This window comes from Mobula birostris, chromosome 4 (genome assembly GCF_030028105.1).
Source record: "Mobula birostris isolate sMobBir1 chromosome 4, sMobBir1.hap1, whole genome shotgun sequence".
In the NCBI taxonomy this organism is placed as follows: Eukaryota; Metazoa; Chordata; class Chondrichthyes; order Myliobatiformes; family Myliobatidae; genus Mobula; species Mobula birostris.
The window spans coordinates 42,242,901-42,387,079 of NC_092373.1; the positions used below are offsets into that span (position 1 = coordinate 42,242,901).

At 43.1% G+C, this 144,179-nt stretch overlaps 1 protein-coding gene across 1 annotated transcript; it reads right to left on the bottom strand.

Moving 5' to 3' along the window:
• Positions 1 to 39,015: 39,015 nt before the first annotated feature.
• chrd (chordin) lies at positions 39,016 to 77,904 on the bottom strand. The gene is made up of 23 exons (XM_072254541.1): positions 77,766 to 77,904; positions 77,346 to 77,449; positions 75,788 to 75,914; positions 75,527 to 75,676; positions 74,802 to 74,916; positions 66,000 to 66,096; positions 65,766 to 65,907; positions 64,985 to 65,125; positions 64,591 to 64,673; positions 63,660 to 63,807; positions 60,364 to 60,470; positions 58,791 to 58,907; positions 58,531 to 58,687; positions 56,514 to 56,755; positions 55,210 to 55,323; positions 49,302 to 49,508; positions 49,094 to 49,187; positions 48,802 to 48,852; positions 45,804 to 45,907; positions 43,679 to 43,781; positions 43,190 to 43,344; positions 41,663 to 41,756; positions 39,016 to 39,330 (listed from the first exon to the last, which is right to left on the bottom strand). Exons 1-23 carry the CDS (start codon positions 77,902 to 77,904, stop codon positions 39,248 to 39,250), a joined length of 2,874 nt encoding a protein of 957 aa, XP_072110642.1. The 3' UTR covers positions 39,016 to 39,247.
• Positions 77,905 to 144,179: the final 66,275 nt, after the last annotated feature.

A 144,179-nucleotide genomic window follows, 5' to 3' on the forward strand; every position in this document is an offset into this window, starting at 1 on the left:
TTAATCATGCATCCACCTAATCAATTATCGTTAGATAGTGAAAGAGCAGAGTAAATTCTGAGTGCTGCCTGCTGGGAATCAACGCAATAATTGGGCATCATAACCCGCATCCAAATTTACCATCAATGTGTTCAGCAGTGTTTCATATTCTCATTCTGGAACAAAATATCTAAATTGATCCAGAATAACTTGTGGTATATTAAAGTGCTTCACTCCTTCTATTCTGTCCCTTTGTTTGCCTATGAATGCCTACAAGAAATTGAATCTCAAGGTGGTGTATGGAGTCATAGGATAATAACAGCATAGAAACAAGTCATTCAGCTCGTCCAGTCTATGCTGAACTAGTACTCTGCCTAGTCCCTAGAGCTGTACCTGGAACTACCCCTCCCATGCATGTATTTATCCAAATTTCTTGTAAATGTTGATATCCACCATTTCCCATGGTAACTCGTTCTACACTCTCACCACTCTCTGAGTGAAGAACTTCCCTCTCAGATTCCCCTTAAGCACTTCACCTTTCACCGTTAACCCCTGGTCTCTGGTTCTAGTCTCACGTAACCTCAGTGGAAAATGTCTGCTTGCACTTACCCTATCTATACCCCACATAATTTTATATGCTTCTATCGAATTTCCCTCCATTCTCGTAAGTTCCAGGAAATAAAGTCCTAACCTATTCAACTGTTCCCCATAGCTGAGGTCCTAACAATATCCTTGTACATTTTCTCTACACTCTTTCAATCTTATTGATATCCTTCCTACAGGTGGGTGACTAGAAATGCACACAATACTCCTCACCAACATCTCACATAACTTTGACATAACATCCCAACTCCTGTACACAGTACTTTGATTTACGAAGGGAAATGTGCCAAAAGATCTCTTTACTGCCCTATCTACCTGTGATGCCACTTTCAAGGAGTTATGGATCTTTACTTTCAGATCCCTCTGTCCTACTGCACTTTGCAGTGCCCTATTGCTCACCGTGGTTTGTCCTCCCAAAGTGCAATACTTCACACTTGTCTTCATGAAACTCTATCTGCCATTTTTCATCCTGTTTTTCTACCTGGTCCAGATCCTGCTGCAAGCTTTGATAGCCTTCCTTACTGTCCAATACACCCCCATCCTGGTGTAATCTGCAAGATTTGCTGATCCAATTTGCCACATTATCATGCAGAACATTGATGTGGATGACAAACAACAGATCCAGCATTGATCCCTGCACCACACCCCTCGTCACAGCCCTTCAGTCAGAGAGGCAACTATCTACCACCTCTTGTTTCTCCAGCAATGTCAATATCTAATCCAATACACTACCTCATCTTGAATGACGAGCAACTGAATCTTCTCGACCAACCACCTATGTGGGACCTTGTCAAAGACCTTGGTAAGGTCCATGTAAACAACACCCACTCCCTTCCCTTCATTAAGTTTCCCAGTAATTTCCTCGAAAAACTCTGTAAGGTTGGTTAGACATGACCTATCATGCACAAAGCTACTTTGAATATCCCTAATCAGTCCATGTCTAACCAAATACTTATTTATCTGGTCCCATAGAATACCTTCCAATAATTTACCCACTACTGATGTCAGGCTTACCAGCCTATAATTTTCTGTCTTATTCTTAGGGCCTTTCTCAAACAATGGAACAACATTAGCTGTTCTCCAGTGGTCTGGTAACTCATCTATGGCTAAGGATGTTTTAAATATCTCCCGCAATTTCTGCACTGGCTTCCCACCAGTCCAAGGGAACATCTTGTCAGGCCCTGGGGATTTATCCACCCTAGTTTGCCTCAAGACAGCAAACAACTCCTCGTCTGTAATTTGTATATAGTCCTTGACCTCACTATTGTTTTGCCTTAGTTCTATAGACTCTGTGTCTATGTGTCCCCTGAGTAAATACAGATGAAAAAAATACATTTATGATCTGTGTTTCTTTTCTTTCAGCTCCATAAACTGATCTTCAAGAGGACAAATTTTATACCTTGCTATTCTTAAAGATAATGTATATGGTGATATATACATACTTTGATAATAAATTTACTTTGAACTTTGAACATTGAAGCTGGATGAATAGGAAAATGAGAACAAATTCTTTATTCCCTTATGACTGAGATGCATTTGATATCAAAACAACAACTCCATAGAGCATGACGAATTACCCATTTCATATTTCTGGCCAGCATGCATAGTTTGTGTTTTGCCTTCACTTTAGGCAAAGTCAGGGCACTGCTAAATTTTTCTTACCAGTTAGATAGGCTTGTTAGCTACCCCTGATGATTGATGCCTTACTAGGGGCAGCCTGTATAGACTGTATCTTCACCTTCCTGCTTCCTTGCAACCTTGAAAATCTGTTCGTGGTGGTAACCAACCACCGTCACTAATGTTACCTTGACTTACCACCGTTATGGGGCCCTTCATTTCAAAGCCTCCATTCTCCCTGGGTTCCTGTGAATACATGCATTGTAATAGCTCTTCTTTTTCATGCCCTCTATTGTTTCACCTCTATCTGTTCCTGCAAATCTTTGTAAAAAGTTACAATTACAACAGGCAATCAGTTGAGTTATTTTTGACTCCATTATTAAAGAGAGAAAGAACCTCAAAAGCAACAAGAACAAATGAAAATGCAGCTTGAAAACAGGAAATATAAAAATAAAGCTTCTCATTTTTTTGTGAGTTATCTGGCCGGCCTTGCTCACTCTCCATCCGTGCCTGGGTTGAGTGTCGAGCTAACAATGCGACCTCGTAAAAAAAACCTGGAGAGGGACGGGCTCCACCAGGTTTCAGATGCCCAAGACACGCCGTACGATGAGCAGAAAGCTTGTCATGACAGCGCCCTGACGACTCCACCAGGAGTTAAGGGTGTACACACACACACACACACACACACACACACACACAGTTCAGGAACCTGGTGGTTGTAGAGTAATAACTACTCCTGAACTCACTGGTGTGGGACCTAAAGTTTCTGAACCTCCTGCCCAACAGTAGTAACAAGAAGAGGGCATGCCTGGATGGTGGGGTTCTTTGATGATGGATGCTGCTTTCTTATAGCAGTGTTCCATATAAATGTGGAGAGGGCTTTGCCTGTAATGTACAGGGCTGTATCCACCACCTTCTGCAGTCTTCTCCATTCCTGGACATTGGTATTTCCATAACAGGCTGTTTTGCAACAAGTTAGGACACTCTCCCTTATGCATCTGTAGAATTTTGTCAAACTTGTGACATGCTGAATTCTACACAAACTTCTAAGAAACTAGAGATGTTGTGCTAGTCCCAGGACAGATCCCCTGATATGTTAATACCAAAGAATTTAAAGCTACTGACCCTCTCCATCTCCATTCCCCTTACGATGATAGGCTTATGGACCTCCAGCTTCCTCCTCCTGTAGTTGATTCAGCTCTTTAGTTTTGCTGATGTTGAATGAAAGGTTGTTGTGGTATGATTCAACCAGGTTTTCATCTCCCTGCTATATGCTAATTCTCTGCCACCTTTAATTTGATTTGAAGGACTCTTCATCTGGGAAATGCCTTCTTATTACTACCATCAGCGACGAGATGGAGGAGCCTGAAGACTGTCACTCAACATTTCAGGAACAGCTTTGTTCTCTCCACTTTCAGATTTTTGAACCATCCATGAAAACTACCTTGCCTGCCTCCTTCGCACTTGTTTTGTGCCTTGCACTGAACTGCTGCCAAGCACAGGGCAAGATTTCCACACTGTAGATCTTCACTCTGGCCTACAGTGCAGGGATTGCACTGATGAGATTTTTTTCTGTGCAAATTTCATCAGTGCAGAAATGCTGCCACAAAACAAACTTCAGGATGTATGCCAATGGTACTAAACCTCATTCCGATTCGAATTCATAGCTGCTAACGTTCCTGATAAGGTTTCATCAAATATTTTAAAAGCCCATCAGCAACCTCTAGTGTTAACAAGCTGTACTGAGCTTTTAATTATTGCCTGCAATTTCTCAAGAGTTTCTACGGAAAATCTTTAGAATTGTGTACCTATGGTCAAAGCCTCCTGCTCTCCCACTACATCCAGAGGCCCAGGTTATTTGCGATCTGGCATAATTTGGTAATACTGAGGCAACTGAGAGAGTTCCATTTGCCCCAAAACAACCCAAGACAGAAAGACAGATGAACAGCTTACTCCTTAATATACACTAGTACTTTTTCTCCCCCATGGTCTCCTCTGTTTTCACTAACTCAGGCATGTCTCTTTGGGCACCAGATGTTTTCCATGTCCTCACACATAGATGAAGCTTGATCGCTCATGCTGGCAGGGTGCTCGTCCAGTGTGCAGCAGTGGCTCGGTAGGTAGCTATGTGAGAAGGCTCTCATATCATTGTCACACCACAAGGACTTGAGCAGAAAGCTCGAGGCTGGCAGTCCATTCAATCACGGCTGCACTATTGGAGGGGCCATATTTCAGTAAAGATAGAAAATCAAGGCCCTCTTTTCTCTCACAATTCACTAAAAATCTCTTGGCACCAGCGTGAAATAAAGGCTAAGAGTTAGCCCAGCTGTGCTGGTCAACATTTCTCCTTCAGTCACATGCAGTCCAACCGGCTAAACACACTTGCCCCGTGGTTCTCTGTGAGCCAGGGTGTGGCTGCCACTACATCCTAAGGCCCAGGTCTCAGCACTGCTGTTAGGGCTTGTTTCATTGTCGTAAGATGTCCCTGAAAATCAAATGAAATTACTTAAAAAGCAACATATAAAACATAAAATACAACCACTTAACTATAAGTATTAACATGCAGTGAAATAAAGAAAACCGAACAAATAAAAGCAAGCTGCGCTCTTTTAATGAAGGATCATCAAGGCCCATGAGGCCCATACAAATGAATGGGAATCATCAGGTGTAACTGACCTAAACCCGAGGAGCCTGGTGTAGTCAACCCCTTCCTTTTAAAAATACTGATCTTTCCTGTGTTACGTACCCCGTAACTGGGTTGCCAAACCAGCAGAAATGGATCACTCAGTTGGAGTCTGGATTACTAGAACTAAGAAAGTTTTATTAAAGAAACAAGCAACACAGTACTCTAATCAAAAGGATAATAAATGCAACAGTTCAGCAATGATAAACACACATGTACACAGAATTAAGATGCAAACAACAGGAATTCTGCAGATGCTGGAAATTCAAGCAACACACATCAAAGTTGCTGGTGAACGCAGCAGGCCAGGCAGCATCTGTAGGAAGAGATGCAGTCGACGTTTCAGGCCGAGACCCTGCGTCAGGACTAATTGAAGGAAGAGTGAGTAAGAGATTTGAAAGTGGGAGGGGGAGGGGGAGATCCAAAATGATAGGAGAAGACAGGAGGGGGAGGGATAGAGCCAAGAGCTGGACAGGTGATAGGCAAAAGGGGATATGAGAGGATCATGGGACAGGAGGTCCGGGAAGAAAGACAAGGGGGGGGGGACCCAGAGGATGGGCAAGAGGTATATTCAGAGGGACAGAGGGAGAAAAAGGAGAGTGAGAGAAAGAATGTATGCATAAAAATGAGTAACAGATGGGATACGAGGGGGAGGTGGGGCCTTAGCGGAAGTTAGAGAAGTCGATGTTCATGCCATCAGGTTGGAGGCTACCCAGATGGAATATAAGGTGTTGTTCCTCCAACCTGAGTGTGGCTTCATCTTTACAGTAGAGGAGGCCGTGGATAGACATGTCAGAATGGGAATGGGATATGGAATTAAAATGTGTGGCCACTGGGAGATCCTGCTTTCTCTGGCGGACAGAGCGTAGATGTTCAGCAAAGCGGTCTCCTAGTCTGCGTCAGGTCTCGCCAATATATAAAAGGCCACATCGGGAGCACCGGACGCAGTATATCACCCCAGTCGACTCACAGGTGAAGTGTCGCCTCACCTGGAAGGACTGTTTGGGGCCCTGAATGGTGGTAAGGGAGGAAGTGTAAGGGCATGTGTAGCACTTGTTCCGCTTACATGGATAAGTGCCAGGAGGGAGATCAGTGGGGAGGGATGGGGGGGACGAATGGACAAGGCAGTTGTGTAGGGAGCGATCCCTGCGGAATGCAGGGGGGGGGAGGGAAAGATGTGCTTAGTGGTGGGATCCCGTTGGAGGTGGCTTTAATTAAGAATTAAGATAACAGGATCAATCAAGCTCTATCGTTGTCTAGGGGTAAATGACCAGTTTCAAAGTGACGCAAAGTTCAGTTCAATTTAGTTCAGTTCAGTTCGCAGACAGTGGGAGGAAGGAGAGAGAGAGCAAAACGAATGAATATTCAAACGGCTTCCACACACAGAACTTCGCAGTCAGCTTTCGTGCGAGCCCTTTGTGATGTCATCTGAGGTCACCGACCGTGACCCCTCCATTTCCAGATACGATCGTTTCTCTACGGTGAACCCGGCACCCAGGCAAGGGTGGACACACACCAGGTTCCCGCCGATCGTGCCTTTCCACCCTGTGCGTCTATAGCTTGTCCCGCGACCAGACCTCCAAAACTTCCCACCGACTTGTGAGAGACGCACCGCTTCCAGGGTCTCGTTACCTCGGGGTCTCGTGTGTGTCGCCTTAGCGAACCTGCCCCTTTTTATCTCCCTGCTGGGGTATCGCCTGTCCATCACTTCAAACAGTTCAGGGTTCAAAGGGGGAGCCGATCTTGACAGCTCTCCTTCCGTTACTCTCTCCCGTCCCTTCATTAACATCTCCAAATGCTGCTCCATTGTTTTCCTTATCTCTCTCTCTCCCCTGAAGACAGGTGGCAGACCAACTGCTGATCCCACTGGTGCCAGCACAGGACAGCTAACATCTTAATTTATGTGTATTCTCGTCACACTTCCCTCCTTTAAAGGATTTTTACCGGGGTAAAAATTACAAACATGAATACATTATTTGATACACACAAATACACATTTTTATCAGCTATTTGGCTAATACAGCGAATTTGAAGTTGTCAACACCTGACAGACAGTCAGCCATCACATTTTCTGTTCCTTTTATATGTGTTATTAATAATTCCTTAGACCAGGCTCCAACTTGGCAAACTTCATAGTGGCCAAAAACACTGATGAATTGCGATCAATGTAACCTCTCATTGGATTTCGTCCCGGACCACAATAGCAAGGGTCGTCCCATTCCGACTTAGTTTTCTCTCGCAAGGGCTTAGTAGGAGGGGGAGGGGTAGTAACCGCAGAGTTTTTGCAAAACTTCCTACAGTACCCCACCATCTCCAAGAGCCTTCTGAGGGCCTTCTTGTCTGTCGGGTTTGGGATGTCACAGATAGCCTGCACTTTAGCTTGCATCGCTGCCAGCTGCCCCTGTGTCACCACAATTCCCAGGTAAGTGACCTCCGTGTGGCCGAACTAATTTTTTCCAAGGTTCACTATCAAGCTGGCTTCAGACAGCCGTATTACATCGCCAATACGCACCTCTGTGTTCGTCAGCTCTTTAGTCACTGAATTACTCATTCTATAGGGTGGTGCCCGCTAGGCTGGCCTAGTACAACAAACACCACCCAACATCCCAGTTCTTTGCATCGCCTCGGGACAATCAAACACACGTGTGCGAGTCATTTAATTACTTCTCCTAAAGAGTCGCTTTGTTCGGGGATTAAGGGAGAGACCTTATCAGCAGCGCTGGCCAAAACAATAGCCTTCTCCCATCTGGTCGATACCATACTCATCTTTTCAAAATGGTTTTTTTTCTTATCAGGGGGACCCTAGCTTCATTGATTTCCGCGCTAACACCGACTAGGTTTGTTAGCATATCAAAAGCCTGTGACCGTCTCAGTTCGCGTCGGCCATAATCAATAACATCCTTCCTCCGGTGCGGCCGGTAAACCTCTTTCATGATTCCACCAACTGTTTCCTCCAGCACCGCAAAATGTCCACCCGGGGTACCTTGTGGGCCAGGTTAAAAATCTCATCCCCATAACTCTTTTGCACCACCCCCCATTCCTCATCTGCGGGTACGGTACTTGGTTTCCCTTTCTTCCTTAGCACTTCCTCCTCCACACAATAGCCTACTGGTTCCCTTGTTAATTCTGTGTCAGAGAGAGCTGTCTCCGCCAAAACCATCAGCCCCTCGTCTCGCTCCTGCGCCTGCACAAATTCTTTCCTGGCTAATGCTAAGTCTGTCTCAGCTCCCTCATTACCTCTTGTTTCACTACACTCCTTCTTTTCATTTTCTACCCCCTTCTCGTACAAGGCTGGCAGAAACATCTCAGCTAAATTTACTACCGCAGTCCCGTGATGAACCTGTGAGTCCATGGGCGGGGCCTCAATGCTGGCAGGCTGACCTGTCAATCTCACGGCTGGGAACACGATTCCCCTGGCAAGGTCATTACCGAGCAAGACTTCCACGCCTTTCATCGGTAACTCGGACCTCACCCCGATCGTGACTAGTCCAGAGACCAGGTTGCTTTGTAAGTGTATCTGGTGTAAAGGGACAGCCTCTGTCCCTTCCCCAATACCTTTGACCTTGACCTCCCCAGTCTGGGTCTCTGAGCTAAACTCTAATACTCTCTTCAGTATCAGTGACTGACACGCTCCCGTGTCTCTCCAGATCCGCACTGGAACTGGTTTTAACCCCTCCTTCACTGACACCAATCCAGCCGAGATAAACCTCTCGTGCCCTTCCTGAACTTTGGCAGACCTTTCCTCTCCTAGCGGTTCGTTTACCAGCTCGATACAGCCAGTCGAAATCGCCGTTTTTCCTTTTCCCGTCTCCTTCTTTGGGGCAAAGCACCTGGACGCAAAGTGTCCGACTTTCCTGCAATTATAACAGACGACCCCAGGAGACTTCCTACCAGACTGCTCCCGGTCTACCTTATCCTTCTCACTAGTCCCCGGCTTACTTTCTGACTTTTCTGGCGGACTCTCCCCGCCGTCCTGACTACCCTTCTGGTAGCCTTTACTCGGGGCAAACTTCATTTTATGCGTCAACGCATACTCATCCGCTAACTTAGCAGTTGCGGCTAACGTGGCTGCCTCTTTCTCATCTGGGTAGGGTCTCATACCCTCAGGGACACAACCTTTAAACTGCTCAATCAGGGTCAGCTGTAGCAGTCTGTCATAATCCCCCTCTACCCCCTTCGAGGCGCACCAACGCTCACAATATGTCTGCATCTCACGGGCAAACTCTAAATAAGTGCGGTCCCACTGCTTCCTCGCATTCCGGAACCTCTGCCGGTATGCCTCCGGGACCAACTCATAAATCCTGAGGGCCTCCTTCACCACCTCATACCTCTGGGCATCTTCCGCGGACAAAGCTGAGTAAGCTTGTTGGGCTTTCCCTTTCAGTACACTCTGAAGCAAAACAGCCCACTTATCCTTCGGCCAGTCCTGACTTGTAGCAACTTTTTCAAAATGGAGAAAGTACCGATCCACGTCGGTATCGTCAAATGGGGAAATCAGCCTAACCTCCTGGGTCGCCCGGGACCCTCCACCTTGGTTCGGCATAGACCCTGCTCTGCCCTTATCTTTAACTTCTCCAGCTCGAATTCCCTTTCCCTCTGTTTCTCCTCTCGCTCAACTGTCTCTCTCTCCTGCCTTTCTAACTCTCTCTCCTGCCTTCCTAACTGTTTCTCTTTCTCTTGCCTTTCTAACTCTCTCTCCTTCTCTTCTTGCTCCAACTGTCTGTCCCTCTCTTTCTCTTCTCGCTCCAACTGCCGTACCCGGAACTCGTGCTCGAGTTTCAGTTTTTCAAGCTGCACCTGTACCGCGTCTCCAGCAGGTTTTTCAATAGACACCACCTCCAGCTCCCCTTGGGGAAACACACCTTTAGATACATAGTGCTCTATGATAGCTCTGTGTATCTCCTCTCTCCTCATTGTCGACTTCCCCTTAGCAAGATTCAACCGTTTGGCCACAGCTACCAATTCCGTTTTCCTGGCATCCTCTAATGTCTCCAAGGTCGGCGCCTTTATAAATTCCTCAGCCTCCATTTCTGCTGTTTGTCTTTTCTTTCTTTCGGGAATTTTGACCCAATCGATTTACTCCGTTCCAAATTTAGCGTTCAAAATCGCGGACGAGAGCCCCACTTATGTTACGTACCCCGTAACTGGGTTGTCAAACCAGCAGAAATGGATCACTCAGTTGGAGTCTGGATTACTAGAACTAAGAAAGTTTTATTAAAGAAACAAGCAACGCAGTACTCTAATCAAAAGGATATTAAATGCAACAGTTCAGCAATGATAAACACACATGTACACAGAATTAAGATAACAGGATCAATCAAGCTCTATCGTTGTCTAGGGGTAAATGACCAGTTTCAAAGTGACGCAAAGTTCAGTTCAATTTAGTTCAGTTCAGTTCGCCGACAGTGGGGGGGAAGGAGAGAGAGAGCAAAACGAATGAATATTCAAACGGCTTCCACACACAGACCTTCGCAGTCAGCTTTCGTGCGAGCCCTTTGTGATGTCATCTGAGGTCACCGACCGTGACCCCTCCATTTCCAGATACGATCGTTTCTCTGCGGTGAACCCGGCACCCAGGCAAGGGTGGACACACACCAGGTTCCCGCCGATCGTGCCTTTCCACCCTGTGCGTCTATAGCTTGTCCCGCGACCAGACCTCCAAAACTTCCCACCGACTTGTGAGAGACGCACCGCTTCCAGGGTCTCGTTACCTCGGGGTCTCGTGTGTGTCGCCTTAGCGAACTTGTCCCTTTTTATCCCCCTGCTGGGGTATCGCCTGTCCACCACTTCAAACAGTTCAGGGTTCAAAGGGGGAGCCGATCTTGACAGCTCTCCTTCCGTTAAACTCTCCCGTCCCTTCATTAACATCTCCAAATGCTGCTTCATTGTTTTCCTTATCTCTCTCTCTCCTGAAGACAGGTGGCAGACCAACTGCTGATCCCACTGGTGCCAGCACAGGACAGCTAACATCTTAATTTATGTGTATTCTCGTCACACCTGGAGTCAATGGTTAGTCCAGAAACAGTCACAATACGCTGGAGGAACTCAGCAGGTCGGGCAGCATCCATGGAAACGATCGGTCGACGTTTCGGGCCGGAACCCTTCGTCAGGACTGTAGAGGGAAGGGGCAGAGGCCCTATAAAGAAGGTGGGGGGAGGGTGGGAAGGAGAAGGCTGGTAGGTTCCAGGTGAAAAGCCAGTAAGGGGAAAGATAAAGGGGTGTGGGAGGGGAAGCAGGGAGGTGATGGGCAGGAAAGGTGAAGAAAGAATAGGGGAAAACACAATGGGTAGTAGAAGGAGGCGGAACCAAGAGGGAGGTGATAGGCAGCTGGGGGAGGGGGCAAAGTGACATAAGGGAGGGGGAGGGAATTACCGGAAGTTGGAGAATTCTATGTTCCTACCAAGGGGCTGGAGACTACCTAGATGGTATATGAGGTGTTGCGACTCCAACCTGAGTTTAGCCTCATCATGGCAGTAGAGGAGGCCATGTATGGACATATCTGAATGGGATTGGGAAGCAGAGTTGAAGTGGGTGGCTACTGGGAGATCCTGTCTGTAGTCCAGAAACAGAATGGGAGTCAGGCCTGCTGACGTCTGATTACAGTGCACGCTGTACTTCTGCACAGCAGCGTGCCCATGATGAAATCTAAAACACATGACACATGCACTGCAGCTTGCCGCAGTTCTCCTTACCAGCTGGTCTTCGCCACTATTGAACTCAATATTAGTAAACCTGATGACCTGATCGTTATCACCATGTTGTTTGTGCGAGTTTGATATGTGCAAATATCCAGCCAAGCTTGTTACATTACAAATGAGAAGACACTTCAACTCCAAATCATTGGCTTTGAAGCCGTTTGGAAGCTCAGTAAGAGATGTGAAAGATGCTGGTAAGAGAGCACCAGATTTCTTGCTGTTTGAATGTTTTCTAGCCAGAAGTGCAGTGCACAGAAAGAAATAGAAAAAAAGAGGAATAGAAATTACAGAAGCCTTTCATATCATCACTGACCCACCTCAAGTTTTACTTTCACATCAGCGCCTCTCTTTTCCTTTCTAGTACCATAACTTCTCTCATTTAATCTCTCCTGCTTTCCCACAGTAAGGACCTTCCTGTTGTTCTACCTTCTTCCCTGTTCATCACCGTCTTTGTTGTTGCTCTTCAAACTGTGACAGTTTTCCATTTTGGTCAAGATTACTTCTTCCTCTATTGCTTCCTCTGAAGCTGCCACCTGACTTGTTAAATGTTTCAAGCCTTTTGTTGGTTTTATGTTATTAACTACCTTTTTAACTATGTCCAGAGTGCATTTACTTTTAAGGCTGTCATAATGCTACATTTATTAATTCTTCCAGGTAATGACAATGATTCCTTGTCTCCCACTGCTTCTTATTAAATTATAGAGTTACACAGCACAATGGAGGTAATTTATTTAATCATAACTATGCCAAAACTTTGAAAGAGCTACTAAATTAATTGTATTTCCCTTGATATTTTTTCCTAAAGCCCTCCAATATTTTCAGCTTGAAGTATTTATTCATTTTCTTTTAGTAAATTGAACATGCTTCCACCAGCCTTTCAACTAGAACCTTTCAAAATTAATTTATAAAAATGTTATCTTCGGTTCATCTCAGATTCCTCTAAATCCTTTGGTTACTAGCTCTGAAGTTTCTGCAAATCATTTTCACTTCAAATAATGTTACTTCCCATCTACATTTTAACTGTTCCATTAGAATTCCCCTTATACTTGCTGTAAGATGCACAACACCAACATCTCCAATGTCTCCATAGTTTGCGTATTCAAAAAGATGCAGTAATAAGACCAAACACTGTACAAAAAATGACAAAACTTCTTGTCGGCATTTGATAAAGTTCCCCATGCAAGGCTCATTCAGAAAGTAAGGAGGCATGGGATCCAAGGAGACCTTGCTTAATGGATCCAGAATTGGCCTGCCAACAGAAGGCAAAGGGTGATTGTAGATAGCTTGTATTCTGCATGGAGATTGGTGATCAATCGTGTTCTGCAGGGATCTGTTCTGGGACCCCTTCTCTCTGTGATTTTTATAAATGACCCGGATGAGGAAGTAGAAGAATGGGTTAGTAAGTTTGCTGATGATGCCAAGGTTGGGGGAGTTGTGGAAAGCCTGGAGGGTTGTCAGAGGTTACAGAGGGACATCAGTAGGATGCAGAACTGGGCTGAGAAGTGGCAAGTGCAGTTCAACCCAGATAAGTGTGAAGTGGTTCATTTGGATAGGCCAAAGTTGAACACAGAATATAATATAAATGGTAAGACTGTTTGCAGTGTGGAAGATCAGTGAGATCTTGGGATCTGTTGCCCATAGAACACTCAAAGCTGCTGCACAGGTTGACAGTGTTGTCAAGAAGGCATATGGTGTGATGGCCTTCATCAACCGTGGGACTGAGTTACAGAGCGGTGAGGTAATGTTACAGCTGTATAAGATATTAATTAGACCCCACTTGGAGTACTGTGTTCAGTTCTGGTCACCTCACTACAGGAAGGATGTGGATACTATAGAGAGAGTGAAGAGGAGATTTACAAGGATGTTGCCTGGATTGGAGAGCATGTTTTATGAGAATAGGTTGAGTGAACTTGGCTTTTTTTCCTTGCAGCGATGGAGGATGAGAGGTGACCTGATAGAGCTGTATAAGATGATGAGGGGTATTGATCGTGTGGATAGCCAGAGGCTTTTTCCCAGGGCTGAAATGACTAACATGAGGGGGCATGGTTTTAAGGTACTTGGAAGAAGGTACAGAGGGGTAAGTTTTTCACACAGAGAGTGGTGAGTGCGTGGAATGGGCTGCCGGTGATGGTGGTGGAGGCGGATACAATAGGGTCTTTTAAGATACTATTAGATAGATATATAGAGCTTAGAAAAATACAGGTCTATGCAGAAGGGAAATTCTGGGCAGTCTTTAGAGTAGGTTACATGGTTGGCACACCATTGTGGGCTGAAGGGCCTGTAATGTGCTGTAGATTTTTATCCTTGGACTACTGAGGTGCTACTGCGAGGGCTACTGAGGTGACTTTAAACTAGAATGGTTGGGGAGTGGGAATCAAATTAAAGAGACTAGGAGAGAGGAGGTTTGTTCACAACAGAGGGATGGGAACAAGTGCAGAGAGATAGAGGGGTGTAAAATGAGGGTAGAAGCAAAAAGTAGTAAGGTGAAAAGTAAAAGTGGCAGGCCGGCAAATCCAGGGCAAAAATCAAATAGGGCCACTTTTCAGCATAATTGTATAAGGGCTAAGAGTGTTTTAAAAGCGAGCCTGAAGGCTTTGTGTGTCAATGCAAGGAGCACTCGTAACAAGGTGGATGAATTAAAAGTGCAGATTGTTATTAATGAGTATGATATAGTTGGGATCACAGAGACATGGCTCCAGGGTGACCAAGGATGGGAGCTCAACATTCAGGGATATTCAATATTCAGGAGGGATAGACAGGAAAGAAAAGGAGGTGGGGTGGTGTTGCTGGTTAGAGAAGAGATTAACGCAATAGAAAGGAAGGACATTAGCCGGGAGGATGTGGAATCGATATGAGTAGAGCTACATAACACTAAGGGGCAGAAAACACTGGTGGGAGTTGGGTACAGGCCACCTAACGGTAGTAGTGAAGTTGGGGATGGTATTAAACAGGAAATTAGAAATGTGTGCAATAAAGGAACAGCAGTTATAATGGGTGACTTCAATCTACATATAGATTGGGTGAACCAAATTGGTAAGGGTGCTGAGGAAGAGGATTTCTTGGAATGTATGCGGGATGGTTTTTTGAACCAACATGTCGAGGAACCAACTAGAGAGCAGGCTAATCTAGACTGGGTATTGAGCAATGAGGAAGGGTTAATTAGCAATCTTGTCATGAGAGGCCCCTTGGGTAAGAGTGACCATAATATGGTGGAATTCTTCATTAAGATGGAGAGTGACATAGTTAATTCAGAAACAAAGGTTCTGAACTTAAAGAAGGGTAACTTTGAAGGTATGAGACATGAATTAGCTAAGATAGACTGGCAAATGACACTTAAAGGGTTGACGGTGGATATGCAATGGCAAGCATTTAAAGATTGCATGGATGAACTACAACAATTGTTCATCCCAGTTTGGCAAAAGAATAAATCAAGGAAGGTAGTGCACCTGTGGCTGACAAGGGAAATTAAGGATAGTATCAATTCCAAAGAAGAAGCATACAAATTAGCCAGAAAAAGTGGCTCACCTGAGGACCGGGAGAAAGTCAGAGTCCAGCAGAGGAGGACAAAAGGCTTAATTAGGAAAGGGAAAAAAGATTATGAGAGAAAACTGGCAGGGAACATAAAAACTGACTGTAAAAGCTTTTATAGATATGTGAAAAGTAAAAGATTGGTTAAGACAAATGTAGGTCCCCTACAACAGAAACAGGTGAATTGATTATGGGGAGCAAGGACATGGCAGACCAGTTGAATAACTACTTTGGTTCTGTCTTCACTAAGGAGGACATAAATAATCTTCCGGAAGGCGGCGGAGTGGGACTAAATAGGAGAATGGAGCAGCTCGTGATAAAATGGTGGAGCAGACTCGATGGGCTGAATGGCCTACTTCTGCTCCTTTGTCTTATGGTCTTATGGTCTAAATAGTAGGGGACAGAGGGTCCAGTGAGATGGAGGAACTGAGGGAAATACATGTTAGTAGGGAAGTGGTGTTAGGTAAATTGAAGGGATTAAAGACAGATAAATCCCCAGGGCCAGATGGTCTGCATCCCAGAGTACTTAAGGAAGTAGCCCAAGAAATAGTGGATGCATTAGTGATAATTTTTCAAAACTCTTTAGTTTCTGGACTAGTTCCTGAGGATTGGAGGGTGGCTAACGTAACCCTGCTTTTTAAAAAAGGAGGGAGAGAAAACCGGGGAATTATAGACTGGTTAGCCTAACATCGGTGGTGGGGAAATTGCTAGAGTCAGTTATCAAAGATGTGATAACAGCACATTTGGAAAGCCGTGAAATCATCGGACAAAGTCAGCATGGATTTATGAAAGGAAAATCATGTCTGATGAATCTCATAGAATTTTTTGAGGATGTGACTAGTAGAGTGGATAGGGGAGAACCAGTGGATGTGGTATATTTGGATTTTCAAAAGGCTTTTGACAAGGTCCCACACAGGAGATTAGTGTGCAAACTTAAAGCACACGGTATTGGGGGTAAGATATTGACGTGGATAGAGAATTGGTTGGCAGACAGAAAGCAAAGAGTGGGAATAAACAGGACCTTTTCAGAATGGCAGGCAGTGACTAGTGGAGTACCGCAAGGCTCAGTGCTGGGACCCCAGTTGTTTACAATATATATTAATGACTTGGATGAGGGAATTAAATGCAGCATCTCCAAGTTTGCGGATGACACGAAGCTGGGCAGCAGTGTTAGCTGTGAGGAGGATGCTAAGAGGACGCAGGGTGACTTGCATAGGTTAGATGAGTGGGCAAATTCATGGCAGATGCAATTTAACATGGATAAATGTGAGGTTATCCACTTTGGTGGCAAAAACAGGAAAACAGATTATTATCTGAACGGTGGCCGATTAGGAAAAGGGGAGATGCAACTAGACCTGGGTGTCATTATACACCAGTCATTGAAAGTGGGCATGCAGGTACAGCAGGCAGTGAAAAAGGCGAATGGTATGCTGGCATTCGTAGCAAGAGGATTCGAGTACAGGAACAGGGAGGTACTACTGCAATTGTACAAGGCCTTGGTGAGACCACACCTGGAGTATTGTGTGCAGTTTTGGTCCCCTAATCTGAAGAAAGACATCCTTGCCATAGAAGGAGTACAAAGAAGGTTCACCAGATTGATTCCTGGGATGGCAGGACTTTCATATGATGAAAGACTGGATCAACTGTGCTTATACTCGTTGGAATTTAGAAGATTGAGGGGGGATCTTATTGAAACATATAAAATCCTAAAGGGATTGGACAGGCTAGATGCAGGAAGATTGTTCCTGATGTTGGCGAAGTCCAGAATGAGGGGTCACAGTTTGAGGATAAAGGGGAAGACTTTTAGGACCGAGATTAGGAAAAACTTCTTCACACAGAGAGTGGTAAATCTGTGGAATTCTCTGCCACAGGAAACAGTTGAGACCAGTTCATTGGCTATATTTAAGAGGGAGTTAGATATGGCCCTTGTGGCTAAAGGGATCAGGGGGTATGGAGGGAAGGCTGGTACAGGGTTCTGAGTTGGATGATCAGCCATGATCATACTGAATGGCGGTGCAGGCTCGAAGGGCCAAATGGCCTACTCCTGCACCTATTTTCTATGTTTCTATGTTACTCTAGTGATATTTCTCTGGGCTCTCCAAAGCCTTTAGCATACTTCCAAAGTATGGTGCATGCCATTGCACAGAGTACTCTAATGATCACTGAAAGATCTGCAAACCTTTTTGGATTTTATTCTCCAAACCTTTGTTTGTTGAACCAAATATCATTCTTACTTAGCCTTGCTTTTTCAAATTACAGTCTCTCCTTTGGTCCTGAATCTCCCTTCAGAATTAGTGGTGTACACTTCCCCCTTTATTCTTCATACTAAAATGAATCACTTCATATTTCCTAGTGTTAACTTTCATCTATAATGTATGTGGTTCATCCTATCAGCTGATGTCTTTCTGCAAATGCTTACAACATTCCTTGCCAAATTAATTTTACGTTTCTTTGTTTCATACCTGGAAACATTGAAATTGATCCAAATACCCAAAGGAGAGAACATTTTATTTCAAGTAATCCTAAAGAAACAGTCCCTGGTGATAAAAGGATAAAATAAAACAACATTCAGCATTAGGCTCTACTTTTTGTTAGCCACTCTGCTAAAACCTCCTTAATCTCAGCTTTGCTAAATGTTTTTTACATTATACCTTCCATCAGATAAGACTTGAAAGTTGAACATTAAAAAAAACAAAACATATGCTAGAAATTTGAATAAAAACACAGCATATTGCAAAAACAAAGGAGCTGGTTGTGAACTACAAGAGGAATGGAGACAGGATAACCCCTATTGACATCAATGGATCTGGGGTTGAGAGGGTGAACAGCTTTAAGTTGCTCAGCATCTACATCACCGAGGATCTAACGTGGTCTATACATACCAGATGTGTGATGAAAAAGGCACAACAGCGCCTCTTTCACTTCAAATGGTTGAAGAAGTTTGGTATGGGCCCTGAAATCCTAAGAAGTTTCTGCAGAGGCACAATTGAGAGTATCCTGACTGGCTGCATCACTGCCTGGTACAGGAATTGTACTTCCCTCAATTGCAGGACTCTGCAGAGAGAGGTGCAGACAGCCCAGTACATCTGTAGATGTGAACTTCCCACTATTTAGGACATTTACGAGGACAGGTGTGTAAAAAGGGCCTGAAGGATCATTGGGGACTCGAGTCACCCAAACCACAAACTGCTCCAGCTGCTACAATCCTGGAAACAGTACCACAGCATTAAAGCCAGAGCCCACAGGCTCCGGGGCAACTTATTCCACCAGGCCATCAGACTGTTTAATTCATGCTGACACAATTGTATTTCTATGTTATATTGACTGTCTCATTGTACATGTGGAATTATGACGTTATAGCAATTAGTGAAACTTGGCTACAGGAGGGGCAGGACTGCCAGCTTAATATTCCAGAGTTCCGATGTTTCAGATGTGATCGAGGCAGAGGAATGAAAGGTGGGGGAGTAGCATTGCTTGTTAGGGAAAATATTACAGCAGTGCTCAGTCCAGACAGATTAGAGGGCTTGTCTACTGAGTCCTTATGGGTGGAGCTGAGAAACAGGAAAGGTATGGCCACATTAGTGGGATTGTATTACAGACCACCCAATAGTCAACGAGAATTGGAAGAGCAAATCTGCAGAGAGATAGCAGGCAACTGCAGGAAACATAAAGTTGTGGTGGTAGGGGATTTTAATTTTCCATATATTGATTGGGACTCCCATACTGTTAGGGGTCTAGATGGTTTAGAGTTTGTAAAATGTGTTCAGGAAAGTTTTCTAAATCAATATATAGAGGGACCAACTAGAGGGGATGCAATATTGGATCTCCTGTTAGGAAACGAGTTAGGACAAGTGACAGAAGTCTGTGTAGGGGAGCACTTTGGTTCCAGTGATCATAACACCATTAGTTTCAACTTGATCATGGACAAGGATAGATCTGGTCCTACGGTTGAAGTTCTTAACTGGAAGAAGGCCAAATTTGAAGAAATGAGAAAGGATCTAAAAAGCATGGATTGGGACAGGTTGTTCTCTGGCAAGGATGTGATCGGTAGGTGGGAAGCCTTCAAAGGAGAAATTTTGAGAGTGCAGAATTTGTATGTTCCTGTCAGGATTAAAGCAAAGTGAATAGGAATAAGGAACCTTGGTTCTCAAGAGATATTGCAACTCTGATAAAGAAGAAGAGGGAGTTGTATGACATATAAAGGAAGCAGGGAGTAAATAAGGTGCTTGAGGAGTATAAGAAGTGCAAAAAAATACTTAAGAATGAAATCAGGAGGGCTAAAAGAAGACACGAGGTTGCCTTGGCAGTCAAAGTGAAGGATAATCCAAAGAGCTTTTACAGGTATATTAAGAGCAAAAGGATTGTAAGGGATAAAATTGGTCCTCTTGAAGATCAGAGTGGTCGCCTATGTGCGGAACCAAAGGAAATGGGGGAGATCTTAAATAGGTTGTTTTGCGTCTGTATTTACTAAGGAAACTGGCATGAAGTCTATGGAATTAGGGGAAACAAGTAGTGAGATCATGGAAACTGTACAGATTGAAAAGGAGGAGGTGCTTGCTGTCTTGAGGAAAATTAAAGTGGATAAATCCCCGGGACCTGACAGAGTGTTCCCTCGGACCTTGAAGGAGACTAGTGTTGAAATTGCAGGGGCCCTGGCAGATATATTTAAAATGTCGCTGTCTACAGGTGAGGTGCCGGAGGATTGGAGAGTGGCTCATGTTGTTCCGTTGTTTAAAAAAGGATCGAAAAGTAATCCGGGAAATTATAGGCCAGTAAGTTTAACGTCAGTAGTAGGTAAGTTATTGGAGGGAGTACTAAGAGACAGAATCTACAAGCATTTGGATAGACAGGGACTTATTAGGGAGAGTCAACATGGCTTTGTGTGTGGTAGGTCATGTTTGACCAATCTATTGGAGTTTTTTGAGGAGGTTACCAGGAAAGTGGATGAAGGGAAGGCAGTGGATATTGTCTACAAGAACTTCAGTAAGGCCTTTGACAAGGTCCCGCATGGGAGGTTAGTTAGGAAAATTCAGTCGCTAGGTATACATGGAGAGGTGGTAAATTGGATTAGACATTGGCTCAATGGAAGAAGCCAAAGAGTGGTAGTAGAGAATTGCTTCTCCGAGTGGAGGCCTGTGACTAGTGGTGTGCCACAGGGATCAGTGCTGGGTCCATTGTTATTTGTCATCTATATCAATGATCTGGATGATAATGTGGTAAATTGGATCAGCAAATTTACTGATGATACAAAGATTGGAGGTGTAGTAGACAGTGAGGAAGGTTTTCAGAGCCTGCAGAGGGACTTGGACCAGCTGGAAAAATGGGCTGAAAAATGGCAGATGGAGTTTAATACAGACAAGTGTGAGGTATTGCATGTTGGAAGGACAAACCAAGGTAGAACATACAGAGTTAATGGTAAGGCACTGAGGAGTGCAGTGGAACAGAGGGATCTGGGAATACAGATACAAAATTCCCTAAAAGTAGCGTCACAGGTAGATAGGGTCGTTAAGAGAGCTTTTGGTACATTGGCCTTTATTAATCAAAGTATTGAGTATAAGAGCTGGAATGTTATGATGAAGTTGTATAAGGCACTGATGAGGCCGAATCTGGAGTATTGTGTTCAGTTTTGGTCACCAAATTACAGGAAGGATATAAATAAGGTTGAAAGAGTGCAGAGAAAGTTTACAAGGATGTTGCCAGGACTTGAGAAACTCAGTTACAGAGAAAGGTTGAATAGGTTAGGACCTTATTCCCTGGAGCATAGAAGAATGAGGGGAGATTTGATAGAGGTATATAAAATTATGATGGGTATAGATAGAGTGAATGCAGGTAGGCTTTTTCCACTGAGGCAAGGGGAGAAAAAAACCAGAGGACATGGGTTAAGGGTGAGGGGGGAAAAGTTTAAAGGGAACATTAGGGGGGGCTTCTTCACACAGAGAGTGGTGGGAGTATGGAATGAGCTGCCAGATGAGGTGGTAAATGCAGGTTCTTTTTTAACATTTAAGAATAAATTGGACAGATACATGGATGGGAAGTGTATGAAGGGTTATGGTCCATGTGCAGGTCAGTGGGACTAGGCAGAAAATGGTTTGGCACAGCCAAGAAGGGCCAAAAGGCCTGTTTCTGTGCTGTAGTTTCCATGGTTCTATGGTTCTATACTATTTATTATAAATTACTATAAATTACACATTTAGACAGAGAGGTAACATAAAGATTTTTACTCCTCATGTATATGAAGGATGTAAGTAATAAAGTCAATTCAATTCATACTAAAAATACTCAGCAGATCAGACAGCATCTGTGGCGAGAGAATCAGAATTAGTGACAACAGTGCCTTCATCAATCCTTTTTAACAAAGAATGCAATCAAGTTAGAAAAAGGCAATGTGGGAGCAGCTTTGTAAAGTACTTTGCTTTTGAAAAAGGATGTTGTTGGAGTTAACAGAATCAAATTTGGGAAGCAAGGTGAAACATGTCATGACTACCGTTTTGTTCCATTTGCACGTGACTGAGAACAAATTTCCCCTTTGATCTGCCTTTATCATCAGCGTTTAACTATCATTGTTTGACTATAGTGTAACCACTTTCCAACACACTAAAATTAGTCTTCCTTCAGTTAAGCATGTTCATGCTTAGTTGTTCCTAAATGGTATAAATCCAGTTTTCTTCTACTTAATTTTGGCCAATTTAACATTTTAAAAATATATTTGCTCTCCCATTTGCCATCTGTCATAGACAATAGCAACTATTTTTGCTTTTTAATTGCTTTTCAATAACACAGTCATTCCCTGCAGCTGAGTGATATTCATGATATTTAAAGGTTGTAAGAGAATGTTACAACCTCTCTTTCCAAGTATACGACGACCCCATTATTTCAATCTCCAAATGGACATTTTCAGAGGTGGTACATTGGGTTCTGTATTAATGATTCCAACCTTTTTAAATGAAATCCTCACTTGTTTACATTTCATGAAATTTATGAACCATCCCCCACCCACTCGCAGATATTGCAGAAATGGAAACTGTTCTAGCTGAATGACCTTTAGTCAGAACTCTATATTTTTTTCCATTGTCAAACTATGCTATGATATCATTAAAATTCCATCATAATCAAACTATATGATTATGAAGGATACTATGGGGACAAAGATTGCCTCTTCCTTATTTTGCAGCAATTTTATTCCCAATTTATGATGATACCCCATACAATGGTTGTATAAAATACGATGTAAAATCATATGATATTAGATATCCTCTTAGCAGTTAAAGGTGAGGGAGGGAGCATGTGCAGTTATATACAAGAAGTGTTGTACATATATACCTGGCAAGTCTGAAGACATAAATGATTATTTTGATCATATTCAATGATCAATCTGATGGACAGGATTTCTTTGACTGGATCAAATCAAAGCAAAGAAGCAAGGGTTACCCGAAGCTACAAACTATGATATTGCCCTGGTGTGCCTCATCATAGCCTACATCTTAATTACTTGCATAAGAGTCATCATTAATAAAGCTGCTCAAAGATGTGTGAGTGCAACTGCACATAGTGTGTCTACCCATAAGTACGACCAACCTGAATATGACATAGTTTTATAAATATTCTTTGATGTTTGCATAACTTGGAGCAAAGTGTAGATTAAGTCTTATGCTGTATGCAGCTACCACAAGTTTTTCTGCCTCTGAATTTTCAGATGCAATAATTCTAAATGTGTGATTTAGAATCAAGAGGGAGAATATTGAATTAGTGGTAAAATTATTATTTTAACATTGTTGAACTTTGAATATTTGCTTATATTTTTATATAATCACCCAGATGTGTGTAATTCTTCAGTAGATTTTCAGAAATTGTTGTATAGCTGATTCTGTATTTTATTTTGGAATTTCCTCTGCAATCTGTGTCACACCACTGAACCTCACTATTTACCACTTATCAATGGAATGTTCTTTATCTGTCTGGTCTGAACTAATTTTATTATATGGTGACCAGGAATGCTTTATTCTTCTTTTCTTTCTTAGTTTATTTTTTGTTCTTTCCCTTCCTTACAGTAGAGTACATTAATTACTATCATTCCTTTGTTATAAATAAGTAATAGAATGGCCATAAATACCATGCTGACTTCTGAGGAACTTATAGATCACAGTATTATCAGATTCAACACTTACTATCTTGCTCTTTTAACTTTTTTGTGAAACTTTTAACTTAATTAATTCAATATTATATATAATTTCACTGTTCTTTTCTAATCTTGCAAACCAACACCTTGCCAGCCCCCCTGAATTAACTGAATTTGGAAACCACTTGTGTCTAGACTTTGGGAACAGTGAATGGTTCAGCTCTTGTGCTTCTTAAAAGGAACTCTAGTCGATAAGAAAACTAAGTATTACTTGGTCATTTACGGGTAATATTACTTTATGCGTTGTGTGCAAGTTATATGACAGTGACTGTAAGATTAGGATGATTTGGCAGATGAATGCGCAGCTGTGGAATTGGTGCAGAGAGTAGGGCCTTAGGTTTCTGGACCACTGGGATCCCTTCTGGGGAAATCGTGACCTGTACCAAAAGGATGGGTCATAGTTGAACCTGAGGGAGATCAATATCTTTGCGAGCAGGTTTACTATAGCCGTTGAGGAGGGTTTAAATTAATTTGGTAGGGGTATGGAAACCAGAGTAGTAGGGCTGAGGATGGAGTAGTTGGTATAGAATTAGATGCAGTGTACCTTGAGACCGTGAGGAAGGACAGGCAGATGATGGGCCAAAATTGCAGTCTGTGGGATGGGTTGAGGTATAACAGGGGGAAAAAGAAAATCAACGGGAGGGGGGTGAATTGAGTTGCAGTAGGAATGCCAGTAGGCATGAACAAAATTGCAACGTCTAAGCAGAAACCTGCCTGTGCCACTGACGTAAAGGAGGGTGTGAGTAGTGTGTGTTCTTCTGAAGTCGATAACCATCTCCTTTATCTCGTTGACATTGAGGATGCTGTTATTCGCCCTGCACCAGACCTCAAGCTCTTCCACCTCCCCTCTGCAGACTATCTTACCATTGCAGGTTATGAGCCCCACCGCTGTCATGTCATCAGCAAACTTGACAATGTGATTGTACGAGGGCACCACAATAAGCTCCGTGCACAGTGCTGGGGGGCACCTGTGTTGAGGATGATGGGGAGGAGGGAGCAGTTGTGCATCCTGACTATCTGAATTCTGTTTGTTAGGACATCCAACACCCAGTTGCACAGTGGCATGTTATGACTGAGGCGTAGGAATTTGTTCACCCAGGTCTGTGAGACAATAACATTGAATGCCAAACTGAAATCCAGAGACAGCATTCTGACATAAGTGTTCTTATTTTCTGGGTGTGTCAGGGCCCGGTGCATCACAGAGCTATGACATCTGTCAAAGAGTGGTTCTGTCGGTAAGCATATTGGGTGGGTCTAATGTGGCAGGAATGGAGTTTTTGCTATGTGCCATTATCAGCTGTTCAAAATACTTCATGATGATTGGTGTCAATGCCACCGGGCAATGGTTGGTTAGTTCTGATGGGGTAGCGCTCTTTGATACAGGGATGATGGTGGCTGATTTGAAGCATATGGGGACAGCACCCTGGATGCGTGAAGTGTTGAAAATATCCATGAAGATGACAGTGAGCTGGTGTGCAGACTTCCTGAGTACACGGCCTGGGATTTTGACCCAGAACAGTACAGATGACTCATGGGAACAGGCAATCCAGAACAGACAGTAGTGGATACTCTCTATGAGATCCAAGTGAGGTAATTAGTGTCAATGTGCAATACTTAAGAGATGTGCAAGGTGGTTATTATCGGGATAACTCATTCCTTGAATTTTTCTGAAACTAGACTGACTGCAATGACAAGACCTACAGGGCTGTAACTATAGCCAACATGTAACTAGGTACAGAATCCTACTCTTACTTCTACTCATCAGGCATTTTGATGTGTAACTGAGAATTTAAGAAAAATGGATAAAAATAATGAATTCAATTCCCTTTTCCCCTAATAAGCCCCGAGCAGGTTCACATATTCAAGTTCTATATTTCTATGTTTCAATTCATGACACCAAAGTACACAGGTCAATGTTACTTTTAAAAGTTCTTCCGATTGTGGAGGAATTACTCTGTGAGCTACAGAAAAGGGTCAACATTTTTTCACCACACCTGCCTCTTAAATCTAATTGAAATAGGTGCACTTGACAGGTGCTGCAGGGGAGTGCTAGCATCATAAATTTAGCATGTCTGACAAAATGTGAAGGGAAAGTACAACTTAATTCTGAATTGATGTTGTTTTCTCCAGTATTATTTGATAGGAGAATGAACTGCTCTGGGATGAAACAAGAAAAACCTCATCCTGCCCTATTCCCCCAGTGGTATACAAAGGGGACACATAGACCTTTGAGAAGGCAGAGGCAGTGAAAAAATGTGAAGGATAAACACAGCTTTCAACCCACCTTGCCCAACCTAATCTGCCATGACACGCAATTACACTTCACTGCATAGCACATACAGAATAGCTCGGAGGCTTTCGTTATGCAAACCCAGCTGGCTGAATTGTAAAAAGTAAGTGAAGGCTTACGATGTCAAACTCATCATATCGAACATAATGCTGCAGATATTCTATATTTAAGTGTTAAAACATGTAATTGTACAAATTTTATGTATTTTTCTTTATAAAAGCAATATAGGTTGAGTACCCCTTATCCAAAATGCTTGGGGCCAGCAGTGTTTTGGATAAGGGGTACTTGGAGAATACCTGAATCAAGTGTTGAACAAACGACAACCTCCCATTTCCTCCATGGAAGTTGCCTGAATGACTTCCTCCAGCATTTTGTGTTGCTCCAGACTTCCAGTGTCTATGGTCTTAATTGTGTCTCCAGCTTGCCTGTCTGAGATTCTGCAATGTCTGAATACACTAAGAATATACATTGTGTACATTGAGATTTTACCACTTTTTTTCATTGACAAGCCCGGACATTCTGGTTGCCTTTTACCTTTCTGACAACCAACTTGGCTTCACCAATACTTTGCTCAGCTTACACTCAGTGACCATTTTATTAGGTGCACCTGCTTGTTAATGCAAACATCTAATCAAACAATCATGTAGCAACAGCCCAATGCATGCAGGCATCATCAAGAGGTTCATTTGTTCAAACCAAACATCAGGATGGGGAAGAAATGTGATCTAAGTGACTTTGACCATGGAATGATTATTGGTGCTAGCAGGGTGGTTTCAATATCTCAGTAAGTGCTGACCTCCTGGGATTTCCATGTACACCAGTCTCTAGAGTTTGGAGAGAATGGTGCAAAAAACAAAAAAAAAAATCCAGTGAGCAGCAGATCTGTGGGTGAAAATGCCTTGTTAATGAGAGAGGTCAGAAGAGAATGTTCAGACTGGTTCAAGCGGACAGGAAGGCAACAGTAACACAAATAACCACGTGTTCCAACAATGGTGTGCAGAAGAGAATCTCTGAATGCCCATGTTGGACCTTGAGGTAAATAGGCTACAGAATCAGAAGATCACTGACTTATACTCAGTGGTACAGGGGGTACCTAATAAAGTGCCCACTGAGTTTATGTCCATGTGTCACACAAACAGGAATTCAGAAAATGAGGAACTTCTATTTCCATAATAAAAACACAGTTAATCTGAAGGAAGTGGTTGGTAGGTCAAGCAGGATCTGTGGACAGAGAAAGGTTTAACATTTCAAGCTGTTGAATTTTCATCTCTCCATAACTTCTGCAGGATTTGCAGAGCATTTCCAGCATTTTCTATTTTTTGTTTCCAATTTTCATCATTTGTAGTTTTCTGCTTTAAGAAATTTGACTTCCAGTTTATTTCAATTTGAAATACATTATTTGTTGGTTCTAGTTACCAACTCTCAAAGAGATCCATACACCATAGGAGCTTTCCCGTTTTGACTATTACTTTCTCTTCTGCAAATAATGCAATTTCAATGGTTACTTCGGTGGTATAGAGCCTGAAAGTTATTTGTGCTGCTCTGATTCACACCATTGAACTCTCTGACACAGTGCAAACAAAACTAAAAATATTCAAATAATGAACCAAGGGTTATGATATCCTTGTTGTATATACTAACATTTTCTATTGAAACAGAATGCAATCATGCTCAGGCAAACTTTAATCTTAGATTTGTATTTAAGTCACCAGCAACCTGATTTCCAGACATATTGCACTTCTAGAATACTATATTGGCTTTTGGTAAGGCAGATGAAGTTTTCTCTCTTCATTATAAACAGAGGTTTTGCTAAGTCAAATACAATAACTGCTTTAAATCAATTACGTCAACCTGCCCAATTAATTTCAATGTATATATGAATAGCTGATTACTCATACTCTCACCTGAACTCACAAGATCACTCCTATATTAGCCACTAACATCACTGAATACTTTAAGGGAACATTTGCCTGCTGAACCCTTCCATTTCCCCTCCCTCTTTTACATCAGTTTATTACCTTGTGCTATTGTCTTGGAATTAGAACCTTGAGGAGTCAATTCCACCTCAGAGGCCTTGAGCTCAAAATTTAGTGGGATATTTCAGCGTACTGCTGAATAAATTCCCTTCTTTTGGATGTGACATTATCTAGTGCTGATGTGAAAGAAACAATGGTACTGTTAGGAATAATTTTTCTGAGTATATTGGCTAATATTTAGGCTTCAGTTAATATTGTTTTTTTTAATCCTGATTATTGTTTCAGTTTTGGTTATGCTAATTGGTGCACATATCGACTGAGACATTTCCTTTTTTATATCAGTACCTGAGTGGCACTGTGTTCTGACCTGAAACATGACTTTTTTGCTCTTTCCACAGATGCAACATGACCTACTGTGTGCTTCCAGCATTTTCTGTTTTAACCTTAAGAGTTCAAAAGTCCATTTATTATCAAAGTATACAGCTCTAAAATACTTCTTCTCCAGGCAGCACAATCATGAACCCCCAAATCCATCCTTCCCACACAAAAAAACAAACAAAAATGGAACAGGCACATTGACCCCCATATCCCCTTCCCCCACAAACAAACAAATCCAAGAAAGATCGGGAAAAAAAACACAGAATACAAAAAAAAACCATAAGACTGAAAAAAAAGTCCCCAGTCCAAGTCCACATCCAAAACACAGGACACCTGGGTAACATTCTCCCTCTCTGTAGAAGAGTGGTCTCACCAGTGATAAAAGGCAGTCTGGCCCTTCCATGCGGAGCGATCTCACCAGCAATAAAAAGGCAATCTCTCCTCCCCATGCAGAGCAATCTCACCAGCGATAAAAAAGCAGTCTCCTCTCTCCATAGCAGAGCGCTCTCACCAGCAATAAAAGGGCAGTCTCCCCTCTCTGTAACAGAGCAATCTCACCAGTGATAAAAGGAGAGTCTCCCTTCTCCAGCAGCAGAGCAATCCCCCAGTGATAAAATGGCAGGCAGCCGACGTTGCAATCTCCCTCACCACTTTAAATGGTGAACAAAGGAAGCTTTAATCAGCAAAATGGAGTCAAACACCGGCTTGCAGCCTTCTCGCCACAAGATTCCTGCATGCTGCCTGTGCCTCCTGGAATATCCTCGGAGACTGCAGAGCACTGGCACACCCGACCGATCTCCAAACTGCAAATCACAGGCTCCAACTGTTCCAGAGTCACATTCAAGATGAAAAGCAAATGTAAAAAACAGAAAAGAGGTGAAATGGATGGCCTCATGATCTGTCCAGAAGATGTCAACCGAAGGAGTGTTGCACAAATGCACCATCTTGATAATTATCTGAAACTGGCTTGGTTTGTTTTAAAGTTGTGAAAGATTCTCAATTATTGCAACTTATTCTTGTTAAATTCTATCAATTTTTTTTTTTTTTTATTTTTTTTATTTTTTTTTATTTTTTTTTTATTTCTTTAACACAATTAAGCATGTGCTATAGTGATGGATAATATTGATGGGGCTGCATTGTGGCATGGTCGTTAGCACAACACTTTACAATACCGGTGTCCAAGGTTCAATTCCCACCACCAGTCCCTATAAGGAGTATGTACATTGTCCCTGTGATGACGTGGGTTTCCTCCCACGTACAGGTTGGTAGGTTAATTGGTCATTGTAAATTGTCCCGTGATTAACTTGGGGGATTGCTGGGAGGCATTGCTTAAAGAGCTGGAAGGGCCTATTCTGCGCTTCATCTCAATAAATAATAAAGAAAGTGCTACTACAGAAATAATAGTGCTACAGGTGTGAGTGGAGAGATGGGATGTGAAGGTGGAGACATTTGCTGAAGTTTGGGAAGTAGAACAAAGGCTACTATTATATATAAGCAAGTAGCACATGTAACCAGGAATGACTTTCTGGCTTGTTTCCACAAAGTGAAAATATAATCTTAAATAAAAGAAAACTTCTGAATTTTGGTGATAGTGTAAGTGGAAGTACCAACAAAGAAGTAGTTTTATTAATGTAAACTAACAGGGCATCAGTTTCTGTAGAAAAATCCCCAAGCCAAAGAAACTGGAATTCCTTGAGGATTAAAATCTCAAAGTGAAGCAGCACGTAAGATGAATGCTCTTCAACTGTTTCTGTGATCTAAAATTTTCCACAGCTGTCCAACAGATCTGTAATAAAGCTTATAGTAATTAGTTCAACAATACTTCATTGGTAATTACTTAGAATATTTTATGGCAATTAATCTTAGGAGTTCATAGATTCATGAAACAACAATAGTACCTTGTGCAGGCTTGACAGCTCTTTGTTAAAAATCATTTGAAAGTTTCTGCTTTGAGTCAATATTAATTTCTGTCCTTTTTATGTCAAGCATCTGTATTCAGGAAAATTACTATAACAAACGCATGTATTGAAATGCCCGGAGTAGAAAAATTTGAAAGTCATTTGTTTTATTGATACCTTAAGTGAATTTTTACCAGATTTTATAGTCCAGGCCACTACAGCTGCTTGAAAGAAGGAATGAAAGGCTAAAAATAAATCAGAAAATATCATTTAGATTTTAAACATTTGAAAACTGGAAGAAGAAAGGAAAGAGCTTTGTGGGAAGCCATACTTATTAAAGACAGTTTCAACAGTAGAAATTCTTTTGAATGCCAAAGATCATGTAAAGATGAACAATATTAACAGGTAAAGGAGACTCAATATTAAAAGCATTATTAGGTAGAAAATATTTCTGATCTTTTTTATATAATAAAATAATTCCCCCACTGAAGGTCATAAAGGAGATTATTCAGAAGCTGCAGGAGAGATACATCACGAAGATGAAGAAGTAGTTGAAAGGGAGGATAAGGCAACTATGGCTGGCAAAGGAACTACGGGCTTTTTCCATTACAGTTGGGTGAGACTACAACCAGAGGTCATGAGTTCAGGTTGAAAGGTGAGAAGTGCGGGGGAACACGAGAGGAGACTTTCCTCACAGAAGGATTGTGAGAGTGTAGAATGTGCTGTCAGCACAAGTGAGCCAGGTTTCAACATTCAGGAGAAGTTTGGACAGGTATGTGGATAGTAGGGATATTGAGGGCAATGGTCGCAGTGCAAGTTGATGGGAGTAGGCAGTTTAAATGGTTTCTGCATGGACTAGATGGGCTGAAGGGCCTGTTTCTCTGCTGTACTTCTCTTAAAAAAAGGTCAAAGGAAGCATAGAAGCAAAAAAGAGGGCATATAATATAGCAAAAATAGTGGGAAACTTTTAAAAACCAAAAGAGGGCAACAAATTGGTTGGGTGAACTCGGCCTTTTCTCCTTGGAGCGGCGGAGGGTGAGAGGTGACCTGATAGAGGTGTATAAGATGATGTGAGGCTTTGATCATGTAGATAGTCAGAGGCTTTTTCCCAAGGATGAAATGGCTAACACGAGAGGGCACCGTTTTAAGGCACTTGGAAGTAGGTACAGAGGGGATGTCAGGGGTAATTTTTTTACACAGACAGTGGTGAGTGCGTGGAATGGGCTGCCAGCGACAGTGGTGGAGGCGGATACAATGGGGTCTTTTAAGAGACTCCTGGATAGGTACATGGAGCTTCGAAAAATAGAGGGATCCTGGGAATAAAAGGTTGAACAGGAGCTTTTGATGGCTTTTGGGCCTGTACTCACTGGAGTTTAGAAGAATGAAGGGGGAATCTCGTTAAAACCTATCAAATATTGAAAGGCCTAGATGGATGTGGAGAGGATGTTTCCTATATTGGATGAGTCTTAGACCAGAGGGCAAAGCCTCAGAATAGAGAGACATCCATTTAGAACAGAGATGAGGAAGTATTTCTTGAACTCAATGGTGGTGAATTTATGGAATTTATTGCCATAGACAGCTGTGCAGTCAAAATCATTGGGTGTATTTAAGGAGGAGGTTGATAGGTTCCTGATTAGTCATGAGATCAAAGGTTACGGGCTGAAGGCTGGAGAATGAGGTTGAGAAGGATAATGAATCAGTGGAGTAGACTCGATGGGTTGAGTGGTCTCATTCTGCTCCTATGTGTGATGGAATTATGGTCTTCAGTTCAAAGTTCAAAGTAAATTGATTACCAAAGTACATATATGTCACCATTTACAACCCTGAGATTTATTTTCATGTGGGCATACACAGTAAATCCAAGAAACACAATAGAGTCAGTAAAGGACCACACCCACTAGGATGGACAAACAACCAATATGCAAATACAAAGGAGAAAAATGAGAACATCAAATGAAGAGTCCTTAAAAGTGAGTCCATTTCTTGTGGAAATTGTTCAGTAATGGGGTGTGTGAAGGTTGGTTGAGGGGTAATAACTGTTCCTGAACCTGGTGGTGCAGTTCCTGAGGCTGTTGTATCTTCTACCTGATATCAGCAGTGAGAAGAGAGCATGGTCTGGGTGGTGGGGGTCATTGATGATGGATGCTGCTTTCTTGTGACAGTGCTCCATGTAGATGTGCTCAACAGTGGGGAGGGTTTTACCTGTGCTGGACTGGGCTGTATCCAGTACATTTTGTAGCAAATTCTGTTCAAGGTCATTGGTGTTTCCGTATCAGCCCGTGACGCCATCAGTTAACATCCTCTCCACCACACGTCTATAGAAGTTTCTCAAGGTTTTAGATGTCATGCTGAATCTTTGCAAACTTCTTAGGAAGTAGAGGCACTGCCACGTTTTCTTCATTATTGGATGCACATGCTGGGCCCAGGACAGGTCCTCTGAAATATCAACAAATGATCATTAAGGTGAGATGATGTTGGCATCCCTGTGTCATCTGTGAAGCCGGCAAGAATTGAAGAAATTAATCAAAGATGAGTAATCAAAAGTAGAGCTGATGGTGGTTGGATAATAACTGGAGTAGATGATACATGTTAAAAAGGAACTGAGTTGTAGCAAGAAGGTATCTGAGAAATTCTTAAATTAAGAGGAAACAATAAGCAGTCATGCCATCTGCACTATGAAAGAGGAAATTAGATTGCATCAGAGAGCTTTTGTGAACAGTTACTTTATTCAAAAGAATATATTGATGGTTCTTACTGAGCATTTGAGAAGCAGGTAAAAGTGACTGATAAACCAAATAAAAGTCTTGCAGATTTAAATCAAAAACAAATCAATTTATTACAATTGCTCTAGTTATTCTATGGTTACTATAGATTTTGGAAAGTATCTATTCCTTGGACGTGTGCTCAAGGAATGTGCTGATATATTAGCAGATGTCCTGACAGACATTTTCAACATCTCCCTTAGTCAAGCCATTGTCCCCAGATGCTTCAAAACCTCCACAATCATCCCTGTCGCAAAGAAATCAGTTGTAGCCTGTCTGAATGATTACCGTCCCGTTGCCCTGACCCCCACAGTGATGAAATGTTTTGAACGGCTTGTCAAGCCTCATGTCACAGCCAGCCTCCGCTCATCACTGGATCCTCTACAGTTTGCTTATCGTCCAAATCACTCTACCGAGGACGCAATATCCACCACACTGCACACAGTTCCCTCTCACTTGGACAACAAAGACACTTGTGCCAGAATCCAGCACATTGATTTTAGTTCAGCGTTCAATACCATCATCCCGCAGAGACTAGTGGAGAAACTGTCGCTGCTTGGCCCTAGCACTGTCATGTGTCGCTGGATTCTGGATTTCTTGACAGAAAGACCACAGTCAGTCCATGTTGGCAGGAACATCTCTGACTCCATCACACTGAGCACTGGATCCCCACAAGGCTGTGTGCTTAGCCCATTGCTGTTTACACTGCTAACACATGACTGTGCAGCCAGATTCAAGGAGAACCTGATCATTAAATTTGCTGATGATACCACAGTGGTGGGGCTCATCAGCAAAAATGATGAAACGATATACAGGGAGGAGGTCAAACACCTAGAGAGCTGGTGCAGGGATGACAACTTGATGCTTAATGTCACCAAAACCAAGGAGATGATTGTCGATTTCAGACGGTCTCAGCCTGAGCACACACCCCTCAGCATCAGCGGCTCCACGGTGGAGAGAGTGGAAAACATCAAGTTCCTTGGGGTGCAGATCTCGGACAATCTCACCTGGTCCAGGAACAACACTGGGATTGTGAAATGGGCCCAGCAGAGATTGCACTTTCTGAGGAAGCTTAAACAAGCATCACTCCCCACTAACATCTTAACTACATTCTACAGAGGCGTGGTTGAGAGTGTGCTGACCTTTTGCATCACAACCTGGTACTCCAGCTGCAGTGCTGTCCACAAAAAAGCCTTGCAGAGGGTGGTTAGGGGAGCAGAGAAGGTTACTGGGGTCTCCCTACCTTCTGTCCAAGACCTCTTTCAGAGTCGATGCCTCCAGAAGACATGGTACGTAATTAAAGACCCCTCACACCCTCTTCATGAACTGTTTGTTCATCAGGCAAATGTTACAGGAGCATCAAAACTAAAACCACAAGGCTACTAAACAGCTTCCTCCCGCAGGCAGTCAAACTGCTAAATAGCTGCTCTACCTGACTCTGCTTTGGGTACTTTTAACTTACACTGGACACTTATAACTTGATTTTAACTGACATGTGGCTTTTGTGTTTTACTATTTATTGTTATGTTTATTATTTAGTGTTGCGTTTGTTATGTTATGTTATGATTGCACTGCTCCTGGGAAACGCTGTCTCATTCTGCCCTGCAGAGCTGATGTACAGTTAGAATGACAACAAAGTTTTTTGAACCTTTGAATCTTGAAGCATTGAATAATTTTAAATGAAACCTTTTTTTCTGGGTGTCTCTGGAAATGCACTCATTAGCCCCTCGCTAATAGCCACTAGACCCTGTGGCGAGAACCCTGCCTTTCTCAGGCTCCATATTTCTAGAGTTTACACTTTGGTTCTACCAAACCCGTGAGGTTGGGATGATGTGTCCTCCCAAACCTGGTTTGTGTGATGTTATATACCTCATGGTTATCTGTGACTGTCTTATGACCATGATGTAATTGAGTATCTTATGAGCATGATGTAATGGTCTTGCAGAGGTCACATGATGTAATTTTTCCACTAGTGAGGTCACATGATGACCTGTTCTCAACAGGTATATAAAGGAGGCCCCTAGTGTGATGCAGTTAGTTTTCAGTTTAGTTTTGTGTTAGTTACTCTGTATTTCTGCATATTCATCTTATGACACAGTTTCATTTTAAGGTGGAGTTCTACTTTCTATTGTAAGTAGTATTGGAGAGTGAAGACCTTACCAAAGTACAGGAACTCACAGAGCTGAGTAAAGCTGATATCGTTTGGTGGTTTTGGAGAGGATTGACCTTTATTTAATCTTCGTTCAACAAACAGTGACCTGCATGAGATAACGTCTGCTAAAGTAGGAAAGGTTGTGCAGTGTCTATTCTCCAGAGGAAAAGGTCAGTTCCTTTAAACCGTTTTATTTCCGTCAGTGTGAATCCTGTGGACAAGGCAGGTTCCAGCTGGGATCAGCAGTAACGTCACGTCTTCAAGGAATTCTTTACTTCAGGAAAGTCTTTCCTAATTGACTATATAAATCTCTTGGACTTTCGAATTTACCATTCTAAGAACTGTGTTCGAATTTGCCACTTTAAGAACTGTTTTCGCATTTACCCTTTTAAGAACTGTTCCAGAGCTGCTGTATAGCAGTTAACTTCCGGTTAAGTTAATCGTTTAAATACATTTCACTACTTTTGAGCAGAGTTTAATAAATGTTTGTTTGTTTTTATAAAACCTGACTCAATTCTATATTCAGTGTTGCCAGTCGCGTGACAGTGAATGCTACGTGATTTATAGCCCCCTGCAATCACCCGTCGGCAAGAAATAACAGATGGTCACCACATACAATTATAAAGACAGTATATTTATAGACGTTAACTTAACCAAAGAGATGAAAGAAAAAAACATAAAGGGCCCATTATAATTAAAAAGTCAAATATGCACATAAGTTGGAGCTCATCTTGAACTTGATGGTAACTCACATGCTGGATCCTCTGTCTGCATGAAAGCACACACTACCTTCCCGATGTCACTTGAAATCCTTGTCAAAAAAATAGGTTTCCCATGGGAGTACTGGTCCTTCCTCCTTGAAGCCATTCATCTGCACAAAGCACCTTGTGCAACAGGGACAGCATCCTCAGCCATCTTCCCTCCTGTCTTCTCCCAGCCCCTGCCAAAAAAAACCTCAACCCACACTAGTGTCTCTCACAAAACCTCCTTGCCCAGCATTCTCTAGAACCTTCTCCCAATTTCACCATCCTGATTGGGTGACACCACATTCCTAAGTTGAACAACAAACCCTGTTATCTCAGCTCAAACCCAAAGAGGCAGAACAGACTGCTCTTACAGAACTGCATAGCAGTACAAATATTAAACAGGGTGTTAAATAAACTTAACCATAGTTCCAATAATATTAGAATATGGTTTTGTAAAAGTAAAAGGGCAGTAATCCGACACACAAGGCTAAACCCTATTCCTCCAAAATAGATAAACACTAATTCCCATAAAAGGATACATGGGTCAGGAATTAAGTATATGGGGATCTGTTTTTGTTGTGCTCTCTGGAAAGATTTGCCATCGAGTTTGATTGATCATTGACATAGAACTTGCCATATCTTGTTTTTCCTGATTCAGTGAAGACCTTTACCAAGTAACTGCTGGATGCTGGAACCAGAACACCAATGTTGTCTTCAGTTGAAAATGTGGATGTGAAGTTCTTGGGCTATAACTGACTCAAGTGGGAGGATAATGTAGCGAAAGCAGGCAAGGACTGGATGCCAAATGAAATCTAAACTTCCAAACTGAAGTGAAATTTCAATCTGGCAAGAGAATTCCTTCTGGCTAACCTTTACTATACATATAACTTTAAAAATTGCTTCTGATTCCATTTTTCTATACTAATGAAATGAACCAACCCTTTCAGGTTTAAGATTCTCATTGCTTCCACTATAGTTCCTGGATCTCTCCATTAGTAACTAACGTTCTGAAGAAAATCAAATGCATTTGAATAGCTGGTGCTTTTGCTTCAGTACATGAATCTGGGCATTTGACAACTATTATACAAAATTCTAGCAATTATGGTTACACTTCATTGTAATAAGATGAGGTTTCGGGGTAGGTGGAGGAACATGATAAAATAGGCTGTAGTCAGCATGGTTTCCTTAAGGGAAAATCTTGCCTGACGAATCTGTTGGAAGTTTTTGAGGAAATAACAAGCAAAAAATAACAAGTAAGGTGCTGTGTACTTGGATTTTCTGAAGGCTTTCGACAAAGTGCTGCATATGAGGCTGCTTAGGAAGATAACAGTCCATGATATAACAGAAAAGATACTAGCCTGGATAGAGTGGGAATAAAGGGAGCATTTTCTGATTGGCTGCCATTGGTGTTCTGCTGGGGTCAATCTTGGTACCACTACTTTTTATGTTGTATGGCAATAATTTGGATGATGGAATTGATGGCTTTTAGTGATTTGATTAGTCAGAGCATGAAAGGTTATGGGGAGAAGCAGGAGAATGGGGGTGAGAGGGAAATGGACCAGCTTTGATCAAGTAACAGAGCAGACCTGATGAGCTGAATGGCTTAAATCTGCTTCTATGCCTTATGGTCTTATATAATGCCAAGAAAATAATTATTCTTCAAATGGTCCTCTGTTCCTTGGAATTGCTCTGTTGATTTCTAAAACTGAAATTGTTCCCTCTCTCAGATATTACACATCAGGATGGAGAGAGAAAAGGAAAGCTTACTTGTACATGAAAGGACAAAGGAGCGTAGCAGAGATTTTGTAGGTGACAGGTGGAACCTGGGGCGGGGGGTGGTGTGGAAATGAAACCAAGTGGAGAGATGAACACAGGGAGAAAGAAACTGGGTGGACAGATGAGTGTGTGTGGAAAGAGAGTTGGTAAACCCGAAATTGGAAAATTCGAAGTTCATATCATATTGGGTTGTAAGCTACTCATGTGGAATACAAGATGTCATTCTCCCAATTTGAGACTGGCCTCCCCATAGCACCCTGTGAACTCTCCTTCTGACTCCCACACCAACATCTGTCCTTCGCCTTCTCCATTGCTAGGTTCTTCCACTGTATGGACTTACCCACTGGGTTGCAGAAACATAGATCCAGGGTAACACCCCATGCACCATCAATCTTCAAGGCCATGCCACTCAGGGACTTGTGCTAATATTTTTTGTGACTGTAACTGCTGTCATAACTATACATACTGTGTGTGAGTGTATGCACTGTGTTTTGCATCTTAGTCCCTGGAGGAACGCTGTCTCGTTTAGCTGTGTACATGTGTATGGTTGATTGACAATTAAACCAGAATTGTTGAGAAAGTAATGTGGGTCTGGTATGGAGATGTCGGGATGTTGTTGGGAGGAGAAAGAGCAGGAGGTGTCACCTTTAGTGTTCATATCAACTTTCTTTTGTCAAATACAGGTGTCCCTCTCATTTTTTTAAGTCCTCACCTTCCTACTGATCATCTCTGTCCCAAAAGTTACAGGTAAATTCAATTTTTATTTATTCAAAGTAAAATTCAGCAAGCAGTACGTAACTATTCAAACATGTTCCAGCATTTTGATGTGGTTTGGTTACTATTTTACTAACAAGGTTACCATTGTATATTTCTATTAAATAGCAAAATATTGAAACGGGAAAAAGATAAACCAGGAACTTACATTATCTACATTTCAAGTCACCTACAGCAGAAACCAAATTATTATTCACATTAACACAGATACACACAGTAAGGCGAAGTTGCTCCTCCATTCGTATGTTTATGATTTAAAGCAAATGTTGGCTGGAGAAATCTCTCAACAAGGGCACTCTTGCAGAGGTTAACAAATAAAGACCCTGTGAGGAATTTAGGAAGAATGCAAATGGAGCTTGTTGAGGGCACACATGTAAATCACCTCATACTTAACACTTCAATTATCTGATTCCTTCATCCCTGGGGGCTTTCTGCATATGCAAATGACTATCACAGAAGCAGCATCTCATTCATAGCGAGGATATATAAAAAAAGGACAATTGTAATGCAGATCAGGGCACATGAACCAAGCAGCTTCTCCCACTGGGAGTTTCCAAGAGAAACTTAACGACAAATTGCTAAAAGAAAACGAAAGGTATCACCTTCATTCATTCAGCTGTGTTCTGGGCTTCCTCCCCAGAGGAAGTCCCTCACTGGATGGAACTCACACACCCATGTGATTTTTTTTTGTTGTGCGATAATCACAATTGTGGATTTGCACTTCAAGAAAAAGCTAACGTGTGGACGGGAGGCACAGCATCTTGCCATTTTAAACCAAAGTTATCTAACAACATGAAATAAGTCTGTTCCTCAAAGTCCTCTGAATTGCAGAAAGCATTGATGATAGCTAACTGACACCTTTTGGCAGTGATTATTTCATCATTGTCTCATTCATCTAATTTCTGAAAGATCTTCCAGTCTGATTTTATGCTTCCTTGCAGGATCTGATTGTCTTTTTTCCATGCAACTCAAGTACCTACTTCTGAATTCACTATGAAGAACAAGTCACAGTTGCCGATGGTATTCACAGCTTTGTTTCTCTTCCATTAACAGCACCAAATACTGAGTCAACTGTGTGTACTTAATTCATTGATTTTTCATCCATCTTTCAAGTGAAGCCTCAAAATCTCAATCTGATGAACTGAAGTAGGCATCCTTGCACACTGCACATGCTTACTCTGTTCATTGCACATGTGGAATGTATTAAAACAGATTCAGTCAGATAGTGGTTGAGAATCCCGGCTCTTGTCCTGTTGGCTTTTTAACTTCTCTCCATCTTCATTATAATATGAAGTCTCTGGTAAAGAAGTAAAAGATAATCAGTAGACTGAAACAATATTGTTAGAGACACTGATAAGGTGCCTGTATGGAAGATATTAAGCATACCAGAAGCAGAAATCATTGTTTATATCATTTGCATTTTTAAAAGGCTTCCTTGTCTTGTACCCACATCTCCCCAAGGAAATTCTCTCCTGAATTACTTCGATGACAATGCAATTTAAATTGTTCACTAAAATGGTGCATCCATTTGAAATGCGTACATCATTTTGTCAGTTCCATAGTGCTTGCAAAATAAAAGCCATGTACTCCACATACTGTATGCTCAACCGAGAAATACATTCTGCAGGTGCTCTCTGAGGCTAAACTCTGCACTATAACTAATTTTAGTTCAATTTATTCCTTTACGTTTCTTCTTTTCATTTTAAGAGGAAAATTATTAGAAATTCAGCAATTAGTAACGGTACTAACTACATATTTTTAAAAAGTTATTAATATAGAAATGCTTTTGAGCCTTTCACTTGTGATACATCATGTACAATGGGTACTCTGCTGTGTATTTTGATGCAGGAACTTTGTTCAGCAATGTTTAAAATATCTAAATAAGATCCTTAAGCTCATCATGTGATCTTTTTGTTACTTTGGTCTGCCCCGATTTAACACATAATAAGCTTGCTCAACACTCAAAAAACTGTCAGTAATTCACTTTGAACAGTTAATTCATTACAAGCATGTTAGTTACAAGTCTATCATGCAGGCTGATTGTTTACTGAGTTATTTCATTCATATTCTAATTTGAAATTTAAGCCTTCATGATTAAGGTGAGATTTTACGGCACCACATTTGTCTCCCATCTTCAGTCGTGGGTGGCCTGCTATGGACAGCTTTAGAGAATCTGGGGGGGTGCAAAAGGAAGTAGGAACAATTGGGAGAAATGCCAGAAACATTGGTCATGACCACAACAAAACTTCAAAAGCATTTCTAATATGAGCTACTGGGGAATACGTCTCCAGCATCTTCACTTTATAAAGGAGACAGGACCATTCAGCCATGAACAGCGCTGCCAACAGCTGCAATGTATCCTCCAGCCTGCAGGAAGTGCCATCAGTTACATTTCACAGCTTGCAGCACACACTTAAGTAATGTCCTAATTAAAGTTTTTATTGCTATGCTGTGAGGTATTTTTATTTTATCAGTTTTCTGCAAAAGCAGTGTGTTCTGTCAGTAAGAGTGCTTTGGCTTCAGCTAAAGATAAGGAGCAGTTTTGTCCAATTTCAGAATGTTGTCTCCGCCAATTGGGTTTGTCTTGGTATATGTTGTAACTTTCTGCCCATTGGGATGTGATGGAAGATTGGGTAGGGTCAGATTTCTGAAGGACAGTGGTCTATTTTGGGGTCTGTTGGCAGGAGCTGCGGATAAAATGCCTGCAGAATACCGCCTGAAGGAGAGACCCTGTTGCAAGAAGTGCTTTGTGCAGATGCAAGTTTCCAAGGAGGAAGTGCCAATACTCCTGAGTTAGTCAGTTCTTTTGAAATGGTCTTCGATGCAAGTTCGAACTGTGGCTGGTGTCCTTCACACAGAATGTGGGCTCAGTGCATGAATAATCAAAATGATGCATCCTGACTACTTCAGAAACAAGCTCCAACATACAAAAGTTCTGTATGATTTCTGTCACTAGTATGGCATCTTTCTGAACTTTTATCTACACTCTCAATATCCAACTTCAAGAATGCAATTGCCATTAAATGGATGAAATTTGTCAGTAACATCTTAGCCCCATTATGTCTATACTGGTCAAAAAAAACTATAACTAGTACAAAGCAAAATGTGAAATCTATCCTTGATTTTGATGGGTAATACTAATATTCTAAGGATAATATAGAATTCCCTCCCTACCTCCCATCTGGAGAGGTGAAAGAGGAAAATGTTTTTTCTCATCTAACCAGAACATTTCTAACTTTCTGCAAATACAAAGTTTTCCTCTTCACTCTCAAATATATGGTCAGGTTTTGAATAATTTTACTCCATAAATTTAGGCCTAAATCATTAATAGTTACTCCAAAAAGCAAGAAGTTGAGTATTGAACCCAGTGGAACTTGCGTTTCCAATCAGAATCATTGTGCTTCTTGCCACAAAGTCAGTTTTGGGTTTAGTGTTCCATTCTGCTTTGAATCCTGGCAATGTTTACTTTCTTCCCAGCCTGCCACACAGGACTTTGTCAAAAGCCTTGCTGAACACCATGTAGATTGTGTCAAATATACTGTCATCATTGATCTTCCTGGTTACCTCCCTCAAAATAGTATCAGGTGGGTCGGACACAGCTTTCCCTTACTAGAACAGATGCGAATTACCTTCACACTCTGGGCAGCACTTATGCTGTTGCTTTACAATTTTCTCACAGGTTAGTGGCGGACACTTCTCTCGTTGACACTTTGTGGACCCCTCCTGAAATTTTACGCACAATTAGTGGACTTTTGTCACAGCATTCCTGGCTCACAATGACATGCAGAATTCCCAATTTTGTTACTTACTTAATTGCTGTTAGTCTTGGCCCTATGGTAGCATCCTTGCCTCTGGTTCAGAGGTTATGAGCTTAAATCCACACCAGAGATTTAAACATATAATCCTCTCACAGTTCAGAGCCACAAGGGAATGCTGGGCTGTCAGAATCAAGTTAAGATTAAAACATGAGGTTCCTTCTACTCAGAGAGGACATAAAACACAATAAGGTTCAACCCAGGGGTTCCCAACCTGGGGTACATGGACCCCTTGGTTCATGGTAAGGCTCCGTGGCATAAAAGAGTTTGGGAACCTCTACGCCATTCAAAGAAATCTTTGTTAAGGCTTATCCTTCAGTTATCACCAGTAAAATGGCTTACCTAGCCCTTATCTCATTATTGTTTGAAGGATCTTACTATGCATAAATTAGCTTCATGGACTTACTAATATTATGAGAGTGACGTCATTTCAAACCATTTCGTAGTCAGAGACGTACAGCATGGATACAGATCCTTTGCCCCACTGACCAGCGACCACCCATTTATATTAATCCCATTTTTATTCACACCACATTTATTAACTCCCCCTCCCTGCAATTAATCTACACAGTCAGAGCATTAGAGAAGAAAATGAACACTCAGAATAAACCCACACAGTCAGAGGGAGAATATGCAAACTTCACACAGATATCACCTGAGGTCAGGATTGAACACAAGCGTGTCTGGCTGTGTGAGGCAGTGGCTCTCATAGCTCTGGCTTTGTGCCATCCGTTTTATTGACTACTCATATAATTACTTGTTTTAAGCCTGTATCAAATCTGAGCATTATATTTCGACTATTTGATTAATTCATGCAATTAGAGGATAATAATTAAACTATTTTGCTTTTTCAATTTATTTCTTTCCCTCCACTATACTGAAGATGATGCCTGCTGAAACCAAGAGGAGGGGGAATAAAGCTTCTGCCAACATTGCTCTGAATCAGCTGGAGAGAGTCACAGATTTGGTTCAATTTGTAATCACCCCTCTCTTTAAGGCTGGGGGTTCAATCATCTGGGGTAAACCTCCTCACAATTCAAAAAGGTGAAGACTGAAACAGTAATCCACCAATACAGCCCCATACTGTGCACTTGTGCTTTGATAAATTGGTATTTTCCAATGCAAGCAAAACAACAAAATCCAACAACAAGTTACATTATTAAACCACTATGCATAAATCTCATTGAATATCTTAGAGCTAGAGTTTATTTTCTAACTGGCTGGACAAGTTATAGCTTTGATAGCAGAATTTTGGTAACTCCTTAAGTATTAACTCCAACATTTCAAGCAATATGAGCATTTTGTTGTGGTCTGATTCTTAACGTTAAATAGAATACCTACATCACACCAGCAAGTAATGCATTTCATTTCCCCAAACGGAGGAACTTCAGGATGCCATTTATTATTGTTCATGTATATATGACGCCCAAATTTGCAGGGCCTGGGCCCATCAGCCTGCATCATGTCTGTGTGGTCAAAAGGGGCAATCTCTGTAACTGTGGTAAAAAAGCAAATTTCAGAAGCAAGTTCAGAGTATCAATCCACAACTATGCAAAGTCTATTTCTGACTTGTAATGTGCTTTGGATACTCTGGGGTACATTTTGATATTTTTTGCTGATGTTGCCCAACACTATTAATTGACCAATTGCCCATTTAGTAATTGCAAGTCAATTCCAACTAATTAATCTCCTACAATATATCAGTGACTACTCTTCAAAAGTCAGGAGATTTGGGACACTCCAAAGTAATAAAAGTGATCTAAAAGTATAAGATGTTTTCTGTTTTGTGAATGTACTACATTAAAAGGTTAAGTAGTACAAATTACTAACCTGGACATTCTTTGCAACAGTTTGATGCATTCCTCCTAATGGGCTGGCTACAAGGCAGAGCTGGGCATTGAACCTTCTCACAATGAACCTCCCCAGTTGCCCCCTTTGAAACACAAGAAATATTTAATATTAATTTTTAGACAGCCTATATCACACAACATATCAGGAACCTTCCTGCAATTCATAATTTTGCTCATTTTGGTTAAACTATTTCCCTTCTTTCTAAATTTATGGAAGAAGAAACTCAAATTTGGTTGGTTCTTTTAAATATATGTGCGTATATGGTAGATGACTGTATTCCCTTTGGACATTTGGCTCTTGTGATCCCAATGGAATGTAGTACAGGGAGTAGAGTAAAGCAGTGCCTGATATAAGCATTCATCCCAGACACTAAATGCTGGCAATGAAGTTAGGTTCTTTCCCCTAACTCAGGCTTAATTGAGAAGCATGGACCTGCCAAGAATTACTTTAACTATCTTTCTAAAAATTGATAATACCTGTTTCTCTACCACTCCACACATTACACGTGATAGAAATTCAATTGTGAAATACACAAAAACATTATGTTCCTCCTCTGTAATTTGGACCCATTTCAATGGTAATGAATTTTAGAAACAGAATGCTATACACAAATACTGACAAGTTACATGTTTAGTGCTGGTAACTGAATTGACTTCCTTCAGTTCCATCAACTCTTCCTAGAAGTCATGATATATCCCACCGGCTCATGGCGTTTTACCTCTCCTCTATTTAACTAAATCACATCAAATTTTACTTTAATCAATCACACTGCAAAGGACATTCTTGCTCACTTCAGGATTCACCTCATTTCTGATATCCTTTGTTCAAATAACAATGCTTTTTTTACACATGCAAACAGATTTCTCACATTGCTCCATGAATTTACAGCAGAAAGCCACTTGAAGGTCATTACATTCACTAAACAGAAAATGTTAAAGTGAAAGTAATTTTTTTTTACCACTTCTTCCTTAAAACATTATAACAATCAACAGAAGAAAATTACCCAAGAAAATGTTATCCAATTCATGAAATCAATCATACCCTTACATCTAATCAACAAGTTCTAAGCCCTTGGCCCTCTGTACCTCCCTCTGCAAATGGATCCTTGATTCCCTCACTGGGAGACTGCAGGCTGAGTGGATCAGAAATAATATCTCCGCCTCATCCTCAAGGATGCGTGCTTAGCCTGCTGTTCCGCTCTCTCCCACGGCTGGATGGCAAGGCCAGCTCAAGAGCCATCTATAAATTTGCCGACAACACAACTATTGTTGGCAGAATTTCAGATGGCGTACAGGAGTAAAATGGATCAGCTGGTTGAATGATGTCGCAGCAACAATCTTGCACTCAGCGTCAGTAAGACCAAGGAATTGATTGTGGACTTCAGGATGGGCAAGTCAAATGAACACACACTCATCCTTATCGAGCAATCAGAAGTGGAAAAGGTGAGCAGTTTCAAGTTCCTGGGTGTCAATATCTCTGAGGATCTATTCTGGGCCCAACATATTGAGGCAGTCATAAAGGTATAACAGCAGCTACAGCATATTTCATTCGGATTTTGAGGAGAATAGGCATGTTACCAAAGAGACTCAAATTTCTACAGATACACAGTGGAGAGCATTCTAACTGGTTACATCTCCATCTGGTATGGAGGGGCCACTGCACAGGAGCAGGAAAAAGCAGCAGAAATTTGTAAACTCAGCCAGCTCCACCTTGGGCACTAGCCTCCCCAGTATCGAGGACCCCTTCAAAACGTGACCTCTCAATATCCATCATTATCCCTCACCTAGGACATGCCTTCTTCTCATTGCTTCCATCAAGCAGGTGGTACAGGAGTCTGAAGACACACACTCAATGTTTCAGGACCAGTTTCTTCTCCTCCATCAGATTACTGAATGGACAATAAACCTATGTATGACACTTTCTCAGTATTCTACTTCATTTATTCCTCACTACTTATCTGTGTTTCTATATATACACTGTACTTCTCATTGTAATTTATAGATTTTATTATGTATTGCAATGTACAGCTCCCACAAAACAAATTTCATGACATATGCCGGTGATATTAAACCTCATTCTGATAATCGTCTGAAGAGTTTACTACCTTACAGGTGCACACTGCACACTTCACATAACCAAACGGTGGTACAAATGGATGCCAGGTTGTCCCAGCAGGATGCCATTTCCTGTCCCCATCAAAGTAGCAGCCTGGAACATAATAAGAAGGATGGTTTATTAGAGTTACTTCATCTTCATTTGTTCTGTACATGGACATAAAAAAATAGATAACTGATACTAACAGCCTATTATCCTTATGAAAACTTCCCAGAAATGGTTACTGAAATTTCTAATACTCATTTCAAATTTCCCTTCCTTTTACAAATTCTATAAATTATTGCTGCAGGGATGCTTCATTGTTTGGATGAATTAGCATCCCCTTTCAGCCCTCGGTTAGCAAGAGTGAAATAGGAAAATATATGAGAGCAACTATAACTTTCCCTTAGAGTCATGCTTCTTGGGATGACATGGCTAAGGATTCAAAAGATAGGAAACGACATTTAAAGTATGTATTCTACAAATGAACAGCACTTGGGACAAGGATGTGTTGCAACTTCCTGTTGCACATTAGTCCGATCTTCCACCGTGCCCGCATGGGTTTCCTCCAGGTGCTCTGGTTTCCTCCCACAGTCTAAAGACATACTGGTTCTGGGTTCATTGGTCATTGTAATTTGTCCCATGGTTAGGCTCAGCTTAAATCTGGGGTTGCTGGGCAGTGTGGCTTGAAGGGCCAGAAGGACCTATTCCACACTGTATCTCCATAAATAAACGTTCTTTGCAAAAAGTACTTTCTTCTAAGCAATCATCAGAAAGATTTACTTTTGGAAATTAACAATGAAACTTTCAATATAGCAGAAAACAATATTGTTAAAAATCAGAAATTTTAGCCGATACAAAAATATGATAGTCCTCAATTGATTGCTGTGTCGGACACAACTCATGACGCGCGGCAAGATGATTCAGTCCTAATCATTGCTACATTTTAAGACGACCTCAGAAAGCAGAGTGGAAAATGCCGTCAATTTTTAGCGACTGCCAATACATATTTGTATCTTCTACTTGACTTGTACAAGCAACTATGTTGACTAATGATTGAATTGAAATATAATCAACATCTTAAAGCATCAGTAATAATATCTACTTCACAATGTAAAGGATTAAGGGGGAAATTTCTATCATTCTAATGTTTAATTGCCTTGCAATAGTAGTTTTTATCTGAATTAAGGAATTTAAAGTTACCGACCCTCTCCACCTCTGATCCTCCGATGAGAACTAGCTCATGGACCTCTGGTTTCCTTCTCCTGCCATCAATAATCATCTCCTTGGTCTTTCTGACATTGAGTGAGGGGTCGTTGTGCCACCACTCAGCCAGATTTTCAATTTCCCTCCTGTGTGCTGATTCATCACCACCTTTGATTTGGCTAAACTCTCACAGTTACAAGTGTAAAGTGAGCAGAACAGGGGGCTAAGCACACGGCCTTGTGGTGCAGTTGTGCTGATGTAGATTGTGGAGGAGAGGCTGTTGGCAATCTGAATTGATTAGTGTCTGCAAGTGAACAAATAGAGGACCTAATTGCACAAGGAGGGATTGAGGCCAAGGTCTTGAAGCTTATTGATTAGTTTTGAGGGGATGATAGTGAAGGCCGAGCTATAAACAATAAAGAGCATCCTGATGTATGCATCTTTGCTGTCCAAATGTCTCAGGGTTGAGTGAAGGGGCAATAAGATGGCATCTGCTGTGGACCTGTTGTGCCAGTAGGTAAATTGGAATGGATCCAAGTGGCTTCTCAGGCAGTTGACATGTTTCATTGCCAACTTCTCAAAACACTTCATGACAGCGGAAGTTACTGGATGATATAGTAATTGAGGCAGGTTACCATGGTTCTCTTAGGCACAGGTATGATTGAGGCCTGCTTGAAGAAGGTGGGTACTCCAGACTGCCGAAGTGAGAGGTTTGTCAGTCTGAGGTACCATAATAAAACAAGTGTAGCTGAACGTGGTGTCTCAGGGTGAGTATGAAAAAGAATAGATAATAGGTAAATGAGTTGATGAAACGATTGGTGGGATTGTCCAAAGACCTGGCATATATTCAATGGCTGAATAGCATCCTTCGACGTCATGTGAAATTTAAAACAAAATAATCTCTGGAGTTCTCATCCAGAATAAAATCAGAAACAAATGTCAAAGAGACAAAGGAAATTACCAAAAGGAAATGAGGAAAATAATCTACCATGTCCGTGCCAATCTTTAAAAATAAAACATTTCAACAGTCTAATTTCACCATTCTCTACCTTTTCTGATTTCAAGCATTCATCTTCGTATGTACTGTACAATTTCCTCTAAATTGCCTGTCAGATTTCTGAGCATTACCTCAATAAAAGTTAGGGGATGAAGTTTCCACTTTGAGTGCAGTCCAGTTTCCAGCAAAAGTTGCTCCAAAAATTTGAACAATTCTCTTCAATCTCATTTGCATATTACCAAAAATCTAATTTTTGTTTTAAAAAAATATTCCTTTAAATGTAGTAACATCATGAGATTTCAGTGAAAGTGTGGCCATTCCAAACAATAATTAAATTAAATCATGGTGTCTATTTCGCACATGGCAGCATGCTGATTTTATATTATTGGAAGCATATCTTAATAATGTCTTATGGTTATTGTTCCTTCATTGTGATACAGAAGTTGGTTTCATAGCAAGCTTTCCAAAAAATATTCAACCCTATTAACATTGTGTTGAAAATATCCAGATTAATTGCTGCTGCTTTGTTAAAGGCCATTCCATTCCAACTCCCAATTACCAGTTCACATTTTTGTGTTGGGAGCTGCCACACTGCTTCTGAACAAGTGCTAAAGGTTGTAACATCTTTCAGTTATGCTGGACAAAATTTACACATTAAATTTCCACAATCTTATCACCTGGTAAGCTCATACTGATGAGACTGTGCAGAAAAATTAAGCCGAAATTCCAGGCTTAAACATTTACTTAACAACAATCCATGTATGATTGTATCAGCTAAAGCTTTATTTTGTCAATGAAAACTTACCTTCAGTCTGGTCTATTCCTGTTTCCTTTTCATCTTTTGTTTTGGTCTTATCTGTTCAAATTATAATTGAGCAAGGCTTAAATTAAATGATAGTTTCAGATGATTTTAATACAATTAAAAAAAATTCCACCAATGTCACTTATGACTATTTGATGCACCGATTTAGTGGTAGTTATCTAAATGTACTAATTGCATGTATCCAGAGTTATATTTACTCTAACTGCAGAATGATGGGTTCTGATAGTTGCTGTTAATTGTATGGCACATTGCTTCTCATTGATTAAAAACATACCTTGGCAAACAGGACAGCACTTATCTTCAACATGAACAATATCTGTGCAGTTCAGAGGAAGACATATGATAGGGTCGCATATTACAGTCCTTTTCTGAAAAAAAGAAATATGCCTAACATGAGTAAAACTGGCCAAGCTGGAAAAAATAATCGATAAAGTAAATCCAACTGAACCTTCTCTCTATCAAGTTGGCTTTCATTATGTCACCTGGCAACTACAGATGGAGCACTTCCGATCATAATCTGGTGCCCACTGGGACCCATGGGCTCTGTGTTTCCCTTCAAAGTAACAAGAACTTGGATCTTTCTTCAACTCCTCTGGATCAAGTGCAACTTCCTCAAAAAGATCGTCTTCAAACTCCAGTTCCTTAGTTGTGACAAATCCTCTCGACTCGCACTGGTTTGGAATCAGCACCTGAAGAAGATTACAGCTTTAATACAATTGAAAATGCTGGGACTACAGCAGGCAGCAGTTGTTAAATATGACGGATATTTCTTTAAACAAGTGTTTGATGCTCGTAGTTTCATTCACCATGAAACAGATGCTGTGACCTACCAACTCTGTGCTGACTATGAAATACATGCCTATACCTTTGTCATTTTCCAAAACTCAGCTAATGGCCACCTGTGACATTGGATTCAAGTGCTCTTTTAAATACTTCTTGTCTGTGAGAGTATGTCACCCCACCACCTCTTCAGGCAGAAATTCCAGATTTCAACCACCTTCTATTCTTCATAATAATTTTTCACAAGTTCTCTCCCCTATCCCATATCTGGCTATAGATACCTCTGCTCGGAGGTGAAGTTCCACTATCTAACCCATTCATGCCCCTAATGATTTTGCTTACCCAGATCAGGTCCTACCTCAACTTTCCCCAATCTCCGGAAAACAGACCCGCCCTTTCGCTGAAAAGTGAGTGGAGCTTGTCAGGGCTTGTCTGTGGAGCAGGAGATTGTGCACCCAACCTCAGCTCCTGACTGACAAGGTCAATGCGCTACAGCTGGAGAGGGATGTACTCAGGACCATCGGGAGGCTGAAAACCTCACTGAGATAATCATAGCCAGAGTGCAGGCTTCAGACAGTAGATAGGTAACCACACGGAGAATTAGGGGTGTAAGCAGTCAGTGTAAGGATCCCCTGTGGTGATTCACCTCAGCAACAAGTATACCCATGTGGATATTGCTAGTTCGATGACCAAAAAGGGCACAGCAGCAGCTGCCAACTCAGAAGAGAAAGGTAAAATCAGGCAGAGTGATAGTGATTAGGAACTCAGTAGTTAGAGAGATGGACAGCAGGTTCTGTGGCTGCAAAAGAAAAGCCAGGATGGTGTGCTGCCTCCCAGGTGCTAGGGTTGAGGATGCCTCAGAGCACCTGCAGAAGATTCTCAGGATAGAGGCTGAGCAGCTAGAGGTTGTGATACACATAGGCACCAATGACATAGGTAGAAAGGGGTCGAGGTCCTGTGCAGTGAGTATAGGGAGTTAGGGAAGAGGATGGAGAGCTGGACCTCCCAGTACATGTGCTAATCAAGGCAGGAATAGATGACAGCACAGACGAACGAGTGGCTGAAGAAGTGGTGCAGCGAGCAGGGTTTCAGATTTCTGTATCGCTGGGATCTCTTCTGTAGAAGGTATGACCTGTACAGAAAGTATGGTTTATACCTGAACCTGAGGAGGACCAATATCCTTGCAGGCAGGTTTGCTAAAGCTGTTGGCATACGTCCATACTAATTTGGCAGGGGCATGGGAACTGGAGTGACAGGGCTGAGGATGGACAAGTCAATGTAGTGAAGAAGGGCAGACAAATGATAGGGGAAAATAGCAGCTAATGGGATGAGCTGAAGTGTAACCCAAGGGCAAAATTAAAGTGTAATGAATATAGGACTGAAGGTGTTATATTTGAATGCACACAGTATACAGAATAAGGTAGATGATCTTGTAGCACAGTTATAGATTGGCAGAAATGGTGTTGTGGGCATCACTGAGTCGTGGCTGAAAGAAGATTATAGTTGGAAGATTAACATCCAAGGCATCAAAAGGATAAGCAGGTATGCAGAGAAGGTAGGGTGGATCTGTTAGTAATAAATGAAATAAAATCCCTAGAAAGATGTGACATCGGTCTGGATGATGTAGAATCATTGTGGATAGAGTTATGAAACTGCAAGGGTAAAAAGATCCTGATGGTAATTATATACAGGCCCCTGAACAGTAGCTAGGATGTGAGATATAAATTTCAACTCAAAACATAAAAACACTAGGGGAAAAGCAATGCTGAACTTGGTGTGGTGCAATGAACCAGATTTGATTAGGGAGCTTAAGGTAAAGGAACCCTTAGGAGGCAGTGGTCTTAATATGATAGAATTCACCCTACAATTTGAGAGGGAGAAAATAAAGTCAGATGTAACAGTTTTACAGTGGAGTAAAGGGAATTACTGAGGCATAAGAGCTGGTCAGAGTTGATTGGAAGGGGACACTGGCAGGCTGGTGGTAGAGTAGCAATGGTTAGATGTTCAGGAACAATTCGGACAGGCACAGAATAGATACATAACAAAGATGAAGAAGTATTCTAAGGAGAGGATGAGGCAACCGTGGCTGACAAGGGAAGTAAACAACAGCATAAAAGCAAAAGAGAGGGCATATAATGTAGCAAAAATAGTGGAAAGGTAGAAGTTTTTAAAAACCAACAGAAGGCAACTAAAAAAGCCAGAGAAAAGATGAAATAGTTAGCAAATAATATCAAAGATGATACCAAAAGTTTTCCAGATATATAAAGAGTAAAGGAGAGGTGAGAGTGGATATTGGAACACTGGAAAATGAGGCTGGAGCAGTAGTTGCGGGGGACAAAGAAATGGTGGATGAACTTAATTAGTATTTTGTGTCAGTCTTCACTGTGGAGGACATTAGCAGTGTGCCAGAAATTCAAGAGTGTCAGGGCAGAAGTGAGTTAGCTGCTATTACTGAGGAGAAGGTGCTTGGGAAGTTGAAAAGTCTGAAGGTAGATAAGTCACCTGGACAGATGGACTCCACCCCAGGGTTCTGAAAGAGGGAGCTGAAGAGATTGTGGAGGCATTAGTAATAACCTTTCAAGAATCACTAGATTCTGGAATGGTTCTGGAGGACTGCAAAATTACAAATGTCACTCTACTCTTTAAGAAGGCATGGATGAAGAAGAAACTAAATTACAGGCCAGTTAGCCTGACTTCAGTGGTTAAAGATGTTGGAGTCTATTATTAAGCATGAGGTTTTGGGGTGCTTGGAGGCCTTAGTCAGCATGATTTCCTTAAGGGGAAATCTTGCCTGACAAATCTGTTGGAACTCTTTGAGGAAATAACAGGCGATATAGACAAAGGACAGCTGTCTACCTGGTTTTCAGAAGACCTTTGACAAGGTGCTGCACATGAGGCTGCATAAAAAGAGAAGAGTCCATGGTATCACAGGAAACAGACAAGCACGGCGAGAAGATTGTCTGACTGGCAGGAGGCAAAGAGTTGGAATAAAGGGGCCCTCTCTGATTGATTGGCTACCTAGTAGGACCACTTCTTTCAAGTTCAAGTTTAGTTGTCATTCAATCATACATGAATACCCAGGAACACTGCCAAATGAAACAGTGTTACTCCGGGGCAAAGCTGCAAAACAAAGCACCAACAGTCACACGCAGCACAGGGCACATATAGGTTTATATAAGATTGCAAGCTCGTACAAGATATCAGTAAGATACAGTCACACAAAAATAATATAATCCAAGACCCTGAGTCCATGAATGTTGCAGCAGTCTGCAGCTGAAGACAATACCAAGCCAAGCGAACACTGGGGAGCAGCACCGACTCCAGCACGGATGTCACGCCACACCACCTCTGGTGGAGCACACCGACTCCTACACCTTTCTCCTGGGATTTTCAGACTGCGTTCCGCGTTACAATGCCAACGATTTGAGTAATGGAACTGATGGATTTGAGGCCAAGTTTGCAGACAATACAAAGATAGGTAGAGGGGCAGGTAACGTTGAGGAAGCAGGGAGGCTACAGAAAGATTTGGAAAGATTGGGGAGAATGAGCAATTGGAAAGAAGTGGCAGACATTTGACAATAGGTGCAGGAGTAGGCCATTCGGCCCCTCGAGTCAGCACCGCCATTCACTGTGATCATGGCTGATTATTCACAATCAGTACCCCGTTCCTGCCTTCTCCCCATATCCCTTGACTCTGCTATCCTTAAGAGCTCCATCTAACTCTTCCTTGAAAGCATCCAGAGAATTGGCCTCCACTGCCTTCTGAGGCAGAGCATTCCACAAATCCACCACTCTCTGGGTGAAAAGTTTTTCCTCAACTCTGTTCTAAGTGGTCTACCCCTTATTCTTAAACTGTAGCCTCTGGTTCTGGACTCCCCAACATCGGAAACACGTTTTCTGCCTCTAGTGTGTCCAAACCCTTAATAATCTTATATGTTTCAATCAGACCCCCTCTCATCCTTCTAAATTCCAGTGTATACAAGCCCAGTCGCTCCAATCTTTCAACATATGACAGTCCTGCCAACCCGGGAATTAACTTCGTGAACTTACGCTGCACTCCCTCAATAGCAAGAATGTCCTTCCTCAAATTTGGAGACCAAAACTGCACACAGTACTCCAGGTGTGGTCTCACCAGAGCCCTGTACAACTGCAGAAGGACCTCTTTGCTCCTATACTCAACTCCCCTTGTTATGAAGGCCAACATGCCATTAGCTTTCTTCACTGCCTGCTGTACCTGCATGCTTACTTTCAGTGACTGATGAATAAGGACACCTAGATCTTGTTGTACTTCCCCTTTTCCTAACTTGACACCATTCAGATAGTAATCTGCCTTTCTGTTCAGTGTGGGGAAGTGTATGGCCATGCACTTTGGCAGAAGGGATAAAGGCGTAAACTATTTTCTAAACAGGAAGAAGATTAAAAAAAAAATCAGAGGGTCCTCGTGCAGGATTCCCTGAAGGTTAATTTGCAGATTGAGTCAGAGGTAAGGAAGGCAAATGCAATGTTTGCATTCAGTTTAAAAGGACTAGAATATAACAGCAAGGATGTGATGCTGAGTGTTTATAGAGCATTGATCAGACCACCCTTAGAGTATTGTGAGCAGTTTTGCACCCCTTAACTAAGAAAGGATATGCTGACAGTGGAGAGGGTCCAGAGCAGGTTCACAAGAACGGTTCTGGGAATGAAAGCGTTAGTGTATGCTGTTAGCTCTTGAGGGCTTCGGGCCTGTACTCACTGGAGTTTAGTAAGGGGGGGGGGGTTATCACAGTGAAACCTATTGAATATTGAAAGGGCTAGATAGATTGGATTTGAAGAGGATATTTCCTATAGTGAGTAAACAGCCTCAGAATAGAGGGGTGTCCATTAAAACAGAGATAAGAAGGAATTTCTTTAACCAGAGGGCAGTGGATCTGTGGAGCTCATCACCACAGAAGGCTCTGGAGGGAAGCCATTGAGTATATTTAAATCGGAGGTTGAAAGGTTCTTGGTTAGTCAGGATGTCAAAGGTTACAGGGAGCAGGCATGAGAATGGGGCTGAGAGGTATAATAAATCAGTCATGATGGAATGGCGGAGCAGACAGCTGGGTGACCTAATGCTGCTCCTATGTGTCATGGTGTTATGCTCTTACCATTCTCATCTTATAGCTGAAATGCTCCAAGCAAGCAATAACTTGACATTCCTCTGCACTCTCTCTCTCTCTCTCTCTCTCGTGCAATTATATGCATCCTATGATATGGTGACCAGAAATGAACATGGCTTTCCAGCTATGGTCTAACCAATGCCTGCTGTGGTTGAATCATACCCTCCTTGCTCTTATCTTCTGTGCCACAATTAGTGAACACAAGAATCTTGCATGTCTTCTTAACTACTTTTATACCTTCAGCCATTTTGGACATGCATGCCAAGCCCCCTCTGTTCTGCACTACTTCCAAGGGTTCCATCATTCATTATATATTCTAGTTGTTGTTGACCATCTCAGTAGGTATCACCTCACATTTATCAGGATTTACACGCCATTTGCTGTTGTTCTCTCCTCCTAACCAGTTCATCAATATCATTCTGTAGCCATGCTGAAAGATTGCTTCCAATTGTAGCACTTTGGTACATACCGGTCCTCGTATTTCTCCTCTAGGATTAAGTTTTGTGGTAACTTGAATAAATGCCGTTCCTCTATTAAGATGTCGCAGAAGTTCACTACTAATATCCTTTAATATTCCTTGAGCCTAAAAGACCAATACAAAGTAAACTATTTTAGCTGTATATAAAAATCAAAATTATCATACATTCCTTGATTTACTTAAATGCATTGGTACCGGATTTTAAAAATACCAATAATTAACTTTGCAATGATTCCAGTTAAGATGGCACTAAGTGGCTGTCTCTTCGAGCTCATCTGAGGAAACAGCTTAAATTCTTCTCTTCAACGCCTCTTTTTTTCCCTTTTCTAGGTGGTCATGTTTCTGTCAAAGTCCTGATCTGCAATGGCACTCAAAATCCTTTTATTTTACGGCAGATGAGTTCCTGTTCCTGGAGCTTGCTGGCCGACCATTTTCCGACATTCTCCAGGCATGGCTTGGAAGATGGCGCCTCCAAGGTGCGGCCTGGTGGACAACTGATTCCAGGCCGATGTTCCCGACCGAGGCGTTACAGGAGATGGAACATCAGGATTTTGCTGCGACGATGTACAGACAGAGTTCTCTGTAGTTGACCATCTGTATCTATATAACTCTCCCTCTCCCTCTCTCTCGTGGAGGGGTGGGCAGGGGAAGTTTGCTGCCAATTCTAGAGTTAGGAATCTCAGAAAAAATGACGTGACAGACTGTGGTATCGTGATGGTGACCGTCAGTCTCCCGTTTTGCTGTGAAAATATTGTCTTCTTCCAGAGGTTTGGTTCCAAAAACATCTGCAGACCAGAATCAGTTAGGATTCTGCACGTGAGACCTGACATGGAAAATGTGGAGATTTTCTTGGGCATATGCATTGAATTTCTTTTTATGAGATAAAGTATTTAATTTTGTAAGAAGCCCACTTAGAGAGAAGTTGACAGGTTGTAATTTAACATGGACGACTGTGAATTCCAATTTATTCTCACTCAACATCTGCTCCTGAGAAATTTGAGTCTATTAGAATCCAGAGCTGGAACCCCAGCTGATTCCCCTCTATCGCCCATGAACATTCTGTCAGTGTTAGCATTCTAATGGCTGCCCAACTGAGATCAGATAATTCAGAGCAGATCATGAATCCAGGGAAGAGTTTGGCATGTTAGTTACACATTTAGTGAGTATGCCGTCAATAAATAACTTTCTGAAGTTGATGTCATGAAAATGTTGCCTTGGGTCAAATTCTCCCCATCCATATGTTTGAAGTGATTTTGATGTTTTTTAAAAAATGTGCTATTTAAACAAAGTATTACCTCAGATCCATAAAACCCTTTAAGGAGCCGTTTATGTTCACCACTGTTCTCATCCATTTCTCCAATCTCAGCAAATCCATGGAGATGTGCGTTAATGGTAATGTCTTCCGTTTTACTCAGCCCAGCCATGAGTATCTCATAGTGTAGGTGGCAGTGTTCATCCAAAGACATCCAAGCATGCCCTGCTGAGCCAGTCTTTACGGGTGGTACCACAAACTGTCCAGCTAATGGGATTGGCAGCTCTGTGGAGAAGCAGTTGCTTGAATTAGTATTGAATGTTGAGCTTCTTCCCCAACACACTTTATTTTGCATTTTACACGTGGCCTGCTTTAATAGCTAAAAGCAACTTTTGCGATAAGAACAGAATTACATAAAATAAGGGGCCAAACAAAATGAAAGCAGAAAATGCTACCAAAGTACCACAGGTTAATCAGCAACTGAAAGGAGGAACACAGCTAATGTTTCTGGCCTGAAAGGACCTCAGTCAGAACTGAGGGCCAAGAAAGTGACCCATCGAATCATATCAAATCTGATTAAGAGTTTTGTCCAACGTGCAAATCTATCCTGTTTGGGCGTTGATTGACACATTGTGTAATCCATTAAAGTTTTGCGTAGGAAAGGTCAGTGCTTTGTCTGAAGCTCCCATCTGGTTCTTTCCTGTGAATCAGTGACTGTGAAACGTATTTCCAAGAAAACACCATCTAATCCTTCCTTAAACCTGTTGGATTCTGCTGTTGCAGCTCTTTTATCTGGTAGGCCATTTTACATTTCTAATCCCATTCAAATGAAAAAAGAAGGCTTTAAATAAATTCCTTATTTTCAATGACACTCTTAGCTTTGAGGCATGTTTCAAAGTGTTTTTACTTCAAAGAAATTCTTTTCAGGTAATAGTTAATTCTTAACTATTGAAGATTAAATAGATCAGAATTCATTCACTTGCTCTAAAATTCTCAAAAAAAGTAAAGTATCAGTACAGAGAATCACAAACACAGGACAATCTGTAGATGCTGGAAATCCAAAGCAACACACACAAAATACTGGAGGAACTCAGCAGGCCAGGCAGTTTCTATGGATAAAAAAAGTAAGCAGTTGATGTTTTGGCCTGAGACCCTTCTTTAGGATAGATAACCTTTTCTCACAATGTTATTCTATAAATTCTGAAATTTAGCAGCTTCCTTTCGAGACTTTTTAAATCCCTTATAGTCTGATTCAGGAATCTGAAATGAACATGACTCCAACTGCATAGTTAGATTGTCAGATACAACTCCAAAATCATCCTCCCTGGTTTCAAAGGTCTCCAGTTGAATGAATTGTGTCATGTGTTTTCTGACTACTTGGGAATTATAGAAATGATGAATAAGTGCTATCTTCATCTGAATTAAAAGTGCTAGCCAAATATGTTGATAATTTTATTGTTACTCTAATAACTTATGCAACAAAGCCCCACTCTTTCCCGGTCTGTTATTTGAAATGCATTCCCAATTGCAATACAATTCAATTCTTCACTGTTTTCAGTCTCCTAGTTGTACACTTACTTATGCTACCCTCGTTCTGCACTTTCCTGGGTTATTTAGCTACCTGCCCAGATCTCTTGGATTATTACTCTTTGATCCATTGTATTGGTTACAGCTCTAGATTCCATGAAGTAAACCTAGTCAATAGACTATCCTTCAGACACTTGGTATTATCGTAGCCAACAAAAGGAAGAGCAAGAATTCATGGGGCTCTGGCAACTATTTATTAAACTTTATGTCTTTCTTCCCAGATATTGCCTGACCTGCTGAGAACTTACAACATTATTTGCTTTTATTTCATATTTCCAGAATCCACATTTTGTAGTGTATTTTTTTGGTTGTTTCTATTATAGAAGATAAAATTGAGTTCATAAAACCACTGAATTTGAGCAGAAAACATCAGTTCAATTAGAAACTTTAGAAATTATGCATTTAGAAAGAATGATAACTTAAATGGGTATCATTCTCAGGTAAACAGTTGTTGACATAATTATTTTCTTTACCATAGTATCTTGCTTGAAGGCCACTATAGAGTAAAGAACTGATTTGTCCTCTCAGTTCCCCCTCTTCATAGTCCTTTGTTGCAACGTTGATGAATAGCTCATTCTGTAACAGCATATGAACGTCCCTGGCATTCAGACTGTTGCTAATTCCAATTGCCTAAAATTACAAACAAACCAGTTGGGGCTTAAAACACAGACAGCTACTTGTTGAATACTGTGCATTTTACCTTTCCAGAAAGAGATACGAACACTGTACTTACGAAATTATTCCTGTAGTCTGAAGTTAAATCGTGTAAAATATTTCGTCGGTGCCTGCGCCGAGGCTTTGTTTCAATTGTGAGCCCTATGACTTCACTGGCAGTGCCAGCTACTTGTACCTGTAACATAACATTCATTTGTCATTGGCGCTACCCAACAATATGTGCGATTTATTATAATCAAATATTTGAAATCCTTTGCAATTATAATTAAAGGATTAATAATATGCATGCATTTTCCATTATTAAACAATGCAGATAATATTCTATAGCATTTTAAAAACACCTCTCCAAAAGTTATCTAGCTTTATACAAGACCAATACATATGAGTTAAAGTGGCCAGCTCAGTATTACATCTGTCACAAATAGGACTGATGCTGGAGAAAATACGTGCTAGTTTATCCTTTGACGTATGGGCCCGATGCACTACCTTGAACTGTATCAAGGAATGGTGGGCACAAATTGATGAGTTATTAACCAAATGAAAAATTTTACTCCATTGATTATCTGAAAATGACTCTTGAAATTCCGATTCCCAAGCACGTTTAATTTTATCATTAGATATCATTCATGAGTTCAATAACCGTTTATAGATTATAGCTATCAACCCTTTTTGAAATGGTTAAAACTGAAAAGGAGCATCTGTCATATTAGGTGGATAAGCAGAAGGGTAATTTGGCAACAAACCACGTAAAAAATTCCTAATTTGTAAATACTGTATCTAAAAAAGTGTACATTAGATAAATCATATTTGTCCACTAACTGAGAAAAAGACATTAGAAAAAAAGACATGAGAAAAAAGCATTTTTAAAATGCTATCAAAAGTTTTGGATCTGGATCTACAACCTAATTTGCTTACGGTAATTTTTGGGATTATCCCATCGGAAGCAGGAAACATTCCTGTTTCTGCTCAACATATGATAGCCTTTTCAACTTTATTGGCTAGGAGAGCCATTTTACTGAAGTGGAAGGATTCTAATCCACCTACCGTCTTTTATTGGCTCTCCTCCATTATGTTCTGTTTAAGTTTAGGGAAAATAAGAAGTCGGACATTTGACACATCCTTTAAATTTGAGCAAATCTGGCAACCTTTTATTCAATATTTTCATTAAATTTGATTTATTACTCTTCCAATTTTTTTTCGAAGTTTTAGATTTGATCAGAAAGTCTTTCTTTTTTTTTGGTCGTATCCTCAGAATGGACTGCCCAGTCCCCCCTTTTTTTTTTTTAAATATATAGTGTAGTGGGTTTTTTTCTCTTCATTTAAAATTCAAAGTTTTTTCTTTCCTCTTCATGAACTGATAAGAGGAGAATTGCTATTTTCTTTTTTATTATATATTATATACTAGCTTAACACTATGTATGATTTTGATAATGTCTATCTCAATCTCGGTTTGTATTGTTATTGGTATATATACTTGAGATATTTCTCCTTGTTTGTATTTATGTTCCTTTTAAATCAATAAAAAGATTAATAAAGAAAGATAATATTCTATAGAAGAAGGTATCTGTGTTATTAGAATGAGTATTTTGTGCACTTGGTTACACAATAATATGGAATAAAACTTTTTTTACCTGAAATTCAAGAGTCCCATTGTCATGTAAAGTAAACTTTGCTGAACCAACGGCACCAGTTTTAGTGGGCATGAGAGCATTTCCCCCTGAGAGTACACTCTGAATAGCTAATAGAAGGGGGAAAATAGCATTAAACCACGTTAAGTATACTAAATCAAATTGGATTACATACATCAGTGCTTCACTTCATTATTATTTAAGAGATCAGTTGGATTTTGTGATTCCTGAAAGAGTGTCAACATTAATACCACCTTATTATGAACCAATGAGAGGTGCATCTTGGTGAGTGAGGACTGATCATTCAAATTTTGCTCTTCTGTTAGCCATGACCCCCTTTCTTAAACAACTTAGTTCAAGTATATCCAGAAATCTGGCCAAATTCTCAAACTTTCCCAATTGGAGAGCACACAATTCTGAATGCCAATAAAATCTACAATGAAGCTCAAAGGTTTATGTTGGAACTAGTTGTTACAAGATTGTTTGTCCATAATACTACAATTATGACTTTATATAATAATTCATGAGCAATAAAATGTATTATGATATGAAAAGTTTCATATACAGTAAGTGTAGGCATTTTCTCTCACTGACACTTTCCCTTGTGCATTTTTTATATTTTTAAAGGCATGTCTTATTGATGCATCATTGTGTATGTGATGTTATAGGAAAGACTAACTAATTGGCCTGAAAGTAAGTTCATCTCACATTAAATAAATGATAAATATTTAGAAAAATGTTTACTCTTGAATACATGACAAGTATGTAAAATTTAGTGTGATTCAAATTGGGAAAGAGCTAATGCTGTAAGAACAGTATGAAATCTTAACACTGTGAAAATTGTAAGCAAACAGAGAGGTAACTGCATGGGTGATTAGGACAGCTCAGCACATCTTTGGACACAACTACCGGACTTGGAGACAATCTATAGCTTTCGATGCCAACTGTGGGCTCGTTAACATCATTAAAGACCCATCCCATCCCAGACACTGTCTGTTCAGACTCCTGCCATCTGGTAGGAAATACAGAAACATCTTAGCCAAGACAGCAAGACTGGAAAACAGCTTCTTCCTGAGAGCTGTTGTGCAGCTGAATAATGCTGCACCCCAGCTTACCAGCGGCCTTTGAGTGTTTGGGACAAAAAAAGTCACTTGTTGCATGTACTGTAACTATGGGAATTTCTATTTTTTTTAAGAGAGAGCCATACCACATGCATTATTAAGTATCCTTTTTCCATGGACTGGAGTAACACTGCAATCTTGGTGTCTTGAACAATGATAATAAAGTTGTATTCTATTCTATTTCCTTTCATTTAACAATGACCTGTATGGTAGGCTGGTCTGGAAGGTTAGGTCCCTTATAATCCAGGGAGAGCTATTTAGATGGATTCAAAATTTGTTTAATGGTAGGAAGCAGAGGATGGTAGTTGAAGGCTGCTTCTCAGAATGAAGGTCCATGACTAGTCATGAGACACTGAGGTCAGTTATGGGAATGACTGGGGTCAGTTAGGCTTGATCAGTAAGTTTGCAGATGACATGAAATTAGGAGTTGTTGTTGATAGTGAAGAAAGTTGTCACAGATTACAGGGGAATCTTGATCAGTTAGGGATGTGGCCCAAGGAGTGGCAAATGGATTTCAATACAGATAAGTGTGAGGTGATACATTTTGGTAAGTCAAACCAACAAAGAACTTCTACTCTGAATGGTAGAGCAATAGGGAGCCTAATGGAACAGAGGGATGTAGAAATCATTGTGCACAGTTCATTGAAGGTGGCACCAAAGGTGGACAGGATGGCAGAAAAGGTGTGTAGCCCACTGGACTTCATCAGTCTGAGCAATGAATATAGGAGATGAGCCATTACGTTGCAGTTGTACAAGTCAGTGGTAAGGCTGCACTTGGGATACTGTGTATAGTTTTGTTCACTCTGTTATAGGAAAGACCTGGTTAATTTAGAAAGAGTGCAGAAAAGATTTCTGAGGATTTTACCAAGATTCAGGTGCCTGAATTACAAGGAGAGGTTGGCCAAGATAGGTGTTTATTCCCCGAAATGTAGGAGAATAAGGAGCAACCTTATAGAACATTTTAAAGTTATCAGAGACATAGATTAGGTGGATAGTAACAGTATTTTCCCTAGGGTAGGGGAGTCCAAAACAAGATGGCATTGATTTAGGGTGAGCAAGGAAAGACTTAGAAGGGACCTGGTGAGGGGCAACTCACGCAGAGGTGGGTGAGTATATGGATCAAGCTGCCAGAGGAAGTGGTTGAAGCAGGTAAAATAATATCATTTAAGACGTACTTGGAAAGTTACATGTGAGACCAGGACTTGGAGAAATATGGACCATACAAAGGAAATTGGGATTAGATGGGTGGGCGCTGTGGAGGGTATGGATTCATTGTTCCAAATGTCCTATTTCCATGCTGAACTGTTCTATAACTCTAAGACAGTGTATAGCTTTACTTACTTTCTTTTAAATATTTTTATTACAATACCACTGTAATGTTTTCTTTTTTGAAGGTATTCTGGCAGGAAAATCCAGCTCTCAAATTTATGCTCTCGTGAGGCAAACATGTCATGCTTTGCTGAATCTAATTGGGATAGATGCCAGGAATTATTGCTTATTCAGTCCTTTGGAACAAATTCCTGCACAACAATGGTGGGTGTCCATTTATTATGGTTCTTTAAAACAGGAACTTGAGAAGTTCCTGAAAGAAGAGGACATCACAAATTACATTATAATATGCCAATGGCTATCAGGATCTCCTAAAGTTTCCCTGATTTCCTCCAGAGATTGAAGCAGAATTTTCCAGAGTTTTGCTACATTAATCACAGGGTTTATTCTTGTGTTACCTTGTGCACCAACTAACATCCCCATTCTTCACCCAGGAGAGGAATCGGGATGATAGATGGTTCCCAGGATCACGTTATATTGAGTTACAACACAACTCAGTAGATTGTGTTGTTGTGATAACACCATCTGCTGGACAAAATGACTTTGATGCCTTGATGATATTTTCTTGTGGATTCTTTGAGATCATTGTGTGCATGTTGACTCCAAATTTTCCCTCATTTAACATCAGTGCAAAGCTTCAAAACCTTGTACACATGTCATCTAAACAGCAGACAATGATAAAGGGATTCTCTTGTTTGCTGTAAAGTGCCAGAAGCTTTAGCAAAACAGCATAAAGTACATTTACCCCATGGTTTCCATAGTTATTCAGCCGAGCTGCAGTTTCAGAACTTATGCAGTAATTCACCCGCGTCCTTTCATGTTCCTAGTTACTTAAGTGTTCCCACTTACTATCACATGTTTTCTTGGCTGTGATGATTCCAGAAATACGATTTGGATTTCCGCCTTCAGTTTCCAGAGAAATTTCCAGTTGGCCATGTGAAAGCAGGAACATCTCCTTGTTACTGAGGTCAGTCATCACTTCAGCAAAATTGGGGTCCTGGGCAAAGAGGAGAAGCATTTCTCTCAATGTAATATAAAGTGATAACATCAGAGTACTTGGGATTTTATTATTCAATGGAATCAACTTTCTGAGTGTTAATAAAGTTTAGAGTGTGATGGCATGGTAGAATTAATTAGATTCCACATTTCTGGATTAATGATCTGCAGATGTGAGTTCAAGTCTCATGAATGCATTGGCAGGAATTTAAAATAATTTTAAAAATCTGAAATTCAAAGCTAGTATCAGGAGTGGTGAGAATGAAACAACTAAACTGTCGTAAAAACCCATATGGTTCATTAATGTCATTTTGGGAAAGAAACCTGTAATAGCCCCCACTGGACCTACAACAGGGCAGTTGACTCTTAATTGACCTCTGAGCTTGTCTCAGTAGATACTTGACTTGGGAATTCGAAAGGACAACAAATGTTATCCTTGCCAATGTCATCTAGATCTCATATATGAATAAAAAAATGTTGTCAAATAAAACTTCATCCTAAAAAAATAATATTTGTAATTAACTTGCAGTGGCAATCTAGACCAGATTCAAAGTCAGGTGAAGTTTTGGGTTACAGAACTTGGGTAATAGTTACAACCGTGAGAACGGTAACACAAATTGAACTAGCGATGTGTTCACATGTTACCATGCGAATTCTGGTACAAGGCAAAGTTTCTGAAGTACTGTGAGGCTTGGCAGAGTATTTATAATTCCTTCATCCATGCCCTGTGTGCTTAGTGTTTAAAACCTGTTGCAGTGTAAAATTTGGGAAAACAACATCTCACATGGGTGGTGATGTTGGCTCTGACTTCTCTCAATGGCTGGCTCCTATATGATAATTGCACGCGGACTGGGACCAGGCTGTGGTCTGCAAGAGAACAAAGGAATTGCAAGTGAGCAGCATACCTCAAGATTATGTGGAGATAAACGGGATGTTTGCAATACAATTTATCAAATGGCCAAAACCACAACATGAAAATAACAGTGAAAATGAAAAGAGTTATGAAAATCATAGCAGGTGGAACATTACCTTCTACAAAATCTCTTATAGTCATGCATGTGCTATATAGCATTTGAGGCTACTCTAATGTAGGGTTAAGTTGTGTTAGAGGATCATAAACTCTTTATGAACTGATGTCTGAACCCAATAAAAAGAACAAGTGTAGTAAATGGTTTTACCTTTTTCACTCTTCTTCAGCAGCCCTTCAAACATGATGATAAAGTGTAGATTATTTTCAACATCGCTGAGTGTCATCATGGCAATGCCACCCAGTCCTGAGTGATCAGTGTCGGTCGAGGTCAGAACAGAACTGAATGTTTCTGGGGAATGAAGCATATTATTAAAATACAAAACATTGGTTTGGTACCTCTTCAGGAATAATATTTACAACTGACCTTTAAGTTTTTGTTACCCTTTTTCAGTTTAGTGTTGGCGCACGGCCACGTGGTTAAGGTGTCGGTCTAGTGATCTGAAGGTCGCTAGTTCGAGCCTCAGCTGAGGCAGCGTGTTGTGTCCTTGAGCAAGGCACTTAACCACACATTGCTCTGTGATGACACCAGTGCCAAGCTGTATCGGCCCTAGTGCCCTTCCCTTAGACAACATCAGTGGCGTGGAGAGGGGAGACTTGCAGCATGGGCAACTGCCAGTCTTCCATACAACTTTGCCCAGACCGACAGGCGCAAATCCATGGTCTCACGAGACTAACGGATGCCTATATTATTTTCAGTTTGGAAGCCATCTGGTTCTGCAGAGGAAGCTGCTGTTGAGTGCCCTCCTTTTGCAGTTATCTTATAAACAAGATATGTTTATAAACAAGATATGTTTATTTATTAATATATAAACTCCAGTATTTTGGGAGCCGATGGGGGAAAATATTGAAACATGAAGCACCCCAAACATTTCAAGCTTTGCTTAAATGTTTAGTGGAGGTTTTTTTTAAAAAAAAGGTGATCAACCTACCAGCAAAGAGTGCTCTGTGTTTGACAATTTTGCCTAGGATGCCAGCATTTGACCGTGGCTGTGTCATCAGTGCAATGTGGAGCTGATCAGACTTCAGCAGCTTGATAAAAGGTTTATGTACATTTCTCCACAGGCCACAGATCTGCAAACAAGGCCAAATGCAAACATCAGAGAGAAAGCACCAGAAAACAAAGAATCCAGCTGGTAATGCGTGAAAGACAATCAGCAGTTTACCAGGTTGCTTTGAGGTGTAGCCATCTTGTGAACTGGATGCTCAAATAAAACTGTCCCATCCTGATCCCGAAAGCTTACCCTAATAGGGCGGCTGAGTCTATAGACAGAAGAAAACAGCTAATATTCAGATTACAGGGATGCATTTCAGAATGATCATTTTATTTAGCATAATAACCTAAATTAACAACAACATTATATTGGCTTGGTTCCCTTAATCTCCCCTGTTTATCTTACAGCCTCAAGGAGGCAAACCTTAAGAAATTAATGAAGTACAGATTTGTATCTGTATGTGAAACATCAAATTTTATAAAAACCTATAAACACAAGAGATTCTGCAGATGCTGGAAATCCAGATTAACCCACACAAACTCCTGCAGGAACTCAAGAGATCAGGCAGCATCCATGGAGGTGAACAGTTGATGTTTCGTGCCGAGACCCTTCATCAGGACTGGAAAGGAAGGGGGATGGCAACAGAATAAAAAGGTGGGTGGAAGGGAGGAAGGATAGATAGAAGGTGATGCCAGATGAGTGAAAAAGGTAAAGGGCTGGAGATGAAAGAATCTGATAGGAGAGGAGAGTGTATCATAAGAGAAAAGGAAGGAAGAGGTGATAGGCAGATAGAAAAGAGATAAGAGGACAGAATGGAGAATAGAAGAAAAGGGGAGGGGAAGGGAAAATCTTTTTTACTGGAAGGAGAAATTTTTATTCATGCCATCAGGTTGGAGGCTAACCAGATGGAATATAAAGTGTTGCTTTCCACTCTGAGGGAGGCCTCATTGTGGCACAAGAGGAGGCAATGGACCGACATGTCAGAATGGGAATGGGAATTAAAATGTTGACCCACCGGGAAGTTCCAATTTTGGTGGAGGAAGTGGAGGTGCTCAACAAAGCGGTCCCCCAATTTACGACAGGTCTCACCAATGTAGAGGAGGCTGCATCGGGAGCACTGGATACGATATGCAACCCCAAGTGTTGCTTCACCTGGAAAGACTGTTTAGGGCCCTGAATAGAGGTAAGAGAGGAGGTGACTGGGCAGGTGTAGTACTTTGGATGCTTGCAGGGATAAGTGCCTGGAGGGAGATTAGTTAGGAGGGATGAATGGACAAGGAAATCATGGAGGAAATGATCCCTGTGGAAAGCAGACAGTTGGTGGTTGGTGGGGGGTGGAAGAGTTAAATATGTGTTTGGTGGTAGGATCCCTTTGGAGATGGCAGAAATTGTTTTTGGGGTGGTAGGTAAGGACAAAGGGACTCTATCACTGTTAAGGCGACGAGAAGATGTGTGAGCTCAGATGCCTGGGAAATGGAGGAGATACGGATGAGAATAGCAACAATAGTGAAGGAAAGGAAACTTCGTTCTTTGAAGGCGGAGGACATCTCTGATGTCCTGGAAAGGAAAACGTCATCTTGGGTACAGATGGATGCAGTGGAGATGAAGGAACTGAGAAAAGGAATAATATTTTTAATGGAGACAGGGTGGGAAAAGATATAGTCAAGATAGCCATGGGAAACAGTAGGTTTATGAAAGATATCGGACAACAATTTGCCTCCAGAGATGGAGTCAGAGATATCAAGAAAGGGGAGGGAGGCATCAGAGATGGACAAAGTGAATTTAAGGGCCGTGTAGAAGTTGGAGGCAAAGTTCATGTAATTGACGAGATCAACATGGGTGCATGAAGCAGCACCAATGCAGTCTTCGCTGTAACAGGAAGAGCTGGGAGTATTACCAAGTCTTGGAAAGTGGACTGTTCTAAGTAGGTAATGAAAAGGCAGCCACAGCTAGGGCCCATGTGAATACCCATGGCTACCCCTCATGTCTAGAGAAAGTGGGAGGAGCCGAAGGAGAAATTGCTGAGAGAGAAGACTAGTTCTGCTAGATGGAGGAAGGTGGCCGTGGAGTGGAACTGGTTGGTTCTTTAATTGAGAAAGAGCAGAGAGCTTTGTGGCCTTCTTGATGGGGGATAGAAGTGTAGAGGGACTGGACATCCATGGAGAAAATTAAGCGGTCAGGACCAAGGAATTGAAAGTTAAGAGGAATCAGGAACATGAGAAGTGTGGTGGATGTAGGTGGGGAGACTGAACCAAGGAGGACAGAATCGAGTTGAGGTAAGAGTACACAAGTTTAGTGGAGCAGGAGCAGGCAGAGACAAGGGACCTACCTAGACAATCTGTTTTGTGGACCTTGGGTAGGAGGTAGAAGTGAGCACTGATGGTAAGGGCACTATGAGTTTGGTGGCAGTGGAAGGAGCTCTCCACAGTTGATACGGTTAGTGAAGGTGTTGGAGACAGTTTCCTGATGGTCCAGAGTGGGTCCTATTAAAAGGGAGGTGTAAGAGGAGGTGTCTGAGAGTTGCTGCCTGGCCTCAGCAAATTTGAGATCAGTCCACCACGCAGCAAAAGCACTTCATCGTCTGCAGGTTTGATGGTAAAGTTAGGGTTTGGTACGGAGAGAATGGAGTGCAGTGTGTTCCAAGGAGGTAAGGTTCGAGGAGAGAGAATGCTGAAGTTGACCTGGTTGACGCCTCATCGGCAAATGGAGATGAAAAGATCCAGGGAAGTCAGAGAACCAGAGTGGTGTGCCGAAGAAGAGAAGAAAGGTTGGAGATGGGAGAAGGGGTGCAAGGTACGGGTTGGGGAATTCTTGATGAAGAAGTGAGCTTGGAGACAGGCACAACAGAAGAGGAGCCCAGCACCATGGCAAGCACAGAACTCACAGAGGTGTGGGTGAAAGGGGACAAAGGTAAGGCCCTTGCTGAGCACTGAACATTCAGAGTATCTGACTTATGCTCTACACATTTTACCCAGTTTACACCTTTGTCAACTACTCCAATTGTGGGTGTAAAATCACTGGATAGCTTAGAGTGAAGAATTTTAAAGACAGGTCGAAGAAGGCAGTAGGTCAGGGAGGACGATTATGATGGTAAAATAGTGCTACCTGCAAGAGAAGATGACCATTAGAATAACCTGATACTTGAAGAATATGAAAGTCTGGCAAGAGAGGCATAGGAGAAATTGAATATAAACGATCGATACCATTGATCAAGTATTTCACTGACAATTGATTTGAGGTAGGAAATATGGTGAACTCTGATATCCTGTCAAGCTAATTCTTTCACTTACTTAAATTAAGCCAATTTGTACCTACCTCAATTCTATGAGACCATTCTATCCCATATTCTTTGTGAGACCTATCAAATTCAGTGTTTAAATGTATTGATTCACCATCCATAGCAAATTTGTTTCTTATCTCCAACCATAATGAAAGTGCAAAAATACTTATCAGTTTTCACCAGATGGTCTAGTTCTGTGTGCTTCCATTTCAGGAAATGGTTTCCCTTAAGATTGTATTCCTTATTCTTATAGACACTTTTTGATCAAAAAGAAACACAAGCTAGGTTTATGGTGCATATTCTCAGCATTTATCTCCCAGGCTACAGTATCACATGGATGAATATATCCTGTACCTCCTCTAGGACCAATATCTTTTTTTTTCCCTGATTCTCTGTGTCCAATACGGTTTTCCAAGTGAGAACTGATCATTGCTCTATTTAACAGAAGCATCACTTCGTCTGTGTGCATTTAAATGCTCTTAGGCTAGCAATCCATCAGACTTTTTAGTTCTGTTTTTTTACACTGGCATTCAGTGACCTGTCCACCCGGACACATGAATTTTTGTGCTCATTTCAACTTTGGGTTTCTGCACAGTAAGAAAATATTTTAAACACGAGAAAGTCTGCAGATGCTGAAAATCCAAAGCTACACAAAATGCTGGAGGAATTCAGCCGGTGAGGCAGCATCTATGGAAATGAATAAACCATCAAAATATTTGGGCCAAGACCCTTCTTCACGGCAAGTTTTCCTTTCAGAGAGTCAAGGTGGGAGTCTCACACTCCCCTCCTTTGAACTCCACCTGTTGTAGTTTTGCTCTCTTACTCAGTTTATTGGGTGGTGGGGATAGGTCTTTACCAGAGGAGGTGTAAAGGGCTCCTTTCCTCCACTAACTTGCAGGCCACCCTTGGGCAAGTTGTAGCACCTTTTGCCTCCCAATCAGGGTCACATGAAGCCATAGGAGGGGTTGGTGGATGGTCATATGATCAGCTGATGCATATTACAAGTCTTGGTAATGCAATCATTGACACCAGGCAGGGCATCTCTGAAGAGATTGTCGTGGGTTGTCATGGTGGGAGATTTTAATTTCCCCAATATTGATTGGCATCTCCCTAGAGCAAGGGGTTTAGATGGGGTGGAGTTTGTTAGGTGTGTTCAGGAAGGTTTTCTGACACAGTATCTAGATAAGCCTACAAGAGGAGAGGCTGTACTTGATCTGGTATTGGGAAATGAACCTAGTCGGGCGTCAGGTCTCTCAGTGGGAGAGCATTTTGGAGATAGTGATCACAATGCGATATCCTTTACCATAAATTGGAGAGGGATAGGAACAGACAAGTTAGAAAAGCGTTTAATTGGAGTAAGGGGAAATGGTAAGGGGAAATAGGAAGCCATCAGGCAGGAACTTGGAAACGTAAATTGGGGACAGATGTTCTCAGGGAAAAGTATGGCAGAAATGTGGCAAATGTTCAGGGGATATTTGCGTGGTGTTCTGCATAGGTACAGGGAAAGGATGGTAGGATACAGGAACGTTGGTGTACAAAGGCTGTTGTAAATCTAGTCAAGAAGAAAAGAAAAGCTTACGAAAGGTTCAAAAAACTAGGTAATGCTAAAGATCTAGAAAAATATAAGACTAGCAGGAAGGAGCTTAAGAATGAAATTAGAAGAGTCAGAAGGGGCCATGAGAAGGCCTTGGCAAGCAGGATTAAGGAAAATCCCAAGGCATTCTACAAGTATATGAACAACAAGAGGTTAAGACGTGAGAGAAAAGGACCAACCAAGAGCGACAGTGGAAAAGTGTGTATGGAACCGGAGATGGCAGAGGTACTTAATGAGTACTTTGCTTCAGTATTCAGTACGGTAAAGGACCTTGGCAATTGTAAGGATGACCTACAGCAGACTGAAAAGCTTGAGCATATAGACATCAATAAAGAGAATGTGCTGGAGCTTTCGGAAAGCATCATGTTAGATAAGTCACCGGGACCGGACGAGATATACCCCAGGCTATTGTGGGAGGTGAGGGAGGAGATTGCAGAACCTCTGGCGATGAATTTTGCATCATCAATGGGGATGGGAGAGGATTCAGAGGATTTGAGGGAGAAGATCCTGAGAGGCAGGATTTATGAACATTTGGAGAGGCATAATATGATTAGGAATAGTCAGCATGGCTTTGTCAAAGTCAGGTCATGCCTTATGAGCCTGACTGAATTTTTTGAGGATATGACTAAACATGTTGATGAAAGTAGATCAGTAGATGTAGAGTATATGGATTTCAGCAAAGCATGCAAGGCTTATTGAGAAAGTAAGGAGGCATAGGATCCAAGGGGACCTTGCTTTGTGGATCCAGAATTGGCTTGCCCACAGAAGAGTGGTTGTAGATGGGTCATATTCTGTATGGAAGTTGGTGACCAGTGGTGTGCCTCAGGGATCTGTTCTGGGACCCCTTCCCTTCATGATTTTTATAAATGACCTGGATGAGGAAGTGGATAAACAGGTTGGGAGTGTTCTGGATAGTGTGGAGGGCTGTCAGAGGTTACAGCGGGACATCGATAGGATGCAAAACTGGGCTGAGAAGTGGCAGATGCAGTTCAACCCAGATAAGTGTGAGGTGGTTCATTTTGGTAGGTCAAATATGATGGCAGAATATAGTATCAATGGTAAGACTCTTGGCAGTGTGGAGGATGAGAGGGATCTTGGAGTTTGTGTCCATAGGGCACTCAAAGCTGCTGCGCAGGTTGACTCTATGGTTAAGAAGGCATACAGAGCATTGACTTTCATCAACTGTGTGATTGAGTTCAAGAGCTAAGAGGTAATGTTACATTTGTGTAGGAGCCTGGTCAGACCCCACTTGGAGTACTGTGCACAGTTCTGGTCACCACACTACAGGAAGGATGTGGAAACTATAGAAAGGGTGCAGAGGGGATTTACAAGGATGTTGCCTGGATTGGGGAGCATGCTTTACAAGAATAGCTTGAGTGAACTTGGTCTTTTCTCCTTGGAGTGACGGAGGATGAGAGGTGACCTGATAGAAATGTATAAGATGATGAGAGGCACTGATCGTGTGGATAGTCAGAGGCTTTTTCCCAGGGCTGAAGTGGCTAACACGAGACGGTACAGTTTTAAGGTGCTTGGAAATAGGTGACGTCAGGAGTAAGTTGTTTTTTTTATGCAGAGAGTGGTGAGTGCGTGGAATAGGCTGCCAGCGACTGTGGTGGAGGCCGATACAATAGGGTCTTTTAAGAGGCTCCTGGACAGGTACATGGAGTTTAGAAAAACAGAGGGCTATGGGTATCCCTAGGTAATTTCTAAAGTAAGTATATGTTTGGCACAGCATTGTGGGCCAAAGGGCCTGTATTGTGCAGTAGGCTTTCTATGTTTCTATTAGTATTGGTAATGGCTGGGGTCACCTGTCTTGTAAAGACACTCAGAAGAAGGCAATGATAAACCACTTCTATAGTAAAATTTGCCAAGAACAATCATGGTCATGAGGGCATGACCGCCCATGTCCTGGGATACAGCACACAGTGATGATGATGATGATGACCCAGTTTATGTTCCTTTGTACATTACAAATTACTTCTCTCAATTCTACAACTTGTCCCTACTAACTTAGTTGTACATTAAAACATGAATACGAGCTCTATTCCTTCTTTCAAATTATTAACGCATTCAGTGGCATTGTAGGCTCAATGCAGACCATAAAGCGACCCCTCGCCCTAAATCAGTTCACAAATCATTACTCCTTAATTTCCTTATCCCAATTCTCAAATAATTATTTTTCCATCACAAAGTTACCTTACAATGCATGATCTCACTTTTTCATTCACTGAACCTTATTAAATAACTTCTACTGCTGACTTACTTGATACAGGCAAAACGATAAGTCAAACAGCACCTGACCTTGATAAGTCTGTGCCAACTCTCTTTAATGTGGAAATACTTGGCCAAAGGAGTTTACCAAATCAATCCTAGATAGGTTCTCCCTTTTTTATTTGAATTACACTACTTCACACTTCAATACCAAAATTAAAACTCTTAAATTTACTATTTTGATTGTGTATATTACTGTCAACTATTCTAATTTCCTGTCCACTTTAAACATTATTGAGATTGAGATATCCATTTCCTTATCATGTCCCATATTTTCAGATCTCTTAAATGACAACCACATTTGACCCATTAGGCTTAGCTTCTAGTGTAAGGATTTAGGATTGGGATCCAAAGCAGATGACAGGCTAACCCCAATGCTTCGGTAGAAGGAAGCAGAGAGTGTTGATCTTTTTGCAGTGGGGTTCTTCAAGTCTCAGTGCTTTAAGTTGTGTAATGGTAAATCTATTTATTTATTGAGATACAGTGCAGAGTACGCTCTTCTGGGCCTACGAGCCACACCGCCCAGTTTATTCCGATAATTCGGATTTAATCATGAGACAATTTACAATGACCAATTAACCTACCAACCAGAACATTTTTAGACTGTGGGAGGAAACCAGAGCACCCGGAGGAAATCCACACCGTCATGGGGAGAACATACAAACTCCTTACAGGCAGCGGTGGGAATTGAACCCAGGTCGCCTGTACAGTAAAGAGTTGTGCTGACCACGACCTACCGTGCTGCCCTAAGAGCAATAACAGAGAAATTTGCAAAGATTGCCAAATTATGCCTGTGGTTGTTAACAAGGTGGAATACTGTGGATTATGGGAAGGCATTAACGTGTGAGCCTGGTAGATAATCTTTGGCAAGTGCAATTCAATCCATGGAGAAGGAAGGAAGTGTATTTGGGAAAGCAAGGAAACACACAGGGACAATTGCAGAGGGAGATCATGGGCCAGGATAAATTATGCTTTGCTCTTTTTATGGGAGGCACTGCAGAAGAGCAAGGGGGATATACCTGAACTATGGAAAATGTCTGAAACCAATGAAGGAACACTGGGTCTGCAGAGAATTATGACCATGTTGTCTGGGCTAAATGATTCTAGTTATAAGGACTGATTATTTAGGCTGTGGTCACTTTCTTTGGTGCAGAGAAGATTTAAAAGAGATACATAAAAGCAGAAGCAGCCTAGGCAACTTGAATTAGACCTTCCCATTCTCCCAGTTGCCGCCATTACATAGACTTAAGGAAACGGAGAGCAGGATTTCACCTTGTGTGGGAGGGGTCTGTTGTTCTTCCTGTCCTGGAGGTTACAGCATGTGTTTGCTGACGTGCAGGGGATGATGGTGATCAAAATCAAAGAGAATCTGGTTCCGGTCTGAGCTGGTCAGAGGGGGCAGAGCGGAATCTGTCCGAGTTGGTGGTGGCAGTGGTGGTCTTAGTCCTTCCAATCCACACTGACTTCCCCTGGTGGCTTAAACACTTCCCCAGGCCATCCCCTGGCTTTCTTCTCTGTGCCTAGTATCCATGAGGTGCACAACCAGTATGGAATTTGCCACAGTGAAGACCACACAATTCAGTGCCTATGCTATGAGATGGGAGGCTGCACCCACTCACTTGGGCATTAAATTTAAGTTGTTTTTTTATTATTTAACATTAATTTATTATCGTTAAAATTCTAGTAAATTTTGCTCATGGTACTAGGATGCATCCAAAGACTCATTGACTTTGGCTAAACAATGTGCCAAATGGATAGTTGCGACCTTCCTCCCTCACACATCCCCTCCTTCCACAGCTCTCCTCCCCGACGTGCCCATTTAAAATACCTTTCATAATGAATGGCGAATACCAGGTTGGATCTGACCAGAGTGAGTCGAGCTTTAGCCACTCCTGGGGACGCTGATAGTTGGCCGGTCGTTGACGTGAGCAAGGCCACAAAATCTGTAGGGGAAGTGCAGAGCCCGGTGAATTCCCAGCACAAGCACCAAAGACAAATGCTGCCTCATTGACCACGTGAAGTTCAAAGTAAATTATCAAAATACATATATGTCACCATATACAATATTCATTGTCTTGTGGGTATAATCAATACATCTATAGAATGATAACCATAAAAAAATCAATGAAAGACTACCCAACTTGGGTGTTCAATCAGTGTAGAAAAAAAACTGTAAATACAAAAAGAAAAATAATAATAAATAACCAATAAATATCAAGAATATGAGATGAAGGGTCCTCGAAAATGAGGTGTAGGTTGTGGGAACAGTTCAGTGATGGGCAAGTGAACGTGACTGAAGATACAAACAAGAGAAGATCTGCCGATGCTGGAAATCCAAGCAACACACAAAATGCTGGGGGGTCTCGGCGGGTCAGGCAGCATCTATGGAAAAGAGTAAACAGCCGGTGTTTCAGCCCGAGACTGATTAAGGGGTTCAGCCCGAAACGTCGACTGTACTTTTTTTCCATAGAGGCTGCCTGGCCTGCTGAGTTCCTCCAGCATTTTGTGTGTTTATTCAAGATCCTGATGGTTGAGGGCATGTATGATTTGTACCTGTCCGGCTGTCGTCCATTGAAATATCCTCGGAGGTGATGTATGACCGGTCGTTGTGACTTTTTTGCAGGTCATCCTCCTTCTCCAGAGGGAAATACTCAAATCCATCCAGGGTGAGGTCAGCTTCCTTCTCTGAGCTGCTGGTACCTTCTGCAGGTTAGAAAACACGGCAGGTTAGTCATTTCCGGAACACTGGGGCAATGGCTTCTTTTAGAAGTTTCGTTTGGTTGGAAATTGACGACGAGAGCGAAATATCCTCACCTTTGGGACAGGTTTTACAGCAGTGTCCGGGCAGTAATATCGCGTCGTGACAGGGAGGCTCGCGACAGTCATGTTTGATATTTCTGCAGCTTACTTTGCCGTGAATTTTGCCTCTTCGATTTCGTTGCTTTGAAAAAAAATATTAAAGTACATCTTAGATTTGAAAATGTATTACAAACTAAGAAATAATCGTTATCTTGGTAAAATATTCCACTCGTTTAATCTTCACGAGTTATTCTGTTGCCCTGTGTAATGCCTCAGGGTGACCACATTTGCCCGGGAATTAACTATCAGTCTAATTGGCAGCTATACAGCGTCGTGGATGTTTATCAAATATACATTCATCTGTGTAAAAAAAACACCTAATTAGCGAGGTGAGTAATGGAAATCGGAGAGCTGAATGCCTTCCTTAAAACGGAAATGTGTATTGCTCTTTAAGTATCTCATGATCTTTAGCTAATAGGCGAATAATACTTTACGTAATTGCGCGCAATTTGCAAACTAGCACGAAAGGTTGTTGAGTAAAATCGGTTTATGTTAAGCGTGGAATAGTATGTTAAAAGGAAAACAGGGATTAGTCAATTCGTCACTTCGCCGAGGACAGAGATGAAATAATTTCAACACTGACCGCTGAATTTAACCTACAGCCTTTAAACTGCCGTCCTTTGTGTTAAAGCCTTTGAACAGAAACTCTCGGATCATTCACAGAAAACTCATCTAAGTTCTCGGAACACACACAAAAAAAATGCAGGGTCTCGGTCCGAAACGTCGACAGTACCTCTTCCTGTAGATGCTGCCTGACCTGCTGCGTTCACCAGCATTATTTGTGTGTGTGTTGCTTGAATTTCCAGCATCTGCAGATTTCCTCGTGTTTCCAAGTTCTTGGTTTGTTTCTAGACCGTGATTGCAATGTGTCAACACCCACTTATAACTAACGAAAAAATAATTCTGAAGGAAATCTCTTCGTCTTTTCTGAATGGCATTGCAGACTGAATTCTGCAAGACGTAGAAGCCATGGAAGAGAACACACGTTCAGAGAGTAGAGTCTTATAGAATGACAACGGAAGTGATGAGCTTGGAAAGGGCGCAGGAGAGATTTACTAGAGTGCTTCTGGGGACATGGCATGTCATCTGTTAGATGGAGCAGATGGAATTGTTCTGAATGGGAAAAAGAAAGTTGAGAGGTTGCTTGATGGGTGAAGTAAGGACCATCAGCGCTTCCCAAAGCGTATAGGATTGGTGCTAAAATAAAATAATTTACGGGATCGGGGGGCGGGGGGGGCGTAGAGTACATCGATCAGCAGATGGACTCGATGGCCCGATTGGCCTCTTTCAGTGCCACGATTCTGTGAATTTAAATGTTTCACAGAGCGGACTCAGTAACGGAGGGATTATGCGTCTTGTACTGAGGAAAGCCCGCTGGAGAGTGCGAATGACACGGAAGTAACGCACTAATGATCTATACACGTGAACTCAATTGGGTATTTTCTTCCAAAGAAAACGATTGAAAAATGCAAAATGCAGCTTTAAAAACATCGAGATATGGCGAGATACATACCGGCTCACAGTGGCAAATGACGCAGTGCATCACTCCGAAAGGCTGTCCTAGGTCTGGGTGCCAGGTATCCCGGAGCGCGTATAGTTTCCCACCGAAAGAGCAACCTGCAGGGTGACAACAGAACATCTGAAGTCCCGATCTTTCACCAGTATATACAAATACGTTGTGTTCACATCCAGAAATGAACAGCGTCCTCTATTAAACACACATGCAACTGACATTAGTGCGAATTAAAGGGTTAGGAAGAGGGACAATCTTCTTGCAAAAACATCTAAGATCAAAACTAATGCCAAATAAGATTTATTCCCGAAAGACCGAGAGGAAAACTATTATAGCATGAAAATGCGGTGTTTTATACTCTGTTGCCCCAGAACTGTATGAAAGATGATCAGGGAAGAAAAGGTTTCAAGAGAGAATTACCTGCTACTCCTTTAGAATGGACCAGGTCATCTTCTGCTTGAATGGGCAAAGGCTGAATCTTCGGTCGGAAGCCATCTGCTTCAGATATCAACTTCAAAAACACTACATGTAACACAGATACCAAATAAAGATTTCTCATTGTGTCTACTGTATCCAGTAAGTGATAATTCGATTTCTGAGAGGGAAACGGTCCTTTCCAACTAACAACAGACCGTTGAGAGGCCTTGAGAAGCTCTGGAAAGCTGCGAAAGTTTGTTGTGGCCACACGAAATCCAACCTTCTAGTACTACCTTGTACGCGGACTCCCTGTTTTTATATAGTCTTTACAAAGCCGTGGACATGCATCAAAGTCAACAAAGCCTTAATCACTGGAATATTCAAATCGACTCATAGAAAGATGATTAGCAGACACAGCGTGGGACCCTCTTCAAACTCACTGGGAAAGTGTTAAAACAATGAAAAACAGACGTGGGGCCGCTCGGAGCCGAGAACCAAGTGTGTATTTTAAAACTGAGAACTATCGCTGTGAGATTGAATCAATTGAGCAGCGAAATACACTTTTACAAGCCCTCGGGCAGTGTTTTGCATTTGTCTAAACCAAAGCAAGATTGACTGAACACTAAATTGTCTGTGAAATCAAGGCAAGGAAGTTGCAAAGTACATTTTGTTTGATTGTGTTACTGGAAAGAGTGTCTGGCTTTATCCTTCTTTTCTTAGATACTGTATACCTGTTGGCAAAGAGGAACAAATCTTTTCATGCGAAGGCATTGAAATACAAACAACTATTCCGAATTTTATAGTTTTACCTAAATTTAAGATCCGAATTTTAGAGGCCATTAGGTGTATTCAACGAGTAGGTTGGCAAAAAGATGGTCAAGTATGTTTGCTTGTTCCTTATTGCAGAATAGGATTTTAAATTAGGTGCCGTGGTGCCAATACTGATGAAGGGCCATTCTCCTAAAGCTTAGAATAACTTTCGTTTTGGAATTTGCTCCTGCGATTCTCTGAATGTTAGCCTATTTCATCTTACCTACAATCACCAAAGATAGCGCTGTTGAAAATACTTGTATAAAAATATTTCTAATCCCGGAAAAGGCTCCATCGACTCACGATTACAGTTGGAGCTGGAATAAATTGACGTTGGACTCGAGAGTCAGAACTCATTTAGATTCTGCATCAATCCGATTTTCCAGATATTAATGGAAAAAAATACCCTTGTCGGCTTCCGAAATTGGCCGATCGCGTAGTTACAAATAATAACGAATTTGCTCGTTCGCGGAAATGTTCCGCGTTTTGAAACGCCTTGGTGATCATCGGCGAGAAATTAAGGAACTAATATGGCATACATTCGAACCAACAACAAAAACTCAAACAACTAGCTGATATATACAATGTCTAATGTGGGAAATCATGTTATAATGCAAACATTACACAAATTTCTATTTTTCATTGTCTTCTACCTTAATATTACACATAAAAAGAAACCTCGTCAGTTATGTTGAAGTATTTAAACTTCCTGAACACTGAGCGGAATTCCCATCTTTTTCCCATCCTGCCGTTTTTTCTCATACCGCGGGTTCCGACAACATGGAGTTGGGGAGGAACAAATCGTCCAACCCAATATGAAGAATGATTGCTAAAGGGTGATAATTGAGTAATAATCACATTTACCCATAACAAAAAGCAATAACAATCATTCACAAAAGTTTACTTAAATGATTATAATCACATAGCCTGTTTTAAAATATTCTCATTAGCGCTGCGCAACTTTTTTTCAATCCCTACATTCTGAATGGAAAATTTCTTCCCGCTCAGTGAACATATTATTTCTGCTAAGATTCCGATTGCTCACTTGCATTTTGCACATACAAATTCCCGCTTGTGCATCATATATCGGGGTTGGCATCTAATGCCAACAGTGTGGTCCTTTAACTCAGGAACGCAGCTCGCCAAAGAATGTAATACCTCTTCTATTATCGGTGTTAAAGGCAGTATCATGAAAAGAGTCATTCTTCCCAGGACCAGCGTTCGACCTGCCTTAAATATTGAGAAATTTCTTGTGCCATGGTCCAGGCGTCAACTGCATGCCCAAGATACGGAACACTAAACGACCACATGGTATCCCAACTGAATCTGTACAGAGAGGTGGCACAATAAAACCCGAGCATTTAATATCAGACCCAGCTCAACCACACCCAACCCACCCTTCTATCAAGCCTAATTTGTCAGAACTAGAATGCGCAGACATTCCCTCCAACTAAGTACCTGTAAACGACTGACTTCCATTGACACAACTTTCTCCCGTGATCATTACTGTTTGAAAATGACCCGCAATAGTCTCATCTTTGCTGTTACATTTAACTCTAAAGTAAATCCAGACATCTGGAGGGTTGGAAGAGTTTGCAGGTGGTCACGTAAGGATAACAATGTTTAAAATTGCGGGCATCTGATAAGCGTTGGTGAACTGCAGGCCAAAGGGAAATCTGAAAGTAGCCAAATAACATCGCTGGGGATTCACTTAACAATACAGAGCGCCTGAATTTAGGACCAAGATTGGATGGTTTAGACTGGGAACCAGGTTAATGAAACTTCATAATGGTTGCATAATGGTTCGGGGAATATGTGGTCAACCATGAGGAGCCTGCAGACAGGCTGAGAAGATCAAGGCCAAATAGTTACTTCAGTCAGTCACAGATGATATCTGGTGTAGGATGCACATAGACTTCCGTCGACACTTGCGGAATTGGCTGTAATTTTGACCCTACATAGTTATGTTAGTTTATTGATGCCGCTGTCAGACTGGATACTCGCTGCAACCCTCTCCAGCCTTCTACAGCCGCTCAACCAATCGTTTGCCATTAACTGTATCTTGATCCAGGATCTGGGAGAGAGAGATTAACTTCCTCTGTCTGAACCAATACATTCATGCGAATATCGAAGAAAGTTTTCACCCAAAGCAAAGGCGTTCACACCACAAACAGACCCCGCTGTCAGCGACCGTCTGCATCTATGTCATTCTAAATTCCAATTGCATAAAATATTGCTATATATTATAAACGTTGCCTTAATTTATTTGTAATATCCTCACCAAATGCGGGACTGGGAAATCTAATTACTTCAGAACAGCCATGTTTGGGACCGCTATGACTCCAGTAATATTTTAGACGTTTGTCGAATGTTATGAACCACATGCCCCGCGGCAATGTTGCAACATTGATGCAAAAAAGGGGAAAATGATTCAAGAAATATTTCGAAGGAACGCAGAGCGAAGGCACATCTGGTATTTTAGTTCAATCCCACATATCTGGGGGAGAACGGCCCACGGAACTGGTAGGCTATGTATTAGAATATAACATTGAGATAATGAGAATAGCACCCGCCCCGTGATTCGTAGAAATTAAAGACATGACTGGCCGAATGTAGTCAGTTCAAATCCTATCTACGCCAAGCAAGATCTCCTGAAAATTTTGCGTTTTCCTATGATTGCGGCCATTGGGAATAGGACTCGACTATATATTTAAAATTGAAGAGATTCGTTTTGAACAACTACAGTGAAGGTTGAAGAGGACATTTTGTAAATGGACGGTGCAATGATCAGCCTAACATTGTACGTGACCTTGTGAATTGGTCATTCGGAGGCAAAGTATCAGAATTTGGGATTTCGTTAAAATTTTGAATAAATTGTAATTGGATGTTATTTCTGACATTTTCACCATCCATGAGGATCACGTGCTCCGCTCCGCGTGGAAATGCGGGTCGGAAGAGGTGCAAATGAGGGTGCTTCAAGGTGTCAGCTGCGAACTCTCCATGTGAAAGCCACACAAGTGGAGAGAGCGCGGGGTCAAATATTTGCTCCAGAAATTCACAGGGCAGTGGCAGGAATTCGTCTATTACCGCCAACGACACACCCGCCTCCGTCACTTCTGATGAATTAGAAAGAGGCATCGTCTTTGTGTGGGGCAAACCCAGCCCAAGAGGTCGCAAAACAAATCCGACCAGTGCCCTTTGAAATTCAATTTGAGCGGTCCAGAACCGTTAAGAGTCTGTTAATAAATAAACCGGGGAATTTCTGAGTGCGAGTCAGCCGTGACATTGTTTTACAAAATGTACTCAACTATTTTCGATGTACAAGGCCACGAAGTGAAAACATATGCTTTAAGGATGACATTTTCTTTGGACTGCAGACTGTTGCCACTTTGGGCTCAGGGCTCAGCTGTTGGTTTCAGATAAATACACATCGCAAAGTAGTTTTAAAAGTTGAGCGATAATGCGCCCATTACACACAATAAACATTTCATTAAATGCCCACGGCACAACACAGAGGGTGTTGGAAGCGTGTGCAGGCTATCCCCGAGTTCAGAAAACTTGAAAAGAGAGATTTATTCCGTAATACGTTATCACTGTCGCCCCCTCACACGAGGGGAAGTGACATCTAGATAGTGAACGGTGAATCCCTGTCAGACGCAGAGGATTAAAAGGAAATATTCAAGAAGCTTCTTTCCCACCTGAAAGCATATCATTGTTGAACCCCATACACTTAGAAAAAAATACTTCTAGCTATGAACCGAGGCGGTTACGGGGACGGCCAATGTCAATGTGATCTGGATTGGGCATGGAATGGTTTCAGCCTCTGAATGCACCTTCTGTTCATTGTGTCCCAACACTCGTCCTAAGGCCTGTATTCAAACATGTTTTATTTTAAGTGTGATATCTACCGTAATTGCAACATAAACTCGCCTTATTGCGAGACAGCATTGGTATTATATCTGAAGGCCCAACGATAGCTTTGAAAGGGACGTTTAAAACATCGACGGAATAATTAATAAAAAGGAATAGGTAATTATTTACAAATTAGGTTCGGCTCACTTGGAAAATCAAACCGCAACTTCAATTATAAAATTTGATCCCACCTCACTACCGAATTATAACACGGTTAAAATCGGCTTATTGGACTGCAATTTTAATATAGCTCCGGGAATACTCAACCAACCTATTCAAAATTAGCGGAACGCAGACTTTTAACCTGGTTGGTACTTTGGGTTGATTTTATTGTCACTTTCAGGAATCCTTTACAATCAGTAAAGGAGAGAAATCTGCTATTATTTAAAGATTCGCTTGCAAAATATATCAATCAGCTGAAAGCTTTTAAAAATATTAGGAGATTTTTAAAAACTTAAATTTAGTTAAACAAGTTACTACTTCATTTACCATAATAAGCGGTGGGTTCAAACGTGTACGTTTGAGTTTATTACAAAAAATGATTTTCTAATTCTGCAAAAAAGGACCAAGAAAAGAAACCTCAAATTATTAGAAAACCTAAACACATTTTGCATTTCGTATTCATAAACTTGCTGAATACTAACATATTCCTGTTTCGTAAAGTGGAAAAAGAGGCAGTTTAACCATGCAGATTAAGTATAAAACTTAATCACACCCAAGTGGCTGTGTATTGTTAATTTGAGAATGCTAAGTGCAACTCCTGCTAGTAAAAGGTGTAAATTGATGACACGCAACCCCAGTTAAACATCACCAAAATTAATTTTTCACAGCTTTTTCTCCTCGTGTGAAAGGTCTGTGCGGACACTTCCAACACTTTCCTGGGGGATAACGAGGTGTTTATTGATTCCAATTAGGAAATCATTTGCGATTGCCGCAAAGACTAGTTTGGGTTGGGGGGGAAGAGAAATAAGCATTGGATCTTGTCAATCCACATTTAACAAACGGCCAATGTAATAACGTTCTGATTAAGCACTTCATGACTTTGTAATTATTACCGCTTCCTCCCTCCAGCTAGAAGGTGATGATACAGTTCTGGTGTAAAATATAATGGAAACAATGTGTTTAAAATGTGTATCCAAAACGTTGGTCAGACTGTTGTTATCTGCTTACACAATTTGCATGCCTAACACTAGACTCCTCAAACAAGCACTATGCTTCAAGCCTCATCACTGCAAAAGATTACCAAGAGGACAGAAGAAATAGTTGATGGATGGTAGCAAAGTAGCATCCCCATCAATTCCTGGGGATCCTTGGCCTATGACTGCCCAAAGTACAGGAGCATCCAGGGTATCTTCACCGGACTCACACAGAAGACCAGCAACAATGGTGGAAGAAGCATAGTGGCACCAATCTATCAAATTACGCACTCCGTCTTTGGCAAATTCTCACACATGGATCTTGTATTGGCTTCATCAACCACCTCACATCCCAGGGATCTCAAGGAAAGCAGTTGATCCTCAACCACAGGGATCTGAATCAATTCCCTGTTTAGAATTTGCTGTTGTGTTCCCCATGCATCTTAAAGAAAGACCCCTACAAATCTTAGATTTACAGCCCAAAAGCGAAGGGCATTCTGATGTGAAGCATCTCAGCCCTCAACATCAATTCTTTAGTCCTCTCCAATGATACCACTTGACCTGCTGAATTCCTCTAGCACCTTGTGTGTGTGTGTAACATTGTCAATTGCTCAGGTAAGGCCATCATTCTGCACAGGTTGATGTCTAGGTGCCCAAGAGTAGGTGTGAAGAAACTCTTCCAGTGCCTCATCAATTGGCATTCCATATGCATCCAAATGCCACAGACATTAGGAAGATGGCTTAAAGTATTTAAAGCAAGACCCAGAGCTTAACAAATTATTCTGATGGGTTCAAGGCTTTGTTTAACAAAAGAAATCCCTAGTAGTCCATAGATTCATTATCAGTGGACCATTTTAATATGTGAGCCATTGTCCTGTAGACAAACAATCAACTTTTCTTGTAACCGCCAGTTAGTAAAGTTAGTAGACAATCAACTTCTCTTGTAACTGCCAGTTAGTAAAGTTAGTTTTTTTTATGCAGTGTTAGTCAATGGACAGATGTTGGCCAACATTAGCCTACACAAAGAAGGTGATGATTAATGAGGGTACCCATTCTAGCCTGACCATCTTCAGTTGCTTCTCCAATGACGTTCCTTGCATCTAATGATTGCAGTGTTCCTTTCTGTCCATGACTCATCAGGAATTGAACTGGTCCAGGCTTGCATGGAACATGATCTTTGCAAAATTCAGTCATGAGCTAATGACTGAATGGCAAGTAAGGTTAGTATCATAAGATATCCCAACAAGACAGTATCTAACCACCAACCTTTGATATTCAGTGAAATGAACAATAAGTCCCAAAATGTCAAAACCCTGGGAGTTCAACATTGTAAGTAGTTTAAATGGTTTAGCATGGATTAGATGGGCCAAAGGGCCTGGTTCTGTGCTGTATTTTTCTCTGACTCTATTGACCAGAAACCCAATGAGATCAGCTACATGAACACTGTGGCTGCAAGAGGAGGTCAGGACCTAGGTATCCTGTCATGAGTAGCACATTGTCAATACCCATAAGCAAGGTGGAATTCAGAAACAAGGAATATTCTCCATTCAGTGTGATGAATACAGCTGTAACAACACTTAAGAAATAGAACACTGCTCAGGACAATGTAGTGTGTTTGGTTGCCATTCTACTCTTCTACTCTCCACTATAACATTCTTTCTCTCCACCCCTGTGCACCATGGCTGCAGTGTCTACCATCTACAAAACACACCTGGTTAATCACACAGGCACTGTCACCATCAAGGACAGGAACAGTAACCATATGGGAACACCAGTCACCTGCAAATCCTTGTCCAAATCACACATCTTCCTCAGTTAGAAATATGTCACCATTTCTTCACCATAACTGGATCTAAGTTCTGGAATTCCCTATCCAATATCATTTAGCAGATATTCTGACTTGGAGGCATTCAGTCAAAATCATGTGGATGGTAGCTTTGCACGATTGGCTCCTCAGACAAGCACATAAACAAATTGTCCAAACCTGGGATTCCTCTCATACTGAACAGCAACAAATCACTGGTGGGTAGATCTAACCTGTCTCATGACAGTCTAATCCAGCTCACATTCTCTATGAATGGATGAACAATCCAGGACTTTGTGAACTCTGTTTTGCATTGATTGGAAGGGCTGATATTGAATGAGCAGGAAGGTACATTGTTACGAACATTTACTGGAGGGACTGCAGTGGTTGAAGAATTCAGTTCACCACCACCTTCTGAACTGCAATAAGGGGATGCACAGTAGATGCTGTCTTTGATAGATTGACTATTTCTGCAAAAAGAAAAAAGAACATGAGAAGATTTTTGGTTTATCGCTTAAGTAAAAATTATTAAAAAGAATACCACTATAAATATAGAGCTGTGTATCTATTTATTTATGGGAGGCACGGTAGTGTATCAGTTAGCATAATACTATTACAGCACCAGTGACCTGGTTTCAGTTCTACTGAGGCCTATAAGGAGTTTGTACTTTCTATTGGTGACCACCTCACTTTCCTCTTGTTGCTCCGGTTTTCCCTCACATTCTGAAGGTGTGCAGGTTAGCAGGTTACTTGGTAACACTGGCGTAATTGGGAAGCATGAGCCAGAAGGGCCTGTTACCCTTCTGTATCTCTGAAATAAAATGATATAAAATTATATTTGTTGACTTTAACACTAATGACAATAAAGAAAAAATAACACTGATGAAAGAATCACAAAGAAAAATGGAGAGTTATGTGGGAAGGAGGGGTTAGATTGACCTTAGAGTAGGTTAAAGGGTTAGCAGCATATTGTGGGACTAAAGACCTGTACTGTGCTGTACTGTTCTCTGTTCTTTGTTCCAAAACTTTGCGAACTTAATTTGTTGAAATCTAGTCTCATAACTAACTTTAAATCCTGGGCATTTTTCCCACCAGCAATTGATCTCTTCTTAGGATGGAAAAGGTTGCACAAAACAGCAACTATTAGACTCGAATATAAGTAGGATTAACTCAAATATGACATTTTTGGCAAATAATTGCCAGTTTTTTTTAAACTGCCGATTACACAACTGGCATTTAGGGTAGAAATGAAGGTCCTCCATCTCGGCTGGTGTTCGGAGCTTGTTCAGGGCTAATTGCCAGTGTTTTCGGCATTTTAGTGGCATGATTATTTGTGCCAATATCAACCTAAGGAGAATATTGTCATTCAACTTTTAAAATGTTAGTGAACTTGACTTCTTGCAGGAGTTTGAAACACTTACCATAACTTTAGCAAAATCACGGCAGATAACAATATAACTGAAGTTGAACTCGTTTTTTTTAAGGTTTCCTTGCTTTTCTAATTTTGCTATGAAGGACAATCAAGATAATTGGTAATTAGTAATTAGTTTGTTATTGTGTCTTGTACCTAAACATAGTAAAAGCTTTGCTTGTATGCCCACCAGATAGATAAATGCATACATAAAGGCATCAAAGTAGTACAAACAAAATAACATTAACAGAATGCACTTGTCGTTAAGAGAAAGTGCGCTGCAGGTAGACAGATAAGCTGTGAAGGCCATGACAAGGTAGACTGAGAGAACAGGAATTCTTTATCATAGAAGAGGCCTTTAAAAGACAGGACATTATAGGCTGGTTAGTCAGACTTTTGTGGTTGGTAACACTTTGGAGTCCTTTATTAAGTATGACATTTTTGAGTACTTGGAAATATTTAATAACATAGGACGAAGTCTGCACATTTTTGTCTTGCCTGACAAACCTGTTAGGAATATTTGAAGAGGTAATAAGCAAGTTAAACAAAGGGGATTTGGTGAATGTTGCTTACTTGGAATTCCAGAAGCCTTTGACAAGCTGCCACATACATGGCTGGTAAACAAAATAAGAATCCAAGGTGGTGGAGGCACGATAGAGGCATGGTTAGAAGATTAGCTGATAGGTAAAGTCAGAAAGTGGGGATAAAGGGGTCTTTTTATCAGGATGGCTCCTGATGACCAGTGGAGTTCCACAAGGATCAGTGTTGAGACAAAAACATTTACTTTAATAATCTGGATGAAGAAATAGATGGCATTGTGGCCAAGTTTGCAGACAATACCAACATGGGTGCAGCAACAGGTAATGTTGGATAGGGTGGGATTCTGCAGAAGGACTTGGACAGGTTTAGATATTAGACAAAGAAACATTGATGAAACACTGCATAGAGAAATCTGGAATTATGCACTTTGGTAGGAATAATAAAGGTATAGACTATTTTCTGAATTGGGATAAAGTTAAGAAATCAGACATGCAAAGGGAATAGAGAGTCCTAGTTCAGGATTAGCTTGTAGTTTCAGTTCACAGTAAGGAAAGCGTATGAAATGTTAGCGTTAATTTCCAGAGGACTAGAGTGTGAAAGTAATGATGTATGCTGTGGTTTTATAAGGCACTGGTTAGCCTGCATTTGGGATATTGAGAGCCATTTTGGGTCCTATATCTAAGGAGAGATGTTCTAGCCCTGGAAAGGGTCCAGAAGGTGTTCACAAAAATGATTCCAGAAATGAAAGACTTAATATATGAGTCCATTTGATATCGTTGGGCCTGCACTCAGTGTTCAGAAGACTGAGGTCTATCTGTCTGTCGATTCATTGAAATCTACCAGGTACTGAGAGGACTGGATGGAGAGGAAGTGGAGTGTTTGCATTAGTAGGGGAGTCTAGGATTTAAGGGTACAGCCTCAGAATAAAGGGACATTCCTTTAAAACTGAGATGAGGAGGAAATTATTCAGCCAGTATGTGGTGAATCTGTTGCCACAGAGGGCTGTGGAGGCCAAGGCATATATTTATTTATTTGTTTAGCATGGAATAGATCCTTCTGGCCCATCGAGGTGTGCCACCCAGCAATCCCCCGAACTAACCCTAGCCTAGTCACGGGACAATTTACATTAACCAGTTAACCTACCAACTGGTACATCTTTGGACTGTGGCAGGAAACTGGAGCACCTGGAGGAAACCCACACAGTCATGGGGAGAACGTACAAACTCCTTACAGTCAGTGATGGGATTTGAACCCACTTGGTTGCTGGTACTGTAAAGCATTGTACTGTGGAGCCGCACAGATTGATAGGCTCTTGATTGTTTAGGGGGTTAAGGTTACTTGTAGAAGGCAAGAGAATGGAGTTAAAAAAATCAACTGCGACTTGAAGGGCTGAATAATTTAAAGTATTATGGTTTTACATTGTTGTTCCTTTTCACGCCTTGTGATACATCAAGCAGCATCCTTGCCAGTTCCATAGCATTTGACTATCTTTTTTACAAGGCCAAGTAGCTAGCTTGATGCTCAACCCAGCATGGATGGAAAGGATGCAAGGAGCAGCCAGATTTGAACTCAGGACCATTTGCCTTGTAGTCTGGTGCTAATGCCACAACACCACCAGCCAGCTATGATTTTATATACACTAAGTCAAAGGAGGGGCAGCAGGTTTTTGTAATCAGCTGGACTGTGTTCACAGCTTTTTGCAATATCTTGCAGTTGAGCAGAGCAGTTGCCATAACAACAAATTATGCTACCTCTGGATAGGATGCCTATTGTGCATCCTTAAAATCAACAAGGGCATTGGGGACATGACAAATTTCCTTTGCCTTCTGAGGAAGTAGAGGCATTGGTGTACTTTCTTGGCCATAGCATCTCTGTTGCAAATCATCAATGAAGTACAAGCTGAGTTAAAATTCGGTTTGTTACGCATTGCAAAATAAACATAATAAAGAGAAAAGATAGCATGGGTTTCAAGAGAAATAGAGTAAGCATAAACACACTGTATAAAACCCCTCAAAGTTTTCAGTTGTGTAGGCTATAACATTAAAAACTTGTTTCAGATACAAATGCACCCTTGAACAGATTACTATTGGTGTTCAGTTTGCCATCACTGCAATCAATTCAAAATGCAAGTCACAACTATTAGCTAAGAGATTAGAAATCCTGCATTCTTGCATTCAAGTGTTAACTACAAACCCAGGGCCATGAGGTATAATGGCATAGCTACCAGAATAGCAATGTTCTGGGCAAATGACCTAGGGACAGGCCTCAGCAGCCAGGGAATTTAAATTCAGTTCAATAACTTGTTCTTGAAAGCTAGGACTGTAAACATGAAACATTGGAACAAAACTCCATTGAGCTAATATTGTTTAATCAGCTACGCGCAAGTCCAGATCCACAGCAGAGTCATCGGCTCATAAGTGACCTTGAAATTGGTGTTGGGCAACATAACTGTGCTCGTCAACAGAACTGGCGTCCTGTGAATAAATAATATTAATCGTGGCTAGCCATTAGTTGCACTGGAAACGAAAACCACAACACTGATGATATTTGTAGCTGCACAAAACGGACAGGAAATCTAATTAAAAATAACTTACATCCATCTGAAATAAAACAGAATTTACTGACATCTGGAAAAGAAAACTTTTCTGGTTATTCCTCTGTGGAACTGACTAAACATCTCATCAAATATCAGTGGTTTCTCTTCACAATGAACATTCTTTCAAATCAACATTAGTATTTAATTCATAAATATGAAAAAGACATAACTGTCATGTATAATTTCAGACACAGAATCCCAGGAAGCCATAGAAATACCAAGAACTATATGTAAGACTTTGTTTATAATTTGGCGTCTGGGAACTAGGCAAGTGTAGCACATTGTCTGTGTAGATAATAGTCTAGAAATTGGATAATAGTCGAGAAATTGGCCTCTACTTTTTGAGTGTAAGGAGTCCAAGTTCCACTTTATCCAGAGTTTATTGTGCTGAAGACCAATCCTTGATAAAAAGGCGCCAGACGCAAAATTGGGCCTGGCATGTCTGTGTGTTATTCACATTAGCACTCCGACCAAATGTTTCTTCCAGCATGAGGAACCCTTAAATGACATCATTGTCTGTGTGAAGCATACTTCTGTCCTTGCTAATATAAATTGTGGAAGAAGGCTGTGATCTACAATTGTCATGGAGCAGACTCATCTTGTCGCTAATTACTTTTTCTACTTTATAAAGAGGCATCTAGCTGAACAGGATACAGTACCTGACTGCAGTGCATCAGACAGGCTTGAGTAGAGTGCAGGAAATGTGACAGTTACTGCCTTTTCGCATACTTACCTGCTGAGATTTGCATTCAGTGGTTGCCTCACTCCCGACGTTACACTTGTGTTTATTATGTCCAGGCCTAGCATGGGTCACAGACCTCAGGGCAGGAGGCAAAAATGTGCCCATCGGCAAGGAGACTTCTGCCAGAGTACTCTGCCCGGGTCTTGCTGATGAGCAATGTATTGAAAGATTTTCTGTACGTTTTCTAAGTGTCATCACAGAGACAAAAGCAGAGGTATGTAAGAGACCTGTGGAGACAGAAATAGAGGTGAAATATTAACGCTGTTTCTCTTCTGTAAGTGTGGCCTGTCCTGCCAAATACTTGCAGCATTTTGTTTTTTTTTAAATTTCAGGTCTCTAGATCTTTGTTTTTTTTGCTTATTGTCACTGACATCAGAGAAGACACTTGGCCATGCTCAGCTACCCAGACTGCCAACTCTCTGGTACCCTCAGTGTCTCTGCAGAGGGAGTTTTACAAGCAGTTATAGCAGATCTCTGTCACGTTATCCACTGTGCAGATACAGAAGCACACGGGAGAGGGGTGAAAAGTACCATCGGCTTCTTGAAGGTGGAATTTTGCGGCCTGCAGGATTCAGAAAGAGGACTTGCAGAAACACTTCAAGTGAGACTTTGCTAATACGAATTGACAAAACACAACTAGCAGCCATTGCCAAAGGAGCAAAAAACCGAAAGCCTAAAGATCCATCAGACAGAGCTACTAGAGCAGCAGGAACACAAGGAGCAGGAAATATTTCTGCACAGTATGCAAAACTTTACCTCCCAGCTGAGTGGAAGAAGCAGGAATAATTTACGGGGGAAGTAAGGGAATCATTAACAGATGCCAGTGACCCGGATTTAGTTTCGCCACAGTCTGCAAGGAGTTTGCACGTTGTCCGTGACCACGTGGGATTCCTCTGGGTGCTCCGATTTCTTCACACATTTCAAAGGTGTACATGTTAGTCAGGTAATTGATCACATGGGTGTAATTGGGCAGTATAGGCTCATTGGGCTGGAAGAGCCTTTTACTGAGCTGTATCTCTAAATAAACTAAACTAAAACAAATAAAAACATTACAATACTTAACACTAACATGGGGTGGCAACAATCAACCAGTGAGGGCAGAAGACGTATGAAATCTCCTCGTTCTCTTATTTGGGTCCATATGCAAATTATATTCATGTTTATGAATATTATAAATATATATTCATGAATATAAACATGAATAAAAGAAACTTTCCTCCAGCTAATTTTAGTGTCTTGATGCAATATGTCTTTATTTTTGATTAATTAATTACTCTCCACTTAAAGAACTCAGAGCCCTGCATAAAATATATTTCTTGAGAGGATCTTAACCCTGCAGGAATAAGTAGCGGTAAGTGCAATATCCTGTCATATCTTGTTAGAATGTGAAGTTTTCTCCAGCATTGCTCCATCAAACAGGAATTCTCATTCCTGGAGGAGACCACTATTTCTCCCTCCTACTAGCCTCTTCTCAAGGTGATCCTTCCTAACTGACAATCTTCTCAGCATGTATATTATTGGCTGGGATCTGCCAGGCCTGGGAATAATTATGGAGCCGTCTCTCCCTTGCAGTCTGTCTCTCTCATGTTGCTGCTTGTGGCTGCCATCTGATCTACCTGTGGGGTAGCCTTCTTTGAGCCTGTGTACAAAAACTCCTCTGTTCTTAAAAACCCACCAGGCTCCTACCGTTCATTGTATATAACCTTGCCTTATTAATCCTCTCATATCACTTCACATTTTTCAAGATTGAATTCTACCTGATATTCCTCTGCCCAATTTACCAAATTCATATTGTTCGGTAGCTGAACACTAATTTTCTTCATTGTTGATTTCATCACCAATTTGTAAATTTACTAATCAAGCCTTCCACATTCATACCCAGATATACCAAGCAACAAGGGCACCATTGCTGACTCACGAAATACACCAGTGGTCACAGAATAAACCACCCTCAACCATCACCTTGACCTCTATCACCAAGGCAATTTTACATCAAATATGCCAAATTTCTCTGATTCCCATGGGCTCTTACCATTCACATTTATTTCCTTGTAGACCTTATCAAAGGCCTCACTGAAGTCCAGGTAGATTATCAATTGCACTCCCCTCATCCACAATGAAAATTTCTAGTTACTTTATACATTATACTTTATTGTCGCCAAACAATTGATACTAGAACGTACAATCATCATAGCAATATTTGATTCTGCACTTCCCGCTCCCTGGATTACAAATTGATAGTAGATATAAATCATAAATAGAAAATATAAAAATGGAAAGTAAGGTAGTGCAAAAAAACTGAGATGCAGGTCCGGATATTTGGAGGGTACGGCCCAGATCTGGGTCAGGATCCATTTAGCAGTCTTATCGCAATTAGTTAGATGAGATGCTCCCAGGCTGCAAGAGGAGAGAAGACAAGCTCTATCATGAATAAAGCCATGGTGACTCTCCTTGTTTAATCCCTGCTTCTCCACTTACACATCTCTAAGTCGTTCATCTAGAAGTACAAGAGATATTGCAAGATTAATCCTGTCTCTCGTAATATTTTCCAAAAACTTCCCTGTCACTGACCTGTAATTACCTGGTTTATTCCTGCTGCCTTTCTTGAATCAGGATACTACAATTATTGTCCTCCACTCATCTAGCACCTACTCGATTGAAAAATAAAACTTGACAATTTCTGAATGAACCCAATAATTTCCTGACTTCTCTCCCTTTGCAGCCTGGAATGCATCTCATCAAACTCTGAGGATTTTTACTCATCTGGCTAATTAAAATACATAATACATAGAACATACAGTAGAATATAGCATAGGGATAGACCCTTCAGTTCACAACATTACACCAAACTAATTGAGCTAATGACATCTAATCACTTCTGTCTGCATATGGCCTGTATCCCACCATTTTCTTCTTTTTTAATGGTAATTTGTTTTAGTGTTCCACGGCCTTTCTCTGAAATTTCTAATTACAATGTCCTTCTCCACAGTGAAAACTAGTATTCACTTAAGACCTCATCCATGTCATCCATTTCCAGGCACAGAATACCACGTTGATCCCAAATGGACCCCCCCTCTATTCCTGTTTAATCTTTTGTGGTACTAATTGAACACCTTGAATTGTACTGGTTGTTATCTGAGGCTGCAGTGGAAATTTGGCTATTAGTTTCCAATCTAGGTTCAACAGAGTATCTCAATATTTATTTCCACCAGGGGGCAGCCATACACATATTAACAAAAAAGGTCATCATGCAGATAATCAATCAGTAAATGTGGACAACATTGAAGTAGTCAAAGGATTAGCTTATAATGATGATTGGATGAACAAAAACTATGAGCCACTGAAATGTTAACCTGAGAACTAGAATATACTGAAAATCAAAACAAAACTTGCAGAAATTAGAAAGCTAAAATAAACGCAGCAAATTCCAGAAATAGATTTATAACATATCAGAAGATCTGTCCCTGGGACTGTAAGTTTCTTAACAAAGAAGGCAGTGAAGTGCCTCTACTTCCTTAGAATTTTGCATAAATTTGTCATGTCACCAAAAACCTTTGACAAACCAATAGGTACACAGTGGAGAGTATCCTGACTGGCTGCATCACAGCCAGGCATGGAAACATCAATTCTCAAGAACGAAAAAGGCTACAAAAAGAGGTGAATACAGCCCAGTTTGTCACAGGCAAAACCCTCCCCACTAATGAATATTTGCATAGAGCTCTGTCATAAGAAAGCTGCATCCATCATCAAAAGCCCCACCATCCTGGTCACACCCTCTTCTCACTACTACCATCAGGCAAGAGGGTACAGAAGCCTTAGCTCTCACACCAGCAGGTTCAGGGGCTGTTATTACTCAAAAACTACTAGGCTCCTGAACTGCCAAGGAAAACGTCAATCACTTCTGACCTGAAATGATTCTACAACCTAAAGAACAGGAATTCTGCAGATGCTGGAAATTCAAGCAACACACATCAAAGTTGCTGGTGAACGCAGCAGGCCAGGCAGCATCTCTAGGAAGAGGTACAGTCGACGTTTCAGGCCGAGATCCTTCGTCAGGACTAACTGAAGGAAGAGTTAGTAAGAGATCTCCCAGTGGCCACACATTTTAATTCCACATCCCATTCCCATTCTGACATGTCTATCCACGGCCTCCTCTACTGTAAAGATGAAGCCACACTCAGGTTGGAGGAACAACACCTTATATTCCATCTGGGTAGCCTCCAACCTGATGGCACGAACATCGACTTCTCTAACTTCCGCTAATGCCCCACCTCCCCCTCGTACCCCATCCGTTATTTATTTATATACACATTCTTTCTCTCTCCTTTTTCTACCTCTGTCCCTCTAACTATACCCCCTGCCCATCCTCTGGTTTCCGCCCCCCCTTGTCTTTCTCCCCGGACTTCCTGTCCCATGATCCTCTCATATCCCCTTTGCCAATCACCTGTCCAGCTCTTGGCTCCATCCCTCCCCCTCCTGTCTTCTCCTGTCATTTTGGATCTCCCCCTCCCCCTCACACTTTCAAATCTCTTACTAACTCTTCCTTCAGTTAGTCCTGACGAAGGGTCTCGGCCTGAAACGTCGACTGTACCTCTTCCTAGAGATGCTGCCTGGCCTGCTGCACTCACCAGCAACTTCGATGTGTGTTGCTTGAAATTCCAGCATCTGCTGAATTCGTGTTGTTGGGATAGGCAAGTTATCTTTTCACCTTTGTCTAACCTGGAATCAGGCTCTAGCTAGTGTAGAGTTTTGTTTGTGGAAATCTAAAGATTTCAAAAGAGGAAAACAATTTAGCTGTATATTGGCACAATCTCTCTTAATGCCATTCTGCGATTGACAGTTCGAACCTCATCGGATTTCTGATTTTGAATTGGGAAGAACAGATTTAGAATACTGTGGGCTGTAGCACAGTGTCATAAGTCTGTGGATTTCTATTGCATTGCTGGAAATACAAGGGATGGCATGGTAGCATAGTGGTTAGCACAATTGCTCTACAGCACCAGTGATCACTGATTGGGGTTCAATTCCTGCCGCTGCCTGCAAGGAGTTTGTACGTTCTCCCTGTGACTGCATGGGTTTCCTCCAGGTGCTCGGGTTTCCTCCCACACTCCAAAGATGCAAGGTTAGGGTTAGTAAGTCGTGGGCATGCTATTGTTGGTGCTGGATGTGTGGTGACACTTGCAGGCTGCCTGTAGCACAATCCTCACTATTTGATTTGCTGCATTCAGCACATTTCACTGTATGTTCCGATGCTTCAATGTATACGTGACAAATACAGTTGATCTTTATTCCTGGAAAACAAGTTACCTCAACTTATTGGACAATAAATTGGAGGAAAGCTTATTCAAGCTTCGAAATCTAGAGGGTACATTACCACTATCCTTCCCAACTCTCCACCACTAACACTACCATCAGCCAAGAGCTCATACTGGAACACAAATTTTCCAAAATTGGGATGTGGCACATCATTGATGTAAAGCAAAGGTTGCATGAAATACTATTTTACAGTAGGTGTCAAAGAGGTTAAAAATGAATACAGTATTAAATTATAACAATAATAAGACCATAGACCATAAGACCTTGGAGCAGAATTAGCCAATGTGGTCCATCGAGTCTGCTCCACTATTCAATCATGGCTGATCCTTTTACCCTCCTCAGCCCCACTTCCCAACCTTCTCCCCATAACCTTTGATGCCGTGTGTAATCAAGAACCTTTCAAGCTCTGCCTTAAATACACCCAATGACCTGGCCTCCACAGCTGCCTGTGGTAACAAATTGCACAAATTCACCACCCTCTGGCTAAAGAAATTTCTCCACATCTCTGATCTAAATGGATGCCTCTCTATCCTGAGGCTGTGCCCCTTAGTCCTAGACTCCCCCCACCATGGGAAACACCCTTTCCACTTCTACTCTGTCTAGGCCTTTCAACATTTGAAAGGTTTCAATAAGATCCCCCCTTATCCTTCTGAATTCCAGCGAGTACAGACCCAGGGCCATCAAACGTTCGTATGAAAACCTTTCCATTCCCGGAAAACTCCTTGTAAACCTCCTTGTGAACCTCCTCTGAACCCTCTCCAATGCCAGCATATCTTTTCTTAGATGAGGAGCCCAAAACTGTTCATAATACTTAAGGTGAGGCCTCACCAGTGCCTTATAAAGCCTCAGCATCACATCCCTGCTCTTGTATCGTGGACATCTTAAAATGAATGTTAACATTGCATTCACCTTCCTCACCACCGAACTTACCTGCAAGTTAACCTTTTGGGTGTTTTGCACAAGGACTCCCAAGTTCCTTTGCATCTCAGATTTATGGATTTTCTCCCCGTTTCGAAAATCACCTGCACATATATTTCTTCTACCAAAGTGCATGACCACGCATTTTCCAACATTGTATTCCACTTGCCACTCTTTAGCCCATTCTCCTAATCTGTCTAAGTCCTTCTGCAGCCTACTGTTTCCTCAGCACTACCAGCCCCTCCAACAATCTTCATATCATCTGAAAACTTGGCAACAAAGCCATCTATTCCATCATCTAAATCATTGATATACAACATAAAAAGAAGTGGTTCCAATACAGACCCCTGCAGAATACCACTAGTCACTGGAAGCCAACCAGAAAAGAATCTTTTTATTCCCACCCACTGCCTCCTATCAATCAGCCAATGCCCTAACCATGCCAGTAACATGGGCTCTTAACTTGATAAGCAGCCTCATGTGTTGCACCTTGTCAAAGGCCTTCTGAAAATCTTAATATACAATATCTACTACATCGCCTTTACCTATCCTGTTTTTAATCTCAAAGAATACCAACAGGTTTGACAGGCAAGATTTTCCCTTTAGGAAACGATGCTGACTTTGTCCTGTGTCACCAAGTACTCCATAACCTCATCCTTAACAATTGACTCCAACATCTTCCCAACCACTGAGGTCAGGCTAATTGGTCTATAATTTCCTTTCTGCTGCCTTTCTCTTTTCTTAAAGTGTGGAGTGACATTTGCAATTTTCCAGTCTTCTGGCACCATGCTAGGGTCCAATGATTTTTGAAAGATCATTACTAAGACCGCTACCTTATTCAGAACCCTAGGGTGCAGTTCATCTGGCCCGGGTGACTTACATACCCTTTGGTCTTTCAGCTTTTTGAGCACCTTCTCCCTTGCAATAGTAACTGCACTCACATCTCTTCCCTCACACCCTTCAACATTTGGCACACGGTTAATGTCTTCCACAGTGAAGACTGATGCAAAATACTCATTTAGTTCATCTGCTATCTTCCTGGCCTTCATTATCATTTATCCAGCCTCATTTTCTAGCGCTCCTATATCTCCCCTCATCTCTTACTTTTTTTACATACTTGAAAAAGCTTTTACTATCCACCTTGGTATTGATTGCTCATTTGCTTTCATGTTTCATCTTTTCCCTCCTAACGATTCTTTTAGTTGCTCTCGGTAGGGTTTTAAAATTTTTCCAATCCTCTGCCTTACCCACTAATTTTTGCCTTGTTGTATGCTCTCGCTTTTGCTTTTACGTTAGCTTTGACTTCCCTTGTCAGCCATGGTTGTACTATTTTGCCATTTGAATATTTGGTTTTGGAATAAACATGTCCTGCATCTTCCTCATTTTTCCCAGAAACTCATGCCATTGTTGCTTTTCTGTCATCCCTGCCAACATCTCCTTCCAATTTACTTTGGCCAACTCCTCTCTTTTATTCCATTGAAATACTGCTATGTCAGACTTCACTTTCTCTCTATTAACTTTCAAGTTGAATTCAGTCTTATTGTGATCACTGCCTCTTAAGGGTTCCTTTACCTTAAGCTCCATAATGGCCTCTGGTTCATTACACCAGCGGTCCCCAAACACCAGGCCGCGGACCGGAACCAGGCACAAAGCATGCGCTACCGGGCCGCGAGGAAACGATATGATTTGGCAATATGAGTCAGCTGCACCTTTCCTCATTCCCTGACACGCCCACTGTTGAGTTTGAATTTACGTGAGGTCATTACCCGCGCATCATGCGTGTCAGTGCGGGACGGAGATCAACTCCTCGAGCTTGCAAATGACGGCGGGCTAAAAAGTATGTTTGATATAACATCTCTGCCGGCATTCTGGATCAAAGTCAAGGCTAAATATCCTGAGACAGACACAAAAACACTGAAAACGTTGCTTTCATTTCCAACATTTTTCTACGAAGCGGAGTTCTCTGCAATGAATGCAACGAAAACTAAACTGCGGACTAGACTGGACATAAGGAACCTCCTTCGAGTATCGCTGTCTCCAATCACCCCTCGATAGGACCGTCTTGTTGCAGGAAGACAAGCCCAGGTCTCCCACTGATTCAGCGATATTGGTGTATTGCAATGATTTTATATGTTCATATGGGGAAAACATGCGCTGTGTGTTTAATATCCAAACGTTACTTAAAATGTTATGATGCTATTGACTTATAAGTGACTTATATAACCATATCCAATTACAGCACGGAAACAGGCGATCTCGCCCCTTCTAGTCCGTGCCGAACGCTACTCTCACCTAGTCCCACCAGCCCATAACCCCCCATTCCTGTCCATATACCTGTCCAATTTTTCTTTAAATGATAATATCGAACCTGCCTCTACCACTTTTACTGGAAGTTCGTTCAACACTTACTTCCAGCTCCCCGTCCTCCCCTGATAATTGACGTATTGCTATATTCATCTGAGGAAATATGCGCTGTGTGTTTAATATTAAATTCGTTAGATAAATCATTTTAGGAACAAAATTGAGTGTATTAGCCACTTATCACCTATATTCCGGTCGTGATTAACCCCTCCCCGCGAAGAAAATCGCCAAAAACGGTTTGCAGAAAAAAAAAACGGCTGCGCAGGCCACGCATGCACACTGGTGCCCGTGCAAGGCTTCATGGTCATTGTAGTCTTTCTCTGAGTAAACACAACATATTTGACTGCTACTCTTGTCCGTTGGCAACCCTACCCCCACCCCCCACCCCGGGGTCGGCCGGTCCACAAGAATATTGTCAATATTAAACCGGTCCGCAGTGCAAAAAAGGTTGGGGGCCCCTGATTTACACAACACCCAATCCAGTAAATCTGATACTCTAGTAGGCTCAATAACAAACTGCTCTAAAAAAAAGCCATCTTGTAGGCATTCAACAAATTCCCTCGAGATCCATTACCAACCTGATTTTCCCAATCGATCTTCATGTTAAAATATTCCATGGCTATCATAATACTGCCCTTTTGACACGCCTTTTTTATTTCCTCTTGTAACCTGTAGTCCACATCCCAGCTACTATTTGAAGACCTGTATGTAACTGCCATCAGGGTCCTTTCTCCCTTGCAGTTTCTTAACCCAACCCACAAGGATTCAACATCTTCTGATCCTATGTCACATCTTTCTACTGATTTGATGCCATTCTTTACCAGCAGAGCCACACCACCCCCTCTGCTTACCTTCTTATCCTTCTGATACAATGTGTAACCTTGGACATTCAGCACCGAACTACAACCATCCTTCAGCCACAATTCAGTGATGGCCACAATATCATACCCAACAATCTGTAAAAATGCAACAAGATCATCCACCTTTTATTTCTTATACTCTGTGCAATGAAATATAACACTTCGAGTGCTGCATTTGCTACCCTTTTTGATTTTGCATCCCTGATGCTCCAATACTAACCCTGTTGCCTGCAATTATGTCCTATTGTCTGTCTGCTCTTCTTGACAGTGTGACTGCACGCTATCTTTGCTTTTTTACCATCTGTCCTATCCTGAGTCCCATCACTCTGGTTCCCATCCCCTGCCAAATTAGCTTAAACCCTCCCCAACAGCTCTAACAAACCTGCTCGCGAGAATATTGGTCTCCCTTGGGTTCAGGTGCAACTTGTCACTTTTGAACAGGTCATACCTCCCCCAGAAGAGATCCCAATGATCCAAGGACCTGAAGCCCTGCCCCCAGCATCAGCTTCTCAGCCATACCTGAATTTGCCATATCATCCTTTCTGTACCCCCACTGGCACACAGCACAGGCAGCAATCCAAAAATTACTACCCTGAAGGTCCTGCTTCTCAGCTTTCTGTCTAGCTCTCTAAGTTGTCTTTTCAGGACCTCTTTGCTTTTCCTTCCTATGTCATTGATAGCAATCTGCACCAGGACATCTGGCTGCTCCTGCTCCCTCTCCAAAATGTGGATGAGATCCGAGACATCCCTGACCCTGGTACCTGGGAGGCAACATATCATTCAGGTGTCCCGTTCACGTCCATAGAGTCTCCTGTCTGTTCCCCTCACTACTGAGTTCCCCATCACTACCACTCCCTTCTTCTCCCTTTCCCTTCTGCACCATGGACCTATGCTCCATGCCAGTAACCCAGTCTCCGGTCTCCATGGCATTCCCCTGGAATGTCAACCCCCAAAAAAGTATCCAAAGTGGTATACTTATTATTGAGAGGAATGGCCACAGGGGTGCACTGCACTAACGGTCTATTCACAATTCCATTTCTCTTGACAGTCACCCAACTACTTGTGTCCTGCAACTTCAGGTAACTAGTTCCCTGTAACTCTGATTGATTATCTCAGAAAGGAGCTTAGGAGAATTAATGGCACCTCACAGCAACTCCTTTGTTTGCATCTTTGGAAACAATTCTATTTCCATCTTTGATATCTCTATTTTTCCCTTTCAGGGTTCTTTTGAAGACCAGTGGCGGTGCCAGAGATTTTTTCTTGCTGGTGCTACGGAGGGGCAAAATGATTCAGTGATGGTGCTGACGGATGCACTGTATAGTAATATGTATTCGCAAGGCCAGACGCATGGCGTTAAAAAGTCAATTTCAAGCATTATGTGCCTACTATAAATGCCTCTGTTGATTCACAGGCAACAGCAATTGATAGATCTAATATAGAAGTGAACTGTTACAGTGTCAACGGCATCAGAGACAACCTGGGCTACACAGAGCATAAGCAAAAAAAAACAAACAGAGCATCCGAGCAACAGCAGACAAGGTGAATCACGCACCAATCCGTAATCAGCGTCAAATGCGTGCTTTTCAACTGAAAAGCACAACACGAACCCACTGCTATTCGCATTACATAGACAGCAATGCCAAAAGATACACCGTTATTAAAGTCAAATAAGGCAAACAACAGATGCAAGGCTTTACCAGGAGTTGGACAAATCGTACTCTGGCAATGCAATACCTCAATTAATTCGGCTATTGAATTTAAAACAAAAATCAACAGAATCACCGCTTGGAAGTCTAAGCAAAACCAGCAGGCTTAATAGCAGTAAATGTAATATTTTAGGATTTGCAGGAAACATAAGGACTATGGGGTATCCACCACAAAAAAATAATAATAATCAGCATTAGTCTTGGCCCAAATTTTTAAAAAATCAATTACACTCTCCATTAATGTTTTCAGAGAAGCACAATCCCTCTGTTGTTGTGATTGGTGGCGAAAGCATCAATGATTTTCTGGATGTCACTGTCTGTCCTCGCTTTTGTTTTATTTCCAGCAGATGCCGCACCTGATGTAGCTCTGCAGTCAGGTTCACTTCAGTCACTCCATAGTATTGGGCCATTGGCCAAAGACAATTCTTGTCTAGGAAGAACTTATGTTTGGGACTCAATGCTGAGACTCCAGTCAGAACACCCCCAGTCTCAATTGAGAACCGTCTTTTCATTTCAGTCAGAAGCCTGTCTATAACTGGATAGAAGCAGTGGTTACGAAGGTTATCAGAGGATTTGACAGGTGTGCTTTCAGTTTGGGCCTCAACAACAAAATCATGTAGGCGGCAGGGTGGCTGGGCCTGTCTCCTTTCATGTGTTCTGCTCTGTATACCGGCCTTGATGCACAGGTCCCTAGCTCTTGTCTGAATTTCACTCCATGATTCCTCTCCCCGTTTTGCTGAGAGTGCATCGATAACAGACTGAGCCAAGTCCACAGTGGATGAAAGCTCCAAACTGGGAGATTGTAGCTGGTCTGACATGAACATCGTGACTCGGAATAAATCCTCAAACAGAGTGAGAAGTAAAGCAAACTGCTCGTCAATCAGTCCATTTACAGCTCTGGCCTCTGTTTTCCTCCGTGCATTTGGTTGACCCATAATATCCTGCAGTGTAGTTAGAATGGCAGGGAGTGATTTCCTTATAGCCCACAAAGCTGTATACTGCCATGCCCAGCGTGTATCTGACAATTTCTTCAACTCCACGGGCTGTGCAGTTGATTCCAGTTCTCTCTGTTTCTTCATGAAAAGATCGTGGGCAACAGAGTTTGAAAAGAAGTTGTAAAGCAGCTGCACAGTTTCAAAAAACTCACCCGCCCGCTTGTACATTGCTCACAACATCCACTAAAACAAGGTTCAGTCTGTGAGCATGGTAGTGCATATATAATGCCTGCGGGACTTCTTTCCTGAACCTCTCTTGTACCCCGTTATTGCACCCGGACATCACTGCCACCCCGTCATAACACTGACCTATACACGCGTTCTTATCAATAACACACTGAGCAAGTGCCTGTTCAATGCTTTTAAGAAGCGACTCTGCGTCCAACCCTTCTGCTGGAGTGAAGTGCAAGGGTTCTTCAAGCACTGTTTCGTTGTTCAAATACCGCACCACCACACCACCACTGATATTTGCCCCTTTTTACTCAAGTCTTTACTTTCATCCACCATGATGGCAAAATGTCCAGCCTCCTTGATCTCTGCACTTATCTGACGTCTGACCATATCTGCCATAATACCCATAATTTCATTTTGGATATCGTGATGGGTGTTTTTTGCATTTCCAGGATTGTCCTTTTTTTTAGCTACAGTCTTCTCAAACTTCCCAATTACACTGAGCAACTCAACAAAGTTTCCCCTACTGCCAGATCCATCCCGGTGTCCTCGCTGGGCAGTGCCTTGGCACGTAGTATAGCGTAGAGACTCAACTACTACTCTCAAATACTCATGATTTTCTTGGACAATCTTTGCATGTCCTTTGTCAAGCATATTTCCCAATCTTGAACCGTCTTGTTTTCTCAATCTGAATTCGGCCCATGCCTCCATCGCAAACTTATGAGCTGCAGTTACATGGTGGGTTTTGAAAGCTGTTGTAGCTTTCCGCCAGTTGTGGTAACCGGTGACAGAGAAGGTAGACTCAGAATGGAACCCATGTCCTCCACACAGGAAATGCCTGCATGCGAAGCAGAATGTAGCATCTTTTGTGATTGAATATTCCAGCCAGGAGTACAGGTCAAACCAGCCACAAATAAAACTCCTTTGCTGATTGCCAAACTGTTGCGAAGGGTACTTTTTCAATGCTGGCTGACAGGGTCCTTCCTCAGGCTGCTGGCTAACATCGCTAACAGTATTCCCACTCGCACTAAGAGCAGCTTCATCCGAGTTCTCTTCCGAATCCCGCTCCATTTCTTGTTCCCCTACTTCGCCCTCACACTCCTTCAATGAACTGCTGTCGTCCTCATCCCCACTTACTTCTTTCTGCATGTCACTTTCAATTAAGAGATGCTCAGGCTGAGACGCCACTGATTCCTCTGGATGAGGTCGTTTTCTGACTAAAAATCGATCCATTTTTCACGTCGGCCAAAATACTGCACGTGCCAGGTCGACGCTAGCTTGCAAAAGAACAATGTGTACGTGTGGCATCCGTTAGTCTCGCGAGACCACGGATCTGCGCCTGACTGTATACCATCAATCTCTCGCGTGAGTGAGAGTGAGTGACATCACCACCTTAAGTGATCTTAGATCAGCTTAACTGATCTGAGGACAGCAACGGCAAGACATTGACAACGAACGAATAAGCAGAAGTGTAGAGTGGGTCTGACAAGAGTTTATAACTTTATTGCTGCGTGGGTGCTATGGTAATTGGGGGCGCTGTTTCACTAGATCAGCTGGAGAAAAAAGCTGTATTCAAAACTATACAGAGAAAGCAAAGCAGCTGCAGTTAATTTCTTGGTGGTGCTATGGTGGGGCTATTGCAATTTCTGCTGGGGTTATAGCCTCAGCTAGCACCACCTTAGTGCTGCCCCTGTTAAAGACCCTGACCAGGAATTACATGCTGACTATAGTTCTTTGCGGGAATGGGACTTGCTTTTGGGGTTTCATGACTGACTGTTATTCAGCATGCCAAGGGCTCAGCCTAAGAGCTCAGTTCACCTCTGGAAGACGGAGATCTCGTTGCCCTGGAGACGAGTGGATCAAAGGTCGGTGTCAAGGCAGGAGATCAGTGTGTCATCGGGGGGAGTCAGAAGATCTACGGCTGTGTGCCCAGAGACCCAAGATCTTTGGGCACAGAGCTCGGAAAAAGCGATGCCTTGGACTTTTAACAAACAACTCATTGGTTTACGATGTTATGTCTCCCTTCTCGCTGTGAAATGGAGACATCTCTTTCTCCCTTATTAGGGAGAGAGAGAGAGCCTGTGGTATGTCGAATACCGGGTGAACAACTAGTCTTTGGGGTACTGCAAGTCTGTGGCTTTGCTGTTGCTTTGCTCACACTTGAGTACTCGGTGGTGGGTGCTGGTGCTTTGCTTTTGCCGGTGGGGGGGGGGGAGGGGGGATCGTTGCTTGCTGCCGCTTATGTGCAGGAGGGAGGGAAGCTGGGGGGGAACTTTGGGTTTCTAACATTTTACTGTCATTCATTCTTTGGGGGCACCCCTCTGTTTTTGTGGATGTTTGCGAAGAAAAAGTATTTCAGGATGTATATTGTATACATTTCTGTGACATTAAATGTACCTTTGAAATCTTGAAACCTTATCTCCTCACTCTCCCGTACAAGCAGATCATCCAGCTGCTGCTCCAGATCCCTAACACGGTCTTCAGAGAGCTGGCATGAAGAACACACAACAGCCATTCACTACACGAGGTACAGTAAGAGGGAACAAAAAGAACCTTAACAGAAGCGTACCCAGAGCCAATGCCTCTTCCGAGTGAAGCATCCTTTCAGCCAAAGCCTGACACTCCTACTCTCACCACTGGCCTACTCCTGACAATGGCCACCCTGTATGTCCCTTCTGTACTTTTAAACAAAAGTCATCGACCTGCGAGAAACCTCGCCACTGTGGCCTGCTACTGCCGCTGATTGAACCGTCAGAATAATGAATAATAAATATTCATAAGGGAGATGTCAAATGAACCAGCTGTACAGCGATATTTTCTCTAATATTATGAAGCAATGTCAATTACATGGCTACCTTTAATCTTGCATTTCGAAAATTTTACCTTTCATATATTCTTGAAAACACCATACAGATCTGAAATTTTTAAAACTCAAACAGCTAAAGATAAGGCAGACTCCCCATGTGCTGGATGGTACACAATGGTACCTGATATTTACAGACATGCTTATGCCATCACAGCTCACTGAAGGAGAGGATGTCATCAATGTTGCAGATAAGCAGACATTGACAGGTCCTGCACCATGTCTTTTTATAGCAGCAGGTGCAGAAAGAAGGCCTGGAAGATCATCGGCAACACCAGCACCCCAACCATAAACTGTTTCAGCAGCTTCTGTCTGGCAAACTCTACTGCTGCATTAAAGCCAGGACCAACAGGCTACAGGACAGCTTCTTTCTACAGGCAATTAGGCTCATAAAGTCACATGTCTGTACATTGCAATGGAGTCATAACAGAAAGATTTTTACGCCCTCATGTTGTGGGATGGATGTAAGGTCTAAATAAATTCTAAATTCTAAAAAGAAATGAAAATTGCATCTATGTGTTTCAGAATGTCAGTCGGACACCCTTCCTAACAGCACCCTTACTCATAATTACCATGCTCTTCTTTTTAGTGTTGATCAAGTTAAAGTTTAATTGTCATTCAAACATACAAACGTTTGTACATGAATACCCATGAATACAGCCAAATGAAACAATGTTGCTTCGGGGCTAAGGTGTAAAACACAGTAGCACACAGCACATATAAGGCAGCAGTAAAATACAGTCACACAAAAAAAAGTCCAAATCCCAGAATCCATGCATGTTGCAGCAGTCAGCCAAGCAGGCACTGGAGGGCAGCATCGACTCCAGCCTGTACGCTGTGCCAAACTGCCTCCGTCACTCCGGTGGAGTGCATTGACTCTGATGTCTTTCTCCTGGGTGACTGCAAACAGATGGCATCGCAGCTTGAGGCCTAGTCCTTGCTATGACTGAGACCACGCAGCTTCCCCACCATCCACCCCCGCTGTTCTCCAATAAACTAGTGAATAGGATTTGCTGTATTCCACATCAACAATTTCCAGCAGGGTTTTGCAATCACAAGAAAAGTGACTAAGATGATTCCTTGCTATTTGACTGCACATCTCCTTCGCACACCCACTCCGATGCCTCTGATGCAGGCATCAACAAATCTAGCTTAATTAGGAAGCGTATCAGCCCCAAAACCGAACAGTCTCCACACTCCAGCACCCATTCTGTGATACTATATAGGAGCTCCCCAGACGATGAGGAGTAGGAAGTGGTCAGTCTGGAAGTATTGAACACACTATTAGTTGGTAATGTCCCTCAACCGTGAGTTGAAATTACCAAGATTCTTCAATGGTTCCACCTTTAAATCTTTGAACATGAAATGATATGGGCATTGGTATGTTTTAGAGACCACCTGTACTAGAAAATAGACTCCGAACATGCCCAAGGGTGTACAGAGATTTGCAGCCTTCATATGTCCATTTGTTGCACTGGTTGGGTCAAGGTTTTGTCCATCTGTTCTAGTAGCACTGAATTTGAGTCACAACATTCAATGCTGAACAGTTGATTATCTAAGGTTATATAAGTACAAATTCTCATACTTCACTGGTCCTTGCAGTAAGAGATTCCTCTGTTCTCATCTCCCCTGGATTCCTGTATCTGGGCGAATAGCATGATGCTGAATCTATTGTGACTTATTTGTCTCCTAGATTTAAAGCCTACTGTCTATACCAGGACTTAGCTAAGTATGAACAGATGGGACAGTTTCGACATAGGCACTATGTAGTTAATATCAGCACTTTCTGTAAGCTCCTTCAATGAAAACAATTGATTTCACTTAATAATTCCTCCAGGTGTGCCAGGAGATCCAGTCTCTTTACCAGAATGACTACATTCTGGGAAAGTGGGACTCAATAATGAATTCTCGAGCTTTGGCTAACTCACTCCGTCCTTCTGTCCACATCAGGCCTGGATACTTCTGCCCATCATCATTACGATGCAGTTTTTCAGTTCATTCTGGCTTGCTGGGTAATTCCTCAGCACCTTACAATTCGCAACACATCCACCAGACAACAAAGCATAATCTGCTTCTTAATTGCCACTTCAAGTCATTTGTTTCACATTATAGGAGATACTCCTTATGTTCAATCTATTCCTTCTCCAACTTTCCTCTTTTTGAAAAGTAACATTTTCTCTCTTTCCCAGGTCTGATGAAGGGCCCCAGACCTGAAACTCAAAACTGTTGCTCTTTTCACAGATGCTTGCTAGCCCCATTCTAGAACTCCCTATTTTATTATCTTTTCCTATCTCCCTGACCCTTGATTCCTGTCCCTGCTCCAAGTCCAGCAGTGCTCTTACTACAATTGCTATGATACCAACAGCATCTTAGTGTAAAATGTCACTGTGGCTTCCAGAAGAGATTCTGGTGTCCCCGTGACAATGTCTCGCAGTAGTCATTGCAAGGGTTTGAATACTTTGTTGCATATTCCATGACTTTATCATCTGGAAAGCTCAGATTTTGCCTGAGGACGAGCTTCTTTCTGTTCTCTTTCCCATTGCATTTTTGATTATACTGGCCCCTCCTCCTGTCAGCTCCATCCTCCAATCTTCAAATTCTATTTCCACAACTACCAGGATGTGAAAACCAATAATCAATGTCCTCTCCTCACTAGGTTCGGATAAGCTACGTCATCATTTAGTGGGCATCCAATCCACCACCTTCAGATTTGAATGGCTTTTGTTACTCGTCAGAAAGAACTACTGTGTGATCCCAGTGGCACATTCAATTCTTTACATCAAACTAAGGTAGCTGCAAACTTCCAAGTTATAACTGCAGTTTGGACAAAAAAAAACAGGGTCAAATATTTTTTCATGACCTTATTCACATATTGATTGATGTAAAAATTGGAACTGTCAAGATTTCTCCATCTTCAGCCAAAATTTGTTAAAACCACAAATCTTATAGCAATGGGTGATGCCAAAGAGTATCACATTTTCAACTGAAATTCATTAAATATTCTCTTACATCCAGCAACACTTTCCAGTAAAACAACAATTAAAGTTGTTTGTCTAATTCTATTTTAAAAATAGTGAGGATTTTTGAAAGGCAGATGCCAGCTTGGATGAGTTTATATATGGGTGCCTGCCTAGCCACGAAGAACTGGAGGTCAGGGGCATAATAAGTGTTTTAACATACTAACACCCATGGATGTGAGGAATACATTATTGAAAACCAAAACATAACATCTAATGCAAAACACATGAGATCCGAGAATTACATCAATATCATATTGAACCCATCTTAAGTGGAAGTCCATTGAAACACATCTACAACTTGAATACTTTAACTGCAGATAATCAGTTCATAATGAGCATTCTACATATATCTGATTAATGCAGTCCAGTTTACCCCTGACAAATAGAAAAATGCACATAAGTTATCAAATAGAAACTGACCATTCAACACCATCAGTTTGTCTTGACTTTAAAATTCCCTGTGAGCAACTAACGTTACAAACGTCTTTCTCACACACCATTATTTCTGTAGTGCATGGTTGATATCATTGGCTTAACATTACACAGGCAGAATATTTTGCCATTTCCCAATTATTTATTGATGATTCCCAGTACACTGAAGTCTTTTTGTATTTTTGGCAGGACTCATTTCTCAGTTCAAACCACAATTTAGTCATATTTGAGCAATGAGCAATGAATGGGGACTAGTTGGAATAGTGCTGGAAACCAATCTGTTTGATCTGGTGCAGAAAAAAAATTTTGTAGTCCAATCTATTCAGCATGATTTCAGCAAACAAATATTTGTAACTGCTTTGTTTGTTGCTTTAGAATTTAATTACGAGACCCAAATTTCTCATGGTAAGAGTCAGCTCAAGCCAGCCAGTGTCGACTAATCAGAATCAGGTTTATTATCACCGGCATGTAACGTCACATTTGTTAACTTAGCAGCAGCAGTTCAATGCCATACATAATCTAGCAGAGAGAAAAAATAATAAATAAAATAAAACATAATAATAAATAAACAAGTAAATCAATTATGTGTATTGAATAGATTTTTAAAAATGTGCAAAAACAGAAATACTGTATATTAAAAAAAAAAGTGAGGTAGTGTCCAAAGCTTCAATATCCATTCAGAAATCGGATGGCAGAGGGGAAGAAGCTGTTCCTGAATTGCTGAGTGTGTGCCTTCAGGCTTCTGTATCTCCTACCTGATGGTAACAGTGAGAAAAGGGCATGCCCTGGGTGCTGGGGGTCCTTAATAATGGACGCTGCCTTTCTGCGACACCACTCCCTAAGGATGTCCTGGGTACTTTGTAGGCTAGTGCCCAAGATGGAGCTGACTAGATTTACAACCTACTGCAGCTTCTTTCGGTCCTGCGCCGTAGCCTCTCCAGACAGTGATGCAGCCTGTCGGAATGTTCTCCACAGTACATCTATAGAAGTTTTTAAAGTTGATCCTTGAATTCATCAAGGATCAACTTTATTTGCCAGACACGAGGGGTGATTGATATGTTTATGGCCTAAGGCAGAAGGAGTCAATTTTAGAAAACCTACCACATTTATTTTTCCTACATTTACACACTTAGTCCAGTGGTCGTGGAGCATACGGATCCCTTCTTTGTAGAAGTCAGCATCTTGGACCTCCAGAAAGTGGTCTACAGCAGGGGTGACTGATAAGTTCATGGCCTAAGGTGGAAGGAGATGAGGAGAAACTTCAAACTTTCTGCACTTTCACTCAAAGAGTTGAACTGCATGCGCATGTAACAAGAGCTGTATAGCTCACCTCCTTCCACCTTAGGCCATGAACTTATCAATCACCCCTGCTGTGGACCACCTGGAGGTCCAAGATGCTCTCGTTACAGGAACGTGCAGTTCAACTCTGAGTGATAATGCAGAAAGTTTGAAGTCAATAACTCATCTCCTTCTATCTTAGGCCACAAACTTATCAATCACCCCTCGTAGAATTATTATTAAATGTATTAGGAATTTGCTGTGGTGTGTTGCTGTGACATCCAACAAAAACATTTTAACAATTATAAAGATGAAAAACATAAAAATAAAGTTAGAAGTATGGATATGGAATAAAAAGTGCATAAGTATACAAATACTAGCATATACAATATTGATTATGTAAACCGCATTATAAAAAAAGTGGCTTAAAGTGATGTAATGTCAGTCTGCACATCTCAAGGCTGAGTTGGTTTGTACCTGCAAATGGAGTTGGAAGTCATTCCAGAGGCATTGATAACAGACTTTGAGAGGTGGTAAAACATGGGTGCGTGCGGGCACATGGATTCCTGTATGGCCATGGATGGTAAAACATGGGTGCGTGCGGGCACACAGATTTCTGTATGGCCATGGATGGTAAAACATGGGTGCGTGCGGGCACACAGATTCCTGTATGGCCATGGATGGTAAAACATGGGTGCGTGCGGGCACACAGATTCCTGTATGGCCATGGATGGTAAAACATGGGTGCGTGCGGGCACACAGATTCCTGTATGGCCATGGATGGTAAAACATGGGTGCGTGCGGGCACACAGATTCCTGTATGGCCATGGATGGTAAAACATGGGTGCGTGCGGGCACACAGATTCCTGTATGGCCATGGATGGTAAAACATGGGTGCGTGCGGGCACACAGATTCCTGTATGGCCATGGATGGTAAAACATGGGTGCGTGCGGGCACACAGATTCCTGTATGGCCATGGATGGTAAAACATGGGTGCGTGCGGGCACACAGATTCCTGTATGGCCATGGATGGTAAAACATGGGTGCGTGCGGGCACACAGATTCCTGTATGGCCATGGATGGTAAAACATGGGTGCGTGCGGGCACACAGATTCCTGTATGGCCATGGATGGTAAAACATGGGTGCGTGCGGGCACACAGATTCCTGTATGGCCATGGATGGTAAAACATGGGTGCGTGCGGGCACACAGATTCCTGTATGGCCATGGATGGTAAAACATGGGTGCGTGCGGGCACACAGATTCCTGTATGGCCATGGATGGTAAAACATGGGTGCGTGCGGGCACACAGATTCCTGTATGGCCATGGATGGTAAAACATGGGTGCGTGCGGGCACACAGATTCCTGTATGGCCATGGATGGTAAAACATGGGTGCGTGCGGGCACACAGATTCCTGTATGGCCATGGATGGTAAAACATGGGTGCGTGCGGGCACACAGATTCCTGTATGGCCATGGGTGGTAAAACATGGGTGCGTGCGGGCACACAGATTCCTGTATGGCCATGGATGGTAAAACATGGGTGCGTGCGGGCACACAGATTCCTGTATGGCCATGGATGGTAAAACATGGGTGCGTGCGGGCACACAGATTCCTGTATGGCCATGGATGGTAAAACATGGGTGCGTGCGGGCACACAGATTCCTGTATGGCCATGGATGGTAAAACATGGGTGCGTGCGGGCACACAGATTCCTGTATGGCCATGGATGGTAAAACATGGGTGCGTGCGGGCACACAGATTCCTGTATGGCCATGGATGGTAAAACATGGGTGCGTGCGGGCACACAGATTCCTGTATGGCCATGGGTGGTAAAACATGGGTGCGTGCGGGCACACAGATTCCTGTATGGCCATGGATGGTAAAACATGGGTGCGTGCGGGCACACAGATTCCTGTATGGCCATGGATGGTAAAACATGGGTGCGTGCGGGCACACAGATTCCTGTATGGCCATGGATGGTAAAACATGGGTGCGTGCGGGCACACAGATTTCTGTATGGCCATGGATGGTAAAACATGGGTGGGTGCGGGCACACAGATTTCTGTATGGCCATGGGTGCTTTGATTTAATAAGGTGGAAAGAGGAGAAGTCTTCTACCTTTGGGGCAAGAAAACTTTGCAGCAGACAGTCAGGAGGCAATGTGAAGACGAAGGAACCAAGCCAAGAAATGAAGACAATGCCTCAAGAGGCTTGGTAACTTCACACGTACATTTAAGATTAGCAAAATAGGTTGTCCCCATCTCCCACCAAATACAGCATATCCTCATACACTATTCAGCAATAGAGTGATATTCTTTATCAATCCAGGTTGGAGCCTAATATTCAAAATATTCTCCCACAACTTACCACAAACCCCATGCCTGGTAGCCACACTTCAGAGATGGTACATGATGCTAATAAATTTTCCTTGGAAGTAATATCACATATCAGTCAAGTACATTGGGTGACATCCTCCAAAACAATCCTCTCTCCTGCAAGACATGATGTCACAAAATGGCCAGAAGCAGCACTAAACCTCGTAGATGCATGCACAGTTCCAATGGCTGCATGCCGTGGAGGATATACTCATGATAATCGGTTTAACCACCACACTGATCCTTAACGGCATACAGATATACGATTTACAGATGGCCTAAGAAAGCTCCCCTTACTTACTTCTCCCTTCATCCTACCACAACCCCCAGTTTGTCCTCTCCATAACTTGATCCACATGTCTTTATTGTTTCAGACAGATGAGAGTTCCTCTGTTGTTAAACTGAACAGCATGAGAGTGATGAAGAAGTCCCTCTTTACATTTGCAGCCACCAGTTCAGATAGTGGATTGGTTGTGAAATCTCGAGTCAAACTGTGGTGGAACTCAGAAACTGAGGAGCAATGTAAGCTGTCCATTGCAGCCAACTATGCCATATGAATTTTCCATGGTGTGAGAGAATACCCCACTAGGTTGTCAAATCCTGTTTAAAAACACTTAACAAGTTTTCCTAGATGCTTGAACATACGCACACAAAATGCTGGAGGAACTCAACAAGTCAGGCAACATCTATGGAGGGGTACAAACATCTATTTAAACACTGATACATTTAAACATGTCCCCCCTCTATAGATGCAACCTGGCTTGCTGAGTTCCTCCAGCATTTTGTGTGTGTTGCTCAAGATTTCCAGCATCTACAGAATCTGTTGTGTTTTTCAACCCCTGAATATTTTTGAATCCAGCCAGTTATTAGAAATGTCAGTAACCTATTATTTCTGTCCACTGCTGAGGATGGAACACATTCTCATTTCCTCCCAGCCATTGAACATCATCTTCACTGCCACACACAAAGGCTACTTTTACTTTCTTGGAAGCCAATTTCCACAGAGGCTGATATTCATGATGAAATTCATCAGTTTCCAATACATCACCACAGCTTTTGAAAGTTCAAAATAAATTTATGAGTAGAGTAGATATATGTCACCTTATACAACCCTGAGTTCATTTTTTTGTGGGGATACTCAGTAAATCCACAATAGAGTAACAACCATAACGGGATCAATGAAAGGCTGCACTGACATGGGTGTTCAACAAATGTGTACAAATACGACAGAGACAGAGACAGAGACAGAGACAAAAAGTAAATAATAAATTTTGAGAACATGTGATGAACAGTCTTTGAAAGTGAGTCCATAGGTTGTGGGAACATTTCAATGATGGGGCGAGTGAAATTATCCCTTTTGGTTCAAGAACCTGATGGTTGAGGGATAATAATTGTTCCTGCACCAGTGAGAAGAAACAAGAGCTGTGAGGTGGAGATCCCTGATGATGGAAGCGTCCTTCCTATTGCAATGCTCCATGTAGGTGTGCTTAGTGGTGGGGAGGGCTTTACCCATGATAAACTGGGACGTATCCACTGCTTTTTGTAGGATTTTATGTTTAAGGATATTGGTGTTTCCATACTAGGCTTGATGCAGCCAGTCAGTATACTCTGCACTATACATCTATAGAAGTTAGGCAAAGTTTTAGACATCATCTCGAATCTTCGTAAACTCTTAAGGAATAGAGGCACTGCCATGCTTTCTTCATAATTGCACTTACGTGCTCGATGCAAGACAGGTCTTCTGAAATAATATCACCAAGGAATTTAAAGTTGCTGACCCTCTCCACCTCTGATCCTCTGACGAGGACTGGCTCATGGACCTTTGGTTTCCTTCTCCCGAAGTCAATAATCAACTCTTGTTGATATTGAGTAAGAGGTTGGTGCCGTGGCACCACAACCAAATTTCCAGTCTCCCTCCTATATGCTGATTCGTTACCACCTTTGAGGTGGTCTATGACAATGGTGTTGTCAGCAAACTTGAACATGGTATTTAAGCTGTACTTAGCCACACAGTCATAAGTGTAAAGCAAGTAGAGCAGGGAGCTAAGTACACAGCATTGAGGTGCACCTGTGCTGGTGGAGATCGCACAGGAGATGTTGTTGCCAATCCAAACTGACTGCGGTCTGTAAGTGAGGAAATCGAGGATTCGATTCAGGACATCTGAAGGCCAACCAAAGATCAAGACCTCAAGCCCGATACAAAGCTATTTTCTCCTGTGCACTACCCACAGCAGGCACCTCAAAAGACTGTAGGCATAGGACCCAAGTGTTCTATGCACAATCCTCCAAAATCCATTGACAGGACAATGTCGGTGCTCTCTCTAAGTCTAAGCCAGTCCAAGATATTCCCCGTTCCTTCTGAGCATTCATCAGAAGAAAGTGTTCTACTTCAAGTTTCAAAATGGCATCAGATTAACAGAAGGGCAGAGAGAGCCAACTTAAAAGGATGCAGCATCCTCACCTACTCATGAGATTCCTGGCGAATGACAAGGTAAGATGGAGAAGGGTCTCCTGGGCTGGCACTGATAACCTCGAGTGTCTGACAGGAGCATGTGTGAAGCTCAGTGAACGGGTGGAAGGAACACATCACTAACCTGCTAAACCCACCAAGAATCTCCTGCTGCACTCTGGCACACTCTGCTAGTCCAAAATCAGCCTCATCAGTTACTGTAGATACAAAGAACCAGAGATGAAGTAAATTATGCTCAACCCTAACAGACAATGGGCAAGAAAACTGAAAACATCAAAAACCCAGAGATGCTGGAAATATGAAATAAAACAGAAAATGCTCAGAACACCCAGTACCCATGGAAAGAGAAACAGAGTAATCTTTTAGGTCCAAGACCTCCTGTTAGAATCTGCTGAGTGTTTTCATGACTTCCTGTTTCTACTGAAGAGAGAAAAAATGCTGTCTGTGGTTGAAAACTGCTGAGCATTTGGGAAACCTGGAATAGTGGACTTCCTGTTCACTACACCTCCCCCAAGTGCCTGTAACAAAAGTCTGAAAGTGTTGAATTGTTAATGTTCTTTTAAATGCCTTAGCTACTCATTGTGCAAACAATTAAGCTTAAAGAAAAATACCCTTGCTGTTTTATCAGTGATGAGCAACTTTGCCAGCGTGTCTCCCAGTCCAGGAAAAAGAAACCCAAGGACATGCTGAAATTAGAAACAAACTGGAATTGTCACCTGAAACTCTTCAAGGCTCTTTTCAACCACAGAAAGAGAGTTTTAGATCAGGAGACTGGGAGGAATTGAAACATGTGCAGAGGGAGCTAAAGGAGAAGATTAAGGTGGCTAAAGTGGAATACAGGAGAGAGGTGGAGAACACACTGGACAGAGTGTCACATGGGAGGTGTGGAGAGGCACAAAGAACATCACTGGCTTCAATCAGCCGAGCTGCAGAGCCTTGGAATGCAGCGATGAATGGGTTAATGAGTTAAACCAAGTCTTCAATAGGTTTCACAATTGCCCTCCTATTCACACACCCCTCAGCACACCAGCCCAGGTGCCAGGGCACCCAAAGTTCCCTCAGACCCAATGCCTCCCCTCCTCCCTTCCTCCCACCTCCAATTCAACATGTGGATGAACAACACAGGCTACCAACGTCTACATCCCCTCCTTCCCCTGCACCTACTATCCACACCTCCACATACCTGATCTTCACCCCACCCAGCCCTCACCTTCCACCAGCTCCCCAGTCATCAACTTCAGTACTGAGCAGGTGAGAAGGGGTCTGGGGAAACTCAGATACAGCAAAGCATTGGGACCAGATGGTGTGAACCCCAAGGTCCTGAAGGAGTGTGCTGAGCAGTTGTGTATAGTTCTCCAGTCCATTTTCAATCTGAGTCTCAGCCTGGAAAGAGTCCCGACTGTGTGGAAAACATCATGCGTGGTTCTAGTACCCAAGAAGGGCCAACCAAAAGGCTTGAATGACTACCGTCCAGTGGTCCTGACCTCACACATCATGAAGACCCTACAGAAGCTGGTCCTGGCTCACCTTGACCCCGGATCAGCCATGGAACCCCTGCAGTTTGCCTATCAAGAGCAGATTGGAGTTGACGATGCTGTTATCTACCTGCTGAACAGAGCCTACTCCCATTTGGATAAGCAGGGCAGCACTGTGAGAATCATGTGTTTTGATTTTGCCTTCAATACCATACAGCCCTCATTGCTGGGGGAAAAGCTCTGTTCAATGCGGTTTGGCACTTCCATTGTAGCCTGGATAATGGACTACCTGACTTTGTGCTGCTTCAGAGCTGCGTGTCAGACATGGCTATAAGCAGCACTGGCACCCCACAGAGGACTGTATTGGCTTCCTTCCTGTTTACCCTTTATACCTTGGACTTCAGATACAACACAGTCATGTCATCTACAGAAATTCTCTGATGACTCAGCAATAGTTGGGTATATAAAGGGAGGACGGGAGGATGAATACAGGGCCCTGGTGAAGGACATTGTCAAATAGTGCAAGCTGAAACATCTGCAGCTCAACATCAGTAAGACAAAGCAGGTGATGATGGACTTTAGGAAGACCAAGCCTGCACTGCTCCCTGATACTATTGATGGTGAGGACATAGATGTGGTGAGGACCTACAAGTACCTGGGGATGCACCTGGATGACAGACTTGAATGGAGCACCAACACAGAGGCTGTGTACAAGAAGGGCCAGAATCACCTCTATTTCCTGAGGAGGCTGAGGTCCTTTGGAGTAATCAGCCTCTCCTTCATATGCTCTACCAGCTGTTGTCATCAGTACAATCTTCTATACAGTGGTTTGCTGGGGCAATGGCATCAACACAGGTAATGCCAAGAGGCTCATTAAACTGATCAGAAAGGCTGGCTCTGGTATAGGAGTCAACTGGACAGATCGGAGGCTGTGGTAGAACAAAGGATCCTCCGGAAAATCCTGGCAGTTCTAGACAATGTTTCTCACCCGCTGCATGCCACCTTGGCTGAACAGAGGAGACTTTCAGTAATAGACCAGGACAACTGCGCTGCTCCAAAGAGCGCTATATGAGGTCATTCTTACCCTCGGCCATTAGGCTCTATAATGAGTCAACCTATCACCAGGGAAGTGATGACCCCCTCCTGTTAGACTGTTATTAACCTCTGTTTAAGCTCTGTTTAGCTCAGTTTACCACACCCTGCTATTGCGGACACCCTGCGCAATACTAGCATCACTTCTTATCTGGACAGTGTGAATGTGCACCCATTACTGCATAATATTACAGTAATTCTTGCACTACCAACTTATCAGTGTGAACTTGTAAATCTTGTAAAGAGAAGAGAAGATGGCGACGTGACGCAGCTCGCAGCGGCCACTCCAGTGGTGGTGTCTGTTATTTGTCAAGTAGGGTGCCGTGCACAATCCTGATTTGATGGAGACAGACATGAGAGCACGGAGGAACATCTGGTGAAACTTCTGAAATGCCTGCTTCGCTGCTGCTGCTACTGCGTGGTCCAGAATCTCCGGAGGAGAAGGCCCCGAGTCCTCGACTTTGCTTGTTGCTCAGCGGCCGGGGTGGGGTTGAAGCGCTCGGCAGAGGATGGTGCTCGGAGAGGCTGTGTCGGACGTGTTGGTCGGAGGCTCGAAGTTTTCGGACGGACTCAGAGTCCGCTGTGGTCAGGTGCTTCCAATGGTGCTGCATCGGCAAGTTGACGGCGCTTGGAGGTTCATGGCAGGGAGAGTTCCTCCCTTCTGCTGCGTGCATGAGATGATAAGTCTATCGGGATTTTGAGACTTTTTTTTTACTGTGCCCATGGTCTGCTCTTTATCAAATTATGGTATTGCTTCACACTGTTGTAATATATGTTATAATTCTGTGGTTTTGTCAGTTTTAGTATTGGTTTGTCCTGTGTTTTCTTGTGATATCATTGGAATGTTGTATCATTTTTTAATGCATACATTTCTAAATGACAATAAACGAGGACTGAGTGTCCTCATAATCTAAACTAATCTTGTAATCTTTGACTTGTAAATCTTGTACATCTTTTTTTTAAGATAACTCAGTTTTCTCATTCTTTCTTAGCTCTCGTCCAATATTTGTACATCTGCTTACTTGTAATGCCACTGTGACACTAATTTCCTTTGGGATCAATAAAGTATCTATCTATCGAAGAGGCAGAATGAGAAAAGTGAAACAACAGATCATTTCTACACAAAACGGACCTCCCAAGGAAATGCCCTCGGCAGCCACTTTATTAGTACCTCTGTAGCTAGTAAAGCAGTCACCGAGAGTGTGTTGGCAGTGTTCAGCTGCTGTAGCCCATCCACTTCAAGGTTCGACATATTGTACGTTTGGAGATGCTCTTCAGCTCTCCACTGTTGTAATGCATCATCATATGAGTTACTGTCTCCTTCCTGTCAGCTTTAACCAACTAGCTATTCTCCTCTGACCTCTCTCATTATTTTCACCCACAGAACTGCTGCTCACTGGATGTTTTTTGTTTATTGCACCATTCTCTGTAAACTCTAGAGACTGTCATGTGTGAAAACCTCAGGAGATCGGTAGTTTCTGAATTACTCAAACCATCTGGTCTGACACTAACAATCATTCCATGGTCAGGGTTACTTAGATCACATTCCTTCCCCATTCTGATGTTTGGTCTGAACAACAACACACACAAAATGCTGGAGGAACTCAGCAGGCCAGGCAGCATCTATGGGAAAAAAAAGTATAGTTACTGTTTCGGGCCTGCATGAAGTGGCACAGCAGAGAAATTCATGACCTGATCTCCCTGACTGAGAAAAAGACAAGCATGTTAGGGCAATCACATTATTATAACCATTTCTCTAGAAAGGAGACAAGTCTCTTTGTCAATGTTATCTTGAGGTCTTTCCTCTGCCTGCCACAGGGAAGGTATCATAAGAATCTTCCTCTACCAGTTGCAGAAGACTTCCTCATGATTCAGTTTATAAAGAGGCATGAGGGTGGTGATCCTCACCCTGTAATAAATCTAACAATACACATGGGAACTAGCAGAACCCCTAGAAGTGGCCTTCCTTGAACTCACAAAAGCTGTCACCTATTAATCAGGAAGGATTAAAGTGGAATCAGAATCAGAATTGGTTTTAATATCACCGGCACATGTTGTGAAGTTTGTTGTTGTTGTGGCAGCAGTACAAAGCAATACAAAATAATAGAAATAACAATTTTTATAATAGAAACAAAAAAATAATAGAAATAAAGAATTACTAAGTAAATACATATATTTAATAGTTAAGTTAACTAAATAGTGCAAAGAAAAATTAAAAAAGTAGTGAGATGGTGTTCATGGGTTCAGTGTCCATTCAAAAATTGGATGGCAGAAGGGAAGAAGCTGTTCCTGAGTCATTAAGTGTATGCCTTCAGGCCTCTGTATCCTTTAGAAATTGCCAGACTTTCATCATCATCCTCACCTGCTTCATTATGAACCATAAGCCAAGATCCTCATCAAGGATTCACCACTGACTAAATGGTAGTTAAGTAAGTTTGTGCTATCACATCAACCTTCTCACAGTAATATTTTACCTGACTTCCACCAGGAGTGTAGTAAAGCAGGAAATAGTATAATCTTCATTTTCTTCACTCCTGAACCTAGATCGACCAACCACAGTCATCATGTTCCAATGTGCTGACAACACTTTAAATTTCTGCATAGTTGGAGGGGGAACTCCAAACCAATACTGATTTCTCCACAAAGTATGAGACACAAAACACTGACAAGTAAAAGACCCTTCATCAGTTTGCTCCCACTGACCTCGGTCAGCAGTCAATATGGATCACTTCCTATGACATGATAGCCACCTATCAGCAAAGGGCAGACTTTAATGATGAAATTCACCACAGTTTCAAATGTACTCATGCAATATTTGGTCACCTGAGAAAAAAGGTATTTGAACACCAGTACTTCAAACCAGGCACAAGGTTCCTGGTCTACTGAATGATAATGTATGCACCACAGCCATGAACTTACAGCTGTACTGCAGGGGTCTCAAAGCACCACCAACACTGTCTCCACAATATCTTCAAACTCCTTTGGTGGGATAGGCCAACAAGTGTGCATGGAAGCCATGTGAAAACAGTGGGAGGTCTGTACAACAATCCAAAAACTCTGGCAAGCCCTTGCTTCAACTGTGGCAGAGTCAATAATCATCTTAAAACCCACAGAACAATCATGGAAGCAACTCTACCTTCAAGGAGTTCCACATCAAGGGCAAACAGCCCACTTGATTGCATCCCATCAACCATCCTAATCGTTTATTCCTTCCTCCATCAGTGGACAGTGGCTGCAGTGAGTAAGATCTACAATATATCCTACAGTTATTCACCCAGGCTGCTCCAGCTGCACTGTCCAAACCTGCAGGCTTTGCCACAAAGAAGTATTGACTACAGTTATACGAGAACATGACCACCTTCCTTTCTGGTCAAGAACCATCCTGTTTTGAAAATACATTGCATTCATTGTCAATGGATTTATATTCTGCAATGGTGAGAGTATTTTCACCAAAAGAGCTCTAGTATTTCATGGAGCTGATCACCATCACTTACTCATGGGCAATTCGTGATGGACAATAAATGCTGGCCACAGTGAGCATGCCTGAATCTTGAATATGAATGAAAAGTCCCAAGGGACAGCCAAACAGGAAGGGACAAGTAATGTTTAACACTGCACTTTATTACCAGATTAAGGTTGTGATGAGCAATTCATGAAGTTAAAGCATGCACAACTACGTTTACAGTCTTTTGAGAAACAAGGAATATTTTAGAAGTCTGAAGATCTGTATTGATCTAAAAGGGAACATCTATTAAACCTAAATTTTATGACACATCAACTTGTTACCTTGGGTGCAGTCTGTAGAGTTAAAAACCACTCCCCTGCAATTTATTAAACTGACCTTTGAAAAGCAAAATTTGTGCTGATTTAGCTAGCTACTTTTATCTGTAAAATGTAAAAGAAAGATCAAAGGCTATTTTCTGTATGTCTCAGTTTTGCTTATGATATATGATAAAATTTAATGTTTTCATCAATGTTACCATCTGGGAAATATTCTAACCTTAACTTTACATACGCGTTGCTTGCATTTAATCAAAACTCAAACTTCCCTTCTTCACCACAAATAAATAATCTTTCACATCACCTTTGAATTAATCATTGTTGTTAATTATCTAAAATCAATTTCAATAAAGGATGTCTTCCCTTGTCAGCTATGGTTGTGTTAGCTCTCTTTAGAAAACTTTTTTCATCTTTGGGATGTAACTATCCAATGCCTTCCAAATTGTCCCCAGAAATTCCAGCCATTGTAATTCTGCCTTTTTCCCTGCTGGTGTCCCCTTCCAATTAGCTTTGGCTGGCTCCTCTCTCATGGCTCTGTAATTTCCTTCACTCCAGTATAACACTGATACATCTGACTTCACCTTCCCCTTCTCAATCTAAAGTGTGAATTCTATTATATTATAATCACTGCTTCCTAAGATTCTTTTACCTTAAATTCCCTAATCAAATCTGGTACATTACACAGCACCCAATGCAGAATGGTCTTCCCCCTAGTGGACTCAACCACAAGCTGCTCTAAAAAGCCTTCCCATAGGCCTTCTACATATTCCCTCCCTTGGGATCCTGAAACAATCTGATTTTCCCACTCGATTAGCATATTGAAATCCCCCATGACTATGACGACATTACCCTTTTTACACGCCCTATTTCCTATTTTTTTTATTCCACATCTTGGCCACGATTTGGAGGCCTGCATACAACTCCCATCAGGTTTTTTTTACCCTTGCAGTTTCTTAACTCTACCCACAAAGGCTCTACATTTTCTGATCCTATGTTTCTAAGGACTTGATTTCAATTTTTCGCAACAGAGCCAACCCACCCCCTTTGCTTACCTGCCTGTCTATTTGATACGTGGTGCATCCGTGGATGTCAAGCTCCCAATTATGATCTTTTTTCAGCCATGACTCAATGATGCCCAAATCATCGTAGCTGCCAGTTTGTAATTGCACTACAAGATCATCTATCTTATTCCATATACTGTCTGCATCCAAATATAATACATTCAGTCCTATATTCATCACCCTTTTCGATTTTACCCCCATTTTACACATTAATTCATCCCACTGACTGAAATTTTCCCTTATCATCTGTCCATCCTTCCTGACAGTCTCACTATACACTGCTTGTGTACCAGCTGCTCCATCCTCAACCCTATCATTTTTGCTCCCATCTCTCTGCCAAATTGGTTTAAACCTCCCCAAAAGCTGAGGCAAACCAGCCTGCAAGAATATTGGTCCCCTTCGGGTTCAGGTGTAACCCATCTTTTTTCTATGGGTCATACTTTCCCCAGAAAAGATCCCAATGATCCAGAAGTCTGAATCGTTGCCCCCTGCACCAATTCCTCAGCCACGCATTTATCTGCTGTATATTGCTATTCTTATCCTCACTGGTGCATGGCACAGGCAACAATGCAGAGATGACTCCCCTGGAGGTCCTGCTTTTCAGCTTTCTACCCAACTCCCTATATCCTCTCTTCAGGACCTCCTCCCATTTCCTACCTATGTCATTGGTATGAATAGGTACCTCAACTTCTAGCTGTTCACCCTCCCCCTTTAGAATGCTTTATCCAAGCAAATGTGTATATTCTGTCACACTTCTGACTTGTGCCTTGTAACCTGTAAGAAACCAGATATGTAATAGCCAGGGTGATGAGTCACTCAGCAATTAATGCACAACTGCATAAGTAACAGGGGTTATTGCATTTGGTTTATGAGCACTAAAAATTTCCAAGATATCGAGAATGAATGAATCACCAGTAATAATGGGGACGTGTGTCACATAGAAGCCAGTAATGTGATTTTTGCATTTATAGTTATGTAAATAAGTCATATGGGCAGAGAGCATAGCAATGTCATTGTGCACCCATTCCTATGAGATAAGCACCACATGCAGAGTTCCTTACCTTTGCTAGAACAGAGCAAGCACTTGTCATGCGGTGGTGGCTGGGAACGGACCCAAGTGCAAAACACAGACACTGAAGTACTAGGGACAGGACTAGGATACAGGGCGATGGCAAGGAAATGGACAGGAAAACCAGGAACCTAGAACAGGACTGGACAAGAGAGCTAGGAGCCCGGGCTTGGACTCCGAGCCAGAGTTTGAACAAGGACCCAATACCTGGGTCTTGCCTCTGGCTCGGACCCCAGAACTAGGCAAGGACGAGGCTTGGCAGGCAGGCAGGACGAGGCTGGAATCTTCAGACTTGAGGCTAGAGACTGAAGACTTGGCTTGGCAGGAGGCAGTAGGCTGGAGTCTTCAGGCTTGAGGCTAGAGGCTAGAGACTTGGCTAGGCTTGGCAAGAGGCTAGAGGCTAGAGACTTGGCTAGGCTTGGCAAGAGGCTAGAGGCTAGAGACTTGGCTAGGCTTGGCAAGAGGCTAGAGGCTAGAGACTTGGCTAGGCTTGGCAAGAGGCTAGAGGCTAGAGACTTGGCTAGGCTTGGCGGGAGGCAGGAGGCAGGAGGCAGGAGGCTGGAGGCTGGAGCCTTCGGGCTCGGGGCGAGGCTGGAGGTTTCGGGCTCGGGGTGAAGCTGGAGGCAGGAGGCAGGAGGCTGGAGGCTGGAGGCTTCGGGCTCGGGGCGAGGCAGGAGGATGGAGGCTTCGGGCTCGGGGCGAGGCTGGAGGCTGGAGGCTTCGGGCTCGGGGCGAGGCTGGAGGCTGGAGGCTTCGGGCTCGGGGCGAGGCTGGAGGCTGGAGGCTTCGGGCTTGGGGCGAGGCTGGAGGCTTCGGGCTCGGGGCGAGGCTGGAGGCTGGAGGCTTCGGGCTCGGGGCGAGGCTGGAGGCTGGAGGCTTCGGGCTCGGGGCGAGGCTGGAGGCTTCGGGCTTGGGGCGAGGCTGGAGGCTGGAGGCTTCGGGCTCGGGGCGAGGCAGGAGGCTTCGGGCTCGAGGCGAGGCAGGAGGCAGGAGGCTGCGGGCTCGAGGCGAGGCAGGAGGCAGGAGGCTGCGGGCTCGAGGCGAGGCAGGAGGCAGGAGGCTGCGGGCTCGAGGCGAGGCAGGAGGCAGGAGGCTTCGGGCTCGGGGCGAGGCTGGAGGCTGGAGGCTTCGGGCTCGGGGCGAGGCTGGAGGCTTCGGGCTCGGGGCGAGGCTGGAGGCTGGAGGCTTCGGGCTCGGGGCGAGGCTGGAGGCTGGAGGCTTCGGGCTCGGGGCGAGGCTGGAGGCTGGAGGCTTCGGGCTCGGGGCGAGGCTGGAGGCTGGAGGCTTCGGGCTCGGGGCGAGGCTGGAGGCTGGAGGCTTCGGGCTCGGGGCGAGGCTGGAGGCTGGAGGCTGGAGGCAGGAGGCTTCGGGCTCGGGGCGAGGCAGGAGGCAGGAGGCAGGAGGCAGGAGGCTTCGGGCTCGGGGCGAGGCAGGAGGCAGGAGGCAGGAGGCTTCGGGCTCGGGGCGAGGCAGGAGGCAGGAGGCAGGAGGCTTCGGGCTCGGGGCGAGGCAGGAGGCAGGAGGCTTCGGGCTCGGGACGAGGCAGGAGGCAGGAGGCAGGAGGCAGGAGGCTTCGGGCTCGGCAGGAGGCAGGAGGCTTCGGGCTCGAGGCGAGGCAGGAGGCAGGAGGCTGCGGGCTCGAGGCGAGGCAGGAGGCAGGAGGCTGCGGGCTCGGGGCGAGGCAGGAGGCAGGAGGCTGCGGGCTCGGGGCGAGGCAGGAGGCAGGAGGCTTCGGGCTCGGGGCGAGGCTGGAGGCTGGAGGCTTCGGGCTCGGGGCGAGGCTGGAGGCTTCGGGCTCGGGGCGAGGCTGGAGGCTTCGGGCTCGGGGCGAGGCTGGAGGCTTCGGGCTCGGGGCGAGGCTGGAGGCTGGAGGCTTCGGGCTCGGGGCGAGGCTGGAGGCTGGAGGCTTCGGGCTCGGGGCGAGGCTGGAGGCTTCGGGCTCGGGGCGAGGCTGGAGGCTGGAGGCTTCGGGCTCGGGGCGAGGCTGGAGGCTTCGGGCTCGGGGTGAGGCTGGAGGCTTCGGGCTCGGGGCGAGGCTGGAGGCTTCGGGCTCGGGGCGAGGCTGGAGGCTGGAGGCTTCGGGCTCGGGGCGAGGCTGGAGGCTGGAGGCTTCGGGCTCGGGGCGAGGCTGGAGGCTGGAGGCTTCGGGCTCGGGGCGAGGCTGGAGGCTTCGGGCTCGGGGCGAGGCTGGAGGCTGGAGGCTTCGGGCTCGGGGCGAGGCTGGAGGCTGGAGGCTGGAGGCAGGAGGCAGGAGGCAGGAGGCTTCGGGCTCGGCAGGAGGCAGGAGGCTTCGGGCTCGAGGCGAGGCAGGAGGCAGGAGGCTGCGGGCTCGAGGCGAGGCAGGAGGCAGGAGGCTGCGGGCTCGAGGCGAGGCAGGAGGCAGGAGGCTGCGAGCTCGAGGCGAGGCAGGAGGCAGGAGGCTGCGGGCTCGAGGCGAGGCAGGAGGCAGGAGGCTGCGGGCTCGAGGCGAGGCAGGAGGCAGGAGGCTGCGGGCTCGAGGCGAGGCAGGAGGCAGGAGGCTGCGGGCTCGAGGCGAGGCAGGAGGCAGGAGGCTGCGGGCTCGAGGCGAGGCAGGAGGCAGGAGGCTGCGGGCTCGAGGCGAGGCAGGAGGCAGGAGGCTGCGGGCTCGAGGCGAGGCAGGAGGCTTCGGGCTCGAGGCGAGGCAGGAGGCTTCGGGCTCGAGGCGAGGCAGGAGGCAGGAGGCTGCGGGCTCGAGGCGAGGCAGGAGGCAGGAGGCTGCGGGCTCGAGGCGAGGCAGGAGGCTTCGGGCTCGAGGCGAGGCAGGAGGCTTCGGGCTCGAGGCGAGGCAGGAGGCTTCGGGCTCGAGGCGAGGCAGGAGGCTTCGGGCTCGAGGCGAGGCAGGAGGCAGGAGGCTGCGGGCTCGAGGCGAGGCAGGAGGCAGGAGGCTGCGGGCTCGAGGCGAGGCAGGAGGCAGGAGGCTGCGGGCTCGAGGCGAGGCAGGAGGCTTCGGGCTCGAGGCGAGGCAGGAGGCTTCGGGCTCGAGGCGAGGCAGGAGGATGGAGGCTTTGGGCCCGAGGCGAGGCTGGAGGCTTCGGGCTCGAGGCGAGGCTGGAGGCAGGAGGCTTCGGGCTCGAGGCGAGGCTGGAGGCAGGAGGCAGGAGGCAGGAGGATGGAGGCTTCGGGCTCGGGGCGAGGCTGGAGGCTTCGGGCTCGGGGCGAGGCTGGAGGCTGGAGGCTTCGGGCTCGGGGCGAGGCTGGAGGCAGGAGGCTGCGGGCTCGAGGCGAGGCAGGAGGCTTCGGGCTCGAGGCGAGGCAGGAGGCTTCGGGCTCGAGGCGAGGCAGGAGGCTTCGGGCTCGAGGCGAGGCAGGAGGCAGGAGGCTGCGGGCTCGAGGCGAGGCAGGAGGCAGGAGGCTGCGGGCTCGAGGCGAGGCAGGAGGCAGGAGGCTGCGGGCTCGAGGCGAGGCAGGAGGCTTCGGGCTCGAGGCGAGGCAGGAGGCTTCGGGCTCGAGGCGAGGCAGGAGGATGGAGGCTTTGGGCCCGAGGCGAGGCTGGAGGCTTCGGGCTCGAGGCGAGGCTGGAGGCAGGAGGCTTCGGGCTCGAGGCGAGGCTGGAGGCAGGAGGCAGGAGGCAGGAGGATGGAGGCTTCGGGCTCGGGGCGAGGCTGGAGGCTTCGGGCTCGGGGCGAGGCTGGAGGCTGGAGGCTTCGGGCTCGGGGCGAGGCTGGAGGCTGGAGGCTTCGGGCTCGGGGCGAGGCTGGAGGCTGGAGGCTTCGGGCTCGGGGCGAGGCTGGAGGCTGGAGGCTTCGGGCTCGGGGCGAGGCTGGAGGCTGGAGGCTTCGGGCTCGGGGCGAGGCTGGAGGCTGGAGGCTTCGGGCTCGGGGCGAGGCTGGAGGCTGGAGGCTTCGGGCTCGGGGCGAGGCTGGAGGCTGGAGGCTTCGGGCTCGGGGCGAGGCTGGAGGCTGGAGGCTTCGGGCTCGGGGCGAGGCTGGAGGCTTCGGGCTCGGGGCGAGGCTGGAGGCTGGAGGCTTCGGGCTCGGGGCGAGGCTGGAGGCTGGAGGCTGGAGGCTTCGGGCTCGGGGCGAGGCTGGAGGCTGGAGGCTGGAGGCTTCGGGCTCGGGGCGAGGCTGGAGGCTGGAGGCTGGAGGCAGGAGGCTTCGGGCTCGGGGCGAGGCAGGAGGCAGGAGGCTTCGGGCTCGGGGCGAGGCAGGAGGCAGGAGGCAGGAGGCAGGAGGCTTCGGGCTCGGGACGAGGCAGGAGGCAGGAGGCTTCGGGCTCGAGGCGAGGCAGGAGGCAGGAGGCTGCGGGCTCGAGGCGAGGCAGGAGGCAGGAGGCTGCGGGCTCGAGGCGAGGCAGGAGGCAGGAGGCTGCGGGCTCGAGGCGAGGCAGGAGGCAGGAGGCTGCGGGCTCGAGGCGAGGCAGGAGGCAGGAGGCTGCGGGCTCGAGGCGAGGCAGGAGGCAGGAGGCTGCGGGCTCGAGGCGAGGCAGGAGGATGGAGGCTTCGGGCTCGAGGCGAGGCTGGAGGCTGGAGGCTTCGGGCTCGAGGCGAGGCTGGAGGCAGGAGGCTTCGGGCTCGAGGCGAGGCTGGAGGCAGGAGGCTTCGGGCTCGAGGCGAGGCAGGAGGCAGGAGGCTTCGGGCTCGGGGTGAGGCAGGAGGCAGGAGGCAGGAGGATGGAGGCTTCGGGCTCGAGGCGAGGCTGGAGGCTTCGGGCTCAAGGCGAGGCTGGAGGCTTTGGGCTCAAGGCGAGGCTGGAGGCTTCGGGCTCAAGGCGAGGCTGGAGGCTTCGGGCTCAAGGCGAGGCTGGAGGATGGAGGCTTGGGACTTGAGGCGAGGCGATGCTGGAGGTTTGAGACTTGAGGCGAGGTGGGAGGCAGGAGGCAGGAGACTTGAGGCGAGGCGAGGCTGGAGGCTTCGGGCTCGGGGTGAGGCAGGAGGCAGGAGGCTTCGGGCTCGAGGCGAGGCTGGAGGCAGGAGGCTTCGAGCTCGAGGCGAGGCTGGAGGCTTGGGACGAGGCGAGGCGAGGCTGGAGGCAGGAGGCAGGAGACTTGAGGCGAGGTGGGAGGCTTGAGACTTGAGGTGAGGCGAGGCTGGAGGCAGGAGGCAGGAGACTTGAGGCGAGGCTTGGCAGGCTCCTCCTGGGCAGGGCGCGGTACTCCCGGGCAGGGCGTGATCACCTGGGCAGGGCGCGGTACTCCCGGGCAGGGCGTGATCACCTGGGCAGGGCGCGGTACTCCTGGGCAGGGCGCCGATCACAACCTGACAGAGGCAAGGGTCAGGAAGGGACAGAACCAACCCCAGGTAACGGCAAGACGGCCTGGCTTACCTGGGCAGAGGCAAGGGACAGGAAGGGAACTAGGTACGGGGTGGCTCCAGGACAAGACTGCAGGTGAGACAGGGCGAGAGTTACCGGCAAGACAAGGCAAGGCTTCTGGCAAAGCAAGGCAAGACGAGAACTTCAGGTGAGGTGAGAGTTACCAGCAAGACAATGCAGGGCTTCAGGTGAGGAAACAGAAGGCAGAGCAAGAGATCCAAGGAATAAGGACAAGAACAATCCAGCAACCACGCCCTGGTCTCTGGAGGTATTTATGCAGCCAGCCCCAACGAGAAACAGCTGCCTCAATTAGCTCAACAAGAACAGAAACAGGGTAGATAGGAAAACCTGGAGCAAGGGTCGATGGACCGGACCGTGAACCGGAATACAGACTTCACGGACCGGACCATGACAGCACTCTTTCAGAGTCCTGTAACTGTTATTGTAAGTACAATCTGCTCACCCTCTGGCCTGATCCAGGGTCTCCTTTCATACACAGTGACACAAATCAGAATAGGTAAAAATCAAATCAGAAGAAAAATGAGTTACATCTTTAACGTAAGCATTCTTTGTGCAAACTCCATGCTGCCAGCTAAAACAGACCCATATGGTTCAATGTCCTGACTGCAGACCAAGACCGTTTTGCGTGGGTTACGGGGGTCATATCAAAGGAATGCATGGAGAGCTCCAGGCAGCTGTTGTTCTTAAAGCTGCACCAATTTTTAAAGCAAAAGTTAAAGAATTAGGTCAGTGTAAGTGAGTGCAACGGCTGACGGTAGAAGTACTCAGGGACTGGAAGCTGGAGTACAGCTGTCCTCTCTTGCTGGATAAGAAATAAATCAGCCAAAGCAGCTGTAAGTACAGCCTAGGCACAGAACAAGGTGTATAGATCACTCAAAGCCCACATGGGGAAGCTAGTTATGGTTGTCAAGGCCAATGATATTCTTAAGTTGGAAAACAACACTGAAATGCAGGAAACAACAGGAATTCTGCAGATGCTGGAAATTCAAGCAACACACATCAAAGTTGCTGGTGAATGCAGCAGGCCAGGCAGCATCTCTAGGAAGAGGTACAGTCGACGTTTCAGGCCGAGACCCTTCGTCAGGACTAACTGAAGGAAAAGCTAGTAAGAGATTTGAAAGTGGGACGGGGAGGGGGAGATCCAAAATGATAGGAGAAGACAGGAAGGGAAGGGATGGAGCCAAGAGCTGGACAGGTGATTGGCAAAGGGGATACGAGAGGATCATGGGTCAGGAGGCCCAGGGAGAAGGAAAAGGAGGGGGGGGGAAACCCAGAGGATGGGCAAGGGGTATAGTCAGAGGGACAGAGGGAGAAAAAGGTCTCCTCCCTCTGTCTCTTTGACTATACCCCTTGCCCATCCTCTGGGTTTCCCCACCCCCCTTGTCTTTCTTCCCGAACCTCCTGTCCCATGATCCTCTCGTATCCCTTTTGCCAATCACCTGTCCAGCTCTTGGCTCCATCCCTCCCCCTCCTGTCTTCTCCTATCATTTTGGATCTCCCCCTCCCCCTCCCACTTTCAAATCTCTTACTAGCTCTTCTTTCAGTTAGTCCTGACGAAGGGTCTCGGCCTGAAACGTCGACTGTACCTCTTCCTACAGATGCTGCTTGGCCTGCTGCGTTCACCAGCAACTTTAATGTGTGCTGAAATGCAGGAACATTGAATGCTGCAACGAGGAAACAGAAGAAGGCAATATTACTCACAGAACTTGTTCAAGGTGTAACGTACACTCAGAAGCTCAATGATCTGAAGAAAATGACAGGTATCACATTTGCAGAGTCTGGAGGCATTGAAATAATAGAAGGCTACAAATTTTGTATACGCAGTCAAAATTGGCAGAAACCATGAATGAAATTATCAACACGTTCAAAGATCTATGAAGGTATTGTCACTTCAGGGAGATTCTGGATCATGCATGCACAGGCAAGTTTTATGTATTGTCTAATTTTAAGTCATTTTAGGAATGCACATAAAGAATAGAATCAAAAGAGTTAGGCAAATAGCGCCTTACATTTGATATGGCATGCAGAATTCTGACTTCTATGTAGGTGGTAGTGAAAACTGCCAAGGAATTCCATTCCAATCAGGACAAAAATTCTACTTACCGCAGTTCTAAACCTTTTGCTTTGTAAGCCGAGACAATGACCTCTCTTTCTAGACACCCCAGCAAGTGCAAGCGTCCTCCCCACATCCAGTCTGTCTTGCTCTGTTAGAAAGTTGTAAGTTTCAATTATTCCTTTCCATAGATGCTGCCTGACCTGTTGAGTTCCCTCTGGCATTTTGTATGTGCATTACTCTAGATTTCCAACATATGCGGAACCTCTTGTGTTTATCAGTTAGCTTCCATTTTGTTCTTATAAACTCATATAAACACAATCCTAGTTAGATCTTGTATGGCTGTACCACTAATGCAGACACCTATCTGGTGGACCTTTGAAACACTTCCTCTATGGCAAGCACGTTCTTTCATAGGCAAGGGAATCTGAACTGTACACAACACACCAAATGTGGCCGCACCAAGGCCCCGTATACTTACAACAACCCATCCTTGCTCCCGCACTGAAAATCTTTAACAATGAAGTCTGAGGGGGAAATCTACTTTGTGAAGTGTTGCAGAGGGATCTGGCTGTCTTAGCGTAGATTTTCATAAAGGCCGATATGCAGGTCATTAGGAAAACTAACAGAATGATTTTGTTTATTGACAGGTGAATTGAATACAGAAGTATAGAGGTTGTGCTTCACTTACAGTAAGACCATTTATAAGAGCTTGTCTGGAGTACTGTGTGCAGAACTGGTCTCCTTATTCAAGGTATGATGCTAATGCATTGGAAGCAGAGATGGTTCACTATACAAATCCCCGGAATATGTGGATGGTCAATTGCAGACCGGAATCTGCTGTACTGTCTTAGCACACACTATATCCCATGGTGGGGGAGTCTAGGACAAGGAGCACGGTCTCAGGATAGAGGGCTGTCCATTTAAAACAGAGATACGGAGACATTTCTTTAGCCAGAGGGTGGTGAATTTGTGGAATTTATTACCACAGGCAGCTGTGGAGGCTAGGTCATTTGATATATTTAAGGCAGAGCTTGATAGGTTCTTGATTGGACACGGCATCAAAGATTATGGGGAGAAGGCCAGGGAGTGAGGCTGAGGAGGGGAAAAGAACATCAGCCATGATTGAATGATGGAGCATACTTGTTGAAAATATGGCCTAATTCTGCTTCTATGTCTTATAGTCTTACGGGTGCACACATACCCACGCCCACACAGAATAAACAGGCATGTACCCTGTAGTCACACTCACTGTGATGCAATCACATACACACAATTTTCCTCAGCTCTTCTCTCTCACCTTCTCCAAACTTGTCCCTTCCTCAATTTCCCTAACTCCCTTTACCCTCTGCCTCCCTTTCAGCACCCTCTCCTATTCACTTCCCTGCTGGTTCGTCCTTTCCCTCTTCCTTCCCCTTTTGATTCCCACAGATACATTATCCTGAGCACTATCATGAGAAGAGATTACCAGATGGAGAGAGGAAAATCCAAGGATGCCCCCCTTGAAAATGTGCATCATCCCCAAAGCTGTCCAGAAATTCCTGGCCCACGGGCACACAATGTGAAGAAAGATCACTCGTTATTGTACTGAGAACCTCAAGTCCACGTGCACATAAAACTGAGTGCATTATATTTCTTCTGCTATAAGCTGGGAGGAAGATGATTTCGATTAGTGGAGACCAATCTGAGAAACTGCAGGAGGAGCTCCTCAGGGAACCAACAGGAGAGGAAGAACATCACCTCAAATCTATCCACAATTCCATCCCATCTGACAAACCTCTGGCGCAGTATACAGATCCCACGCTGGCATCAGTCACCTCGTGACACACAAAACCAGAGCACAACATGTAGGGAGTTCCTTGCTGTCACTGGAAAAATATACTCTTATATGAAGGTCCTGTTATTTGCAAGGATACTTTACCAGCACTCTTTTGACAGTATCCTGGGTCCATCTTAGGAGGTAGTGGGTAGTGGTGGAGGAATTAATTTCTGACTGGAGGTCTGTAACGAGTGGCTATACCACAGGGTTTGGTGCAGGATTTGGTGCTGGATTCTTTATTGTTTGACATAAATATGAATGACTTCGATAAGAATATCTGGAATCTGATAAGTTTGCAGATGACATGGAGAGTGTTGGAGCTGTATACAGCATGGAATGTTGTCTAAGGATCTATCAGGACAAAGATCAACTGCAAAGTTAGGCTGAGCAATGGCAGATAGACTTCAATCCAGACAATTGAGACATAATGCATTTTTGGTTGTCTAATACTGACTGGACATGTACAGTAAACAGCAGGGACCTTAGAAGCATTGATGTACAGTCTGACCTTGCGATGCAAGTTCCTAACTCTTGTAAAAGGTGATACAGGTAGACGGGATAGTGAAGAAGTGAAGGTGGTGTTTAGCTTGCTTGCCTTTCTAGGCACTTATATTCAGTATTAGAGTTGGGATTTCATTCTGTGGTTGTATAAGTCATTGATTAAGCCACACTTAGACTATTGTGTGATGTTCTGGACACTGCATTACAGAAAGGATGTAACAGTACCAAGACACATGTAGACAATATTCTCCAAGACTTTCCTAGGCTTTATTTCAAGGAGAGTTTGGGTATGCTGTCATTGTTCTTGTTGGAGAGTAGTGGTGACCTTGTATAATCGTGGGAGGCATCAACAGAGTAGATATCATAGTTTTTATCGAATAGTTAGGGAGCATAAAACAAGACGACATACAGGATGCTCAAGGTGAGAGGGGAAACCATTTACGGAGAGATTTCCTACACAGAGGGCATTGGCCACATGGAACAAGCTGCCAGAGCAGGTGGTGGAAGCAGGTAAAATCATGGCATTTTATAAGTATTTGGGCAGGTATGTGAATAAGAAAGAAATAGAGGGATATGAGCCAAATGCAGGAAGTGGATGAACGTAGATGGACATCTTGGTCAGTATGGGTATTGTGGGCTGAAGGGCCTGTTTCTGTGATGCATGATTCTATAACAATTAGGACATTCTGCTGTTGGAGATGATAATTGTCTGCCAGTTGTTTGATGTAAAACACACAAAATGCTGGAGGAACTCAGCAGGTCAGGTAGAGAGAAAGAGACACCAGTTAACATTTCTGGCTGATTCTTGGCCTGTTTATTTCCCTCCACTGATTCTGCTTGGCTTGGTGAGCTCCTCCAGCATTGTGTGTACGCACATGTGCGGGGGTAGCTCAGGATTTCCAGCATCTGCAGAATCTCTTGTCTTTATAATCATGATGGATGTGGAAGTCTCTGGGCATGCAGTGGATATTTGTATCCTATTCCCTGAGATGGAGAAAAGGAAATGAAGAGTCAGAGAGTTAGATATTCCCTGACCTGGTGAGTTCCTGCACCATTTAGTGTGTGTGTTTGCTCAAGATTTCCAGCATCTGCCAAATATCTTGTGCCTCTGAATTGTGTGATGTAATTGTTCTATGGCACATCAGTCCAAAGCCTGGACCTCTCTATGGCTGCTTCACTGTGATGGGTTGAAACTGGAATTAAAGGCTATGCAGCCATCTGGGTATGTTGCCATTTCCAGCACTACGGAGAGGTGAAGTAGCTGTAAATGATTGGAAGGTACTGTCCTACAACAGAGTCCAATAGTCCCAGCCATATACCCAACAGCCAAGGAGGACCACAGCCAGAGGAGTGTTTCCCCTCGACCCCACTAACTTCTATCTACTCAAGCTCCTTGGTGCTTAACTTGGATATCCAAGACAGCCTCTTTCACCGTAGCTCTCAACTACATTTAATTAAGCATGGTGGATCAAACTTTTAATAAGGCCTGAAGAGGTTGCACTGGGCAGAATAAAATCTGAGTGTTAGTGTGAAAGTTATTACAAGACCACTTCACAGCAATGAGGGGACGACCAAGTGAAATTGATTGATGCAGCTTTTTTAAGGTGACGATTGGGTCATTTCCCACTTCGTTGGATGGATGCCAGTGATGTTTTAAATTATTTAAACAGGCCCTTCCAACCCGACAAGTCCACATTGGCCAATTACATAATGTAACCAATTAACCTATTCATCTGTATGTCTTTGGAATGTGAGAGGAAACTGAAGCTGCTGGAGAGGACCCCACTGGGGAAAACGTACAAACTCCTTACAGAAAGTGGCAGAGCTGAACCCTGGTCACTGGAGCTGTTAATGGTGTTACACTAACCACTACAACAGCTTGAATCTGTCACAAACTGGTATAAATCTTGGACACTGCTCCACGGCAAGTCCTGAGGCAGATATTGAGCACTGCAGATAAGACATTTTCAGCCTCTGTAACCTTTTCCTCGCCCAATATATTCCGCTGTTTGTTGCTGTCTTATAAACTGAATTGAATTGTTAAAGACTTACTGCTATAACAGGTCATAGAGAGATACAGCATGGAACAGGCCCTTTAGCCCATTGGGTCTGTGCTGATCACCAGTCGCCCAATTCGACTAATCATTTGTTGTTATACCCCTCTTGTTCCCATCAACATCCTGCAGATTCTGTCACTCCCTGTTGATTATTTACAGTGGCCAATTTAACTGCCATCCTACAGGTCCTTAGAAGGTGGGAGGAACCCAGAGCACCCAGAGGAAAGTCAGGCGGTACTGGGAAAACATGCAAACTCCTCGCAGATAGCATGGATTGAATCCAAGCTTTGAGTGCTGTGTGGAAGAGGCTTCACTGGCTGCGCCAAGAAGACCTTGATGATAAGACCTCCAGGAGGAGGGCAAGTTTGATCACTGACTCTTGTCTGGAATGGTGTATGATAGAATATCCTCCTTAAATATTATGTAATTGCAAGTTGTAATCGATTTAAGATGATTTTCAAATAATAATGTATTACAATAAGGACCTTCTGCAATGTAAACAATTGCTTGTAATCTTAATCCTAAAGATTGATGGAATAATCTAAATCTAGACCTTAATGTCTATGTAATCCAGTTGCATTGGTACAATGCTGCTTTGATAGCCACTTAGTAATGTTGCAGTAAATAATTCAATAAACTGGTTCTTTGCTTCTATTCATTATATTTGGCTCTTACTAGCCACATAGCTGTTGAAAAAAAGTAGCCAAACAACAACCCTTTTAGGTAACTTTTTAAACTATTAAATCCAAAAGGGCTAATCTTCTAACACATACAAATTCTTCCTTGTGTAAAAGATATTTTACGATTTGATATGGAAGGCTATCAGCTGAACCCAAACTGGTCAAAACAAGTCAAGTTTATTGTCACTTAATTGTATACATGTACCGCATATAACCACATAATGTATATAGAAACGAGACAATGTTTCTTCAGACCAGGGAGTAAAGCAAAGCAGTACACAAAACACACAATACACGTGATAACTTATAGATAAGGATAAATTCTACAGATGAATCATACATAAATAACTAACGTGCATTAATTTTAAATATTGGAAGATACGGAACAGATTAACCCCCGACACTTTGAATACGTTGCGGCTGTAGTTCAGAAGTCTAATGACCTGGGGGAAGAAACTGTTTCTTGTCCTGGCCATTCTTGGTTTTATGCATCGTTGTCTCCTGCCTGATGGTAGAAAGACAAAGAAGATTCTGGAATGACCGGTAATAATACTAAGGGCCCTGCATACGCAGCGCTCCTGATAAATATCCCGATGGATGGTAGGGAGACCCTGTGTTTCTCTCAGCTGCTCTCACAGTCCTTTGTAGGGCCTTCCTGTCCAGTGCTCAACTGCTCCCTACTAGATGGACATGCAACTTGTCAGGATGCTCTCAATGGTGCTCCTGTAAAACACAGTAAAGATAGGTGCAGGGCGGTGGGGGGGGGGGGGGGGTGCGCGGTGATGGTGGGAGCCTTGACTGCCTCAACCTTATGAGGAAGTGGAGGCACTGCTGTGCATTCTTGTTCAGAGAGGTGATATTAAGGGACCAGGTGAGGTCATCTGTGATGTGAACTCCCAGGAACTTGGTGCACTTAACTTTATCTATGGAGGAGCCATGTATTCACACAGGAAGATGGTTTGTCTGCACCTTCCTGAAGTCCACAATGATTCCTTTGTTTTCTCTATGTTCAGGCTTAGGTTGTTCTTCTGACACCAATCCATCAGCCCCTCCACTTCCTCTCTATACTGCGTCTCACCATTGTTCTTGATAAGACCAATCCCTGTTGTGACATCCGCAAACTTGAGGACATGGCTTGAGCTGGATCCTGTGATGCAGTCATGTGTCAGCATTGTGAACAGCAGCGGGCTGAGCACATAGCATTGGGGAGCATTCAACATGTTCTCATGGCTAGAAACAGCAAAGAGGGAGGCTGGCACACATGAAACAGGATGACAGCTTCTGGCCTGTGAGAGAACATCATTCAAAATGATGCTGTGACAACAGGTCCTTGCAACAATGAAAGTCATTTACTGGGTGTGAGGCCCAGTGTGAACTTGCTCGGCCTCCAGCATCTGCACACCTCTCAGAAAAATGAGGTGGAGTATTGGAGACAATTTCCTCCATCTTTCCTCAGCCCTGGTAATTGTGAGTAGCCAAGAAATCCCGCGGCAATGTAGAAACATAGCACAAACTTGACAAATCTTGTTGGTGAAGGTGTATGCAGATGTTTTTAGAATTCATATCTTGGATAAATCTTCACTGAGCAATTTTAAAGGGGGAGATGCTGGGGGACTTTGCTAGGGCCAACAGTTGGTTCTCCTGGTATTTACTTCTCTTGCTCTCACTCATCTTCTTGTTGTCAAGGCCAACCTGTAGTTGCTTTCACAACTTTATTAAAATTTCCAACTATTGTCCATCTATTTTTGTGTTTCTCAATCAAGTTGCCCTTTTTACCCTGGGATTTTCTTACTTTCTTTACAGATTTTATTCACACTTTTTACTTATCGTGTCTAACCAGATGTATTTTCCATTGCTCCCTGTATTAATTATCCATCTGTTTACATCTGTTTGCAGCTATCACAAGGCTGCTTTTTTAAAAATCTCACAAACACCAGAACAACATGTTTTTGAAAAACAAGTGAATTGATGTAACAAGGAAAATAAACTGGAGTAACACACACAAATGCTGGGCGATCTTCCCCCCGCCTTCACTTCTCACCTTCTAGCTCCTCTCTCACCCCTCCTCTTCTCCTCACCTCTCTAGCACCTCCTTTTAGTGCTCATCCTCCACCTTTTCTCCCATGGTCCACTCTCTGCTCCTACCTGATTCCTTCTTCTTCAGGCCTTTACCTTTTCCACCTTTCACCTCCCAGCTTCTCACTTCATTCCCACCTAACTACCTTCCCCCTCACCTGGCTTCACCTATCACCTTCCAGCTTGTACTCCTTCCCCTTCCCCCACCTTCTTATGCTGGCTTCTTCCGCCTTCCTTTCCAGTCCTGATGAAGGGTCTCAGCCCAAAATGTCCAACTCTTTATTCCTCCCCACAGATGCTGCCTGACCTGCTGAGTTCCTCCAGCACTTTGTGTGTGTGTTACTCTGGATTTCCAGCACTTGCAGAATCTCTTGCGTTCAAAGTAAACTGGTGACTTGAAATATGCTGATGTCTTGAGCGCATTTTATTTCTCTTATTATCTGACCAAGAGTAAGTAATGACTGGTAAAATATTCTATGTCATTTTTAAAAAGGCAGATTTTAAAATAGTGTTATAGGCAAAAAATATCTTATGAACCTTCATTATTGTGACTCATCTCAGTCTAACAGCAATCTCCTTGAGATCTACTGGCAATATTTATAGTACCTCATGAATTCTGTCAATCCCTTTATCTCAACACCCTATCAGCAGCAATAATCCAGTTTGCAGGAAGACATGAAACTGGAGGCAAATATATTATCACAGAATGAGAATTGGTCAATAAGTTGAAAAAACAGAAGGTGTGATTGGCAGTGTGTGAGTTGTCGGGTGCTGCTAGGATCAGTGCTTGGGCCTCAGTTGTTCACAATTTTTATCAATGGGTAACACATGCAAGTATGCTGAAGATACAAACTGGGTGGTTGTTTGGATAATAAGAGGTGTCGGGGGTGGGGGGGGGGTGTTGGTGAGGACAGTGATTCGCTTCGGGAGAGCAAGCATAATATATCCAAGCTTATTGATGATACAAAGCTGACTAGCAATGAGGATTGTAAAAATGCATGGAGGCCTCAGGGAATAAGAACAGGTTAAATTCATAAGCAAGAACATGGAAAATGGGGCATAACAAAGAAGGACATAAGTTAATTAATTTTGTTTTAAAAAAATAATGGGGAACTCGCATATTTTTAAATGATGAGAGGTTGAAAATATTTGTGTTCAAAAAGTCTGGGTATTTAGTGAATCACTGAAAGTAAACATGAAAGTAAAATAGTAAAACTTAGAGAAGTAATTGTTAGTATTGACCTTTGTGACAAGGGATTTGAGCACTACAATTATACAGTATCCTAGTTTACCTCTGCCCCTTCCCTCTACAGCCCTGACGAAGAGTTCCAGCCCGAAACGTCAACCGATCTTTTCCACGGATGCTGCCCGACCTGCTGAGTTCCTCCAGCGTGTTGTGAGTGTTGCTTTGACCCCAGCATCTGCACATCATTTTGTGTATACAGTATCCTGTTGTGACCATACCCAGAATATTCTGTACAAGTATAGTCCCTCTACCTAAGGAAGGATATGTTTGTAAGAGAAGGAATTCATTGAAGCTTCTCCATGATGGTCACTGGTTTATGCAGACTGAGCCTGTACACTTTATAGTTAAGAGAACTGAAAATTCTAGCTGGGATGATGAGAGCTATGGAGTCTAGAATCAAAGGTCACCGAGTTGGCCATTTAAGACTGAGATGAGGATAATGTTCATTACTCAGCAGGTGGTGATTTTTCACAATTCTCTCCCTAGGGGAGCTGTGACGGCTCAATTGGTGAGAAAGCTCACTACTTGGATATTGAGGGAGTCAAGCCACGGTGGGGGAGGTTTGTGAGCACAAGAAATGACTGCTGCAATAAAAGAACAGTCATGGTCTTGGTGAATGGGAAAGAAGCTGAGAAGGCTGAATGGCCTACTCACCCTGTGTCTTGTACTCTTATGTTTGAAACTAGCCATATATTTGTCAGCCAAACTAGCGACACACTCAGTGGCCTCTTTATTCGGGACCTCCTGTACCTAATAAAGTGGCCACTGAGTGAATGATTGTGGTCTTCTGCTGCTGTAGCCCATCCACTTCAAGGTTCAACATGCTGTGTATTCAAAGATATTTTTTTGCACACCAGCATTGTAACTCATGGTTATTTGAGTTACTATCACCTTCCTGTCAGCTTGAGCCAGTCTGACCATTCCCCTCTGATTCCTCTCATTAACAAGAAAATGTCTTGTTAATTTTCACCCACAGAATGCCATTTCACTGGATGTTTTTTTGCACCCTCCTCTCTAAACTCTAGAGACTGTTGTGTGTGAAAATCCCAGGAGATCAGCAGTTTCTGAGATACTCAAGCCACCCCATCTGGCACCAACAATCATTCCACAGGCAGTCACTTAGATCATATTTCTTACCCTTTCCGATGTATGGTCTGAACATGTCCAGATGGTTTTATGCATTGAGTTGCTGCCGCATGATTGGCTGATTAGATATTTGCTTTAACAAGCAGTTGAACAGGTATACCTAATAAAGTGGCCACTGAGTGTATATTGGCAATTCAGATTATTTTGAAGGGTGAAAGAGGTATTATACTGAAAAAACAAGCGATGATCTCCTAATGAACTGACAGCCTGATATATTTCCAAACAAACTATGACATAATTGAGATTTCTAATTCTAACTGAAGAACTTCACTGAAATAGCTTCAAAGTAAGAAATAGTCTTAATATGTTGTTGTACAATTAATAATTGTTGCAAGGAAACTCCAGGATAGTGAGATCCAGAATCTTCCATGGATGGGGTGGGAGGTGCCTCGAGGGGTGGGTGGCAGTTTGTGAAATGGCATGCTTCATCTGCCGCTATGGACTTTTGACGTATAGCATTGGGTTTTTCACCACCACCCCAAATGCTGCTGCTCCACTTTGGACAGTCCATGGCCAGAGATTCCCCAGGAATCCTTGGCCAACTGTCCTTTATTTTTCTTTACTGCTATTTAGAGATACAACACGGTAATCAGCCGTTCTGGCCAAACAAGATGGTGCTGCCCAGTTACACCCATGTAACCAATTACCCTACTAGCCCACATGCCCTCGTGATATGGAAGGAAACTGAGCACCCAGAGGAAACCCACACGGTCACGGGGAGAACGTAGAAACTCTGTGCAGACAGCTTCAGAACTGAAGCCATGTCTCTGGTGCTGAGAAGGTGGGATAGGTTAGAGAACTACAGATCAGTTAACTTGATCATATGTTATCACCAAAATGTTATAATCTGTCAAGATCGTCGTAATTGGGTATTTATAGCATGATTGGGCAGGGTCAACATGGCTTAATGAATGGGAAATAGTGTTTGACAAAGCTGAGGCCAGAACTGGCAAAGTGAAGGGGAGCTGATAGATGTAATATATTTAGATTTTTAAGACTAGTTATCACACAAAATATTGTCACATAAGAATAGAACATGTTGGGAATAATCAGGCAGAATCTGTCGAAAGAGAACCAAGAATGCTAACACTAAAACACATTCTCTTCTACCAGATTCCATCTTCTTCAGCCCTTTGCCTCTTCCACCTATTATCTCCCAGCTTCTCACATTATTCCCACTTTCTGCCCCCACCTACTTATCTTCCCCCCTCACTTGGATTCACCCATCACCCACCAGCATGTGCTCCTTCCCTTGCCCCCCACCCTTTTATTCTGGCTTCTGCCCTCATTCTTTCCAGATCTAATGAAGGGCCCTGGTCTGAAACACTGACTGTTCATTTCACTCCCTAGATGTTGCCTGACCTGCCGACTTCCCCAGCTTTTTTTTGTGAGTTGCTCCAGATTTTCAGCACCTGCAGTCTTTTTTGAGTCTCTGGGTATGTTACCTTTCTCCAGGACCGCTTTGAACACATCCTTGACTCTTTTTCTCTAGTCACTTGTTAATTTATTTCAACATCAGTGTCTGGAATAGTGTCTAATTTCTGGGCAGTACTATGGTACAGCCAGTAGAGCCGCTGCTTCACAGTGCCGAGAAACCAGGTTCAATTCTGACCTTGAGAGCAGTCTGTATGGAATTGCTTGTTCTCCCATGTTCACCATGGGCTTCATTTGGGTTGTCTCGGTCCTCACTGCATCCCAAAGACATGCAGGTTGGTAGGTTAGCTGGCCACTGCAAATATCTGTGATTTGTAGTTTGGAGCGAGAATCTGGGACAATTGATGAGAATATACAGAGAATAAAAAATGGGTTTCATGTCGGTTTAGTGTAAATGAGTGGTTGATAGTTGGTACAGGCTCAAAGGGCCAAAGGACCCGTTTCTGTGCTGTATCTCTCTCTGACTCCTTATAGACTGCAACGGGAGGAGTATGTTTTCTTCCCTATTGAATCAGATGGGATTTGATAGCAATCTTGTAGTTTAATTCTGATTCCAGCTTTTTAATTGAGTTTTTCCATTAACTGAATTTAATCGTATAAAGAAAATCATTAATCCAGATTACTTGTTCAATAAAGTGACCAGCTCGCTATCAATTCCTTGCACTATTCAAATTTACAGACTGATAAATTAAAATTAAGTTAAGCCAATTAGGAAGATTCTCATACAATTTATAAAAATAGGCTACATGTCAAGAACAATTGGGAGAGAGAAACATGCCCTTATCCACTGATTTTCAACCTTACAATTAAAATATTTTTCAGCTACTTTACGTGACTCTATTCACGGTCACAGATCCATTTTTTGCATTGTACTTCTGCTGTGTTCACTAATAAATGGTAAATCTCATACTCAGGATCATTCAAATGGGGGTGGGGCCTGTAAAGTGCAATTTTAAATTGCAAAACTAACACAAGTCCAAGTACAATTTGAGCACCATTTCTTGTAAAGTCTCCACCCTCCTCTCTGGGATTTTCCATAGTAAATCCATATGTGTAATGAACTCCTGTAAGTTTTGCCCACTCGTTTTTTGAATGTGACCTTAAGCTAAAAATATTTGTTCTATACTTGTACAGAGTAACCTATTTTCAATTTTTTTGAACAAAAGGCTGTATTTTTACTTTCTGTTGTTGGTTGAAAATCAGATGGATGCATTTTGACAGCATCCTTTGTCAGAAGGTTGTATTGTAGGTGATTTGCAAATTCTTTTACTAATTTATTCACAAGATGTGGTTGTCACTGCCAAGGTCATGGGATTATTACCCATCTCTAATTGCTGAATGTAGCAGTTAAAAGCCAACCACTAGTTTACTTATTTATTTATTTAGACATACAGCGCGGACTCTGTGTACTCTGCTTTACAGAAAGATGGTTCACAATCAGAATTTCAGAATCAGCACTGCAGCCTGCTGGCTTCACTATTCTCCATAAAGACAAGACAACTTAGTCTTTTCAAGGCAGAGGAGGTCTGTGCGGATCAGAAATAACATCTCCTCCTCGCTGACTGTCAACACTGGCACACCTCAAGAATGTGCGCTTGACCCACCGCTCTATTCTTTCCACACCCACGGATGTGTGACTAGGCACAGCTCAAACATCATCTATAAATTTGCTGATTGTTGGAAGAATTGCAGATGGTGACGAGGAGGCGTACAGAGCAAGACAGATCATCTGGTTGAGTGGTATCATGGCAACAATCTTGCACTCAACGGCAGTAAGAGCAAGGAACTGATTATGGACTCCAGAAAGGGGAAGTCGAGGTAACACACACCAGTCCTCTTCGAGGGATCAGAAGTGGAAAAGGTGAGCACTTTCAAGTTCCTAGGTGTAAGTATCTCTGGGGATCTATTCTGGGCCCA

Coding starts and splice junctions, on each gene's coding strand:
- chrd (XM_072254541.1), bottom strand. CDS start 77,904: ATGAGAAATCTTTATTTGGTATCTGTGTTACATGTAGTGTTTTTGAAG. Junction 48,853..49,093: donor GTGCTGTCCTGTTTGCCAAG/GTATGTTTTTAA, acceptor TAATTTGAACAG/ATAAGACCAAAACAAAAGAT. Junction 43,345..43,678: donor CTGTTGCAAAGAATGTCCAG/GTTAGTAATTTG, acceptor TTTTTACCACAG/TTACAGAGATTGCCCCTTTT.